Source organism: Cyprinus carpio, chromosome B18 (genome assembly GCF_018340385.1).
Source record: "Cyprinus carpio isolate SPL01 chromosome B18, ASM1834038v1, whole genome shotgun sequence".
Lineage (NCBI taxonomy): Eukaryota > Metazoa > Chordata > Actinopteri > Cypriniformes > Cyprinidae > Cyprinus > Cyprinus carpio.
Window position 1 is genome coordinate 12,592,862 of NC_056614.1, and position 144,179 is coordinate 12,737,040.

Consider the following 144,179-nt stretch of genomic DNA (forward strand, 5'->3'; position numbering starts at 1 on the left):
TGCTGCGTCTCTGGGCTTAAAGGGTTAGTTCACCCAAAAATTTAAATCCTGTTATTATAATTACTCACCCTAATGTCGATCCAAACCTGTAAGACCTTCATCTTCAGAACACAAATTAAGATATTTTTAATAAAATCCGAAAGATTTCTGACCCTGCATAGACAGTAATGTAACTGCCACATTCAAAGCCCAGAAAGGTAGTAAGGATCTCGTTAAAATAGTTGTGACATCAGTGGTTCGACCTTAATTTTATTTACTTATTTACTTAATTTTATTTACTTTATTCACTTACTCTTTGTGCGCAAAGAAAACAAAAATAACGACTTTATTCAGCTATTTCTTCTATTTCATGTCAGTCTTCGATTCGTGTTAAAGCTGTTATGTTTGTCTGATGTCACATGGGCTATTTTTACGATGTCCTTACTAACTTTCTTGGCCTTGAACATTGTAGTTGTGTTGCTTTCTATGCAGGGTCAGAAAGTTCTCCGATTTTATAAATAGTATCTTACTTGGTCTTCCGAAGATAAAGAGAGGTCAAGACGGGTTTGGAATGACATGAAGGTGAGTCATACTGTAAATGACAGAATTTTCGTTTTTGGGTGAACTATCCCTTTAAGCCCAATGTATACTTTAGTTTTAGCATATCTTAGCATATGCATAAAAACCTATACTTTACCATACATTGGGCTTAAAGCCGCCTTTTCATTGTCTATGCACTTGTCCCGCTAGTGGCAGTTGAAATAAACTATGCATTTGTTTGTGAAGCTACCATGTTTCTGGTCTCCAGGAAAGGGGCATGACACAAGCATTTAACCTAAGGTAAATTAATAGCTGAAAACATGCAGAGAAAAAAAAGACTAATTATGGAGAATAGGAAAAGCATAAACAAGTATGTTAATTTATTCATAAGTCTATTCTACAGAAGCAGCAGGTATTTAGGAGAGAGTTTTTTGATAAATAAGAATTATTGATAGTTTACATAAGTGCTCTTCATAAATCAAATCCAGTCGGACATTCTCATCCTGTTTTGTTGTACTATTTGAAAAAATTCAATCTGAAGCTCAAATTGGATCCTTAAATCCTGCGTCCTTAGTGGATCGAAGTGCCTGTTATGAGAAATCAGGTTTCCATGAGCTATCAGTTAAAGGACAATGTATGTGATTTTCAGTCAGCTTTAAATTGTTACAATGTTGTTTGTATATGTAAATGAACATGATTTGTACTCTTTCCTCATGTTTCATGCACCCAGATATCCCCATTTATTGTCTCAAATGTCTTTTGGATGACACAAAATATGTTATCCGGCAATTAACCATACATATACTAACAACACTGTAACAATAAAAAGTGGTTTGAAAATTTTCATTGTCAAGTTATCATTTAATAAAAGGATAAAATGAATTTGTTTGCTATGCTAGTATGTAGGCTAACTAAAGCAGACATCAATGGCCAACATAACATGCTCCAAAGGAAATATGACATGATTTTGTAGCGCTAAAGATTCTTTGAGCCAATGCTATCACTTGTGGTCCTAATGGAGACCCTAATTTTTCATGACACTGGAATCCACAAAGGATCGGACGATTGCGAAATAATTTGGGTCTATAATCTGATGTAAGCAGTGAAAAGGCGGCTTAAATAGATACACAAATTTGCTAATCAGGCCAGATTTATCGTAATATTCGTACAGGTTAAGATTTTTTGCACGTGCAATGTCAGTAATGTGCCTTGAATATTCACATGGTCACAGCTTTTGATATAAGAAAATAGCTTTGCTTTTTGCAAGCAGACATTTGGTTCGCTCTAGGTTCCCAGGTGTCTCAGTATTAGCTTCATTAGTACAGCAACATGTCTTCATGACAGATCCCCTCTGCAAAGCCCAAAGCTACAGTTTGACATAAAAATACATCTGAATATTTACTGAGGCAGGCTCTGTGCTGCTCTCGGAGGCTAGCCCAATTAATACTGAATACTAACATTGTGAAACCCTACCCATCAGCTCCATCTCCTTTGGTAAGACCACTGTGAACATGTGTGAAGTTTTATGGATGTTGTAATAGTAAACTATGGATTCTTACTTTAAACTGAAGTACAAATACAGTAGTTACATAGCTTGTTCTGTTGAATGCTAGATCACTTTATTTTAAAGTCTCCGATTGTTCATCTTTAAGTTATATTTACAACGCATGTCCTAACAGGAACAATAGACACACAGGAACAAATTCAAGTGCTATTCATATCATTTAGGTCTTAGTCATGAGAACTGTGTTACAACTTTGTAATCACTAAATCCAGTATAGCAGCTAGCCCTGGTATATGATAGAACTGGTTTAAAACCGCAAAGTGACGCTGAATTTGAACTGAGGCAAAATATCAGTAGTGCTGTGCTAGCAAGACAGTAATGTAAACGACAAAAAAAAGAAACTTCAAATACACATTATGTAAATAAAAAAGAAGACATTCCCTTCTTTATGTTTAAGTATCAGTCCGTTAGACATGAAGGAACATCAACGTTCATAAACGGATGACTGTTCGCTCTTGGTCAGCCTTTGAGACTTTTGCACCTTGCACATTGTCTCTTCTTAATGCAGAGTTTATAAAATCGTGGAAGTGAGCAGTTTTATCAGTTCTCAGATGTTCTCTCATGAATATACATCACATTTTTCTTTCTGTCTAGTGCCCTCTGGTTTTGTTCTTGCAAAATACTGATGCTATTGCCTTAAAAAAGACTGTGCTTTAGAATAATAGGTCCATATTGTTGAGCTTGTTTAGTTGTGGTTTACAGGAAAAAGCATCCAAACTGTTCAAAAATGTGGTAGGAGGTAATATCTCCCTGCCATCCTCTTTTGGGTCCTGCCGGAAGCATCCCTACAACACAAAGTAAGAGGAACATTCAGCGGTACATCTGTACAGAGCCACACTTCTGTCACTTAGCACGGCCAGATGCATTTTAAACGCATGGTTCATGTCCTTCAATGACCCCATATTTGCTCAGTGAAACCGAGATGATTAAGTCTGAACAGATTGCTTTTCATTACCAACACTGAAGCAGATGTCAGATCTCCACGTTTGGGTCTGTAAAGCCTTTCTTGCCTTCGTTCACCAGTACAGGTTTTTCCGTCCGTGTGTGCCACACAAGAATCTGTAATTACAAAACCCAAACATTATGGTTTATGGAATGGAAAGGGAAGAATTTAATAATGTGATGATAAACTGTATAAAGCAAGGTCACTCATAGTCTGGATCTATTTATGTAAATTTATTTCAAACTACACTGAAATTGCAATTTATACTCCTTCTATGAGCATGTTTTTCATTTCTGTATTAAAACACAGTATACAGCAGCAGGTGACCATACCAGGTGCCATTCCTCTCAGCAAAAACAGGAAACCGAGGCTACAATTTGTACAGGCTCACTAAAATTAGAGAAATATAAAAAGATCGCCTGGTCTGATGAGCCTCAATTTCTACTGCAACATACAGATGGTAGGGTCAGAATTTGGTGTAAACAACATGAAAGCATGGATCCATCCTGCCTTGTATCAACAGTTCTGGCCACTTCTAGTGGTGTGGAAGATATTTTCTTAGCACACTTTGAACCCCTTAGTACTAGTACTAAACTCTGCAGCCTACCTGAGTATTGTTGCTGACTATGTCCTTATGTACTAATCTTGTGATGGTTACTTTCAGCAGGATAACGCACCATGTCATAAAGCCCAAATCATCTCAAACTGTTTGACTGAACATGACATTGAGTTCACATTTTCCAGATCTCAATTCATAAGAGCACCTGTAGTGGAACAGGAGTTTCGGATCCTGGATATGCAGCCCAAAAATCGGCAGCAACTGCGAGATGCTGTGATGTCAATATGGCCAAAATCTCAAAGTAATGTCTCCAGCACTTTGTTAAAATCTATGCCAAAAAGAATTAAGGCAGTTCTAAAGGCAAAATAGTGTCAAACCTGGTACTATCAATGTGTACCCAATAAAGTGGACAGAAATTATATATATAATAATTCAAAACCATACTAAATTTAAACCATATGAAACCAACATGAATACTGTTAACTACTGCCTGTCTTTGTGCCTTTTATGTTTTGATATTTATGTTGCTTAGTTTCCTGTTCCCTGTGATTGTTTTGTAGTTCTGTTCTTGAACACTCTTCTTTGTCAAGTTGTTCTTTTAGTTAAGTCTTGTTTTTAGAATAGTTTTTGCACAGTCTGTAAGTTCACTTTCTGTCCTATCATCTACTGTTAGCCGCCTCCTACACGGCAGTGCTCACAAACACTCACAGATATAAAGTTTCTCCTCAGCAACAGTGTACCATCCACAGTACATCTCCAAATTTAGCATGGTGATCCTCTTGGAGTGTAGAACATCTCCATCAGAACATCTCTCTGGGTACAGATCTGAAGTACTGAAATCAGCTATAGCTATTGTGTGTGTGTTTGTCTAAATGTGTCTCTTGGCATGGCAGAGAGATAAAGAGACAATGTGTGTTATATATTTTACTCTACCTATTTATGCCATTAAGATAAAGTAATCAGTACAAAAAATATTATCTGCCTCATTACACTTCCTGGAAATTGTTGTTAATGTCTAGAGGTAGAAACACTGACTCATCTTTTCTCTTCCATTTCCCTTGTTGCTGTCTTTCAGAAACCACTGTCATTTGCTCATTGCCTCATGAATAATTTCTAATAGTGCTGAGATGGGTCTGGAGGCCCCACTTCCACTTAAGATGCTCGCAGAGGTTAACAGTTCCACTTGAAATAATGGTGCGTCTGTTGAGTTACTCCAGCGGAATGCAGTTCATGGAATCTCATCTTTTCCAGAAACAAAATGTGACGTGTATGGAGGTGTATTTGTGCACCTGCTCTATTCTTTGGGGTAAACAGACAGCAAGTCCAGGAATTGGTTCTCATTTGTCTGCCTCTAAATGGTTAAATCCTGGTTAAGTCTCATCTTAAATAAGGCATCCCTGAGCTCAGTAACGTCAATTAATGCATCAATTAGTCAGTCCCTTCACAAATCACCAATTAAAACCAATTTTTTTTCTTTATGCATATACACACAGTCTCATATGCACACACAGGTTTTTGCACCATTATATAATGCATTTACATGTATAAGGCTTTTTTTTTTTTAATGTGAGTGATTATTAATGATTGCTACAGAAGGTGGTTATTTATTGTGGTTAGTTGGTGTGGTGAGAAGTGCCAAAAGAAATTGTTCCAGAATTGCTCAAAAAATATGAGCTAGTACTAATGGAGTGAAACTGTGAAACAACAGTGAGAGAATAGTAGTGTGTGTGTTTTTTGTTTTTTTTTTTGTTTTTTTTTACAGTTGTCCTTGGGTGTTTTTTAGGAGGAGAGAGATTTGGATTCATGTATGAAATAGTTCACACATACATAAAAGCTTGTTCTTTATCTCGCCTCGTATATTTCTGAATGCTCAAGACTTTTAGAAAAAAAACATTGGGTCTCATTCAATAATAACTTTGTAGATCAGTGGTTCTCAACCTTTTTATAGGCCAGCGCCCCCCTACCCATTATCCAGGTCCTTCACCGTCCCAATCATTACGATTTTTAAGAAATTATTTTAATTCAAGGATGCATTGAATTGATCAAAAAGACAGTGAAGTACTGTTTTTTACAGTAAATTATTTTAAAATAAGTGTAATAACATTCATTTACAGAGTTTTGTTGAGCATGTTGATGATTTTCATTGCTACAGCTTCAGTGTTGTTGAGATGCTGATATACCTTGTTGCCCCAAATTTAAAAAGACTAAATAAAAATTCCTGTTTAGATCATAACAACGGACATTTCTACAGAAAAGATTTTAGTTTTTTTCTTCCATTCCTGGAACTCTTGAACACCCTTTTACTGCTGTGATATGTTTGGATGTTTTCAATTAGCTTTCAGTAAAAATAATATTTATCCTTAATTAGTTCTAGAAAATACCTTTTTTTTTTGAGAATGTATTGAATTCCATTTTTTTCTGACATAGTGGACATGGTTATTTTGGTGGGTAAATACAACATTTACACATGCAAATGGAAGAAATGTAAACCCTACTTTACTATTTCATTAATTTTGTGATTTCAAAGTTTTCTTACAAATACTTTAAAGAAAACTAAATACAACCCTAATTCTAGAAAAGTTGGGACATTTTGTAAAATTATAAAATCTGTAACTTTTATTTAATTGACAAAAGTACAAAGAAAAGTTTTCCAGAGTTCTCACTGACACCCCCCAAAAACACCTTCTTCTTAAACTCATTGTAATGTTAATTAATTTGGAGTATTCTAAATGAGTGATCACATGCTTGAGGTTAGACATTTGCACAAAACATTCCAAAACCATCTTCATATAAGGTCTTTCCACACAAACTTTCCTTTACAGCCTTTCTTTACGAAGGCAGGTTCTAGCCTGCACATGCAGAAAGATCTTGAGTAATGTCAAGTGTTTCATCCTCAAAACCAGTTTAAATACAACAAAGACCCAGATTACAGACCTCTGATTAGCAGCTGAACATAAAGGTACCTGCATTATACAGAGAGACCTACAGTAGCAGCTTAAGATATAATGCAATTTTCTTACTCTTTGTATATAATGAAACATATTTAAGATTAAATATCTATGTATAAAATTGATTTCAGGTTTATGTTCTGTTTTGGTTTAGTTTTATGAGTTTCAAGTTCCGTTTTTATGTCAGTTTCAAGTGGTTATTCTGTTCCTGTGTCTTGATCTCTCTCCTGAGTGATTGCTAATTTGAGTTATTGTTAATAAAATGTCTTTTATTCCCTATTGTGACCTCGCCTGTGAAAACCTGGCGAAAGTTGCATAATCTATAAGATAACGAGCGTCCAAATAGTCATAGCCTTAAAAATCACAAAAATAGGTCATTTGTGTTTATTTTTGTAAATGCTTGATTACATGAAGCGATTCAAGATACAGTACTCAAATGTTTGTTTCTAACATGATAAAAACTAAAAATGTATTATTTTATTGACACTACGTTTTATTATGTTTTATTGTGCAAAAAAATACCTGGCTTCCTAAACACTGATTTCAGTCTTCTCTGGGTTTACTTTCAACGCAGAAACACCTGCGACTGCGACTTTACCTGGGGTTTGGATTACTGTGTGGATTTTTTCACCAAATTTTAGGAACAGTTTATTTGTTTTTTAACTCAACATACTCCCAAGATAACTATTTATCTTAAGAACATGTTATGCCTATGACGTGTCAAAATAATTTAGTCTTTGGATGCTGATCATGATGCTGATGCTTCAGGTTGATGAATTCCTAACTGACACTAAGTGCAATGCTGCATCTATGCAAAAAAAAAAAAAAAGTATAGGCCAGATTTTTAAAAATATTTATTTTAGCCTTAATAACTCTTATTGTATATTAATAAAAGTTATGTATGTCCTTCTGAAGCAAAGTTCTTGCATCTGATTTTTCAGTTCCTTTTCTGTGGGTCACTACGAGTCACGTCGTGACTGACGAATTGGGATCTCACTTCGAGAGACCAATCTACTTCGAGTGTAACCTAAATGAGCCAGTGGACATTGGCATGCGATGATTGCATCCAGCGGCCATGATCACAGCATGAGCATAAAAAGGCAGCCGGTGCAATGCATACCAGCTTTTTGCTTAGGAGCCGAGCGATAACATTGTTCTGCTCCTACCAATATCTTTGTGGTGACAACGAGTTCAGTGCGCTTTAGAGAGCTTTTTGTGTTGGCAGACGGCGCTTCAGCGGTGGTCGATCCTGTGTCGAGTGGGTTGCGCACCTCAGGCTGCACTACCTCCTGTCGTGCTGCAAGCGGCCGTTTCACCTGTGCGTCTCAGCATGTAAAAGAGCATTTCCCTGAAAGAGCCAATTTCTCTAAAAGAGTAGACGGGTGCGTCTTTGTAAAGATGAAGGATCGTCTTTTTAAAGATGCCGTTTCACTTGTGCGTTTCTGTATGCGGTCGTTACCTGGCGCCAGGTGATGGTCACAATCGCTGCCTCACGTGTCTGAACATGCTGAGGTGGCGTTCATGGATGAGTCATGTTCCCATTGTGGGAAGATGACCATCTGGGAGCTGCGGACCAGGCTCCGTTACCTCTGCCACGATCAAGTGTTCGTGATGGAGGCAACCAGGCGGGGACTACTTAAGTGCAGTCTGAGGGTTACAGTGGTGACAAACCCCTCAGGGAATCAACCCTCAGGGACCCACCACTCCTCTAGCACTTCAGAACCAGTTGTGCTGCCACAGGAACGAGCTGGGCCCTCTTCAAAGTGTGTACCAGCGGCATCCTTCAGTGCTCCTCCGGACGACCAGATGCCGATCACTGCATTGGAGGGAGAGCACCCTGGAGAGGAAGATTAGGCTGTGCTACCCCCCTCCGGAACGTTGGCAACGCCTGAATCGGATGCGGAGATGTCGGCTATGCTTTCCCGAGCCACCGAGAGGCTAGGGCTCGGTGGAAACATCCACCACATCCAGATTGGCTTATACTAGCACTGTCACGGGATCAGTTGTGTAAGCACAGGGACCTGGTGCTCCAGCACCTCAGCCAGTTGGGCCTTTTGGTCAACTGGGAAAAGAGTTGTTCTACTCCCTGACCGAGGGAACAATCGGAACGGACGCACTGGCACACAGCTGACCACGGGGCCTGCACAAGTATGCATTTACCCCAGTGAGCCTTCTCGCACAGATGCTGTGCAAGGTCAGGAAGGACGAGGAGCAGGTCCTGCTTGTGGCGCCGTATTGGCCCACTTGCACCTGGTTCCCGAACTAATGCTCCTTGTGACAGCCCCTCCCTGGGTACCATCTACGAGACATGCTTATGCCTTGAAGTGGAACCTGTTTGTCGAGTGGTGTTCCTCTCATCAAGAAGACCCCCGGAGATGCCCGATCAGGGTTGTGCTTTCCTTTTTGCAGCAAGGGTTGGAGTGTAGGCTGTCTCCCTCCACCCTTAAATTCTATGTCGCTGCGATTGCTGCTAACCATTACCCCATGGAGGGGATGTCCCTGTGGAAGGGAAGTCAGTAGGGAAGGTTTACCTGGTGGTGGGGATAATGTTAAATCCTCCCCGGCCCCCCTCCATACCCTCTTGGGACCTGTCTCTGGTGCTCAAAACTCTAGGGCCCATTTGAGCCTTTGCACTCATTTCAGCTGAATTTTCTATCAATGAAAACTCTGCTCCTGCATGCACTGGCCTCCATCAAGAGGGTAGGGCACCTGCACGCATTTTTGTTCAACGATTCGTGCTGAGCTATGTGCCCAAGGTTCCCACTACTCCCTTCAGTGGTCAGGTGGTGAGCCTGCTAGTGCTGCCCCCGGAGAAGGCAGACCCAGCCATAGCTTTGTTTTGTCCTGTCTGAGCCTTGAGATGCTACGTAGACCGGATACAAAGCTTTAGGACAGGCCTAGTGGATAGTGGATGCCATCCCTCTCGCTTATCAGGCACAGGGTGTGCCCTGCCCACTCAGGTTGCAACTCACTCTAATGTGCTGCATCCTCCTGGGCGCTGACTAGTGGTGCCTTGCTGACAGATATATGTAGAACTGCGGTCTGGGCTACCCCCTGCACTTTTGCTTGATTCTATAGCCTTTGTGTGGAGCCGGTATCCTCCTGTGTTCTCACCACAAATGGGTAGAAGCGCTGAGAGGCCCCAGTTTAGTGTCGGCTTGCTAAAATTGCTCCAGAGAGTCCATATTATAGACCCTGTCGAGCTCCTCCATCCCCTCGGCAACCAGATGTGGCGGAACATCCAGCGCCAGGCCCTAACTTGATGAATCCGCGAGAACCGGTAGAGGGCTGGGTTCCATATGTAGAGACGTAATTGGTTGATGTATGTGTGAGGTCGGTTGTAGGGCTTGGTTGCATATGTTTAGACGTCGGAATTTATTCTATTTTCCAAGAGGGTTACAATCACATCTATTCTTCCATATGTACCTAAACGGTTGTTCATATGTGTAAGTGCTTCCGAAACCTCCTTCAGGAAGGATGGGGCTTCCGCAATGTTCCTGTTCCAAGTGGAACGGGTAAGTTTTCCCAGTGTTATGCAATCTCACTGAGTTGGTAGTGCTACGACAACGGTGACTGGTCTTCTAGTTGCGAGCCCCGGCTTACACCAAAAAAGGGCGCAGGAGGCTTGCACAGGACACTAAAAGGGGCAGCATCCATGGTGCTTTGGTAGGGATCCCAATTCGTCAGTCACGACGTGACTGAAAGGGAACATCTTGGTTAAGTATGTAACCCTCGTCCCTGAAGGAGGGAACGGAGATGTCACGTCCTGTCGCTATGGCTGCTGTACCACACCTGACTGGCTGGGTTCCCGGCTTGGCTCCTCAGTAAAAACCTGGTATGCGCTGAGGCAGCTGGATGCAATCATTGCATGCCAATATCTATTGGCTCGTTTAGTTTAGACTTAAAGTAGATTGGTCTCTCGAAGCAAGATCGCAATTCATCGGTCACGATGTGACGTCTCTGTTCCCTCTTTCAAGGAAAGAGGGTTACATACATAACTGAGACGTTTCTTTTCTTTTTTTTTAACGAAAAGAACATGATCTGTATTGCCGTGTATTCACGCAAACATAGTCAATTTTGTCTTAAGTGAACCTTTAGTGAGTAGTTGGGGAAAACATCTGATGTGTAACAATATATTAGATCTGTGCATTATAAACCTGCTGCCATCTGTCATTAATATTAATCAAACAATAAAAGAGGGAATCACTTACTGCTCTTGACTGAACAATTTGTGTAACTTTAACAATAATCAGTTTATTTGTAATAAATATATTTATGTTTGATTATTCAATTTATGTTTTTCTTATTTACATTTTTTTGTGTTGTCCCAAATTTAGCCTACTCCAAACATTACACAATAGCCCAGAAAGTCATGAATGAGATTATCTACTGACATGTTATATATTATATAACGCATTACTGACATTTCATTTTAATAATAAAGTTATACAAATCGTTTCAGTGAATTGACTTGGTAATTGTTGCTTTAATCAAGAACTCTTGTGGTTCCCCCCATTTGTTTCAATGTTTTTATGATTTTTGGACAAAAACATACTGCAAGACAATAATAAAGACATCAAGATTCTATTATCATAAAATGCTCTTTACATTAAGTATGATGATTTTATGTAGAAAACAGCAAATGAAAAAAAAAAAAAAAAAAGAATAATAATAATTATCTGGGTTTTCACAGATGACGTCACATAGCTTAGTGAAACAGCATCTTGAACAAAAAGAAATGTAAGGCGGGACTTGATTTTGTAATTGATTGGATTGGATTGTTTGCTATTGCTGTGATCTCATGTGAGTGACAGGTTGTCCCGCCCTCATGCTAGTAACCATGTAATCAGGGAAGAGAAGTTGTTGGGTGGGGGGATTTTCTTTCTTGTACACATGCTTAGTGAATGAGATCAATTGTGTAAAAAAAAGATTAAAAAAATTATTTTTATGTTTTTTCTAGAAAAACTGCACATGGGTTTGGTACAACATAATGTTGAGTCATTAATGGCATAGTCAGAGCAATGTTTCCTCACCTTAGTGCAGTTGGCCGCTTTGGGTTCCAGGTCACTGAGAGTGACCAGCTCTCTGAGCAGGCTGCTCTCCTGGTAGCCTCCCTTCACCCCTCGTAACTTGAAGTAGGCCTGAGGCTTAAACAGAATGAGCCGCAGGTTGATGGCAAACCCTGCCATGTCGATGGCAAAGGGCCGGTGAGGGTCGAATACTGTTTTCCACCCGTACACTTTTCCTGCTGCATTGACCTTTGGAGACTCGTATCGTAAACCTCCAACAAACGCTACAGGCCACACTGATACTTTACGAGTTGATCGCATCTGCAGAAAAGAAAGAGTATTGTTAAGTATTTCATAATTTTAGTTTTTGATCAAAAATGCAATCTAGGTGAACAAATTTTTTTTTTTTTTTTTTTTCAAAACATTAAAGGTGAACTTTGTACGATGTTTATAGGTGACTATGACAAAGCCGCCGCAATGAGTGATGCCCAAACTTCTGAAAGGTAGTTTTAAATGTGTTACTAGTCGTGTTTTTAAAATGAATTACCTGAAATGTAATCTTTTGTCACTGCATGCAAGAAAGTCATGAATCAAAAAAAAAACTGTATTCAGGGACACAAGCAAAATTGTTTAGGAAAGTTGCTGTAGTGAATTCTGCTTAAATTTTGTGTTTTGGACTGAAATAAAATCAAAAAATTTCTTGTACCCAGGGGGCTTTTAGCCCTGCTGTACAAACATGGCACAAAACTTTCATCATGTCCTTGTCAGTTCCCCTGCAGTTTATAGTGTGCTTTCACACCTTCACACTATAGAGACAACACAGGCCTGACTGGACACCTAAGGATCGTGTTTTGGACAGTGTAGTGACTCAGACATACAAACAAATAGATTTTAACAACAGGATTCATCCTGAGCAGGTCACGGGAGGTGAACAGAAATCGCAAGCGAGACAGTGAAAGACAGAGAACAAGTGAGAGAGAGAAATAGAGACATATTCTACTTTAATCTTCCTGCTTCAAACACCCCCTACACTCCTACATCCAAATGCTTTGTGTGCCGCCCAGTGCAAGTGGTCCACATCATAAAAGGACACTGCATAATGAATAGTGAAGGCTAGAACGGGAGAGTGAAGCAGTTGTCTTTATACCCATAATGCATCGCCCACTGTATCCAAGGGAAGCTTTTACAAAGAACCACAAAAGGACTGAAGATGGAAAGGAACACTGTGCCTCTTTCTCATTTACGAAAACCACTTGCTCACAATGTGTTTGTAAAAATAAATAAATAAATTGATTAAGACTCAGCTAAATGCAAAGGATGGTTTTGCTGACTGAACTGTTACTGGCTGTCCACACTGATCCAAATGTAGCTCAAGTAATTGACTGTGACCCTTCCACACCATATCAGGCTTTAAGTGAACAGTCCTGGCCAAAATGTCACCCTCAATCTGATTACTTCCACAGAGACTAATATTATATTGTGCCACTGCCATTTTTCATTAAAGAAAGAGAGAGACATTTTCTGTACCTGTTGGTGGAAACAAAAACAACTGGAAATGGGAAAGTGTTGAAAAGGATGCATACTCATTGCAGATTCAGGATGACATTAATCTTTTCTAAACTAGCTGTCATTGGGGAGGGCTGCTGAAGCTAGGCTGCCCTAGTTTAACATAATGAACGGCTGTTTTCTGCTTTTTGCCTCATTTAAAGTGCTTCACGCTGAATTCTGAACTGAAGAAAATGAGAGAACCTATAGATGGTGGTGTGTAGTGGACTTATAACTTCAGAAGCAGTTCATCTTAGAATTTCTTTTTTCTGACATTTACATGGTTTCCAGGTTATGGAACACCATTTACATTTTACTTTCAACAAGCAACCTAAATTACAATATTATGTTTATATGTGACCCTGGACCACAAAACCAGTCATAAGGGTCAATTTTTTTTTAAATTGAGATTTAAAAACAGTAATAAGGGTCAATTTTTTTTTAATCAAAATATTGAGAAAATTGCCTTAGAACTTGTCAAATTAAGTTCTTAGCAATGCATAATAATAAAAACTTAAATTTTGATATATTTATGGTAAGAAGTTTACAAAATATCTTCATGTAACATGATCTTTACTGAATATCCTACAGAAAGAAAAGAAAAATCAATAATTTTGACCCATATAATGTCTTGTATACCCGGTTGACTGGTTTTGTGGTCCAGGGTCACATATTAGAACAGGTGTTTTCAGGTGTTAGAAGAAATGTAAAACTAGGGTGACCAAACGTGCCACTTTCCCAGGACACGTCCTGGCCAGGATTTCTATATTGCCTAAAATATCCAGGTTTTGGCTTTGGTTTCCTGTTTTCATACTTAATGAAGGTAATGATTGTTTGACCAATAACATGCAGACATTGTATGTAATCGACCAATCGTGGTGCATGAGAAGGTGGGATCTACAGAGAACGGTCAAAGTGATGCAAATGCGTGTACATATTAGTGTTGTACTTGAAACAGCACTGAGCATACTGATTGGTGTATGACATCAAAGTACCGTGAGAGCGATTCAAAAGCACAAGAAGCCATCTGCTCTGTAGAGCTCTCACAGTACTTTGTCATACAACAATTGGTCTGCGCTCCCTACTCCCTGTGCAGGGGAAATCTGTTGAAGTTTACCTCACTTCGGAACATTCATTCATGGATTTGTGCTGCACAACGTCTTCACAGACGGACAAGTGTGACAACATGTACCTCTGTAAATAAATACAATTTAAATTCACGTCTCGCACACTTCAATGCACTTTGAATGGTACATATACGTTCACTTCGAACTGGAATCATGGCGGAATATCCTGTGATGTCCACTTCGCAGGGCACTTACATTCTAATAAAACAAACGTCTGAAGCCATAAGTGAAACATACAAAATGTGCAGAGCAGGGGGGGCGCGAGGACTGGAATTGAGAATCACTGCCATAGCACAACATATTTGAACATCATGTGCATAGGAGCACAACAGAATGTAAAAAAGAATTCTGGTGTCTCAAGCCATTTTAATTTAAGAAAATTAACATATTGACTTTCTCAGGGAGCGGGCGTGATTTCTCCTAACAGAGAGTGTTCCTCTCTGTTTTAGAGGGACTTTTTTATCTCTGTTTTTATCTACATGATAAAAAAGCCTTCTTTTTAACATGTAGAATTATTTATAGTGATACTCTAATCAGGATTTTAACAGACATTCATTCAGGGCCTGAATTGCATTTTTGAAAATGGGGTGAATTCCCCTCTAAAGCCCTATTTGCACAGGATTAGTATTATCTAGGGACCTTGTGTGATTTTGAAATTACTCCCCCACATCTGAATTTCATGTGGTACATTTGCACGGGAAAAGTGAATCCTGTGATTTCACTCTAATTTACTGACTTATCTCCCGGATACCCGGATGTCAAGGCTTTGAGACTCCTGTTCTATGGTCCAGATGGATCTAAAAAAAGAGAAATGAATATAGTTTCTTGCACTGTATCATTTACATTTCACCAGGTTAAAATATATCTCAAGCTTTATGCTTGATTTATTCGTAATACATTAACCTCAAAACCTTTTCAGCTCTTTCTGCAAATTGTATGGTGTAGCGATATAACAGCACCCAAAATACTATCAAAACACTCCAACGCAGCTCCATTCTTCGCGAAAGATGGATAAAAAGGCGCACAGGAAACAAAAACCTCAAAAAAATGATATACGACCTACCAAATCCAGCCCAATTGCAGAGATGCTGATTCGCACGGGACTAATATATACGGGGCGAAATACGGTAGGTCATTTGCAGGGGAAATTTTACTTTACAAATTACAGACATGGCCGATTTGCACGGGATTAAGATCACAGACAACCTCCGCAATTATTACAAATGACTGGAGGTCACCAGGTCACCTCTGAAACATGGCTTGTACTATTATTTTTCCACGCTGGAAAACGATAAAAGGATATTCCGTTCTTAAGCTTTACGCCACTTCTATCGTGAGAACGATTATTCGTGCATGCATAGAAGTCTGGCGCGTTATGTTTGTGCCGCGGTTTCCCAAAATGCTTTGCGTTCACCACTGGGAATACGTCATGATGACGACACATTAGCAATCTCTATACTAATCCCGTGCAAATAGGGCTTTAGGTAGAGTTTTTTTGTTGTTGTTGTTTAATTTGATTGGTGGAGGGGCGAATTTTTAGGCTTTTTGTTTGTTTTTCAGAAATATGTAATTAAATGTTTCATCATGCTGTGTATTTTTGTTTTCTACAATGGAGCAATTGTTGAATGTGCATGAGCGCACAGTCTCTGGAGAGCGCATGAATGCTGAATGGTTTAAATATTGGCCAAAAAGAAATGCAAATTATAAACTTTTGTGACGATGCATGTAAACTGTAACAATTCCTGTGTCAACTGTGCATTTTGAAGCTTATAGTGCAGACGCGATGTGGTGATATGAAGCCATTTGCGTATTTTGAGAGAGAAAGACAGAGAGCTCGCGGAGATTAACTCGTGCTATTTGTAAAATTATGCCTCACAGAAAGTTTTCAAATTATTTTATAAGCTATTTAATAAAGAAATATGAATTGTACCTCAGCTTAAGCATTATAATTATTTTACCCACGCCGGATAGAGATTGAGACGGTGTCGCTGCATGTCATGCCAAAGCACTGACGGCAGGCGCGTCATCAGCTTGAGATCAGTTTATGAGAACAGCTTCTAATTTACCATTAACACAGAAGAATACAGAGATAAAACAACGCAAGTATCAATAACAGTATTGCTTGTCCTGAAGCTTATGGGTAGTCTGGTATTGACCCAATTACACACCGGTCCAAAAAAATACTGGTTCTCAGTTCCCATCGGAAGAAATCACATTCTGTGGGTGCCCCCCTGGACTGTGGGGCCCCACGCAATTGTGTGGGTTGCATGGTGCCTAAACATGCTACTGGGTTTAGGGTTGCAATGGGGTGCTCTACGATCTGTAAAACAAGATAGAAAAAAAAATGCATTTTGTTTATGGCTGTCAGAATTAGCCTAAAATAATTTAAATACACTGTTTTTTTATATTGTATATTAATATTTTATATTGAAAAAAGCACTATGCCGGTAAATTTGAATTTATTGATTGCAAATGATTCTCTATAGGTTTATACATCTAAATTTTCCTTTTTTTTTTTTTACTAAAAAGACAGTCAGCTGAATACCACTGTTTACATATAATATCTGAACGATTTGTATTGGCATCAATTAGGGGTGGGCGGTATACCAGTACATGCAATTAACCTGTAGCAATTTGTCATAATAGTGATTTTAAAGCAGTTGAATCGCAATCCACGAATGAGAAACTTATTTCGCTATATGTGCTCGCTGTCTTAGAGACTGTTTATGAGCACAGTCAGAGAGGCACACGCATGTGAAGACGGTGCTCATAGAGCGTGGGAGTACTGAACGGAGTTATTCTTGCTGCTTTATAGGCCTTAAACGGTTAAATACACACACTTGTGTGAGTTTAGGTCTTAAGTGAAAGCAAACAGCTGAAAAAGAAAAGAAAAAATATACTGGATCCAGGCAGCTCTTAAAGTGACAGCAGTTTCATTTTCCGGCTGTCAGTCATTCATGTTTATCAAACAACAAAAGAGAGAAAATCTTTCACTACTCTTCACTTCACTTTTGTAACTTTAATAAATATATTTAATTTACATAGTGAAGAATATGCAGGGTTATTATACATTTGATTACTTTATACAATGCTTGTAACATTTCTTGTTTATTTCTTCCACTGTAGTTTATTGTCCTATTGCTTTTAATTAGTTTCTTGTTCTTATTTAACCACTGACTGTTTACTTGTCTTCAGTAAGTTTTTTTGTTTGTTTGTTTTTTTAGATATATATAGAATTACCTGGGATTTTTAATCGACGATTCCCTTTCTTTTGGGCCATATGTTCAGTACCTTGTGAAAAAATTTAAGTCGAAACTGGGCCTTTTTTTAGAGTCAAGTCTTGTCTTTCTTTTGAAGCAAAGAAGAGATTGGTAGCAGCTACTTTTTTTTTTGTCAGTGTTGGATTATTGTGATATCATTTATATGCAGGCACCTAAGCATTGTTTACAGGTGTTGGATTTGGTTTATCATGGAGCATTAAGGTTTATCACAAATTCAAAAGCCCTTACCCATCATTGTTTATTGTACACAGGGGTTGGCTGGCCGGCATTGTCATCCCGTAGACTCAAGCATTGGTACTTATTTACATAAAAAACATTTTAGGTTTACTTAGTATTTACAGCAGAATATCATTCAAAAAAGTGTAAAGAATTATGGTCTTCACTCACAAGACTATTATCTTTCAAAGGTGCTGTATGTAAGATTTTAGCTCTACTAAAGCATAAAAATACCATGATATGTTTGCAGATATTTAAGAAACATGCTAAGTTAACATGTTTGTTTATCTGAAAAACAATGCTACAGTCATTTATTCTCCTTTGAAAATGTGCGTTCCGGGCCAGAATGTTGGTCTCTGTTTTGGTTTGTGAAACCCGCCCACTGCCAGTTTACCCAATTGTAGGGGAGAGAGAGAAAAAAAAAATCTTGTTCCGGTTCCCAGACACACTGCCGATCGGCCCTCCACCAGCTGGGTAAACACTTCCGCGGTGCCTGGCGGCGGCACTGGGTAGCCCTCGGTGGACGGCATGACACTCCTCCGCCAAACGGTGGATGGTGACGGATCCTCCGGATTCGGGCAGCCGGCAGGAGTCCCCCGTTCCCTGTTCCTCCCCATCATGGCGGATGGCAGCAGTATCCGGCATCAGGCGAACGACGGCGACTCATCCGCTCCCTCATGGACGGCAGCCGTCCCTCCTCATTCCAGGAGGCCAGCAGCGAGTTCGTCCATCTCCCCGGCAACTCACTCCAGCCCACCGCCTCGAGTGTCTATGGTGGAAGACTGCTTTGCCATGCTCGATGGCACCACAGATTCACCACAGCGGCAAGGGATCTTCAGCAGCGTGTCCCTCCTTCCTTCCAGGTTTCGGCACCAATGTAACAACGTTTGTAAGTCAAGAAGAAGAAAGCGGGAACCGGCAAACATTCAAACAAAAACTTTAATAATAAAATAAAAACAAAATAGCACGACGACTGCCGCGCACAAACAAAAACACAAAATAAAATCCAGGCCTGGTCCTCTCTCGTCCTTCACTGTTGTACTCCTCCTTTTATCCTTCCGGAGCTCCTCCGTGGGACTTGAGACCGGTGAGTGGTGCAGGTGTCACTCATTTTCAATTACTCCACCGGCCTCGCTCCATTCCCATGACTCTCGGCCCCGCCCCACTCATCACATATGGGTCAACGGGCATTTAGTTATGCCACTCCATTTAAATGGAATCAATTACAAGACAAATTATGCTTAAAAGAGTTGGTATCACTAACTGATTTTAAATGTATTTTAAAGGATCTAGTTTCAGAGTCATTTGATTGTAAATGTTTTGAATGACTTGTGCATATTTCTGTATATGTAAATGAATGTATTTTGTTTTATGTGTAACTAAATGTACTGCCTATCTTGGCTAGGACCCTCTTGTAAAAGATATTTTAAATCTCGAGAGCTTCATTTCCTGGTTAAATAAAGGTTTAAATCAATAACTATATATTGTTACCGTAGAATAAAATTACTCATATCGTGATATAAGATTTTAGTCATATCACCCACCTCTAGCATCAATACAGCAACAGTAAACAAGCCAATTATTTATGTATATGTAAAATTAAATTTGTGTTTAGAATATTTAAATGTTTCATCACACACTGTAAATTAGTTTTTTCTAAAATTATAATAATTTTTTTAGCAAAGAGTCCAATGCATGGGCAATTCATGTCTGAGTGGTCAGTTGTTTAGTCTGTAATGAAGCAGTCTTTCCATCAGTTTGACTTACTCAGGCCGATTTTTGAACTGTTTGCAAGCATCAGAGGTGGTCAATATTGCATTACCAGAGTAATCAGCCAAACACAGCGATGTAGATGCACTTGATGTCTTCTATACATTTTCCTGGGTTTTGTGCGGTTACCCCACACTATGCTTTTTATACTGTGCTGTATGTTTTGTTTTATTTTTGTACAGTAGATTTTTTTTTTATCCACATTTTTGGGAGGAGGCCTGACCTAGACGTACATGCAGATGACTCATTATTCAGAATTGGACATGCTGAAATGATTCTGTCAAGTCAAAGTAGTCACAGAGGAGAGAGCAAAGTGGCCTGTGTCCCTTGAGCTCAGAGCACTTACAGTGAGTCAATAGTGGAAAAGTACGCCAGGAGAATGGGGGTAAAAATACACAGCATCTGTAAATAAACCCTGTCATTCAGAGTTCCTGCCTAAGCATTTTTAATAAGAGCTTAATAATTAATTCACCCTGGCAGGAATGGTTGTTTTAAACAAGGCCAAATGCATAATTCATGAACTGTTCTATATCTTCATTTCAAGAAGTAAAAGGGATTACCGTCTCTTCGTGAGATGTTTTCTCATTGTGGTGAGTAACTCTTCTAAGTTAGGAACATGAAAACCCAGAGTGGGGTTGAAACTTGTTTATCTTGGGAAGATTGCTATTTAAATACATTATATATGAATTATAAACTCTGATACATTTTATTAAGATTTTATATTTAGAACAAGTATTTTCAACAAAGTCCACAGAGTATAGGGGATCTGTGGTGGTACTGCAGGGGGTCTGCCAATTATAGCTTGGTCACAAACTAAATTGTTTAAAAATGTAAATATGCATCAAACAAAGATACAGTATTAGGTTCACGTGAATGAAAGCTTGAGTTAGGAAGCTAGTCTCTTCCACATGAAAATTTATAAGAAAATTAAAATGTAATGAAATATATGACTTACAGGTCAACACTGATTAATGTAAACAAATGTCATAATTACCATGATACTATATGCATATTATCAAAGGCCAGGCATTTTTTTTCTGCATTTTACAGTGTTCATGCAAAGTACCATGCTATTGAATGTATGTTAAGTATGAATATTAATCCTTTTAAAATGTACAACCCACATATATCAACAGAAATGGCAGCTTTTGTTCCACCCTAATTATAGTCCTGTGTCTTTTGTTGCCAGTGTTTCAGAAGTATGTGCCTGATCATTTTTCACCACCCACCACCAATGATTTTTCTTTTCAGAGCAGCGTCTCAAAATTCAGAGGTTTTGAAAGGTGTTTCATGTGAAGAAAGTCCTGACAGGTATTTATATACCTGTAGCATAATAAGATCCAAGTATTAGTTTCCCAAACGTGAAAATTCTGTCATTGTTTACAAAATGATATAACTTTCTTCATGTTGTTCCAAACCTGTATGACTTTCTAAACCTTTCCAAACCTGTTGTTCTAATCCTGAATGATTTTCTTTCTTCTGTGAAACATTAAATATTTGGAAAATATTTTGAAGAATGTTTCAGCTGTTTTTGTCCTTATGATGAAAGTCAGTGCTTTGACCAGTGTTTTGATTTAATTAAATATTAAACTTTTAATCATACAAATTGAGCATGTTGCTTCAGAAGACTTGGAATACCAGTCAAGTCATATGGATTATTTTCATGCTACTATCAATGTCTTTTTTAGAGCTTGAAAGTTTGGAGTTCCATCGACATTCTTCATATGCAGCTGAAACACCCTTCATAATAACTGGCTGTTCACAGGAAAACACAAGGGTGAATAAATGGTGAGAAAATGTTCCAGCTTGGGTGAACTATCCATATAATGATTATTGAATTAAATGAATATTTCACAGAAGGAGAGTGATGGGAATATAATACACTACAGTAAGTCAAATGATCATGCAGTTGAAGGACTCAAACAAAGCTTATTATTTTATCAGTGTAGTTAAACTCCTTACAAGTGCACCCAATAACTGATGTTGCAGTATACAATTTATGTATCCTTTCAGATGGAGATGATTATTACCCCTGTCTTAACTCACCTCCTCAAACAGCTCCAAGCTGTATGTATTATCGTCATCTGCAAAGTAGACGATTCCGGTCTGGCTATTGTTGGAGTTGAAGGTCTCCCGTAGCCATCTCAGAGCCAGGTTCCTCTGCATGGTGCCACGTGGAATCCTGGGATCTCTCGTGTCCCCTCGCAGCTTGTAGTTCCGTGGGGTCTCCACATTGAGGTGTGTGTAGTTCAGCCCCGTTTCCCTCAGAAGCCTCGTGACTAGAGGAGTTCTCCTTTGAGAGTCCTCCACCAGAATCCAGTGCAGGTTGGGAACATGGAGGAAGGTGTTAGCCAGTCGCGTTAGCTCGGCCTTCTGCACAGGGCGGCTGTATGTCGGAGTGATGACGTGGATGGTGGGCAACACATCAGACCAGGGTGGAGGTCTTGTGTAGACGTATTCTGTACGGACCACCTCCACTATGTCCTTGTCCTGTGAGCAGTATTCCTTTGAGTCCGTGGCTGGGCCTGTCTCGTGCCTAGTTTCCGTCCCATCATCTGCCAGACAGAGAAAGAGAATTAAGACATTAGCACACCCCAGGGCTGCTCTCTTTATGTCTGACGCATGCCACAAACCTTAGAAGAATACCTGCTAGCCGTTGCCGGTGGATGGTTAGACGCTCTGGTATGATTAAGATCTCTTTTACTAGATGGTGACAGACTGGAGAGGGTGAGAGCAAGAACCGTGAGATCATAATACGGTTACTCCACAGGGGTAGAAGGCACTGATTCAAACCCATAATGCACAGGTTCTGCATGATCTGCTCTTGAATTCTTAACGGGATTGTTCAGACAAAAATGAAAATTCTTATGTCTTTTCAAACCTGTATGGCTTTCTTTCTTTCCTGAAGCAGAAAATGAGAAATTTTGGAGAATATTTTGGCATAATTATACAAAAAAAGTATCAAAATGCAGCATATAAGTTAATAATGCTAATAATAGCACCAGTAATGTCAAAATATGATTCACTGTATTCATGGGAATAGTATTTGGCATCTAAGCTGTGGTAATGTTTCTTCAGATGGCAATTCACAAATGTTCCGGGATTTAAGGATTATGGTAGATAGGGCATGCTGATCAGATTTGGGTATTTCTCACACAAGGCAATTGTTTGGCCTTGAAAGACTTGGAATACAGCCTGAGTGGTCTGATATACTTACAATAACGCTTTTTAAATAAAAAAATGTCATTATTGGACAGAACAAATAGGAAGAGAGAAGGGGGCGCGATCGACAAAGGACCCTATGCCAGGACTCTTTTGGAGTGCCCTTTTTTGTTAGTGTGTTTCCACAAGGCTATATAATAACAGAGACATATATTGGATTTTAAAAATAAATTATTAAGACTGTACTTAAATCTGCTTGTTACAAGGTATATATTCATACAGTACCTGCAAACTCTGGGCCAATGGAAAAGATGGCGATGGGTGTGAGAAAGGGGGAGATCAACTATAATAATACTCATTAATCTTAATCTTAATTAATAAACTCTTTAAATTAATTTAAAAAAAATACTGTAATCAGCAGTAGACATTGTTTTGGAAAATTCAGATTTTAGAATAGAACTACTGTACAAAGTGAATTCCAGTGTCTATGGCAGAGATCACCAATGAAGTTCGAAATCCTGCAGGATTTAACTCTAACACTTATTAAGCACCAGCTAATCAAGGTCTTTGCAACTGCTTGAAACACCCAGGCAGGTGTATTGGAGAATGTTAAATTCTGCACATGGATTCTGAACATGAATCGAAGAGCCCTGGTCTGTGACATTGTACTAAACAGTATTTTTTTTTTAATTGTTCAATTTAAAATGATGCATATTCTGTTATGGATAAACAGAAATACAGCAGTTAGTTGCACCTGTACATGAAGCAGTGCTGCATTTTTGGGCATTATAGGTGAAAAAGAAAATGCAATCAAAACTTTTCTGAAGACAGACTGTTCTCTTCAGAGATACAGTACATCTATATAAAGACATCCCCCACACACAAAATTTGCAGGTGTGTATAATATTGAGAAGTGGCTAGAGGTAGGCGTTTGATTAGACCGGTGTGTCCAATCCTGCTCCTGGAGGGCCAACGTCCTGCAGAGTTTAGCTCCAATCTGCAGTAACACACCTGCTAGTTTCTAGTAATCCTTTTGAAGACTTTAAATTGCTGGTTGAGGTGTGTTTAATTGGGGTTGGAGCTAAATTCCCATACCTTTCATGTCAGTCTATTGACTGCAAAAGTTTCTCAGTGAAAGTAATGAGGTTACAGGCCACACTGCAATAAATATTCTGTAGTGTGCTTTTGGCATCTGTATAGTGACCCACAGAGCTTTTGGATAAGCAGCAATATCAGATGGCTTTAGAAGACTAGAAAACTTTAGATTTAGAACTGTTTGCAAATATAGTGCCTTTGTGTGCTTCAAAAGTTCATATGACTTTAGTTCAGTTCAGAGCTTTTTAGGACACAGTGATCAGTACATTCTTTTAAATGTCTTCTTTTTTTTGTTGTTCCATGAAAGAAAGAATGCATTTACATTTTTGGTTGAACTATTCCGTTAAATCTCTTAAATGAGCAAGCTGGAATGATATTGCTGAAATAATTAGTGTTACCAAATATCTTTATATTTTTTTTCCCAGAATATTTTTACAAAATGATGGTGTGGGCAGTTCCAGCACATTCCTGCTGATACCTCATTAAGGGCAGAAATCATGATGGCATCTCACATATCAGATCTTTATCACTGTTCAATTAGTGCCCTGCTCTCACTTCAGACATTTTAGCACTATTAGATTAGCACACTCCATTAGCAATCCAGATGTTCACTGCCTCCTAGGCATCATACAAACTCACGTTAATTGCTTCATGACAATTTCTATGAATACACATCTGTAAATCTCCATAAGCTGATGGTATTGACATGCATATATATGGATGTATAGATCTTCCAACATGTCCTCCAACCAATACGCCTGCGTAGGTTTATTGTCCAAATCCCTGAAATACAACCCATCAGAGCGTGTACTACAATTGCGCCCCTATCGGCAACAGGAAACTTTCTTATTAATGCTTTGTACTCTTTTATCTGCGTCATGATTCAGGTTTTGTATAGCTCAGTTGGTAGAGCATCACGTTATACAACGTTATAAATATAGGTCGTAATAAGGTGCTTGGACAAATGACCTATAGGGTCGTTTTTTGTTGGAGGACAGTCTGAGATCTTCAAATGCTGGATGTTGTATTTCCCTACAGGTTGAGCTAGAGGTGGTCAGTGACTGATAGATCGTTGTGAAGCCATTAGATTGGCCCAAATGCCCCTTAAATACAGGTTATGTGTACAGCTTGTGTATATGATTCATCCACTTACATAAGTGTTTTAATGTAAGTGCTAAAATAGCTATAGACATGCAAACTGGTAATTCTGACTTAAAGCCACCAGAAATGCTCCTTAAAGAGGGTGGTTTTATTGGAGAAATCTTCTGCAGTTGAATAAATGAAATGAAAGCACAAAGTGCTGAAAGACAAAGTATACTTAGTCAACTCACGGTGTTGTGGACGTTTAGAAAGAAAACAAATTTGTATTCAAGTGGCAAGAAAATAAATCTTTTTTAGCACCACTTTTATAATGCTCTTTTAAAGATCATTTTGCAGTAAGAATAACATTATGCAATAATAATAATAATAATAATAATAATAATAATAATAATTCTAACGTGACCTTATTCAAATGAGCACAAAAATGAATTGACTTGCTGAATTTTGTCGTTTTGATTGATAACAAAAATGCCATTGACTACATGTTATATGTATAAGAGAGGCTGGTACCCTTTCGGATGGCCAGCAGGGGGGCAATTGCACTTTGGTGCCACACAGTGATGAGGAGGGTCCATGGTAACACAATCAACACGATGGCAAGAATATCTCTTCTCTTCGGCATCTCCAGGGTTGGTTCTATGCCTGGTCATTACCTGAGAGAGGGAAATTAAGAGATTCAGACACTAAGAGAGAGACTATACAAATGGAAAGATATGTGGGAACCTCATACTGTCAGGGAATTAATGTATTATCTGATTTAAATGACTATCATCACTTTTTATAAGATTTCAGCTCCATGTGGTCAAGTCAAAAATGATAAACCATTATATGCTGCCTGTCTCAGATCTCTGGTAACGTTGTTTAGTGACCCAAGAAGGACCTCTTTTTTATTGTTTCCTCAAAATATAACCTTGCTAAACATTACAGAAACATCACAGATAAAGCAATTCAAAGCCTTGACATAAAACAAATTATAGATGGGCTGAATATGGGTTCCTTGTCCAAAAGAGAGGATTAAGTCAATTAAGAATGTTTAACTAGAATTTACTGTAAAGTTAATAATATTTTTCTTTTTATGATACTTTAACGTTACTAACCACAACATAAAACATATTTGAGTGACAGCAACAAGTTTTACTCATAGACTGTATAAACCACGTCCTGGTTTGGGTCTGATGATAACAACTCAACCACTTCTTGTTTATAAATCATTTTTAAGACATCTCAATTAATTAATTAATTAATGCGAATTAATTAATTTACAATATGCACACATTCATGTACAGTAAATTTATTGTACTGTACAATTACTACCGGATCCCAGCAGATAACAAAAATATAACTGTTATTTATTGTGGCAACAAATTAAGAATTAATTCCTTCATTTTATTAATTTGTTTCCTCATTTTAGTAAATCGTGGCCACAATTTCCTCGTTTTTAATTTAATTTTAAAATTTTAATTAAAAAAAAAAATGAACGAATTCCACGATTAAACTAAAACTAAAGAACAAATTAATAAGTTGTGGTAAGAAATTCTTAATTTACAGTACAATATTATATTTTTTCGATGTTCCAATGTTCAAAACCACACACACACACACACACACACACACACACACACACACACACACACACACACACACACACACACACAAAGGTGTAGTAGTTTGTTAAACTTGATATTACTGTCGGTCATTTAAGATTCATATTGTAAAATGTAAAATATGAAACATTTAATATTTACATCTTACCTTATCCTACATCTTACGATTAAGAAGCGTGATGCAGGAATTCAAGCTTGGTTTCTGTAAACAGTAAAGCCCGCCTTTCTTTGATTTGATTTGATTTGATTTGATTTGATTGGCCATCTCAATCATTTTGACATTGACGAGCGCTGTCAGACCACTCACATACAGAGCTGTGCGTAATGGACTGCAGCGGGGCAGCATTAATAAAATCAAATTAGTCCCTATTTGGCCATATCTTATTATTGCTCAGCTCAGAAACAAATCTCACAAATCACTGTGTGTCAACCACAGGAGGACTTAACAGAAAATATCCATCAAGAGCAAAAACAAAGTCCTGTTATCATCGATTCTCGCTAGAATTACACTTACCTGTGAATCACTAGTCTAGCAATTATGATGGAAGACGATTGTAATCAAGGTAAAGACGATTGCATCGACGCACGTTATGACTGAGGCGCATACAAACTGTGTAACGTTATGCGTGCTCTCGGCGCACTGATTGCCAACATCATATTTTCATGAACGCGCATATTCACGAAGATGTCAAAATTCATGTCTGGCAGTTGTTTTATAATGAATACTCGCCGAAGAAGCGAGTTTGCGAGTGTTGTACACATGGGCATCAGACGCTCCAAGCTGGGGTTTCCCTTTATTTTATTATTATTTTTAAAGTCTACTTAGTCAGTTAACTTTTGTATAACGTTAATCTATTTTGATATTTGAAGTACCATATTTAGTTTGTAAATACTGTAATGCCAATTAAGCTTTTAATGTCTAGTTTTCTGTAATGTTAGGCCTGTGCCAGTAGGTGGCGACGAACAAGCTTCTTTTTACGGGTTATTAGCAAATTATTAAAGCAGAAAACACTTATTCCTTGATTTTAAATCAATTAAATTTAACAAACACAGTCACTTTGAGTCTCTGCGAGCTTCTCATAATCTGTTCCCATACTAGCCAATTCTATCGTTTTGGAAAACAAATGGTTCAAGAGCTGTGGTCATTTGTTTTTGGATACATCCTTTTTAGCTTAATGGGTTCAAGGGGTTCAATTTAGCAGTTATTAATTTGACCTAATCTCCACATAGATTCATAAGTTTGACATTCATTGACTTAATTTTTGGCTTGTTTGTTTACAATGTAGTTCTTTTCCTAATTTTTTGCAAGTGAAGTATAATAATAATAATTATTGTTATTATTATTATTTAATGCTTCACTTACCAGAAAATAATTACGACTTTATTGTTAACTTCTCACCCTTAGTTACAAACAGCGGATGGCCATGAGCGAGAGGTCCAGCTGTGACGGCCACATGCTGGAGGTCATCCACCACGCTGTTGGTTCCCAGAGCATCCCATGCTGCGGTCCAAAGTTCCTAAAACACACAAAAAACAGACCTCTTTGATGCACAAACTGCAGATTATGTCTGTTCATTTCTGAGAAGACAACAACAAGGTATACTTGATAAGACCATTATTTTGTTGTCTTTCTTCCACCTCCTGTCCAGCCGTTACAGTGATGAATGTTTTCTGGTCCCAAATTACAATATTAATACCTAGTAAAGCAATCCAGCTCTGATAAATGAATACTTCTGCATTTGGAGCGGCATTTGTTTGCTCTCACTCTCCTTTAATCTCAGTGGTAATATTTGCAATACAGGAACAGATGAATTAGCTGTCAGGTGCCCTTTGTGCCAAACCTCTTCCTAAAAGAATAATAATTCTGTTATGAAACTATTATCACTGAAACCCGTCCAGACACACATGTGAAAGCTGGGTATGATGATGCTGTGCCTTGAACCAAGCCTGTCTGTGTGTGTAGGCTGTAGCACAAATGCTGGTTGACTGCAGTAGCGACAGTGTATTTTTAGCTTCTCTGGAGGCAGAAAAATTGAAGAGAAGAAAGAGTGTTGATTTTTTTTTTTTTTTTTTTTGAGAGCAGCATGGCCTCTGTCTTTTTTTATATATTAATCAGAAATATAGGGTAAGGAGTGCGTGTGGTTGAAAAACAACAGTAAGCAGCATTTAAGCAAGTTTTTATTTAAGTTTTTAGAAATAATATAATCAATAAAATAAACAAATCAAAAGTCATCATTAAGGTCTTTATATCATGCAGAAAGGGATTATTTTGCAGTAATGTATGGCTGACTGTATATTATCCCACTTGTTACATGACTGCTTGGCAAATAAATAAATAAATAAATGGACATTTAATATTGATATGAGTTATATTAATTTATTATGTGAGGTAAAGGAGACCATGGAGTGATATGAGACAGTATAGAGAATAGTTGCCAGGGAGGGACAGCAATCTTATATACAGTTTAGCATCATTATGCAAAAGTAATGATAGAAGAATGGAATACTGATGAAATAAGGAAGAATACTGATCTCATTTGTCAGTATTACAGTATTGATCACCTGAAGCCCTCAGGTTCTCCATATGATGCTGTTCCTCCTTGACTTGTTTAGGAGGTTTATCTCACTGTAGGGCCATCTGTTCTTATACAGTTGTTAATAGCAGTCTGTCATCAGGTGTGGTCCCAGAAAAATTTAAATATGCAGTAGTCCAACCTCTGATTAAAAAAAAATTGGTCTGGATCCTACAGATCTGGCAAATTTTAGACCTATTTCCAAGCTACCTTTTCTTTCAAAAATCCTCAAAAAGATAGTTTCTAGTCAATTAATGGCCTATTTGAAAGATCACAATATTCTTGGAATTTTTCCAGTCCGGTTTTAAAACTCTACACAGCACATAATCTGCACTTCTAAATGTTTTTAATCATATACTTTTAGCCACTGATGCTGGTGATTGTGTTATTCTGGTGCTTCTTGATTTAACTGTTGCATTTGACACTGTGGACCATGAAATCTTAATTTCTCGTCTGGAGCAGTGTGTGGGCATCAAGGGCATGACGCTCAAATGGTTCAGGTCCTATTTAAAAGGCCAGACTTTTTGTGTTAGCTTTGGTGACTCTGTGTCCTCTTCGGCTCCTCTCTATTGTGGGGTACCACAGGGCTCAGTTTAAGGCCCTCTCCTTTTCTCTCTTTATTTGCTCCCCCTTGGTTTAATATTTAGGAAGCATGGCTTGTCATTTCATTGTTATGGGGATGATAGCCAGATTTATGTGCCACTTAGAAAGAATGACACTATCAGACCACTACTTGATTGTCTCGACGATGTAAAGGCATTGATGGATCTTTTAAAATTTTAATGAAAACAAGACAGAAGTGATGGCTTAAGGTGGGGCCACTGGGACCCCTCTGGTTGATTTGGGTGCCTTGGCTCAGTACATCAAGCCAACCATCACTAACTTAGAGGGGGAAAATTGACTGAAATCTTAAAACTGCAGTTGGTAACTTTTGGGGCTCGCGTCTGGCGGAAGAACATTGTAGCCGGAGCTACTTCTCTCCAATATAAACAAAATCCACCGCTCCCGGCTCTTCTGGTACAATCAGCGCAGGGCTGTGCCACAGTGTTGTTTTGTGTTGAAAATGTAAAAAATATATATAATGAGCGAGTACATCACGAATCCATTTTCCAAACCGTGTTTTTGTCTTATCCTGAATCACTACAGTACACCTATAATAAGTGTTTATATTTGGACTATTTTAGTCTGGTTGGTGTCTGCAATGCTGCAGAGTAGCACAGTACCTGCGTGACTCGCCATAGATGTAAACAGAGAGAAGTAACTCCAGCTACAATGTTATTCCGCCAGACGCGACCCCCAAAAGTTAACAAATGCAGCTTTAAGCCCGACAGTCAGATCAGGGCAGTAGTTAAATCAAGTTTTTTAGTTTTTTTTTTGCTGTTGAGGATGATGGCATATATTAAGAGGTATCTTCCAAGGCAACATTTTGAGACAGTAATCCATGCCTTTGTAAAAATACTGTAATACACTGTACATGGGGGTTAGTGGGTCTTTTGTTGCTCGTTTACAGATGATGCAAAACGCTGCAGCACGTCTTTTAACCGGAACATGTAAATATGAGCACATTTCCCCCATTTTAGCTTCCCTTCACTGGCTGCCTGTACATTTTAGGATTCAATTTAAATTTCATCTATCTGTTTTTAAATCCCTAAATGGGCTTGCCCCACCTTGCATTTCTGAGCTGTTACAACCTTACATACCCACCCGTTCTCTCAGGTCAGCTGATCAGCTGTTCCTGAATGTGCCAAAACCAAATGTAAACTTAAAGGGGACTGTGCCTTTGCTGTGGCAGCTCCTAAATTCTGGAATGATTTGCCTCTGCCCATGAGGCAGGCCTCTTTATTGTCTTTATTTAAATTGCCTCTTAAAACATATATTTTTTCCTTGGCCTTTGACACCTGATGTTGATATTTGGTAATTTATTTTATTTTTCTATGGTCTCTTAGTGTGTTTTAATTGTATTTTATGTATTATTACTTAAACCCAGCTTGGAGCGTCTGATGCCCATGTGTACAACACTCGCAAACTCGCTTCTTCGGCGAGTATTCATTTACTTGTATGAGTTTTATTTTTCTGTAGGGCACTTTGGTCCACTTCAGTGTTTTTAAAGTGCTTTATAAATAAAGTTTGATTGATTGAGTTTGAATGCCACAGATGACCAATCAGAATCTTGTTATCCAATTAAATAAAAGTAAATCTAACAACAGAATCAGCCGAATCAAAACTGATAAACAGTAGAGTAAATGTGCATTTGAATGTAATTTCAGACGTCATTGATCAGTTTTTATGTTGTTCTTCGCTGTGACTGTCAGGCAATATATGTTTAATCAGTTTATGTTCACTTATTATTATTCTAACAGCACATCAGCCAGTTCAGCTCACTGTAGTCCATTCTCTGTTGACAGATAGGTTTATCAAGTGTAGGGATTCAATATTAAACTGTTTCAAAATGTAAGTTGCTGAGTCTTAATCTCTCAGGCGGCTGTGTGGCACAAGACCCTTTAAACGATGTAATAGGCCCATTTTACTAAAATAATGCTGCTCCCTGGAAATCACACAGGCAATCTCTTCACACACAGACCAGCTGCACTCTGTGTGTATGCTGAATTTTTAATTCAGGGTTAGTGACCCAAGAAGACAAAAGGACAAGGACAAGGACAAGCAGAGATGTCAATCCCGAATGGCTATATACTGATCAAAGGAAGTTAAGCAAAAGGCACTTTCCATGAATAGGGAACAAAATAGGGTCCAAACTAAAAAAAAAGTGTTGTTGTTGTTATTTATTTATTTTTTCTTATTGAAAGGGGTACATAAAGGGATAGTCCACAAATGAAAATGTCAAATAACAGATTTCAAAAATGAAACTTCTGTCACTTATTCGCCATCATGAAATATTGTGAGAAATCTCTATGAGTAATGAGTAAATGATAACAGAATTTTCATTTTTGAAGGATCTATCCCTTTAATCTCAACAATGTTGACTGTCAACATCAGGAGGTCAAACTTAATATCAAAAGGGCTGATTATTTTCTATTCATATTCTATATCATATTCATAAGTTAAGGTATGGGGTACGATTAAAGGATCTAAAATGATGTATTTGGTCATTATTATAAGATTTTTATATGTTAATAAACAGCCAATAGGCTAGCAAATTTGGGTATAAATTGTCAGACTTTTGGACCCGTTTTGCCCCCATAGTTCTTCCAGTGTTTCCTTATATGGTCTTTTTCCTGTTCTTGTTTAGTTTGTTTGCTTTATGATTCCTTGCACCTGTGCTGAGTTCCTTATTATCCTGTGTAAATAAGTTCCTGTTTGCTCTGTGTTCCTTTGTCGGATCTACTCATTAGTTACGTGTGTTTGTGCTTTTCCTATGTTGGATTATTCCCCTGCATTTTCATCATTAAAGACAGTTAAAGTTTATTCATGCCTCCTTCATGCTTCCGGCAAAAGACACACCGTGACATAAATATTTAACAGTTAAATATTTGTTTTAAAAAAGGAAAGGATGAGGAAATTTAATATGTTATTTTTTATTTTTTTATTAACCAGCTGTAAACAGAACACCTGCAGATCCATAACTACCATCCCGTTGTTATGAGTACTTGCCAAAACGGTTCTGGTCTCTCATGGTGCTAGAGTCGCTCACCTCAGTCAACCTCCCACTAAGTTTGTAAGCAGAAAAGCTGGCGCAGTGTCCATCACTTACAAGAGGATTTGGAGTTACATGGCCCGGGGATTTTTAATCTCAGTAATGAAAGATGGAGTTGATAAAGCATCTTTTCATCTTTGAATGCTGATATTTCTGCTGCGCCTCCTCTGAACGAGCTAATTGGAATGCACTCCCAGACCTAAGAGCACGGAATACAGCACATCATATTATAGCCCCAACTAGCTCATTTTCTGTCCCTGCTTATATATTCACTCATTTCCTGACCGCTGCCCCCCGCTTTGTACGTGTCCCAGTAATGACTTAGAACACTGCTGAGAAAGGTGGCCTGACAGGTCATTATTGATATTCACAAAGCCCATTTACCTGATGATCTCAGCACAGATGAAGACTAAAAAGTGCAAGCTTGACACCAGTATCTATCTATCTATCTATCTATCTATCTATCTATCTATCTATCTATCTATCTATCTATCTATCTATCTATCTATCTATCATTCTGTCTGTATGCCTGTCTATCTATCTATCTATCTATCTATCTATCTATCTATCTATCTATCTATCTATCTATCTATCTATCTATCTATCTATCTATCTATCTATCTATCTATCTATCTATCTATCTATCTATCTATCGGTCTATCATTCTGTCTGTCTGTCTGTCTGTCTATCTATCCATCTATCTCATTATGTCTGTCTGTCTGTCTGTCTATCTATCTATCTCATTATGTCTGTCTGTCTGTCTGTCTGTCTATCTATCTATCTATCTATCTATCTATCTATCTATCTATCTATCTGTCTATCTATCTATCTGTCTGTCTGTCTGTCTGTCTATCTATCCATCTATCTCATTATGTCTGTCTGTCTGTCTGTCTGTCTGTCTATCTATCTCATTATGTCTGTCTGTCTGTCTGTCTGTCTATCTATCTATCTCATTATGTCTGTCTGTCTGTCTGTCTGTCTGTCTGTCCTTTATTTTTCATGTCTATCTATCTATCTATCTATCTATCTATCTATCTATCTATCTATCTATCTAGTGTGTGTGTCTATTTTTTTTTTTTTTTTTTTTTTTTTTATCTATCTATCTATCTATCTATCTATCTATCTATCTATCTATCTATCTATCTATCTATCTATCTATCTATCTATCTATCTATCTATCTATCTGTCTGTCTGTCTGTCTGTCTGTCTGTCTGTCTGTCTGTTTCTACAAGTTGTCAATGAAGTTCTTAAACATTTAATCATAAGTCCTGAACAGCTCCATCATGGCCCTTAGTCAGCACTGTGTACACAGATTTACATCTCTGTATTTGTATGCATCAGCTCTATCCTTTCTCCACTCAGTGTTGTTAAATAACCTAATCAGCCAGAAGGAGATGGAGGAAATGCTATTCCCGCTTTGATTTAGAGGGGAGTATTTTTTCAGTAAGGGTAAGTGAAGTAGGTCTAAGCCATTTGCACAGAGATAGATGTGATTGATGGTGAGAGTCCTGTCTTCAGCGTACTAGCTCAGCACTGACGAGAGATTCAAAGGCTAGCCTCAGGCTGGCCATGTCACACTGAAAACCAGCACTGACCTGTCCTCCTTCCACCATTCCATTTATTTTCAGTTTGCAGATTGTAATCTGAAGGGCCAGATACAAAATTTAGGCTGAGGCCAGAGATAGCAGCAACTGAAATTGGTGCCCAGACTGATGTGGATTAGTTACAATGCTCTTGTGTTGATCTGAGATATTTATGCAGCCTCTGAGCTATATTAATCAACATTGTCTTCACATACAACATTGCTTAAAAGAAAAAAAAAAGAAAGAAAGGGGAAAAAACCCAGATTACTTTGAGAAAAAATTTATTTGTTGCCATATAGCAGAATTTATTTTTGTCTCCACTAATTAGACTTTAATAACTTAAATCCCTGTTTAAATCTGCTTGCTTTTCACATGAGACTTCTGGAAAGCTTGTGTGGTCCAAAATGCAGATCAAAGTCTAATGCGCAACTTGTCTCATGTTTCCATTTTTTATTGAATTTCATTTCTTTGTTCCATTTTCAGAGGCTTCGATAAATCAGTCATTTAGAAATAATGAAATATAGTTTACCATTTACTATTGATTTACCGCTGTTAAACTGAAAGTACTAAAGTATGTACAGTAATATCCAATTACACAGGCTTTTCATTATAGTAGACATTGACCCTGATTCTATATTCTCAATATCAATACACATGCTGTATCTTCACCTTTGAAGACTACAGACTCAGACAAACATGAACCCTGTTATGTTTTCATTAGCAAATACAGCTTTGGCTCATACTTTATGGGGTGGACTGTCTGTATGAGCATGTTAATATACTAATGCAATGTCTTTCATTCATCACATGGTTAAAGGTCATTGAAGGACAACCCCATGCATTACTCCCTAATAAGAGACTTTCAGCTGAATGGAGCTGTTGTGTGGATGATGATAATAGCCTTCCAGCATTGATCTTCAGTTCACTGATCACAGCATTTTTAGTTGCTAACTCCAAAGTTAATCAGACTGGGAGAAAGCAAAGAGTGGAGGCCGTCTAATGAGGTAAATGTTGAGGAATTCTCACTCTTGGGACTTTTCTGAGTCACCGCTTCCAATAATATACATGGACATGCTGGAAAAAGAAATTCAGAAATATGAATTTGATCTTTGCTAATTAAACCATAGGGAAATCACCTGGGGTTGAAAAGTTTTTTTTCTGAGCTTTTTACCCCCCCAGATGGAAACTAATTGGTGTGGGTTTTAATAAAGAGTGAGTGTATTGGTGTATATTCCTGTCTGAAACTAGGCCAGGTGTAGCATTATTTCTGTTAGTACCATTCATTAATACATAGTAAACTGAAGAAATAGTTCACCAAGAAATAAAATATATCCTTTCTGAAGCTTCTTGTTTTAGAATACATCATGGTAAATTTGTAGATTAACCTGAATATTAATAAGTTAACAGGGAAGCTGGTTTGTTTTTGTAATGGTGAAAGTAATTTGAGAACTCTACACTTTTTGTTCTTTTCTTAGAACTGCATTATGAATCTCTTATCATCCCAGATAAGTTACATGACCTTTGAAAGCTGGACAGGAGGTTCACACATTCTAAAGGTCAATTACATGTCTAATACAAGGTCTGTTCTCTGCTAGTCTCTTTCGTGTTGCCTTGTGGCCTAAAATATGTTACGTATTGCTAGATATTCATTCCAAGACCGGCCTACTTAGACAGGATCAGACTGTGTTATTATTATAGTTACATATAGTGTTAAATTGAGTAACCACCCACAGTTTTTGTTTTAAGTCTAGGGTGGAATTATCTGATATCTGACTTCTTCTTTTTTTTTTTTTGCATTTATTTGATTTAAAACACACAATAAAACAGTAGCCGTAATGGCAATGGCAATTTTATTTATATAGCACTATTTACTACAACCTGATTTGACTAATGTACTTTAAACAAAATAGCTAAAAACAGCAATAACACAATGAAAAATAAAAGCAGTAAAACCAAGAACAAGGAGATAAAAAGAAAAGAAAAACATCATAACATGCAACAATATATATTTGAATGATGTAATTTGTGCTTCAACCAGAATTCGAAGCCTTATCGAACAGATACGTTTTTAATTTAGACTTAAAAATGGCCACAGATGATGCCATTCTAATAAAAATGGGCAGATCATACCAGAGACTTGGTGCAATTGAAGCAAAAGCGTGATCACCCCTGCACTTCCGCCTTGTCTTGGGGATAAACAAGAGTCTCTGGTTAGAGGACCGTAGAGATCTAGTTACATTGTGTTCAATCAATAAATCAGATATATATGATGGAGCCATACCATTTAGTGACTTATAGACAATTAGCAAAATTTTAAAATCTACTCTGTAATGCACAGGTAGCCAGTGTAAAGACTGTAGAACTGAAGTAATATGATCCCATTTATGAATCCCAGTCAAAAGTCTAGCTGCCACATTCTAAACCATTTGTAATCAAGATAAAGCTGTTTGACTAATCCCAGCATACAGTGAGTTACAGTAATCTAATCTAGAGGTAATAAAAGCATGAATCACTTTCTCAAAGTTTTTTAAAAGAAAGAAAAGTCTTTGCTTTAGACAGGAGCCGCAACTGAAAAAAAGGATGATTTGACCACAGAAATTGCCAGTAATGCCAGTCTTCAGTGTCACATGATCTTTCAAAAATCATTCTTATGCTGATTTGGTGATCAGTTGTGCTGCTTATGTGCTATCTTTTGTGGAAACTGTGATTATTTTATGAATAGAAAACAGCATTTATTTCAAATAGATATATTTTGTAACATGTCTTTAATATTACTTTTGATCAGTTAAATGCTTTCTTGCTGAATAAACGTATTAAAATCTTACAGATTATGTTGTGGCACAGTAATAAACCAATGTTTCTGACACATGGGTAAATAACAAATTAATTTACCATAATAAGGAGAGGTAGGAACACATTTCCTGACGTTCGCTGTTTGTCAGTATCAACCACAGGAACTGCGAGACCTTACCGCACCATTTAAAATAATTTACACTGCAACACACAAAATGGTGCCCTATGCAATTTTCTGTGCAAACATCAATACAACTCTGTTGCTCTCTTAATTGCATAATTACTCAGACTGATGATGTGAGGGATTCTGTCCTTTAGCTTGCTGTCACATGCTCTGAACCGTAGGTGTGCCACTGTAAGCCACACAAAAACCGCTGATATACATTGATGCCTCTCTTATCCATCAAGGTAATTAAAGTGTACAGCCGTTAGCACCAACTCTGTTGAACTCACTAAAACATTAGTGACAACACTACTAGAGAACAGAAATTTGTATGTACGACAAATATGCTCATGAATGGAGATATTCTCTGAATGGATATGCATAGACTATGGTGATATTCCTTTCTGTGGGCATAGATGCCAGAAACAACCAATGCATAAAGGATCTGTGAGATTAATGGAAGGAGACCTTGTTTACTGGGTTATGGCTTCAGAATAGCCCTTTCGAAGTGAAGCATCCAGCCAAAGCATCATAAAAACCCTGCTTTATACTCTTGGACATTATTTTGCACTGCTGCATATGTACTATAGATACGAAGAACAAAGACGGTCTCTGATGGAGGCATGCCAGCATTGCTCCCACAAGGGACTGCAGATCCATATGACCAGAACTCAATGCATTAATTTCCACATCATTACACCCCATAAAAACTGGCCATCACATCCTAGGAGTAAATATGGAAGTAAAACTGTCATTGTGTTACTTACAATATGATTTCTATGAAATATGTCTGTTGGAAAGCACTGCAGACAACAGATGGAGGATATACAGTTATAAAACAAATATACTTATCACAATATTACGTAAGCCAGATCACTGTTCCAGAATGAATGATTGATGCAATAACTCATAATGTAATAACAATAACCCTGTTATTGGATTACTTTCATCCCATACTATGTATAGAGAACATCCATTTTAAAAGTTGCAAAGTAAGTATATATACAAAAATAGTACAGTATACGATTTTGGATGCAGCCATACTGACTTTCATTACTGCATGAATCAGCGTTTTTGAACAAATCGATTAAGTGAATGATTTAGTGTCTCTTTCATAAAGATTAAATATTGTATAAATTAATCATTGGTTATTTTCCCAATTTTAACTTGAACGTCCTTTGATATTTTAAAATAGCCTGATATACTGTATCCTCAGGTCATGACAAATCAAAAATGGCTTAGTAAATACAGGATGTGCTCTACATTCTCAGGTTATTCTGTGTGGTTCTGCAGTAGAGGTTATGTCCTTGAACAAGGAAATGCAATACAGCAGACATTCCTTCTGACCTGATAGGATTTCTGGACTCATCTAACATTTTCTGGCATTTTACAGACAGCAATACACTGAGTGCTTACTCCAAAGTCACATTTTAATGTACTCGACGGCAGATTAATATGACAGAAGGAAAGAACTGCTGACACGCAGGGATGTTTGGTATCAGCAGCAGCAGAGGTGCGGTGTCAGTGATTCAGAGCACAAGGAGTGATTTTGCAGAGAAACCTGACACCTGGCTGGCTTCTTAACCCACTGTAGCTGCACTACCAGTGTCATTTTGGCACTTGAACAAGCAGAGAGTGAAGATAAGAGACTGGATACAAAGCCAGAGTGAGACAGAAACAGGTGCAGAGAAGAAACAGCAGTGTGATATAAATAAATAAATGGACAGGTCTTTTCTGATAGGATTGAGGACAGCAGGGAAAACATTGCATAGTACTAATAATGCAATTCAACTAAACAAATAATCAAAGAGACATTTAAAAGCTTATTCAGTAGACTGTTTCACATTAATAATTTTTCTTTGTTGGTTAAGGCTGAGTAAATTTTCTCCAACTGGTTGTGATCATCATTTTAATGATCCCGATAGCTATTCTTATCTGCGTTAGAGTGTATTTGTACAGTGCTTCCTGTCCTCCATGCTACTTCGTTCTGCTGAAAGAACACTCAGTTGTATAGTTTGGGTCCTGTTGTTAATTTTTATTTTATTTTATAATGTTAGAAGTTAGAAGATTGTCTGAATGGGTAGGGACACACCAAACTGAAGCCAAAGAACTACAGTAGCACTGAGGAAAGCTGACTGCATCCACTGTGTCGGGGGGGTTGCTCTCTATAACACACTGGACAGACTATAGCCATCAGCCAACAAGCTCTGCGCTTGCGTGAGAGAACATAACTCTCTCATACCAGTAGGCAGCAGTAGTCTGTATTTGGCATTCAAATAGGGAAACTGGACGAGCTACAAAAAAAGCAGCATCTGCTAATGCCGAGTTCACACTGCATGATTTTAGCCCTGATTTTTACTCGCCGACAGGTTTTATGAAATCGCAGAGAAATGCCCGAAATCAGAGGCAAATTGGTGCTTGTTCATATGAGGGACAATCACGCAGTGTGAATTATTAAAGCGGTGATCCAAAGACTTTGAAAATCATGCAGTGTGAATTTAAGTTACAAAATGGCACTGGCATTGTCAGCCCTTGTTCTTCTTCTTGTGGATAAAGAAAGAAATGGATAGAATGACAACAAGTGTCTGTCCGTTCCCTCTTCACTCTGTCATTGGTTTGCTTTTGTTAGTTCTGTTTTTCTCTTGTGCAGTCATTCTCTAAGCTGAATATCCAATCAGAGTTCTCTTTCTTACCGACGAGCTTTTATTGGTTTGATTTTGTTAGTGATGTTTTTATATTGTGATGTAATTATTTAATGCCAAAGTAAATTTATGAGTTTTTAGAGTGGATTTAATTAAAGTTTGAGTTGATAAGTTGTTCCATAGAGTAGGACCAGCCACTTCAAATGCTCTATTTCCTCTCATCTTTAGACGAGTGCGAGGGATGCAAAGTTTTTCCTCAGATCATAATCATCTTGTGGGGATGTAGGGATGAAGTAGGTTTGTAAGATAAGGCAGAGCTAAAGTGTTCAATGATTTGTAGACAAATAGAAGAATTTTTAAACTCAAGTCTGTGCTGAACAGGCAGCCAATGCAGGGATCTCAGAATGTGTGTAACATGATCACATTTTTTACACCCCTTCAGAAATCTAGCTGCTGCATTTTGTACTATCTGTAAATGAGAAATTAGAGTAGGAGCTAAAATCGAGCCCTGAGGAACATCACATTTTGAAAGACCCAGAGATGAAGTACAATTACCAATTTTAACCCTAAATTTTCTATTAGTTAAAAAGGATTTAAACCAACTTAGAACAGCACCTCCCAGGCCTACAAAAGATTCTAATCGAGAGATAAGAATCTCGTGATCAACAGTATCAAAGGCTGAAGATCCAGCATTACTAAAATGACGGAATCTCCAGAATCTGTAGCCATTAATACGTCATTAAGAACTTTTATAAGAGCTGTTTCAGTACTGTGCAAAGGTTTGAACCCAGACTGAAATGTCTCATAAAACTAATTATTTGTTAAAAAGGACTGAAGCTGTAAACACACAATTTTTTCCATCACCTTAGAAATAAACGGTAATACAGATATTGGTTGAAAATTGGATAAAACAGTAGTGTCAAGTGAAGTTCTTTTAGGATAGGAGAGACTGTGGCCATTTTCAGACTGTCTGATATATATCCAGATGACAAACATTCATTCAACAATGACACAAGCTCTGGTCCCACTATGTCAGTTATTTGTCTCAGATAGCAAGGATTTATTATATCACATGGAGATGGATAGATTGTCGCCTCATACATTGAAAATAAGGGAGATTTCCCGGAATCCATCCCCAAAATAAGGGATTTTTTTTTTTACACGATTCTTACCCACAAACTTTAAAAAAAGCACTAATCATTAACAGTCTAAAGAGTTTATAACTACACAATATATATTAAAGAATGACAGACAAATGTTAAAAGTGATTTATTTATGCACAAGGTAAACATTACTTACACATTTTCATTTGCTACAACATGTTTTAGCTTTGTGAGACAGAGTGAGAAAGAAACAGAGAGAAAGAATGTAAGAGGCAGTTGAACAAATGCGTTATCGGAATTGAACGCAATAAGATTTTTCCAGGGAATGCCACGATTCCTAAAACCAGGAAAGAAAAGGAAAATGGAGCCACAATGTCTTTGATAAATACTGTATGTAAACTTAGAGTGTTGTGGGGGGGAGGAGACAGTGTGTGTGTGAGAGAAAGACAGTGTGTGTGTGTGAGATTGAGAGAGAGAGAGAGAGCGACCTTAGTGTTATGTCCAGCTTGTTGAACAAATTTTCTGTATTGCCCACATTACATGGCTGCTCAGGTAGTGTAAGGTGGTCTCCCATTTACTCAAACATCGGCATAATGTCCTCGGTTTCGGTTGGTGATTAATTCAGTGATTTGGGCCGTCGGCGTGCTGATCCATCATCGCACATCACACTCATCTACTCTACTCTCGAAGTTCACTCCCGCTACTTTTTTCCTCTTCATTCCGCCCGCCGGCGCCGCTGCAACTGTCTTCTTCTTCGAAACTAGGCTAAGCTACTGTATACTGCCACCTGCTTTACTGGAGGTTTAGCAAGCCACTTCACAGACACAGACAGTTACGTGTTCTGAGTTAACACAGTCAGAGTGTAAAAATACGGGATATTTTACGGGAAATTACTAAAACGGGGAAGACAGCGGGAAAAGAGCTAAAATACGTGAGAAACCCGGAAAAAACGGGAGGGTTGACAGCTATGTGTAGAAGATTTCAGTTTACAATTATGTCCTTCACTGATTGTAGAGAAACCAGAAGGTAGTCCAAGTAGTCATAGAGATCATGCTTGTTTGAATTTCATAGTCAGTGTCTTGAATCTGAGCCCTCAGATTAGAGACTTTTTCACCAAAATTTCGCAGAAAATCGTCACAGAGTGTATTGGTAGGATGTTGGATAACGCTAACAGGTGGATTCAACACAGAGTTTATAACATTGAAAAGAACTTTAGGAGTCTGATGATGCTTATCAATTAGATCAGAGAAATAAGAGGATTTAGCAGTCTTTACTGCTCTCTGGTAAGAGGATAAGCCAGAGAAATAAGAGGACTTAGCAGTCTTTACTGCATCTTTTTTCCATTTTCTTTCACCCTAGATCAGAGAAATAAGAGGACTTAGCAGTCTTTACTGCTCTCTGGTAAGAGGATAAGCCTAAGGGCTTGTATGATTGAGAGGTGATATTCGGTTTAGGATGTCCGACCATACAGTATTTAAATGCTCAAGGTGTTTATCTGCATCTAGATCAGATGTAAAAGTCTCTATTGGAATTGAGGAACTGATTTCAGAATAGTGCTTAATAATTCTTCAGGAAAACAAGGCGAGTAGGCACGAGATAGGCGAATATCATCAACGGTATTTAAGGGGATAGCAGGCAGAGACACATTAAAAATAATGGGAAAATGTTTAGAAATAAGGGTTTGAATTACCTCCATTTCTGTTATAGAAAGGCCAAAAGACAGTATTAAGTCCAAGGTGTGTCCTAAAATATGTGTGGGGTGATTGACCCACTGCATCAGATTAAAAGAGTTTATTGTATTCTGGAAATCAGATGTAAGTAGCTTTGAGGGACAGCATAGATGAACATTAAAATCTCCTTATAAAAGAATACGATCATATTTAGTAATGAGATCCCCCTGAAAATTCCTCGACAAAACCTTAAGTTAAATGTGGCGGCCGATAAATCAAAGTCAGTACAATAGGTTCAGGCCAGACAAGTTGTAGTAGCTGAGCTTCAAAGCTCGAGAATATGGTAGATGGCAACATCAGACACTGATGTCTGAGAGTGTCCTTAGCGATGATAGCTAATCCACCACCTCTACCAGAGAGGCGGGGGGAGTTATAAAAACAGTAATTTGCAGAACCAAGTTCTGAATAAGGGCTTAGGTCTTCTACCGTTATAAATAGAAAATCCAAGTTGTGAGATAAGATAAAATCATTTAAAATAAAAGTCTTATTGACCAGAGAATGCCATCTTTGGGGAGCGTAGTGTACAAACTGAAGCAGAGGCTTTGCCCAGCGCTCGATGATTCGAGACATTTATTCCCCAGGGGCGACACCGGATGGTAATCCGAGGGTCAAGGTCCCATGGTCGTCGAGCTGGAGAGATAGGAGCAGCAGGGAGGACTTGCTGAATGTAGGTAAGCCATCCTGGTAACAGGACCGGAGGGTAGCGGACCGTGAAGTGGCTCAAGTCCATCCCAGGCCCTAGCGTGAGGTTTAGGGAAGGTCCGGCTTGCATTTGGAGCTTTAGTCTCTCAATCATGCCACTACGCTTGCCACCGAAGAAAGTCCGGAATATCTTGTATAGTACTTCTAGATGTGTTGTCAGCGAAATTTCCAAATTTCGCATCAAAAGCAGCCATAGTTCGATTTCTGATGTCCAGAAGAGTCTGTCAATCATAAGTTACAGACTCCACATAGTATAATGCAGAGCTACAGATGGCTAGCCACACTCATAGGCGCCATCTTAAAAAAATGTGAATTTGCCATCACTGCTGAAAGTGATTCAAAAATAACTATTGTGTGTACCATATGCAGGTGTAATAAAGGTCTTTTTGTTGGGTGGTCCTCATGGGTTACAGGCAAAAAGTGTGATCAGTGTAGTCTGATTTTAATGAATGTGGCTCTTTTAATGAATGAAAAACATACAGCGAGGTGCAGCCCAATTCACAAAAAAAAAAAAAAAGTCCTCTTGTGAACTGATACTTTTAAGTGACTCAAGAACCAACTGAATTTGAATCAAAATCCTATGTATCAGTATAAGGAAATCTGTGTTGATTCCATTCTTATTGTTGAGTCTATGCACTTCATGGTAATATTAATACATCCTCCACTTGATGCCCATTTTAAAATCTACACTTTTTTCATTTTACTTTTACATATGCGATTCTGAATTTATTTAATTCCATTACAGATTGTATCTTTATTATATTTATTTGAATACCCGTGGAAAAGAACAAACAACATCAATTCTGGTGGTTATATCATTAACAGTCAAGGGGAGACGTAACCTCTGGCCAAACCATTGAACTATAAAAGCACTGGAAGGCACAAGCTCAAACAAATCTCTTATACTGTAGATTGAGCGGAAGTAAGTGGGAATTCAGCTATTGAGTAAAGCAATGTATTAAGTGGACTTAATCGAATTGCGGAGGTCAAAGATGCCATGAAGGTGGTTGTAATGAGCTTTATATTCACTCAAAGGTCTTAAATTAGTTTCTGGTGTATTTCCGAAGGCTGTAAGAGGACCCTTTGACTGCCCACATCAAATACTTGTATGCACAAATAAGTTATAGATAGTTCTTTGTTTATCTATACATGGTGTCAGATTACATAATTGTGCTCCAGCAATATATTTCTACTATTTTAATTCTTCTGTTTAATGTGTTCATGTTTATTCTTAAGGATACAGTGTCTCCTCTTCTGAGTAAAGCTAATGATGATGTACGGTATCTGTCCGGGCTGAGATGAGATGGATGCTTGCATGACCATACAGTGTAAATCTGCCTTGAGGGTCTTGTAGAACAGAACAGCTTAAGTCCAGCAAAGCACACTCATTATGACAAATAATGGCCACTCTTCAAGGACTCAATTTAGACTGCTATTCATATGACTGTAGTTCTTATACCAATGATCTACACAGCCACCCACAAAGGCAAAAAGGTTAATTCTTCTCTCACTTGTAATGCTGTCGTTTCAGACTGTTTGATTTGGGAACAGGATAAAATACATGAAACTGAGCTGAATTCATTCCCAAGAGCCGAGGGACAGATTGAATAGAAAAGATTGATTGCTCTTGCTCTGTGTGAGATTAAAATTGATCCTTGACTTTGCTGTGTTCCATTTTTTCGAAGTTCCAATATAAATTCCTTAAGCTCACTTGTGAATTAACATGTTACTGCTTCCAACTTTGTACACAGCTACAGGGATATTATACATCACATGGACTAGTTAATATTTAGTTAAAGGATAGTCTGCCAAAACTAAATGTCATCATTTGAAGGTAAGCAAATGACCATAGTATTTTCATTTTGGGGTAACTATCACTTTAACTGAAGTTAAAGGCTATTTTACCCATTCATAAATCTTGCACACTATACACTGTGCATTATTGTGGCCATTATGCAACTTATAAAACAACACCAACATGTGTTTTTGTCATTTTTTGCTGTTATTGGAAAACTGAACTACCATATAACATTAGGGAGGACCACTGTTGTGTACTGCCTCGGGGCTTCCAACTGTTAGAAAGTTGGGCATCCATCTTGCAAATTCCCACAGAGGATTGTGGGAATCTGAATTTATATTTTTCAGCAGTGAAGGTTCTTCTCCTCCCTCTGGTCCTCCCTGGGGCTCATCATACTGTAACATAAGTTCTCCACTAGAGTTGTTTTTCCCATAGATTTTTGGAGAGTCTCCAATTCCCTCATTAAAAGAAATGCTAATTAGCATTCCTTGACAACACATTGTAAATGTGCTTCATGACCTCATTAGGGCTCAGTAAGAGTCTTTTCTAGAAATCTGAGCTGAATTTGGTCCATCTTTGCAAATCGGTTGAAACCAGTCCTGCCATTAATCCAGTAGCCACTCAATGCAGTAACATAGACTGTATAAAAACATGAATGCAGTCGTGATGTCACCCGTAGGCTTCTGTAGAATGTTTTTTGAAGCTCAAAGTGGGCATCCGCATGTCACTCCCGGATAATCGAAAATGGGCAAAGAGGCGGGAGCTGGTTGCTGAAACCACACCCACCTAGCTCGACGACAGTGTCAGCAGCGTCAATCTACCTATCAGCCAAGCAGCCACACCCTTAATTATGCAGAACTTTAAGGCTTAATATAATTTAAACAGATGAGATAAAAAAATTCACCTCCTCACAGCTGTCATGAAGGGCAAAATTAGCTATATAGACCAAAAATCATATTTTGAATCAGGCTGTAAAAAGTTTTTTTTTTTTTTTTTTTTTTTTTTTTTTTTTTTTCTGCTGTAGATTTGGGCATTTTAACATGGGGAGTCTGTGGGATTGACTCTCTTTTGCAGCCAGCCTCTAGCGGCCAGTTGGCGAATTACAGTTTAAGTCACTTCCTTGTTGGCTTCACAAGAGAGAGCGGGAGGTTGCCGCTTGTGTATGGAAGCAGATTAGTCTCAAATATAATTCACGCAAAAAACACGATTCACACATGCGTAGACAATTTCACATGTATGAAACCTAATACACGTACACACAAAAAAAAATTCACGTGCGTGAATAAAAATATATATTCACAAAAAGGAATTCACATGCGCAAAATAAAATTATATATTCATAAAATACATTTCACAAATGCAAAACACAATTCGTAGATATACAACTGTGCACAAAAACCTTTGAATGTTTAAAATGTAAATGTAAAATGTAAAAGTGTCTGAATGTACAAATCGTCATTTACTACGAATCCACTCGGATTTGTGTGTGTGTGTTTTTGAGACTTTCCTGGCAGAGCTCTCTTCCCACGTGGGTCTGTCGTACTCTTTAGCCAATCAGATGCAAGCTTACCATTCAACCAATCATATCATAAGCCACTGAGAGTGCATTCAAGGAGCACGATTCTGGGCACCTTTTGCGCAATATGGATTAATTAGAACGGAAATTAAGCCTTTACATCAGTAATCCCATAGACAGTAAAAGAAATGGACACAGCGACCCAATTGGAACTCAATTGAGACAAGTGAAGCCCATTTTTAGCACTTCCATTTCTGACGCGCAGACTCAAACAAAGGAAGCTTCTGCCATTATTGTGACTTCATCTGAACATGTGCAAAACTACGCTCCTTGAATGCACTCTCAGTGGCTTATGATATGATTGGTTGAATGGTAATTTTTTTTCACGCACGTGAATTTTTTTTTGTGTGTACGTTAATTAGGTTTCATGCATGTGAAATTGTCTTCGGATGTGTGAATCGTGTTTTTTGCGTGAATTATATTTGAGACTAATCTGCTTCCATACTTATGCAGTACACAAGATCCATCCAGGGGGTGGAGATAGTAGATTTAGGGATCAGGGGGTGGAGACTGTAGTAGTTGTTCCTGTTGGGGCTGGGATTAGTATTTATGAATAGATAATAGTTAACTACCACATTCAGCAGAGTGCTATTATTTACTAATTCATTGATCAGAGTTTCTTGTTATTTAAGTGTAGTTACTATATTAATATTGTGTGCTCATTTGTTCCTGTGCAGTTATTTGTTAATGATGGAACATCATTCTAAAGCGTTACCTATTTTATTATGTACTAGGCAATGCCTTTCATGTCCTCATTTTCCCTTTCCCCATTAAAACTGCCCATTTCACTTCACACATATTTATCATGCAATAATTTATTTGTATTTAATTAGTGTTTGTTTTGTTTTTGTTTTTGTTTGGATTGTCAGCTGTGTGCAAACAGGCTAGGAGCATGTAAACGGCATATGGAAGTACTCGTGGTAAACGCTCCACACTGGAAAAGCTCTACAATGATGGGATTACTCCAAAGAGCAGAAAGAAACACATGGAAAAGAGAAAAACATTTAGTCTGGATTTACTACACATGCTTTGGCTCATTTTCTTGCATTACTCGCAGCCATACAAATGCTAAAATCATGTCACATAAACAAGCCACAATGCCATGGGTTTGTCTCAGCCTCTATGTTGGACATTCATGGATTTAATTATGAGTTCGACTCAAATGCGAACAAATCAGTCATGCTCCCACACAGCTGTAAGTAGACTCTTTGGAGTATCTCAGCAGCTATAATTGAACACATGCAAGATATGAGGATTTTCTGATGATATCAGATCAGTCTCAGGCGCAAAGGTTACATCCTGTTTCAAATGTGGACGTATCCTATTGATTTCTTAATGAGCAGATAAAGAACAGCCTATTATTAGATCTTGTTCTGGGTTTACAATGGAATGTTTTGCGGATGTGTGCCACCCCTCATCGCTGCTGAGAGAGAAAAGCAGATATTTTTATTCTTTGTAAAACTTTAAGGCTACACAGAAAGCATTAAGAAATGAATTAGTTCCAAATTGTGAGAGGATTTTAACACACAAGGCTGCTGAGGCGCATGGATGTCAAATCAAATGCTTTGTTGTGTTTATAATACAGAAGCCTTCTGGAAATCAAGCTAGTTTTTTTCTCTTAACATACTGCTCTGAGCATGGAAATGGATGGGCTTAAGTGTCTTCCCCGAGAAATATAAATTATCCATGTGTCGGGGTTGCTAGGCTTCCTAGGTCTGCTCACATCTGCCTAAAACTGATAAAACCATGGGGTGATAAACCTTTTTGCTTTCAAGAAGACAGATGGACAGATAGATATCAAATAATTATTTCTTTTTTCATCTTGTTTACTTAGAGGGGAAAGTTTAATTTTTCCCCACAGTCATTCAGAAAGCTCTTGTATAATGAGAGATGTTATTATCCCTGTGGGTGGGATGTATTCGGCACATGTCCCTCCATTTGTGCTGTGCTGATGGAGTTAAACTCACAGCAAATCTATTTTATACATTTTAATGTACTGTCATTTAATGGGCCGCATGAGTAAAACATTATAGTTCATTGCAGTTTGATTGTTGACACTCTGTGACATTCTAAAATTATATTGTATACAGTAAAGAACAGTATTAGTACATAGAATTTGGGAAAATTCTAGTAAAAATATTTGTACATTCAATATCTATCTATCTGTCTATTTATCTATCTATCTATCTATCTGTCTGTCTGTCTGTCTACACAGGTATCATACCTGTGATACTAGAACACTGCTAACTGATTTTAAGCAGTTTCTAATAGACTTGTAATGACAATCATAAGGACCTTTTAGTGAGTTTTGTAGCTATAATTTAATTTAACTCATTTTTAAATACTCAGCAAGCAGGTTAATTGTGTATTTACATCTAAAAAGCAAAGAAATCTGTTTTATTGTGCATTAGTGTAATTATAGATAGTTAGGTTGACCCTAATTAGCCAAGCAATTTCAAAGTAATTTCTATAAATACTGTACATATCTGCTGGTATCTGGAAAATATCTTATATCTACTATATGCCTACTGTTTATTGCTTTTGTACTTATGATTGCTATATGTGCTGTTAACCCCTATAAGATGTGGGTGGTACAGAGTGCAAAGATAGGGGGAGGCACAACAGCTGCTAGACCTCTGGTGTTAATTAAGTCCAAGAACTGCTGATCAGCCCGGCTCTCTCTTGAACCGCACTCTCTCTGCAGGAGCAGGATGTGCCACTGAAACACTGCTGTGCTGCAAAGGACAGTCTTTCCGTTCAATTCATCACATCCACAGCCTCCTGGTGCTTTCAGACCGTGTTTGTGCACCTTTGTATGTTGGTGTGTGTTTGTGACAGGCATTGTGCTCCCTTATCTAAAGCTGCAAGACTCCTCTGACACTCATGCTGTGCTGCAAAGGACAGTCTTTCCGTTCAATTCATCACATCCACAGCCTCCTGGTGCCTCCTGCCGGATTGATCTGAGACTGCTGATTAGCCATCTGTACTTTTAGAAAAGGTGACTAATTTACTTTGAGTTCAGGATTGTTGCAGTTTCTGCTTTTCAAGTGTTTACCAACCACATATATAAGGGCTGTGTCATTTTCTGACGTCTGTCCTGCATCACCAAAGACACTGATGTTGAGATTCCATTATATTCCATTATAGCCTTGGCAATCTTTGGATATTATTGTGGTTTGAATTGCACAAAAATATGGAAGACCATTTTCACCTAAGAGTTAAAAGAGAACTGCAAGAATTTCTCTTTTTTCTGACTTTTGTGATTTTATTGCTTGCTTTAATCTTTATCTCATAATTACCTTTTTATTATTAACTTTTAAATGGAAATGGGCTTCCATTCAAAACATACTTATGTTTGTTATATTGTCTTTAATAGTAATAATTACATCCTACTATTTTCTAGATATTTAAAATTAAACTGTGGAATTTTTCTTAGTTTAATTTAAATTTTTACATTTAGTCGAGGAAGATGGATGGAATCCTTGAAAATGAGTTAAATGCAGCAACAGATAATAAATAGAAGCAAAAACTGTTGAATTTGAAGGTTGTTTCACTTTTTTTTATTATTTTTATTTTTTTATCTTATAAATCACACACAGTGTAATCAGGAACATCCATTAAGACCAGAAATATGGTCCATTTTGAATTTATGTTATCTTGTCTTCTTTTTCTAACTGAAAAAAAAAACAACAACAACAAAATGGAACTAGCATGAAAGAACAGCTTGTCTCTTTCTTTCAAAGCTGGGCCTGTGTTTTTAGTGTTTCTTTGTAGTAAAAAATTTTCTTCATCCAATCAGATGTGTACTGGTTTCATCACTCCAGTTGATTTCTGATTCAGGCAGCCTACATCCACATACAGAAAAATCATCCATGTAGCCTCTCTGGCTCTCCCTCTTTCCACATCTCAGATTGCATGAATACATTATGGATTCCAAAACATCTGCGACTTTCACCTTGCATGTTTTACTCGCCCCTAGACCCAGGCAAATACTCTCAGGTAATAGCAGGCCTTACAGATTGTTGAAATCAAATGATGTGTGGTCTCTCCCTGAATCTATTGAGTTTCTAAACCCATTCTCACACTGAAACTGGAAATCTTGAGAGAGCTGGCAACCCTAGCAAACGCTGAAACTACACACAACCTTGTTGTACATTTGTTTAAATTATTTATTGCAGTAGTTTGACAAACTATGCACTCACTCACATAGACACTAACCGAATCCCTAACATGCCCGAGTCTCGCTCTAGGCATTTTGTGGCCAAAGCAGTAGCATGACATTGCTGGCAATGCCCCAGTTCCTTCACGTATGTATAGCCGGTTTCAATTTAGACCCGAGCCCATTACAGATACAAGAACTCAAGGCAAGAAAGATCTGTTTTCGTTCATTTCATTCTGTTATGCCGATAATTAAAGTAATGGCCAATAATGTTTGATGAAGCATTTCATTTGCTCTAATAAATTCTTCCCTGCATTTTCTTTTTCACCAAATAAGCACAAAAGCCCATAATGACTGTAATTGCACAGGCAGAACTGAGGCTCAGAGCAGCTGAGGATACTCACAAGTAATAGTGTGCCCTTTCTCCCGGGGCCAAAGCGGACACTTCAGTAATCCAGAGACTCAATAATCCTGACCGGGGGGGTCGAGAATGTGGAAACGGAGGATGAGGATGTGTTTCTCAGATTGCCAGGGGACGTCAGAGGCTGTGAGAGGCAGCTGCTGGCATCCAGACCACGTGGGCAGTCTCGTCCTCAGCAGGCGGCTGTGGAGACAAGAGGGGTCATCTGTGAGAGAGAATGGCTCATTCTCATCCTCGGACAAAGGCAGGCATTGAGAACCAGGGGATGAGGGGAGGGCACGGTTGGAGTAGGCGTCATTCATTACTAGAGCTAATTTATTGTGGGAAATATGGATAAATATAAATGTGGACTGTATGTGGTGTGTTCACACTGCACCAAAAATGATTTGTAAGTCAAATCAGATGTTTTGCAGGTGATGAAGTCAGTTTTGTTTATTCAGACAGTGTATTCAATATTGCGATGTACTCATGAACACTCTTAAAAATAAAGGTGCTTCATGATGTCATAGAAGAACCTTTTTGTCTAAATGGTTCCATAAAGAACCTTTAACATCTGAAGAACCTTTTTGTTTCACAAAAGGTTCTTTGCGGCGAAAGAAGGTTCTTCAGATTATAAAAAGGTAAGAAAGAGATGGTTCTTTAAAGAACCTTAGACTTAATGGTTCTTTGTGGAACCAGAAATGGTTATGGCATCGCTTGAAGAACCTTTTGAAGCACCTTTATTCTTAAGAGTGAAGGCAAATCAGAGGTAAACTGTGTTGCATATTATGTGTTACTGTACATACGCATCCCAAAAGATGAAAGATGAAACACATTTTCAATAATGTTATTTTAATTGGATTTCAGTCCACATATACAGTACATTCAGTTTGGATTGATGTTGCTGTTCAACATATAAACAATGAAACTAATTTGAGTCAGATATACCAAAAAATATGATTTTTGCTGCGTGACTAAAGCCATTGAGTTTACTGAGCTGGACAGATCAGCATATATATACATACATATATATATACGTATATATATATTTGAGTTTAATGTGATTTTAGCTGCGTGAATAAAGCCATTGAGTTATATATATATATATATATATATATATATATATATATATATATATATATATATATATATTTTTTTTTTTTTTTTTTTTTTTTTTTTTTTTATGTGGGCATTTCATATTTACACTATTGCAATTTTTTTTTTTTTTTTTTTTTTTTTTTTTTTTTTTTACAGATGTTTACGTGGTTTTTTATATACATATATATTTTTTTGACATGTGTATATTTTATATATAGTTTTTTCTAGCACCATCTTCAAGGAGACCATGTTTTGATTTGGATTTTCCACCTGCTGTTGCCTATACTCTTTGTTGGAGTATTTGTTGAATAACTGCTGAAGTCTGAGATCTTATTTGATGCTGTCCATTTATATCCATTATTGATGAAGGTAGGAATGTATACTGTGTCAGTTAAGAAAGTTTTATGTATCTGGCCTTGAGCTGTTTATTGATTCAGTGTAATAGGCAAAATCCCACGTCTCACGTCAAAAGAGATCGAGTGGAATTCATTTCAGGTTATTGACAGGACACAACAGAGGCATACAGTTTCACTATGATCCATTCTAATAATGGAACTTAAAATGAATTTAAACATAAAACAAGTTGTTTAAGATGGTACTAAAGCTAAAGTTAAAACCCCAAGAAAAGATGCTTTTGTGTTTTTTGGCTTTTAGTCCATGTCGTTTAGCTTTAAAGCAATCTGTAGAATATGCTATTTACTCAAAAAAGGTTCCACCAATTTTGTCCAAATAAGTGGATCTGTTCCAGACTTTTAAGGCATTACATGTATGCTCCTGCCATGAAGCCTGCTTCATATATATTGTAGCTGTGGTTCTGAATTAGGGTTGCAAAAATTTCCGACAAAGTTCTGGATACAGTACATTCCCAAATTTTCATTTTTTTCCAAAAGTTTCCAGAGGCCCCAAATAAAAAGAAAACAACTAAAATAATGAGTCAAAATTTGAGATAATTTCAGGAGAGCAGATTTTAATTTGCATGACTTTTCCAGTCATTTGTAATTTATGGGATAAAGATGAAGGAAAATGATAAGGAATATGTTTTACTTAATTTCAACCTAATAAAATAGTTCTTGGCATACTAGAAAAAACTTATACATTCTAAAAATGTCCATAGAGTTGTAGTATTTTACTGGTTTACATGACTCTAGGACTAGGTCTGAACTATGTTAAAAAATAATAATTTTAGTAGATTTAGTTTATTGTATTCATGTTTTGTCTTTTTTAAAATCAAGTTTAAATTTTAAGTAGTGCTGTCAAATGATTAATCGCGATTAATCGCATCACAAAATAAAAGTTTTTGTTTATGTATGTGTGCTGTGTATATTTATTATGTATATATAAATACACACGTATATATTTCAGAAAAATATGTTGTGTTTATGTATTAAATATATTTATTTATAATATAAATTATGTGAATATAAATATAGATGTAAAATATACTGTGTGTGTGTGTGTGTGTGTATATATACATAATAAATATACACAGAACACACACATATATTATGCAAACAAAAACTTTTATTTTGTATGCGATTAATCGTGATTGATCGTTTGACAGCACTAATTTTAAATAATCTTGGCTCCATTGGAAGTTTGTCAAAGCACCCTATAGTGGGTACTGGACTGATTGATAATCACTGCAATATAGGATTCTTACACCGTTTAAAAAACAAACAAACAAAAAACCTGACATTTCTGTTAACCCTAAAACTCGAAGCAATGAAGTGAAAAATTCAAAATACAGGTAAAACAAAAAAATACTGAAAATTTCTTTATGTTAATACAGTACATTGCATCTCGTTCTTATTGATTTTTCAAGGGAATGCAATCCCAGAGTGCTTTGAAACAAGCTCAGATGACCAATAAATAAATAAATAAATAAATAAAATAAAAAATTATGAAAAAAATTTGTTTACACATATACAGACATGTTTATATCATATACACAATAGCCAAGTGTGCCTGTCAAGCAAGTCTGCTGTATAGGATAGAATGTGTTACAATATGTGCCTTCATACATACATACTTCATGCATCTTTTCTGCAAAGCTATATTTGTAAATTTGTTTTACATTTACACCATACTGACCATTACATGTGCGACACACTTGGAATATGCAAGTGATGCACTTTCTTTAACTACATAGTTAATAAAGAAAATGTTACTTGAATCATGCATTTTGTGTTGACTAGTTAAATATAAAAAAATAAAAAAAAAAAAAATTATTTATTCAGAGTTTATGGTTTATGAATGATTTTATGTTTTTTTTTTTTTGTTTATTGTATTTTTAGTTACATAACAAGAGTACTGCATTCTTAGCAGCTGCTCCCAGAAGACTGTTAAACCAGTGTCCTGAGAGTCACTTCTTGTGCGCTCATGTGCTGACAGTGAGAGATGTTTGACTGGATGTGACCTGTGACGGATGAGGGGATTAGTATTGATCAAGTGTGCAAGCCCACAGACACAAGGGATGAATCAACAATCCATTGCTTTCTGTTGCAGTGTATTCATACAGCCCCCACTCCACCCTGCAGTCAACGCTATTACCACATCAACCGCACCATAAATCCAGTGGGAAAGGAGCTTGACATTGTGTTTGTCAGTAAGAAATGTCAGCCTTAATATCTCAATGACGCTCTATTGCTCTCGGACCACTGCACACATCTGCATATTGGAAATGTACAGGCCTTATACAGTCAGTGTTTGTCTCCATGGAAACTATACCTATAGCTAGTATGGAGGGAATCTGTGGGGGAGGATACTTTTGGGGACAAAATTGAATCACTACTACCCTTTGTTCTAAACTCTTGGTAGAAAAAAAAAGATTTGAATGTATGTCAGTGTAAATTCATAGTGTAATTCTGAATAAATATTTGAAATGTTGCAGTTAAACACTGCAGTGATCCAGTCTGGAATCAAGGTCCATTACATTTACAAATCGTGAGTCAATTATCTCTGGCGATGGTTCCTTCAAACATTTCTGTCAACAAACACATTGGGAATGCTGATGTCAAAATTGCATGTTGCGCCCGTTTACACTGTAGGCGGAAAATGCAAGAACACACTACAGACAATAGAGCGTCTGCTAAATGTTTGATGTGTGTGGTAAAGTGATGCTGTTGATAATGGCTGGGTCCACGTGTGCAAGAAGACATCTGTCATTTACAGGAAAAATGGTAGGTTTTGTACTGAAAGAGAATTCAACACCCATCTTAGTCTCATGTTATGATTAATTCAGGCAAACCCACATGAAGTAAATGCCTCTTTATTCTGCAGTCATCAATAATTCACTTCTGGCCAAGTTCCGAACTTGCCTCTATAAAGTTTTGGAAGTGACTCTAGGAAAAACTGACCTGTGAAACTGCCATGAAACCTTACACTCATAATTGAAGCTTTGTAACTATTACTCAGTCTGATATAGAAATATTTAAAATATAATTTGATAGTATTATAAGTTATATGTATTGACCTTTTTTTTATTTTGAGAGAACAGTAGAGAGATGAGAGAGGGGAGCAGGATCAGCAAAGGACCTCGAGATGGGATTCGAACTCGGGTCGCTGGGAGCACAGTTGCACTACCAGTTAATGCACTAACCACCAGGCTATTGATGCTGACATTTGGTGCTTTTTTTTAAATATGTTTTAATATAAATAATTACAATTCAATATTATATTTTTTTATCGTATTTTAACTATTTTTATTTTATTTTTAACAAAGACTTAAATTGATCAAAAGTGTAAGTAAAGACATTCATAATGTCACAAAAATGTTCTATTTCAAATAAAAGTTTTTTTTTTTTATCAGCTTTAAAATTGTAATAATATTTTACAATATTACTTTACTATATTTGTAATCAAATAATTCAGCGTTGGTGATAATGCAGTGATGGTGAGCATAAACGACTTTCAAATCTTTCAAAAACATTAAAAAACGTTACCAACTCCAAACTTTTGAACTTGAATTATATTATATTATATTATATTATATTATATTATATTATATTTATTATATTATATTATATTATATTATATTATATTATATTATATTATATTATATTTAATATAGCATAACAGCGAAAGCTGAAGATTCAAGACTAAAGAATCTGTGTGGTACACTGTCAGTTGTGTACAAGCAATAATAAGGACAAGCAATAATGTCATAGAAACTTCATGTATAAGAACTATACAGGAATGAGAACTAATTATGTTTAAAATAGTTTCAGAGGCAGGTTTATCATGCCTTATGTACTGCATTGTCTCCCCATCATTAGCATTTCTGAAGTTGTGAAGCTGTGAATAATAACTGATGCTCATCATTAAATACTGCATGTTTTTTTTGGATGTAATTGTGTAGTTTGTGCTAAATAAATGGAAACGATGACACTTGACACTTATTCACTTTAAAAGCAAGAAGCACATTCACATTTGTTAAAAAGGATTGGTTTAAACTACTTTCAACATGTTGCTACTTTGTCCCAGACTGGTGGAAATAAGAAACATCTTTGCATCTTCCAGCTGTTGGTAGCGAATGGATACAACACTAAATCTAAACCAGTAGTCGTGTTACTATTTCTATTTTTCACAAAGCTATGGAACAGTGGAATGAAGTGGACAACTACCAAGAGGACTCTCAGCCACTCCAGCTGCTCACAGAAGTATATTTTGTTTAGAAATGGCATTTGATTGCTCAGAGGTCGGGGAGTTTTCACCTTATGCACTGTATGAAATGGAAACATTGTAGACGTGTGATCGAATACATGTTGTCGAGTACCACCTGAGGAGATTTTCAAAAGGACGCAGGTGTCCACACTGCAAGAATCAGATAGCTTCACTGCTAGATTCAAGAGGTGTGACTAGTAATACAAATGCTAAAGTGTCCCACCGTTGTGTGTTCTTAACCCCAACATATGACCCAACTCACAGCCAGGGAACCCGTTTAGGGTTAAATCCGTCAGCCCAAAGCTGAAACTTTCTCTTTGCTTCCTTAGAAGGAAAAAGAGAGAGCTAAATGCTAAATGCTAAAGCTTGCCAGCTGCAAGCATGCTGATAACAGCCATATCTGGATATAAGCAGTATCCTTGGTCAGGCTATGAGTTCTGGCACACCTGTGACTGAACTGCACTCACTCGTCTGGTACACGGGTTTCCACAGGAATGGTTCACGTTAAGCCAGTGGAATAGAACGGTTGCATTCGTCCTGTGTAAACAGATATGCTGATCCATTCGGGATGTTAGCCAGGTAATAAAGGTGGACATGAAAAGCAGGTTATCACCAAAACCTTCTCAAGGACTTTTAGAAGGACAGTCTGATCTAAGCCTACACAGTATGTAGAAATTACTGCCTCACGACTGAAGAAATAAGAGCTTTTTGCTAAAGGTCAAGCAAAAGTTTATCTTTAAATGCACCATTTACCATCCACCATTTATTTAAGAAATCTTGAAAGAAGATTGTGTGTGTGTTCCACAGTTATAAAAAATGTCATACAAGTTAATGATGCCAGAATTTAAAAATTTTGTGTGAACTGTTTGGTTGGTCTCTGGTATTTCTCCTAAAATGTCCTAGTAGAATAAAAAATGAGAGAAATATTGACCTACAGTAAAATTATAAGCACCTTGGTATAATGAGACTGAATGTGAAATTTTGAAAATCATTGATTTTCAATTCAATTCAATTCTAAACACATGTAATATATTATATATGTCCCCGAGGGGCAATTTGCAAGTTTATGTGTAGTAACATGTAAAATACAATAAATAAAAACATATACACAGTACATACAGTATTAGTTATTGTCTGTAAAATAAGTTGTCTGTAAAAGGAGATGAATAAAGGAATGAAGTTGCTATTATTATATTTATTTATAATGTGATTTTTGTATTATATTTTATTTTTTGTTTTTATTTGAATTTTTGGTTTTTTTTTTTTTTTTTTTTTTTTTTATTTTTTTTTTTATTTATTGTTTTTATTTTTGATTTGAGTTTTATTTGATTAATGGTTTATTTTAAGGTGAAAATTATTACCAAAAAATATGTCTTTTGCCTTAACAAACTGTTGCTTTATAACAGTAAGGTAGTTGTTACATTTATGGTCATGCAAAATATGTGCTTTATAAGTACTAATAAACGGCCAATATGTTAATAGGCATGCTAATTAGCAACTAGTTCATGAGAATTGGTCCCTATACTAAAGTGTTACAGATTTTTCTTTTCTAAACATTCTATCGTACAGTTTTATATTGTTGGGAGGATAATGGTGTCTAGCAGCTTTTAAGGAGCTATTTAAAGTAACAGCCTTCACAGTCAGCTGCTGCATTTCTTTACTAAGAAGCGCACATCAAAGAGAGATATTGTCATAGTCAGCACAACGGACAGAAAGAGCCCAGACCTTTTCAGCACATGCCTTTTTCATCTGCAGTAGCTGTCACTCAGCTCTCCCAGTCACTTTAATGGCAGCAAGAATTCAATTAATCCCAGGAAAAGTGGAGCACGGGTTCATTTTCAGCTCAGGCTGAAGTTGCTTACAGCAGCTCTGGTTACCCTGCCTCTCTCCTTGTGTTTTGCCTTGGGCACTAGACTGCCTGAATACTGAATACACTGGCCATCACCTGTGTCCGATCTCAGATGAACCCAAAGAATTGATGTACCGGTGCCCTGCCCAGATCCAATTTTTTTATGAGGGGCAATTGCGAAGAAACCAGTGGAAAATGATGGTTTAGAAACTACCTTTACACAGTTAGGGAACACATATACAGTATATCTTGCTTGAGTTGTGTTCACTGCATCTATCACTTATAAAGTACTTCATACTTTATGTAAACTTCTAAAATAGCCTGGATTTGCACGTACAAACAAACTCAGTGCAGAAAAATAGATAAGGGCGGTTTTTCCACCTACCCATGAACACCTACACTCACCTCTCTCCTACTGAACATGCTCTAGATATTCCACAAATGGAATGAAAGTTGTCTCTCGTGTACTAACTTGACACTCTATAATGCTACATGGCTGAATATTGTCTAGTATAATCATGGTGGGGGTTGACTCCTGCTATTAGAGGCCAAGGAGCCTCTGGTGGCCAGAAAGATGGAGCAGTTACACCATATTTCATATAGTGTAAAACTGAGGTTGCATTTATACAGTAAGCATGTAATAACCTATAATAACATTTATATACTGCACCAAATTAATGAGTTTAAGTGTTATATTATCATACATATACATGTTTTTACACCAACATTTTATGCACAAGTATCAACATTTTTTACATTTGTATAAAATGATTTTTATGATGTTTGCATAAAAAAACTATATACATTTTCCTTTATACACTGATCATTTTATATCACACTTTGTACATTTAACTAAACTTTATCAAATTAATTTTATTAAAATTACCTTAATTTTTTTTAAACACCTATTTATTTATTTCACATTTATATTTATTTGTTTATAATAACATTCTTATAGTATCAAATTAATATGTTTACATATTATATTGATTTTTAAACACTAAAATGTATGGTAATACATAGTATGGTCTATAATAACGTACAGTAGTAACAAATTAATTTACATTTAGCATTTATAAATGCATTTATTGACACTTATTTACTTCATTGACACTAATTTACTATAATATAATGCAAATAAATTTATATGTATGTACTGTATATATTTATATACATTTTACTTAATGCATTTTAATGTGGTAATTGTATATACTGTATACCACAATTTATGAATTTAACTGAACTTTTTTTATTGAAGTTACCTCAATCTTTATATTTTTAGTAGAGAGAATCAGAGTAGCTTTTTAGTTAATGTAAAGAAATCATATAAAGATAATAAGACCACTGAAGAACAAAATTATTCCATATACAATTATGAATTAAATCCATATTCTAGTAATGCATAACACTGACAATGTGACCACTTCAGGTAACATGACATGACCTTATGCATGTACATATTATGCACTGTGGTTATAAGGTTACATCCTGCAAACAAGAAGTACTACTGAAGCAGTCAAGCAAACAATGAGAAATCCCATTAGCATGCCCCAGCAATTGAATTGAATGAGGATGGAAATTGCGTGTGGCTCCCTGAGCGACCTGACTGGATGGTTAAAGAGGTAGTGTTCGTTCTGCAGGGAGTGAAAATCACTTTTCCTGCCACTCTCTGCATGTCAGTGTAATTACAACCACATGGGGACGAGGGGAGGACTGTGATACCCAGTTGATTATGGCCTTAATAATATGCTGGAAATGAGAAGCATTTCAATAGGTCTCTTGTGTCCGAACCAGAGTAGTAATGTATGTATGTTTTTGTATTTGTCTTGTGAGGTGGAATACAAGCTCCACACACTGATTTCCAAAAGCCTGTCCAGAAAAACTAAGAAACAAATCATCCGTTTGGCTGATTCACAACACTAATTTTGGCTTAATATGCACCCAAAGGCTCTGAATTTGATCCAGCTCCAAAATCACACCTGTGGAAATTCAGTTTCTTTCCAACCCCACTCATTCCTTCTCGCTCTCTCAAAATTTAAATGCATTTTTCAAGCTGCCTTTCCGACCATCTTCCAAAAGAGGCATCTGGGGGCCAATTGCATTCAGCCACAGTCCTCCTCTGCGCTGCCAAGCTTTTCGCTGAAATTACCGCCGACCGAGGGTTTTGTCACTACGTAGCCATTGGATGAGTGGCAGCTCTCTACAACTCATGCAAAGCCCACATGATCAGTCACCAACAAGTTTGCGTGTGCAAGAGAGATAAAGAGAGATTGAAAGGGAGTGAGAGAGGAGGAGGCACGTCTCGTCTCATGTTTAACACTAAATGAGATTGCCTGCATCTGCTCCCTCAAGAACCCTAGGAAATAAGACGTTCCCTGTCACTTTGTTCTCTTCTTCTCGCTTCTGTGATGTTCCACTTCTGCAGTCTGCGGAGAGGAGTTTGTGACAGCTGAGAAGGTTTCAGTTTTGTGCCATTGGGCACTTGCTTAATTGTATACGTTTGAAACGAGCACCATACATTGTGTGAGTCGCTGCTTTGTGTATTATCCTCTCCCATCCTAAGAAAGTATGGCTCTGATCTTTACAAGAGACACCCGCCTGTTAGGGTACTTCATGTTCTGAAGATTAAAATGAAAACACTTTTCTCTCCTGAGAGATGTTACCGAGTCCTTCAGATTTAGCATTTCAGTCATGTTAACTAGGTTGTATTACTCTGCTAAAGGCGATCGTTCTCTCTCTTTCTGTGATCATGCATGCATGTGTATTCTCCCACATGTTTATTTTACAGATGTACTATCAACCACCGACTGACTTTCTTTATTCAGATTTCACTTCGGGTGAACAAAAAACAGGGCATCATTTCTACACCACCTAAAAGAAGTACAAAAATATGAGCAGAGCAAGTTTCAGCTCAAGGTTTGGATAGTTCATTTACAGAGAGCTAGCTATCTGTTAGCATACTATTCTAGATAAAAAAAGACTACCTGGAGCTACGTATATCTGGATTAGTTTCACACTACACACATTCATATTAATGTGGAAGTCGTGGCCTAATGGTCTGAGAGTTTGACTCCTAATCCTAAGGTTGTGGGTTTGAGTCTCGTGCCGGCAATACCACGACTGAGGTGCCCTTGAAGAAGTCACTGAACCCTCAACTGCTCCCCGGGCACCGTAGCATAAATGGCTGCCCACTGCTCCGGGTGTGTGTTCACGGTGTGTGTACTTTGGATGGGTTAAATGCAGAGCACGAATTCTGAGTATGTGTCACCATACTTGGCTGTATGGCACGTCACTATATTATATAGAACAATTTTTTTGATTGGTTACAAAATAATTCTCTATTGTTGTTACTAATTTTATTTCAGATGCAGGCTACAATGTGAGATTTCATGATTTAAACAGAAAATCCTGTTAGCTAAAGGCTAATTTGGTTAACTTTTGCAGTTAGCTCCTGCTGGTAGATTACATGGATAAAAAGTATTTTTCTCCATTACAGAGACATTAAAAGCGCCAAATAGGCAATGAAACAATGAATGGCTAACTTGTAGTTGTCTCTGCATGCTGGGATAGAAGAAGGTGTTGCGAACTTCACACACGCTTCACCTTTAGATGACATTTTTAGAACATTTTTGCTTAGAGGAGCTGTTTCAATCAGACTCTCATTATCAGCTCAGGCAAGGCCGCCTACAGCATGATTTTTTTTTTTTTTTTTTTTTTTTTTTTTAAACATCCCTCTCAGAGACCCTTGCACACATCTTGCCTTCATCGAACACAAAGACTAAATCAACATGTATCCAACTTGAAAGTCTGAAAAGATGAATATTTTTTTCATGTCAACAATCAATATAAAAAACCATTGTCTTTTTACAGCAAGGTCCAAATATCTGAGTAAATATACTTCTATTTTGCATTATTTTCTAATTGATCACATGTATTTTATAATAATAAAATTATTATTGTTTTTATTATTATTATTAATTATAATTATAATTATTATTTTTATTTAATTTCTAAATGGTTAGTATTTCATCCTTTTGGAGCATAAAGCATATTATTTATAAATATATTATTGAAATTTTTATGCCTTCTAAATATCTGATTTTAAAATCTTTTGTCTGATTTACTACTTACAATTTTATAATAAAAAAGAAAAAAGTTATAATATGTAAATTATTATTATTTTTAATTGTATAATTTCTTAGTAGTTTTTGCTTCAATGACAGCATTTTCAAACCTTACTTTATGTGTAATTTATTAGATACATTTTATAATAATAATAATAAAATAAATATTAGAATAAAAAAAACATTAAAAATTATATTGTCAAGATGTTTTTCATTAATTCATTTTTTGCCCTTTTGTGTTAAGAACACTATATATATATATATATATATATATATACATTAAATGTCTATTTTTAAATCTTATTTTATATGTAAACTTTATATATAAATATTTTTTTCTTAAATGCTATTTAATGTCATTACATTTTTATTATATATATTACATTTTTATTCAAAAACTGGACCTTAAATTATGTAAAGAAAGAATCTCCCTCTATACCAAACTTAAAATTGCAATATAATTTAAAAATTATATGTAATATAACAACATATTTACATTCACTAACAAACCTAAAAGTTGGTTGGCAATAGCTAATCTCGTCCTACAGCGCGAGACAGAAATACATATGCAAGTATGGAGGGTCAGCAGAGTCTTGTTAGATTCGAGAGAACATCATGGAGATGCAGTAGCTGCGGATGCAGGGAGGCAGCGCCTTATATTTTATCTGCATTGGCTTCATGGGTGTGAGGGGGTGGCAGTGAGGGCCTGACAGATTTTCACAGAATGTAAATTCATGTTTACTTTTTCACAGGCAAATGAAACAGGCCTTCACACTGTGCACGCCTCAAAGATCCTGTAATCCTACAGCAGTCTTGCTGGCTTTAGTGAATTCAAGCTACAATCAACACAGCGTGATTAAAAAAGCACACCAGGGAACCTCCACAAACAAAGCAGAACTTGCCATGGAGGCAATAATTTTGCACAGATTATTTATTCCTTTCAGCACCCTGAGCACTTAGGAGAAAATCAATAACATATGCAAACACCCGACCAAACACCAATCGCAAATCACTGGCTGGAAAATATACACAGCGCAAAGACAAACAGAGAGAAATGAGTTTTGGTCACAAATGGAGCTGTAACAGCAGCCTGTAGGTGCTCACAAAAATCAAGCAGCCATGTGAATAGCTAAAATCAATCAGAATATTGACTGTTCAAGGTGCCCCGGCTTGCTTAAAGATATCTTTTTCTTTCATATTGCAGTTTTTGAATTGCTTACAGCATCTATGAAAATCAATTTTATTTATAGGCTATTTTTTAAAGCTAGAAATGTTGCACTGTACTTGCAAGGGTGTTTTGCAATGATGACTGTCTCTATATTATTCTTACTACAAGGCTATTGCCAAGTTATTAAATAACTGAGTGAATGTTCAGTCAAAATTATTTAATAAGCTTCAATTAGCTTCAACTGCTGCTAAGTCTAGAAAAGCAACAGTTAGTGTTGATAATGTACAGCACAAGGATAACCAGGATCAATATTCCACAATAAAGTACATTATACCTTTTAAGAGTTTGAGGTTGATAAGGTTTATTTATTTATTGTTTGTTAGTTTAAAGACTAAGGCTGCATTTACTTAATAATAAAAAATACATCAAAGCCATAGTATAGTGAAATATTATTACAATTTAAAATAACTGTTTTTTATTTTCTTATATTATTTTTATATTATTTTTTATTCCTTTGATTACAAAGCTGATTTTTTTCATTATTCTTGTCTTCAGTGTCACTTGATCACTCAGAAATATCTAATATGCTGATTTGGTTATTATTATGAAAGTTGAAAACAGTTGTACTGCTTGACATTTTTTTTCTTTTCTTTTTTTCTTTTGTGGAAACATGATTCAGTTTAGTTTTTAAAAATATTTTGTACCATAGTAAAAGACTTACTTTTGATAAAATAAATAAATAATAAAAGCATTAATTTCTCAAAAAAAAACAAAACAAACAAACAAACAAACAAACAAACAGAAAAACTAACTATTGCCAATTTCATTACAAATTAATTTTATATTAAGAAAGTATTATTCATTTGTGAATTAATGGCAGCATAAATATTGTATATTTATCTTAAAGAATGTGATCATTTTAATAATACTATAATACAATAATACAATTTCTAATATCTTTTTTTTTTTTTTTTTTTTTAAATCTAAAAATCTGGATTTTCAGTCTGGTCTCATTACTCCAGTCTTTGGTGTCACATGAGCCTTCAGAAATCATTCTAACATACTGATTTGGTTGCTATTATTATCAATGTTGAAAACAGCTGTTTGCTGCTTAATATTTTTGTGGAAACATGGCACATTTTTAACAGAAAGTTCAAGGGAACTGTATATATTTATAATAAAATATACTGTATATATTTATATTCTTGCCATCACTATATCCTGTGAAGTAATATTCAATGGATTTGTTTATGATTGTATGATGGATGAGCAGATTATTTCTAATAGTGAATGTTCATTTAATCTCCTAAGGAGACAAGGCGCTTACAGAGGGATGGTCAGCATCCAGGTCTTCATGCCAATTGATTTACAGTAGCATTAAGAAATACTGCTATTGTGAGATTGTAAATTAACCCACCAAAGCTTGCGTCAGCTGCTCTCTCATTTGAATTGATGATGGACAGTATCTTGAAACACAAACTTGCATGGAGATTTTTCTGCTATTAGTTAAATGCAGCTCATGGCTGGACACTTGTTTTGTCTCCTGACTTAAGAACATGAGAAATGGAGACAGCCGAGGATATTTTCAGATATCTCTTTCTAACCGCTGGCATCTACTGACAGTGAGATAGACAGCGAGCCACCCGATTTAACAAAGGCATCTACTGAAAACTCTATTTTATTCACAGCTGTCTATAAAATTAGCTCAATCGCTACATTTACCTGCTTGAAATGTGAGACCCAAATTGCTTCGACACAAGGCTCCACAGTCTGTCTCAGCCGCATCTGCCATACTCTCAGCAAAATCATGTAAGTGGCAATTTGGGCCTTATTGAACTGAGCTAAAAGCAGGGTAAGCTATTTGTCATGCCGTACGCAGCCCCAGACAGCATTTCAGGGCTTAGGGTGGTTGTTTTATGAACTAGTATGGAGGGCATAAATGGAGCAGGCTCTGTGGTTGCACATAGTGTGGTTGAAGATTCTCATTCGGTGTCACGCTATGACCGGTCACTTTAAATCTTTAATCTCATAGGTTCTCTGTACATTAACCAAGAAATCGAAATTAGAGGTTAAGGCAAACCATTAGAGAATATAAGCAGGTGTGGGGAGTAATGGAATACAGTACTTGTAGTAGTATTACATAATAAAATCTCACAAGAAGATCCTGTTTAAAAAAAACGAAATAAAAATAGATAAATAAATAAAAAAGAGTTTTGCTCAAATGTATAAAATTAGGATTACTACCACAATTATGTTGTTGTTGTTTTTGTATATATATATATATATATATATATATATATATATATATATTCGTTTTTTGTTTTAGAAAAAAGTCTCGTGATCACCAAGGCTACATTTATTTAATCGAAAAATTTAAACATAAAAAATAAAAAAATACATTTGTTTAAATATAATTTAGAAATGTATTGTTTATCATTTTATATATAATTAAATATTATTTAATTTAATAAAAAATATAATTAAAACATTTTATATGTTGGCAGAAGCATTACATCCACAAATCCTTTAGGAAAAAAAATTTTTTATTGCAACTTTGCCACTGTTGTCTATTCCTTATTAGACTTTATTTGAAATCTAAACATTGTTAAAGTAATCAGATTATGTTAGGTTCATATGGTATTTGAATTAGGTCAAATATTATATTTTTTTATAATATATTATAAAATATTTATTATTTATTTGTTGTTTTTTTATTTTAATACAGTCTCCTCATAACGTAAAAGCTCTGGTTGTTATACTTACTAGGTTTTATTAAGTTTCAGCTACTTTCAAGGCAAATAAAACAATTTACTTACTGTTTTGATTGACACTTACTTAAAATATTCAAGTAGCCACAAAGGCAACCATTGACATTGATACACCAGTGAGAGGCAGCAGTGCAGTAATATGTTGCTAATTGCCGTTTTTTTTTTAGCTTACCATTATAGTGATTAGCGTTCCCTTTGGTTGGGCACTTGAAACTTAATTTATGTTACTATAATTTTCTCTCTGTTAATGGAGTAACGCATCATGGAATTGGAGCTATTTGATTTCAAAGAAAAGTAATAAATAGGTTGCTTTTATAAGATGACCTATATTTTAATTAAAGCATTTTTTTGTGTGTTTAATAATGACCTTTTTGAGATTTTATTTTTCATAAATACCTTGATATGCTTTTTATATAATTTTTAAATAGTGTGTGGTAATATGCTGAAGTCACACACAGACTTAAACATTCATCACGTGAATCACAACAATGGTAACAATTAAATTAAATTTATTTTCATTAATTGTAACAATAGCCATTTTATTTGCTCTTTTTGTTGTGCTAGTACTGACACAAGACAGCAAATAAAATTGGCAAATAAAAACAACAACTGTAAAACAAAGCAACTGCATAATTTATTCTGCGCAATGCATTCTGGGAGTCAGCGAGTATCTATACTAAGTCATGAGTAAACCTAAATGAAAGGATCAAGTACCCCCTACAGTTCTTTTTTAGTTACTAGGAACTCTTGTGTAAGTTAACTATACTGACTAAGCATTTGTCAGTATAACATACTATTACTATTTCACTTTACTTAGTTTTTTCAAGGCAATCGGTTTGCATGCTTTTTTTAAGTAAGCCCAACTTATTAGATTTTACAGTGTAATTATTAATGTGTATACTAGAAAATGATATTAAGTTACTCCCCATATAATTATGAGAGATATATAATGTGCAAAAGGACCAAACTATAGAGTCACCATCTGCAAATAATCTTTTATGTGGGTCCTTAATAATCCAGAAAATCCTGCAATGCAGATAAAATTGTACTAAAGAAAATACTGTTGTGAAATTACAGATTAAATTATAGTGAGAATATATATTTTTTATTTTCTCTAGTCTGTTTTTCCATTTTCCAGCGAAAAGCAAATCTTTAAGAGACAGGATCATGAGCTGTATCTCAAATGTTTTTCTCTTGAAGATTTGGTTTAAGAAAAGGAATAAACGAGAATAATATTAGATGACCTAAAGCATTACTGAAGATAACACACCTCTGTTCTTTGCAGAACTGGGGCTATGCTGTCATCTGTGTCTATATCCACAAGCTTGACATTGCACTGCAATCTAACAAGCCATTAGCCAATGATCCCTCCTCCACAGGAGGACAGAAGACACAGGTGGAGGTGCTCTATATAGACTCTTCATCTACATTACTGGGCCGCTTTCGAGCCAAAGAACAACACATCAATGAAAGCAATGTCTCCCTTTGCTTTCCAGTTCTCCATCGCACCCTCTCTTTTTCATTGTCTTAGCCTGTAACCTGAACGCCAACCCTGATGCATTTTACTTCAAGGTCATTTCCATTTTCTCAATCTGTTTCTCAATCAATCTTCTTTCTGCAAGGTGAACAGAAAATGACCTGTAACACGAAAGAGAACCGATTTTTGTTGCTCACCACTGGTAATGGATTTTTTTTAAAATGGCAAAACTGGATGAAAGGAAAGAACGGTGATATTTACAGTATGTGATGTCAATGTCAAACGCATACAACGACATCTGCTCGTTCACATACCAAAAATCATTATTTTTGTTCAGAAAAAAGAATCCAGTATGTCATGTGTCATGATTCACCCAATCTGAATGGATCCCAATCCAGATGGATGAGCTGATGCATTTTCCTATGCAAACACCCACTCTTACAGTCTATTTGCTTAGAGTTTAAAGGCTCATTTTTACTGATGTGTTTTTTGTTTTTTTTTCTTGAGAGACATGCTGTCATGTTTTTTACTTTCATTAAATTATATTAAAATGTTTATTTGAAAACCTGGAGGTACATCTGGAAATTTACGATATGTGTTTTATATTGTTATATCAGCTCAGTTCAATATGTCTCAATTTCGTCATGCAATCTTGAGAAGCATAATATCTCATTAAATTAATTGAGTTAAAATCAAGTTAAAAAGCATCTGGCATTATCACTTGGTTTATAAAAGACGACTCTTGCTATGATTCTAAATATGATTCATAAATAAAATGGCCTCAAAGTAGAGAAACGATTGGTCATTTTCTAAAAATAAACACAAATGTATATACTTTTTAAACACAAATGCTTGTCTTGCACTAGCTCTGCGATGTAATCACATTGGAAAAGTCACACGTGGTTAACTATTTGTCTGAGTACTTAGGTTTAAAAACAAAGGGTAGTGCGAAAAACTCATCTCATTTTCTCCTCCAACTTCAAAATCATCCAACATCGTTATGCTCAACAACATAAAGGGTGTTGACTTTCTTTGCATGTTCACTTTGTAAACACTGGGTCTGTACTTCCATCATAAGTGACCTTTCCAACATGATTATGTAATGTGTGAAGTCGAGCTGGTGCAAGACAAGTATTTGTAGTTAAAATGGCCTTTAAACCATTGGCCGCCATTAAAGCACACTAAATGGAGAAAAATCCTGGAATATTTTTTTCGACTGAAGAAAGAAAGACATGAACATCTTGGATGACATGGGGGTGAGTAAATTATCAGGACATTTTTATTCTGGAAGTGAATTAATCCTTTAAAAATTGATTAAAGTTAAAGGTTTGTGTCTACAATTTGTCACAAAGTTAAGCACTTATGCTTTTTCTCAGGAGCAGACAGGATTTTACCAAGCCTATGGTTAATGTGTCATCAGTCTAACATGTTTGTCATTGAAGACGTTTAATGTGTTACCTCTACAAGAAAGCTGTGCGTCTGCAGGTGCAAATGAATATAGCACGGGCTCAGCCCTTTGTCTGATAGATGCTAATGGAAAACAAATTGCTCATGGCTGTGCTAATGTCACCCAAACAGGAAGTCTTATCAGATTTGTCATTTTCCTGTCACTCTCGTTCGGATCATCTCTACTTATTAATTTCAGCAGCTTTTATGCCTCTTAACTTTGGGCTCAGCCTCCTGCTATCTGGATAACACACACTGCTAACCTCTTTCTGAGCTCCTCCTGCTCTAGGACACCCAAACATAGACAGAAAACCCTGTAAAACTCTCTCCAGCAGTTATATTTAGCAGGTCTCACAGGCTGTACATCCACAGCTAGTCTGTTGTAATGCCTGAATCTGCTTACATGGTAAATGGGGATAAAACCTGCGTGCCAGAACACTCAGGATGGTTTGGCCAAGTACAGACAGAAGGTGGTAAATGGACCTTCACAGGCTTTTCCACACAAGAAATATCACACTGGTGGTGGTGTTTTTCAGAAGTTAGGCTTCTGTCGGTTTGGATGACTAAATGAAACCCATTGGTTTTTACTATATTCCAAAAATCCTTTCCACAGATGTGTTACGTCAGCATAGATACAGCTTGAATATAAATAGCCAGTAAACATAAGTATTGGGATACTGTATCTCAGAAAAATACTAGGTACAAAAGCTGTCACTTGAGCGAACACTTTTGATCCTTTTTACCCCAAAAGGGTGTGTATTAGTACCTTAAAAGTACACATACCTAAAATATAGTATTTTTTAAAAGGATACCATCCAATAGACAGCCTTTGTACCTTTTTCTTTTTAGTAGAAGTTTAGTGGAGTGCAGTAGAAATGAATGGTTTTCAGGTATTAAAGTGGAGAATGTTAATTCCTGAACTTTCTGAAGCCGCATGCTTAAATTCTGCAGTGGTACAACTGCTTTATCTGAAATCTGATTTAAATGGTTATTTAATTCTGTTTTTCAGCTTCTTGGTGTGATTTCACTTGGAAAGTGATTGAGCAATAAAGAAGAGGGAGGTGTTGATCGTGTTTGACACACAGAGAGAGAAGAGAGAGAGAGAGAGAGAGGGGTAACAATTAGCATGCATTCATTCAGAACTACTGGGGATTTTATTGGTTGATTACCGCTTCAGTTTCACTGCATAACTAGATTTTGCATTTTGTAAGGAAAATATTATTAGCCTTTTGCTTGATTAGATGTAGTGCTGTAGATATATATACAGCACAGTGCAAAAATTTAAGACCATTATTTACATTGCTTCTATTTTGCATAGGTTTTTTGAACATCATGCAATTTCTTTGCAAATAAATAGAAATGTATAGTTTAAGACCATTAGTTAAATGTCTGCTTCTATTCTGCATTGTATTATAATTTAATGCAATTTGAATGAATAAATACAAATTTAGTAAGCAAACTTTAGATTTCATTAATGACCAAGAAATAGTAAGTAGATTCATTTTTTATTTATTAAAAAATATGAAATCTGTTTATTAGGTCAAAATAAATAAATAAATAACATATTTGTATTATGCTATCTTACAACACTTATCTTTTTTTTTTTTTTTTTTTTTTTTTTTACTTTTTTTAGATTCAGGCCAGATTCAAACCTGAATCCACAACATGTTCACAATGATGACAAATAATATTAAAATTAATCTTGGTGACACTTTATTTTAAGGTGCCCTTGTTACACGTTACATGTACTTAGTATTATATAGCACAACTGGTACTACCCATGACGTAAGTATACATTGATTGGTCAGACAAGTTTGAAAATGCCCTCACACGCCATTATTTAAAACACTGAGTAAACATACTGTAAACATTGTGTCAACTTATTTCACAAGTATGATGAGCAGCAATAGATGGACAGACGCTAAAGTGCAGGCACTTGTAGCAAATGTAGCACTGCCAGTTGTCGTTGGAGACTCTTAGTCCTCCTTTCCGTTCTTTCAATCACTTTACATATACGTCGACATTCCATGTCCATTATTGTGAAACACAACAAAAACACATCTCCGATCACAGCATCCTCCATCCTCCTGTTGTTAATGTTTTTCTTCTTTGTTTTTGTTGTTGAACGCTGTGCACAAATGACGTTGCTATCGACCGGTTTATGTCACTTCGTACACACTGTCGGTGCGAATGCAACCCTTTAAATGGTACTGGGAAATAGTTCACGCGAAATCGTCCCAGTACTTTAGTATTGTACATTTAGTTCTGGAACTAAAATGATGCGGAAGGCCCTATTCACTCCTCAATTGGTTGGTTAATTTACATTCATTGTATTTCATTTATATAAGTATTTTAAAAAAAATTCTAGGCCAGCATGACATTTTATTTTCAGTTTGTATTATTCAAGGGCTCTTGCTCCTCTCTCTTGCCTCATTATAACAGCTGGCTTTGAGACTTTTCATGACGGAGACTGCAATAAATGTATATCTTGATAGTGTCTAATGAAAATCAGGGGGACATGTTGATGAAGAGGAAGATCTGTTTCCTCGGCTCTCTCTGACATGCAGGTTTTTGATTAAAAGCTCCGGTGCAGACTCACAGTCTCAGGAGACGCAGCGATACTCTGCAAAGCATCTGGCTTTTCTGGCTCAATTTGCACCAGAAACCACACAGCAGGAGACTCGAAGAGCAATTTAGGCACATTTTACATTGAGAATAAAGAGATCCTGACAAAGTAATGAGCAAATAATTCCTGTGGGCTGAAGGAAAAAAGCAGCACCAAGTGACAGCAATAAAAAAAAATAAGTGGTTTTCTTTGTTTTACTGAAGCACAACAGCACTGACTGGTTTCCATTTGATCGCAATAAGGACATTGTTATGTTTAGCTCATGCTGTGTAGCTGCTCAATATGGATGGTGAACTGGTACAAATACAGTTTGATGTCTGTTTCCTCCCATCCTGTGTGTGTTCAGCACAACAAACCACGCATGGCTGTTGCCGTGGAAACAGTAGGAACAAATCAGTATTGCCAGTCAGCAGCGCTGTGCCAAGGTCTCGACTCGGCTCAATGTGTCCTGCTCGCCCTTGCCTGGGATCTCATCAGAGCCGGCATTGGCAGGCATAGCACTCCCGGATCAAAATCTCATAGGACCCCGGGCCCCAGAAGGACTGCTGTGAATTGGCTTGAGTTGAGCTTTTATTGCACTGACTTCATGCTGTCTTCAGTCTGATTGACCTTCTCAATAAGATTTTGGATGTCTTTGTTCAGATTGCATGTTTAAACTCAGTAGGCCGGAAGAGCAAGTGAGCTAATTAACTAGAAACAGAGAACTGACCCTTCACTAAACTCCAGCCCCCTTGGTTATTGTTCGTCTGATGAGCTTTATACAATGTCCCACAGGAATGAAACCAACAACTTAAAGTGGATTAAAATGGGCTTATTAAGTGGTAGAATTGAATAGAATTGAATGGATATTATTCTTATGTAGGCTGGAATATAATATAAGTGTGATATTATGAAACATTTTTGGCAGTAACTTGATTAAAAACCGTGGAAATGGCTTACTTTGTTTGAAACGATCCAAACACACATAAGATTGTTTTAGTAAGTATTTCTTATTGTACTGGAGAAATGCACCACTTGATGATAAACTTTAATATAGCCAGTTTTCTGTGGAAAACATAGAGTTCTTGTTCATGATATACATCTACATGGATTGTAGGATGCCTGGTCTTTTAAAAAAACAAGAAGAAGAAAAAAACATCACCATGAACTTGGCATCTGTTTGCAGAGTCAGCCCAGTATCCATCCATCCATCCATAAATAAAATAAAATAAATAAATAAGTAGATTTTTATTTTTATTAATTTCAGAATAAAAAAATGAGGGTCTTTACTGAAAGTTTCACGTTGTTAATAAAAAAAACAATGAAAAAATGAAATATATGTATTTTTTATACATTTTTCAAAAACAAAAACACAACAAAAATTGAAAGGTAAATGCAAAGCTCACTATGTAAACATTTAAACAGCCTCTTTTTCCTCTGAACTTTTACCTTGGAAGTATACAAAATAATAGTTTTCAAAATTAGTAACATGACATAAAGCGATAAAAAAAATATAGGTTTATGAATTACTTTTTTATGAATTAATTTAAATTAATTCATTTTTGCAGACTTGCTAGACACACTAATGCTTTGAAAAGTAAATGATAAATAACTAAGCAAGCAGATAGATAGATAGATAGATAGATAGATAGATAGATAGATTTTTTCTTTTTTATTCTTTCTTTCCTTGTTTTTTTTGTAAAGTTTTTTTGATTATTATCCAGCTGTGGTTTGTAAATCATCATGTTTCACATATATCTTCACTGTGAAACATGAGAATAAATGTGTTTTCTTACAATCTGCAATCGATTTCGTACTAGTTCAACCATGTGCAAAATCACAGAAAGCCAGGGGAAATCATAAGCACACATTTTTATCTCACAAGTGTGATATTGGTCCTAATCTGCAGGATAAAATTTAGTCTGTTCATCTGCACTAAAGCTGCGTACGCACTGAACGCGACACTCAGCATTAAGATTACATATGGCCTCCTGGAAGCCATGTTACACTTTCTCAAATGATTTGCCTGTATAGTATAGATGGAGCCCTTTAATTGGCCATTGTTTTGACAGTCTCTCTCACTGAGTTAGGCTGATGAGGACAACTCTGTGTGTGCGAACGCCTCCTTTGGAGCGCTGTGGTCCGCAGGGACACAAGTCACAGACTGAAGCAATCTGAAAAATGTGCCCTCTCATTGCATGATGCTGAATAACTATTAGCAGCACTGGCCTTCTCACATGTGTTTAAAATCACCAAAAATGTTTTCCTTAGCTCAGTAGCATTGAGTGGTGTAAATGAGAATGTATCCCTTGCACCATTAGTCTTTTCTCTCATATGTCTGTCTAGTGTTCAGAGGTGATGATTCACCCCTGGTGCACAGAGAGAAACGGCCACACATTGATCAATTACACACTGCCTAATGACTGCCTGTTCCACACAATCCACGGCAGTAATGTCCATTGCACTGATGCTTATCTAAAGGATAAAACGTCTCTGTCTGATAAGGCGAAGGTCAGTTATAAAATAGCCATGGTTTTCAAGATTTAATGCAACTCTGAAATATCACAAGGCCACCTTTTAGGGGAAGAATCAAGGTTAAAAACAAAAAAACTACTTTTATTTCACACTGTTTTTCTCTGAACCAGGCAAATAACACTCTTTTTTCCCCGTAATTTTATTGAATTTGACCAAATAAAGACCTATTTGGACATACAAATGGGACATATACTGTATGTGTTTTTTTTTTTTTTACAGGTACTTTAAAGTCACTAAAACTGTCTATAAATATTGTATATACATGCATCACACAAGATTTATGTCAAAAATTCCTACCATGTTTAGTACTTTAAAAAAACATTAAATACATATATTTATCTGCAGCAACGCAGGTTAAAAGCAGCAAAGGAGACATGGGAAAATCATTCAAATCAATGTTGTAAAAGCTTAGTTAACAGGTCAATACGTGTTCCATATATATATATATATATGGCAGATCACTCTTAGTACTAAGCACCCTCCAGAGTAAAATAGCTCTTATATAATTTGCTAATGTGGCTATGGGTCAAATGACCAACATCACTCGTAATGACTGTAATAACCTGAATAATCTAACCTGATATGAAGCCATTTGTATGTTTATTGATTCTACACTGAATGAGATCCACAATTTCATGCTACATACTGTGTATTTTTTTTTGTTTTATAATGTGTGATTTCATCATTTTCATTATTGAAAAAAGAAAAGATTTTTATAGTTCAACACCCCCACCCCCCACCACTATCTGGTAACAGTGAAAAAATATCACTAACGTCTTAATCCAAAATCCAAGCTACTGTTTGACTCTCAGTAACCCAATAGTCTAAAATGAGTCATGCTTCCTGTCTCAGCCTACCATGCAGTCCTGATTATCCTCTTAAAGTGCCCCTATTGAAGGCAGGGAGGTTTAATTGGCTATGCAAATAGTTGGCACACCAGACTCATTACCTATGAGTATCGCAGTAGGCTCACGATGGGAGGAAAACTAAAAAAACAAATTGGCGTTTTCAAGCCTCACAAGCTTTTTCTCTCTAAATACAAAGACTCTAGATAGACTGTGGTGGGAGAAAAAAAATCTGCCATTCTCTTTGTTGCTAGAAGAAGTGATGGGTCCTTGTTTTGTAATTCCCTCTAGTCAGAGTTGGGTTTTGTAGCTCATTTAGAATGACTGCAGTGGTGTAAAAAGCATTGGGCCAGCACGGGGTGTGCAGGGAATCCCCATGCTAACTCAAAAGCTCACTGTCTTTAACACCGAACATTAGCATGTCAATAACAGCACAGTATGTTGCCGAAGACATAGGGGGATTAGTTTAGTACAGCAGAATTCCCACTGACATGTTTTCACTGCGGACAAATCAATTGGTTTAGATTGGAATCGATCTCAATTAGCATTTAAGGAACAACTGAACAGTGTCAGAGCCCACATACGCCTCGTCATTAAACCACATGAAGCCTTTCAGTCAACACATTCTTTCAAATCATTTTGTAAGACCATCCAGTGGTCTTGGCAAACTTTGTACAAACTATTTATCCAACAGAGTGCCATGTTCTCAGATGATCAAAAATTATTGTGTGATTTGACCCATAAAAAAATATGTTTGTTGAATCGCTGCACATGGTTTTCAAATCCCTTTATTCTTCCAACAATGGTGGCTCACTTCTCGGGAGAAAAATTACCACCAGCTGCTCAATCCTCCTTTGTAAACATAATTTGTGCAACTGATGGACCTTAATGGGATTTCTCAGACATTCATTAAGCTGCAATAGCCATTTCAAAAGCACATGTGCCCTGCATCTCAGCACGGAGAGACTGGACATTAGACACCGGTAAAAGTCAGATAAAAGATGCCAAGTGGAGTTGAACAAATTAAAGATGATAAGGAGCATCTCACTTTGTAGGTAAAATCGATAGCCAGCTGTGGGGGTTAAGTCGTTCTGAAGCTGTAGTTTTTGTTTAACCTGTGCAATAATGGAAAATAGACAAAACATACCAGCATATTTTGTTGTAGCATAGCTTGGTCTGTATTGTATAAAGATTTTATGAACCTCCTGCCACCCTAGTGTTCAAATCATCTTTGCTGACATTACAAAGCAGAGACACATAGTAACTGTTGCTATGCTTTCCAGGTCAGTGAACATTTTGGTGGTAGCACCCTTTTACAAAGCTTGGTGATAGATAGATAGATAGATAGATAGATAGATAGATAGATAGATAGATAGATAGATAGATAGATAGATAGATAGATAGATAGATAGATAGATAGATAGATAGATAGATCTTGTCTGTATTGTAATTGCTGATGATTAATATGGTGATTGTGTTTATGCTAATTAGAGGCAGACAAAAGGCACCAAGATATAGATATATAGTCTATATCAGCCCAATACATTTAACAAATAAATTACTTGATGCGCATCAAAAAGGTCATGTGACTGCATGTATGGGACGGCATAACTGGACTAACCAGCAGACCAATCTGAAATGTTGCTTTGGTCATTCTGAAATGCCTGAGCCAAAGTCTGTTATTAAAGTGGTTTAGTATAATTACCTCCCAAAACTGTCTTTCACGACTACGTTTCCAAACAGCAGGTGAACAAAAATACATGAAAACATTAAAGCTGCAAGCAGCGATGAAAGGACCCTCGCACCTGGGCTCACCACCACCTGGTGGCCATAGGAAAACAGCGAACAGCGGCCAATATGCTTGTAAAATCATTTATATGTGCCAAATTTCCTGCTGCCAACAGGTGGCACTATGATTATAACTGAATATTGGCATGTAGATGTTTTCATGCCAGGACTCTTACCAAACATGTGAAGTTTGGGGTAGATCGGACATTGCATGTTTAAGTTAGTGTAAAACAAGAAATTTCCTGTTGCCAGCAGGTGGCACTATGATTATAACTGAATATTGGCCTTGAGACATGTTTAGGCCAGGACTCTTACCAAACATGTGAAGTTTGGGGCAGATCGGACATTGCATGTTTAAGTTAGTGTGATACAAGTTATTTTCTGTTGCCAGCAGGTAGCGCTATAATTTTAAAGGGGGCCCAATCTCAGATTAATCTTGAGTACCTATAGAGTAGTACTGCATCCTTCATATCTCCGAAAAGTATTTAGTTTTATCATATTTATAAAGGAAAGATACAGCTTTACGATTCTCTCCGGAAAAAGCTGAGCTCCTGGAGGCATGCCGTGGGTGGAGCTAAAGAGTGACAAGCACTTGAACGCAGAATGCAAACAAAACAGACATTTGATGCCGTTTCACTTACCGTCTGCAGTTCTGAATCATGACCGGGATCTTTTATAGCTGGGACCACTCCATCTTTCAGTATCAAATGATGTGCAAATCCAGTGTCAAGCTGGACCTTGTTTATAAACTGTCCATCTACAAACACACTTGTGAAACTCCATTGCTGCCCTGGAACAACAAACTGTATCCACTGTTTGCATAATGCTGGGTTCTTTAGGAAGCTGAACAAAGTTATCTTTCCCTTACAACAGCTTCTTTGGAGACATTCTTCCCGAAGTCCAGTGCAGTGTTGCCACTGGATGAAGCTCGTTGATGGGCGCGATCTCGCTCTCGCTCCGGTCGATGCGTGAGCGGGAAAAATTTTTCCGGGGGAAATACCCATATAAGGAGTTTCGCCTTTACGTCATAAAGGGCCACGATCGAAAAAAAAAACTCTCCGGAACTTGTCATTGGTCCAAATTGTTTTTTTTTTACTTTGTCCATGCTTAGCATGAGAATCCAACTCTTTAACAGTGTAAACATCTCTGAATGCATGAAACAGCATTGTACCAGCCCTTTAACTGAATATTGGCCTTTAGATGTGTTCAGGCCAGAACTATTATAAAACTATTATAAAACTTTTATAAAACTTACTGTTTCATGGTGTTAATAGCATGCTTTAGCACTTAGTAACTGTTGCTAGCAGTGTTGGGTCTGAGTCCACCTTGTTGAGTCGTAGTTTTTAATCAGTTGAGTTTAAGTGGGAGATGTTTATTGATGTCTTTTTATATTAATTTTATGTTGTTACTTTTTTTATTTTATTTTATACGACACATGACATGGATTCGTCTGTATTTAAAAAAAAAAAAATTCTGCATCCAAAATATCCAAGTCCGAGTCCACCTGAGTCCACCCGAGTCTGAGTCCCAAGTCCAAGTACCTCAACTCTGGTTGGTAGCATGTTTGAGCATATTTCTAGCATGGCATATTTTACTGTGTTGCTAATAGTGCATCACAGTGTTAAACATGTCACTTCCTGTTGCCAGTAGGTGGTGCTAAAACTATAACTGAATATGAGCATGTCGATGTCTTCAGGCCAGGACTCTAATCAAATGTGAGGTTTGAGGCAGATTGGACATTGTATGAATGAGTTACAACAACTTCCTGTTTGATGGCGTTAATACCATGCTTTAGCACTTAGCTAAGTGTTGCTAGCATGTTTGAACATGTTTAGCACACAATGGCATATATTACTGTGTTGCTAATAGTGCATCACAGTGTTAAACAGCAGGTGGCGCTATGACTACAACTGAATCTTGGCATGTAGATGTGTTCAGGCAAGGACTCTCATCAAACATGTTAAGTTTCGGGCAGATTGGACACTGCATGCCTGAGTTGCATCAACTTCCTGTTTCACTGCATTAATACCATGCTTTAACACTTAGCTATGTGTTGCTAGCATGTTTTAGCATGTTTCTAGCATGTTGCCAGCCTATTTAACACTTGCTGACACTTTTTAATATGTTGCTAGGAGTCCATAACAGTGTTAAACATGTCACTTCCTGTTGCCAGCAGGTGGCACTATGACTATAACTTAATACGGGCATGTAGATGTGTCAGGACAGGACTCTTATCAAACTTGTTAAATTCGGGGCAGATCTGACACTGCATGCCTGAGTTACAGTAACTTCCTGTTTCACTGCATTAATAGCATGCTTTAGCACTTAGTTAAGTGTTACTAGTATTTTTTTTGTGTGTGTTTCAAGCATGTTGCCAGACTACTTTACACATTCCTAGGTGTCCATAACAGTGTTAACCATGACACTTACTGTTGCCAGCAGGTGGTGCTATGACTATAACTGAATTTGGGCATGGGTATGTGTTCAGGACAGAACGCTTATTAAACGTGAAGTTTGGGGCAGATCGGACATTGCTTGCCTGAGTTACAGCAACTTCCTGTTTCATGGCGAAATATCAAAATTTGTCAGGCCGCCAGGGACACGCCCTTTGACTAAAACTCACGATCTTCGCAATTTAACGACACTGTTACGACCCAGGCCTCTGTGGCTCTCTCCGACGGCCACCAGAGGGCACCTTCACCTGAGTACTGATATTCTCATGGACTACATTACCCAGCGGCCCCGTACCTCAGACTAAACACCACCAGGTGTTCCTCATTCTACGTCATTGTACCAAGAGACTTTTTTGTAGGTAATGGTGTGCTACATGTGTGTACCGATTCGGGCCCAAAAAATAACATGACAATGTTTATTGCATTTTATCTGAGTGCTCTGTGGTGCAAGTAATTTATTATATATGAAAAAGACCAACAGTGGCTCGTACTGCGGCAAATTAACTTTTTCTTAGTGATATTTGGTGGCAGTTTATCAGAAAGTGATGATTTTGTGCTTTTCGTCTTGCTGGATGGAAACAGTGTTTTATTCGCAAATGTTTTATGTAATATTTAAATTTTAAACTTTGGATGGAAACATAGCTAATGTAGCTAATTCGAGTGACCAACTTGAACATGAGTGAAATCATGGTTTTCACCCTTATGTGTGAATTCTCATTGAAATTACTGGATTTCACCTGCGAAATTTCACTGTACTTTAAATGTAAATGCGATCACACTTAAAAAGTTTGCAAAAAAACTCCCTTTTTTTCTCAAAAGTTGCAAGTGTGAGATGCTTAACATGCTCTGCTGCTTGTTTCTATAAGGAAAGAGGGTCACAGATCCACCAGCCAAGCATAAGCAGAGTTATTTACTAGCTATCTGTGTTTGTTCAAAGAATGACATATAACTGCCTTCTACTGACCACGTCTTTCCTGCATAGCAAAATCCATTTTCTAATCAGATGCATTTTACAGCTCAGCGTCATCATACCAAAATATCTTACTGCAGAATGCCGCTACTGACCAATCAGGATGAAATATTCCAGAGAGCCATGTAAAAAACACACATACTTTCTCAGGGCAGTGTGTGAAACACCAAGCCAAGGCAGAAAATAGATCAGCTCAAAGTGAATGTGTAAGCTACTGCGAACCCTCTGGCTCATAAGGATGTCTGTACACATTACTAATGTTGTAAATTTCACCATGATCACTGTGATGCATAACCCATTTGGGTCTGCACAATATCTATTTTTCTATATTTGAACTGGCTCACTCAAACTGTGCCATTGTTCATATTGAATTAAATTCCATTTCGCTACTGGAGACCTTTATTCACCTCCCGGAGTTGTGTGAGACATGTTTTTTATTAAGGATGGGTGCTTTTTATTTCACTTCTTTTGGACTGATGCACTGCAACACCCGCTGAGTGACATTAAACAGCTTGAAAGATAAAGGACCATTTTTAATATAACTCCGACTTGGATTCGTCTGAAAGCAAAAAGTTATACACACCTAGGATGACTTGAGGGTGAGTAATTTATGGGCTTATTATCATTTTTGGGTGAACTAACCCTTTAATGCTGATATTGCAATGTGTCATCATTTACTTCTTTATCATGAGTTTATGTGTGTACTGTAGTAAAATTACCAATCCAGGCTCATTGGCATGTGGCTGTGGCAAAGTTTTTGCAAAAATATATTACATTGCTTCTTGTGTATTTCACAACACTTACATAGAGAAATGTTTAGTGAGTGGCGCTAAAACACAATCAGTTTTATCCAAAACAAAATAAATTAATCTGGAAATGTTTTGTTAGTTTGGGTGTTATATGAATCGCCAAAGTTCGGTAATGAAATCCAGTCCAGTGAGGGGCGCTACAAGCTTAACGGTTTAGCATTTGAAAATAACCACCTACCCTAAACCGACAAAAGCAAGCATAAGATAAAAACACATTTGCAGAAACAAACATGGCATTTTAGCTTGCTTAAAATGTCCAAGGGTGGGACCTCTTTTATTGCGATTTGAATTTCAAGGGTAGTACCAGGTGAGTTACAGAGCATTTTTACTACATCAGAAAAGCCATTCATGTAGAAATCCTTATGAGATTCAAACTTTAAAATGTATTAATTTGAATTGAAAATAAGTCTTTTTCAATCAATAACCTGCCTCTATAATCATAATTTGTGTGAAAAGTTGTTGTAAAGATATGTTCATAATGTTCATTTCAGCTGGAAACCGCCTTGTGTGTGTGTGTATATATATATATATATATATATATATATACACACACACACACACACACACACACACACAAGGCGGTTTCCAGCTATATTTAAAACATTTATAATAATTTATTATTATATATATTTTTATAATATTATTTTTATAAAAACGTAGGTAGGCATGTGTTTTTAATTATCCTAGGTTGAAAATAACACAGTGGCCAAAATTAGATCATTTTTGGCAAGCAGCTATAGTATAGAGTTTGAATTAACCAGCATTAAAGAGCGATTTAAGTTATTCATAGTGAATACAGTATCTTTTTTTGGCATATTCACATTTGAGTAGCTCAAATAGTAATTGAGTCCCTACCTCAACGTGAAAGAGCACGATTTAATTCAAAGCTAAGGAGGCTGAGGTTGACTAAATCTATTTTTAAACTGATAATTGAAGCCCAAGGCAAGAGTATAGTGTCATCTTATTGATGAAGCAGTGTTTAATCTCTGGTTTAATATCTTGTTAAATCGTTAACATACTAAATACTATCTAGTTTCATCATTTTATCTGTCAGAGACATGCAAGGTCCGTTACAGGTCACGAATCCTGCTCAGTGAAAACAAAACCCAGAGGCAGCTGAAAGCAGCATAGTGTCGCATTAGACACTACCCAGCCAGCCAGTTGACGCTGATGAGATCTGCAATGTTCTGTCCAGATTATTATACAAAAGAAGAGCAGTAATTCATAACAGCATGCTCGACAGCACACAAGAGCTTTAAAGAGGCTATCTGTAACTACTTTAACTAGCAGGTCATTAGAGAAACTACTACAAAAAGCAACCCGATGACAAACACAAAACCTCTTTCTGGAGTTCAAGTGGTTCTGCTGCACAATTATGAATACTATTTTAAAAGGCAGGTTTGTTGCATTGTTATATATTAAATTTCACAGAGATGAGATAATATAACATGTTGATCAGCAAGAATTACTGTGGCACTAGTAAGACCATGATTAATCGAATGCTGAATAATAATAGCATTAAGTCAATAACATCTCACAATGATAATGAGAAAATATTTCATTTAAAATACGTTTTAATCAGTTGAAATATTTATTAACTATAATATCATTACTATTATTAATTAAAAATAATTGCACAAAGTACAAGTCATATAATGCAAGAGGTCAAACAACAATGGGAATTATTCTGTATTCAGCAAAACTGAATTTCCCAAACAGCAGCCAAATCATTAAAGCCAAGCGCTTTGCTGTGTCAATCCTGTTTCATACTGTAAGAAAGATATGACTGAAGACTCAAATTAAATATGAATGCTCTTCCAGAGTCCAGAGATGAAATGGTCATGGTCACTATGTAGTGAATCTGCAGGATTAGAAAATCTGATTGGTCTCAGATATTTCACAGTGCTCGTATCGTGAGCACAGCAGCAGCTGCTGTTGAGGGACTGGGGGCTGCTGCCAGACGGAACAGCACAGGTGGGGAGGGGGCTCTATGTATTACTGCTGTTCCAGAGGACGCACACGGAGGACAGATACTTAGCAGAATTAGATTTACTAAAGGGAGACTTTATTGTTTTTAAAGGTCATTTGCTTATTATCCCCTCATGGCTCTTGGTGCTCCTTTTGCATTCTCATCAAGAACGCTGTATAGTACATAGTGTCTTTATAGACATTTATATGGTATGGTTCAGACTTTTCAGCAGTAAGAGAGTAAGAATAGACAGGATTTGTGCTCTGAACATTCTCTCCACTTAGTGAAATCACTCATTTTAGAGACAGTTCATGCAGGGAACATTCAAGGATTAAGTCTTTCTCTCTCTCTCTCTCTCTCTCTCTCTCTCTCTCTCTCTCTGTGTTTTATTCTACATATAAGACAGAAATCTTGTGTTGTTGCATTACCTGTTTCTTCAGGATTCTAATTGAACTACGTTTAGTGTTGAAAGGTTTCAATTTTTATTTTTTTTTTGAATGCAAGAACATGACCTGTATGAATCATTCGTGACTAATTTGATCTATTCTGGTAAACATGGTTTAGAGAAAAAAATATTCCTGCTGAAGATGCACAGAATTAGCTGACTGCAGAATTAGCAAAAGTCCTGTACTGGTCAGAGGGTATGAGTTTGCATAACTTTGCATTAAAGCATTTTTTTTTTTTTTTGCATATTTAAAGGGATACTCCATCCCAAAATGAAAATTTTGTCTTTATTCACTTACCCCCATGTCGTTCCAAACCCGTAAAAGCTTTGTTCATCATCGGAACACAATTTAAGATATTTTGGATGAAAACTGGGAGGCTTGAGACTGTCCCATAGACTGCCAAATAAATAACAGTGTCAAGGTCCAGGAAAGTATGAAAAGCATTGTCAGAATAGTCCATCTGCCATCAGTTATTCAACCGTAACATTATGAAGTGATGAAAATACTTTTTGTACAAGAAGAAAACAAAAATAACGACTTTATTCAACAATTCCTCTCCTCTGTATGTGGCTTACGTTCTTCTGTGTCATTTATTTACGCTTTAATTTGAAAGAAAACAGCACATCAATGCAGCGCGTCATTTTCTTTTCTTCGTGTACAAAAAGTATTCTTGTCGCTTCATAACGTTATGGTTGAGTCACTGATGGCAGATAGACTATTCTGATGATGCTTTTCATACTTTCCTGGACCTTGACACCTGGACCTTTGGCAGTTTATGGGACAGTCCCTTTAATGTTAATGTTGTCAAAAAGTAATGAAATATCACCAAGGTAACACGTCAAAACTTTATATAGTAAGAAAATAAGATGGATTAATTGGAAAAATTTACACTTTAAAGGATGGTTTTTCAAATCTATTTGACTTTCTTTTTTTCTACATATCATAGAGGAAAAATTTTAAAAATCAGCAATTGCATATAAAAGGGATGGTCATTCCAAACCTCAGTGGTGTTTTTCTGTGAAATACAAAAGAAGATATTTAAAAAAAAAAAAATGTCTTAGTGCTTTTTTCCATATAATGAAAGCCGCTCTGACTTCCATTGAATGGAAATAAATATTTAAAAAATATATATTTTGTATTCCACAGAAAATGTTAAACATCTTTTGTACAGAATAAAGGAGAGTAAATGATGCATGTCAGTCGTCTTATGATGGTTGTTCACTTCACATTCACACATACACGCAATCATTACCTTACATAATAGGATCCCGCCATTACTGTACAGCTGCCAAAAATCATTTAGAAAAAGGTGAGCCATATACAGCATGAATAGATGAAGTTGTCTGGCACATGGAGGGTGGGTGGCCACGTGAGACCCTCACTGAGGAAATATGGCCTGGCATTCGCACTTTAGCTTCTTAGCTCTTCTGCTACTATGAGCCGAGCTCTTCCGGGGGTAACAGCTGCTGTCCCTGGGGGTGTTATGGTTCAGTAATGGGAGTGTGTTTCTGTGTGTGTCTATGAATGCACGACTAAAGTGGGCCAGAGATGGCAGCCAAACACAAGCTCAAAGCCCCACAGTGCTGAATTCAAGAAGGCAGAATAACAGCCCAGCCTGAGGCCTGGCAATCTGTTTTCCTGCCTTTTTCCTCTCTTCCTTCTTCCCTATTCTGTTTCTCAGCTGTTCATTAGCCGACCATTGAGAGAGAGCTATGGGTGTTAGCGCTCAACTTCGGGCACCGCGAGCTGGTACAGAGCAGATCTGACCATAGCGGTGTGTAGCTCTTTGTGGTAGTGTCGGGATGAATGAAGTATGCAGCCATGGTAGTGCCACTCAGGGAACAATTGTACTGGTTAATATTCATGGCATGGAGATTTAGATGGGATTGTGAATTGCTTTATAGTCTTTCAAGAGCTTAGAGTCCCTCGGCAAACTAACCTTGCCTGTGTGACACGTGAAAACTGTTTTTTATGTTTGTTTTCCTGAGCGAAACGGGACATAACACTTGCGGTTTGAAACAGAGTCTTCGTCTATTACATGAACAAATCGTACGCATGTGAGCAAGAGGTGTGTAAACTTGTGTGAAAGTGCACACAAGTGTGTGTGAGGGAGGGCAAGAGCGCCTGCAGCAAGCAGCTCCAGCAGTGTGCTTTCAAATGCCTACGTCAGAACTGTTTTCAGCAGAAACACTGTGAATTTCACCCGCAGGACTTTTTATTTTATTTTTGAAATCTGCTTTTGAATTCCTTGCAGCCGCACTGATTTGTCTGAGGAATAGAATTATATTGTTGACTTGTATTGTTTGTCCCTTTGCTACTCGAGTGCTCTGTGATCACACGAGTTATGGTTGGTCATTTAGGGGTTTTATAGATTACTGTGTTGAATATATAGTATGCATGTTTTGTTTGTGGGTATTTAATATTGCTGAAGGTGAAATACAAGAGCTCAGTGCTATGTACTGACACCAGTAAGCAGAGTCCAGGCTAAAAATGTTCCCATGAGAGAGACAGCATAACAGCAAAGTTCATCTGGTAGTATAGTTTATTACATACAATGTAATATACTACAATTATATAATAATATTTTAAACATCAGTTTTCTCTTACAAATGAGCTTAGTTGTGTGATTTTTATTATATTATATTATATTATATTATATTATATTATATTATATTATATTATATTATATTATATTATATTATTAACATTTTGTATAGATACTATTTTAAAGCTACTGTTTTAGGTAATGTAGACTTACTACGTTAACTGGTGTAGAAATGATTGGCAATAGTAATTCAATGCTGGTTAGTGTTAATGCAATTCTAGTTGTGAAAATAATCTATACTCACTATAGATAAAAAAAAATTAATAAAAAAAAGAATTACAATGCAACAAGGTACCAGTGGATGGAAGAAGTCCTCAATAATGACAGCAATCTCACATTCAGGTCTGTATCCAATCTCATGTAGAACAGAGCGCCTGCTTTTTATGATCCAATCAATTCCCAGTTCAATAAAATCAAGTTGTGCCCCATTTCTCCCATTGAAAATCCTGTTTCACTAGGGAATACATCTTATTAGGCAAGTGAAATGGGTTGTGAGTGCCGTTTCATGTTAACTGTGGTGTCTATAATGATAAAGGACAGGACTTACTTTCTGTGAGATTTTTGCTCAAAATTCTGCAATTAAGATATGTGACAAATAAGATTACTTATAACATTACTTCCCTTGTATGTTCTCATTTCACAGTTGCTAATTGTTTGTCTTTTTGATGGCACAACAGGCTCATTGGAGCTAAACTTTCCAGTAAGAGTTGCCCAATCTGTTCCTTAATGTGGAACTCCATCCCAGACGCATCCTCATAGAGATGTACTTTCCATTGATATTGCTACTAATGGCTTCATATTCCTGCCCTGGAGCAGCACCGTTCCTGCTCTTATGTAATGATTTACACATTTAGCTACGGTTGTTATTGCTTCAGCAGCTGGCAGAGATGGGTTTTACACAATAAAAGAGTGTGTTGATGGCACTGACTTTGTTAAAGCTTTCTCCATCTAATTAGCATCACGCTTTTGCTAAGCACTGGCCGTGCATTGTTCCCGGGGTTGTTTTTCGGCATGCGGGGTTGTTGTGACACTGGATCAGGAGGGGGGAGGGGCCCTAAACTAAGCTGTTAATGACTGAACACTAATACCCAGGTGTAGATTAGAAGTGGCAGAGCTGCATGGCCGCAGCAGTGAACTGGCATTAGTGTTGACACTTCTTTGTTATGATACGTGTGTGGTTATCTTTGCATCGCAGATAAGACATGCATATTAAACTGCCACTTATTTTGTCTAGATGCATGCAACTGAATATAAAATGAACCGCAGACAACCTAGATTAAATATCCTTAAAGTGGTGAGTTGCAATGTTAAAATTCCTACATTTTAAGTCTAAGCTACGTACATTATTGTCAAGAGATCCAACAGAAGCAAAACAGATCCATACTGAGCATTGACTCATGAATATATACACAAACACGACTGTTTCCCAAGGTTCCCAGCTGGTGATTGAGTCTTTCTAGCTGACACCACGGTGCTCTTTGAGCTCTGTACGGATTACGAGTGAATCTTTTTTTTTCAGGCTTGCCTCAGGTCTCTGTCACAAGCTCATCTCCGTGTACATCTTAACATATGCATGGCTTATTCTCCAGGGCTCATCCACGCAGCCGTCTCTCTCAGTCGTGAGATAGAAACAGCAGTCTCAGCCTCTGTTGTTGCTCATCACCACAGAATCTGTGTGCCTTTTTGTGTTGTGCTCTATCACAGAATAGACAAAGAAGGTTTGTCTTACCTTACGTAGATGCAGTTATTTCCACCACATGCTGCTGCATGCTTCATTCATTTAAAAAAAAAATCCCTCCATCTCTCACTCTTTGTCTTTGTGTGACTCGCTTGATTTCTTGTTCTCCTCTTCTCTTATTTATTTTTGGTCAGAGCAACCCTGGATTTGTTTGTGCTGTGGCTTCTGGATCAAACTGGAAACATGGGCTGTAATTGGGGACGAATCTGTCGGGAGATCTCCCCCGTTTTCCTCTCTTCCCTGTCAGACGTGCTCTCACTCAAGCTCACAATCCAAGAGAGAGGGATGTGGGCAAGACCCTGCAGTAATGGTGTGATAATTTGCTTGGTGGTTGTTCTTCGTCTCTCCCCCTGATTTCTCAGTCTTCATTCAGTGTGGCGGTCTTGGCTCAGTCGGGCTGTCAGAACGCATGGAGACACATCTGTGAATGTGTTTATGTGGCTCTAACGTAGCCTCTTTGGCGAGGCAGAGACCCCCTCCTTGCTCAAGATGTGCTTTCTAATGGCATGTACCATTATGGCTCAGAGCAGGGTGGGCTGTGAGGGAAGGAGGGAGAGAGAGATTGTGAGGGGGTAAGAGGGGAAAAATAGGCTTGGTGGACAAATTGAGTTCTTGGTTCTGTGCATGAGTGCATGTATGCTTGTTGTTTGACATGTCTTCCTGTCATTGTACATAAAACAAAACAAGGGACATTTTTCTGTGCTGTAATTTATACATGAAGCTTTTGTAAGTCACTGCTGTTCTTTGAACAAATAGTGAAGTGCACACATATTTGAAACATGCACCACTATTTAAAGAGATATTTCACCCAAAAATTTAATTATTTATTCACCCTCATGTAATTCCAAACCTGTTTGACTTTGGAATTACATGAGGAATTATAACACAAAAGAAGATACTGGTAAAAGTATAAGTATACAATAGCAAAGTGCTTATAAATAATTCTCAAACTATTTGTTTATTGTTAATTCATAGTTTAAAAATCAATACATTACGTACTTTGTCACTTTAATTAACAAATTATTATTGTTTAATAAGCTCTTTTTTAAAGAGTTACTGTTTGTTATCCTTTGTTACAACAAAGGAGTTGTTATGGTTATTAGAAGTAAAAGTTCTCACCTTATTGTTTCATAAAAAATACTAAATTGCTATTAATTATGTGCTTTGAACATACATTTATTAGACATTCATTGTATAATAGCAAGTATTCCTAATATATTATAGGGATAAATGTGTATCGATTTACTTTACATATAGATATTTCTTTATTATTAATTAATTATATTTTAATGCTTTCATGGACATTAACAACAGAGTATGGTTTAAAATTAGACTGATCTCATTGTTTATATATTTATATATTTGTAAGTAACATTTACAGGTACAGAAAATAATCTCATTGATAATCTCATTGAGTACAAATTCAATATAATCAGCTAATTAATTCCATGGATTAACTATAAACAAATACTTTGCTAATTATTTTTAAGTACTATACTGTGTACTTATTATAAGGTGTAACCAAGATTTTTTTTTCTCTTATCCATACAAAGAAAGTCAGTGGGGTTCAGTCTTGTTTCGATTCACTGACTTTCATTATACGGACAAAACATGGAAATTTCTTCAAAATATCTTATTTTGTGTTTTGCAGAATAAAGAGACTCAGAGAGGTTTTGAAACAACATGAGAGGGGAGTAAATGATAACAGAATTTGAATCATGTCCCATTAAATCATGATGCAGTCATCTTTATTATCTCATATATTTCTTCTTCTTCCAGGCAAAATTTCTGCATATTACCAGTAATATGAATACAGATATGTATAATATTTCAAAGGCATGTAGAGCATGTCACTAGCATTGGCAAGGTCAAGGGTTTGATTGCCAGGGAATTCATGAACTGATAATGTGCAAATCTTGAATGCAATGTAAATCACTTTGGGGGGAAAAAAAAGTGTCTGCTAAATGCATGAAGGTAAAAGAGTGCAGCTTGAATTTTCTAGATTATCAGACTTTTTCAAAGTGATCGTCTTCCTGGCAGATAAAACCAAGCTAAAAAAAAATCCCACAAATTTGCCTTAAAAAGGAGCAAGGAGTGTCATATCTCGAGATGAGGGTATTAGAGAGACATGGGGTCTTTTGGTGCTTTTCACCCCAGCCATCAAGAATCCATTAACTGTCTAGAAACACCTTAGCAACCATTCAGAACACCCTAGCAACCATGTAACAGCACATTCCAGCCATGTGTCAGTACCAGAATATCATGGAGACACGAGGCTATGGTAAATATTTAATTTGAGACAAAATAGTACCCATCACATTTTCTTCAGAAAATGTACCTATAGTTTCCATATTTGTTCACAGTTCTTACTGTATGTGGCTCTTTTAAATGTCATTTCATTATATAGCCTCTCTTTCCATCCTCCCTTGAGAACCAATTCTCTGTAGGACTTTTCCATCTGGGTTCACTTCCAAAAAGCCTAGCAACTATTTGGAATTGTGTGGGTATATTAAACATTTGGACATGCGGCCAATGGCATCAGCACATGTACATTGAACAGATGGATCTCTGTGCAATCTGGAGCGCATGATCAAATATGCATCTGACAAAGTCCTTTCTATTGTGTTGGAAACAACTGATTTATATACTGATGAATAATGTATAGGCAAAGTCATTCAAGCTTCAAGTAATTAATCATTTAGAGGGGAGAGCAACCATTCTGTTTTACAGCTGATGGTATGAAAACACAAGGGAATTTATGTCAGAAATGCATTTTATGTCAATACATTCATGCCAGTTAATTGTAATGAGCGGATGATTTAACAAACCCACTTTTCGATCAGACATTAACATTAATTATATACTTCCTGACACATTTTATATGCAGAAAAGATCTGTCGGCTGTGCCATGGAATACAAAAGCCTGGGCCTTGCCGGGTCGATGCCGCCTGGATATGTACAGGCAGGGGTGTACAAACCCCTCTTAAAATGATGGGTCACCCCAGTGGTGAGAGAACGTTCAGAGCTCTTGGAGTAATACAATGGCGAGACATTTTAAATAAACATTAGTTTGTGGTGTACCACCCGTTGACAGCATGAGAGCATAAGACAAGCCAGTGTTTGCGCAGCCTCACCCAGAAGACGAGAAATTATTCAAGTGTGACACAGAGGATGATTGTCAACAGGCACTGAGGTCAGTCAGCTGTCGAGAGGGAACCAGTGAGCACTTAATACAATCAAAATGTACAAATAAGATGAATTTGAATTGAATTGGCCATGTCCCACAGGATGATGAATATTAATTGGAATGACAGAAAAAGAGATTTAGTGCAGTCTGTGTTGGATAGTTAAAGAAACAATTATGTATATGCATTTTATGTGAATTATTATTATTTTGAATTCATTTGTTTGAATACATCAGTATAATAAAAACATTAATAGTAAAATTTAATGAGTAAAATTTTAAATGAAATTTAAATTATGTATTTTAATAAACACTACAAATACAGTGCTTGTGTTAATTTCTTTGCATTTTCATTACAATGCATAATTTTAAACTCTTACTCATAATGGAAATTGGAATTTCATTTTTTAAATATATTAATTAAATTCATCATTAAATTTACAATAGCAGAGACTTTTATCCAAAGCGACTTACAGTGCATTCAGGCTAACATTTTTTACCTAACATGTGTTCCCTGGGAATCAAACCCACAACCTTTTGCGCTGCTAATGCAATGCTCTACCACTGAGCCACAGGAACACTTTAAAGGGTTATCATTATAGGGTTACTCCACCGCAAGATGAAAATTTTGTCATTAATCACTTACCCCCATATCGTTCCAAACCCGTAGAGAGACAGAGGAGAGGAATTGTTGAATAAAGTTGTTATTTTTGTTTTCTTTGTGTACAAAAAGTATTCTTGTTGCTTCATAACATTACGGTTGAATCACTGATGGTAGATGGAGTATTCTGACGATGCTTTTCATACTTTCCTGGACCTTGACACTGTTATTTATTTGGCAGTCTATGGGACAGTCTCAAGCCTACCGGTTCCCTTTCAAGGGAACTTCGAACTGCGTCCTCTAGGGGTCGCTATGGGGAACACCTCGTCGTGACCCGTGTCTGAAGCATACAAATGAAAAAAACACCAACGAGTTGGCCGGCGACAGCCTCTGACGTCACTACCGGTGCGACTATAAAACCAGGCATCGGGAAAACACGTCATTCTCTTCTTCGTCTTCACTGACTGTTTTGTTTGAAGCGTGCATCTGAAAGAAGCCGGTAAGAGCGCTCTTTCTCTGTCTATCATGGCGACTACTAGCAAGCGTTTAGACAATGTATGCATCCGTGTCTGCGTTATTTGACACCTGATGACACACACGATCTTTACGTGATTTGTTTGGGTAAAGAGCACGCACGCGATGTCTTTGAGGAGGCAATCTGCGTGCATTGCGAGCATTTTTTCAAGAAAAAAGCTCCGCTCTCGTTCGTCTCTCTTTCCGAAAAAAAAAAAAAAAAGGAAGGCAGCCATCTGCTTCCCGCAGTTCAGGACCCGCCGTTGCTGAGGCACGGAGGAGAATGAGCTCGTGAGAATTTCAGGTGGATCTGTCTGAATGGTTTAAAGAGGGACTTTCCCTTTCGCGCTCAAAATGGCGGCGGACGAGAGAGAGCCTCGGGAGGATGATGTTATATCTTTAACACTTTTTGATACTGAGGTTAGTGCTCTGCTGGGTTTTTACCCAGGAAAAGCAGGAGATATTTGAGGATGGTGAAGAAGCTGAGGCTGAGCCTTCTCAATTCTCCTGCCCTGCGTATGTAGAGCTGTTGGAGTTTATGGATCGCACCTCGATGAGCGTTATCTTTCCGACCATAGCCCTCCAGCTCAGGTGAGCCTTCCATTTCTGCCTGATCTCCATACAGAGATCGAAAGGAAATGTAAGAGGCCATTTTCTTTTCGAATCCATCGGTTTCAGCATAAGAGTTTTGCCGACATCGAGGCGATGCGCGAAAACGGCTATGTGAGAGTGGCCATTTTATTTTCGGATTTATTTGTTTGGGGGTGACATCCTTTCTTAATTTCCCTCCTTGCCATCTAAGCCCCTTCAAGCAATGCATCTTGCTTAAATGGCAAGGCATACGCAGCAGCAGGTCAGGCTGTGGCTTTATTACAAAATAAATGCTTCAAGCATATCAGACTGATCTGCTGAGAGACCTGGATAGAGGCGAAGGCCTTTTTCTTGATCAGGTAGCCGAGCTGCGCCGCACCACAGGCCTCTCTCCGGGCTACCAAGCAGGCCGCCTCTGCCAAGCGCAGGACTATGGCGGCCATGGTGGTGGCGGAGAGACATCTGTGGATGAACCTGGCAGACATCGGGAAGAAAGAAAAGGCTTTCTTCTCGATGCTCAGGTTTCGCCTTCTGAACTTTTCGGTATTTCCGTTGAGACGGTGATCAAGAAGTTCGGGGAGACGAAGGCGCACTACGCTGCTTTCAGATCCTTCGTTCCACGAAGGTCCAGGTCTGAGCCCGAACAACATAGGGGTCCTGGCCTGTCTCGATCTGAGGATCAAAGACGGGCACAGAAGGCTAGTGTCGCGACTCACGCTCCTCCCCCACCTGCGGGCAGGGTTAAGAGGAATTGTGGGTCACAAGGGGGTAAGCAGAACCTAAGGGATGTGATCCAGACGAGGCAGCGTTCTCGTCTGAGTCAGAGTGATACTGAGGTATCTACTCGTTCCCTTTAGGGATTTTTAACTTCTGCTTTTATCCTCCCCTTCCTAATTCCCCTGTAACCACCAGCTCTCCACCTGATCGAGGTTAGGTGGAAACCTCTAACGCATAACAGTCTCCTATGCTGGACCTATAATGTTTTTGGCTGGTTCTATGTTCATAGCAACCACCTTACTGATGGTCCGGACTAAAAGGAGGCGCCCCTTGAGCGGGGCTCCAGCGCAGGAGGGTGGGAGTATAAAAATAACCCTTTCTGTATATACTTATGTGTAAATTGCTGGTGGTTATGTGTCTACTAATAAACTCTGTGAGTTTCCTTTGCAGTGCTCAGTTACAGTGTTTACTAAACACTCGTCAGCACCAGCCATCCGGCTTCATGTTCCGGTATTAGGCGGCTGAGATCACAGGTTTCTGCGGGAGCCTCCTTGATCATCAGGCCTGGCACAGCACTGCAGGGAATTTCATGGATGTCCGGCCAGGTCACCCTGAGGGGTCTCCTGGCCGCTTAGGTGCTGTCGCATCCAGCGGGAAGTGAAGGTGGCAGTTACAGAAGTCTTCTTGTATATGCTGCCTCAGGTGATGCTCCCCTCGCTAGAGGTTTATAAAATTCGAGCTTGCCTCTCCCGTGCGGTTCAGGAACCTTTAGGTACACACGCTAAGCTCTGTGTACTTTCTGAAAGCCACATGGTGGTCAGTGTGCACGTGAACACTTTGCGCACTTTCCTAAAATCCACGTATTGGTAAGTGTGCACGGTGGTCTGTGTACACTTTCTGGAATCCTGTATGGTAAGGGTTACGCGCTCCGCCTCGTTCCCTTTCTTGAGATGATTAGATCTTGGTTCCTTGGGCTCCATTCAGCCAGTGTGTATTTGTTTATACACCTCAAGCATCGCTTCCCTCAACATGAAGGGCTATTCGGGCGATTCTCGTGGTAGTTTAGCAGCGCTCCCCTTTTCCAAGAAGGGTCGCCTATGAGCGTGCTTCTCTGTATTCAGGAGTTCTCCTCTCATATGAGACTGAGTTCACTGTTTTTTTCCCAGAGTGCTCCAGCATTATTTCCACAGATCGAGTTGATGACTCTCAAACATACTTTTTTGAGATGCACCATCCATCCATCTATGAGCTGCTCTATCAGAGTGCCACGAGAGCCCTTCCTTAGAACAGTATTTGAAAATCCATGATATGGTAAGTGTGCACGTGAAGTCTTTGCACACTTTCTGAAATCCACACTGTGGTAAGTTCGCACGCTAGTACTCTGCGTTCTTTATAAAATCCTATATGGTGAGGGCTTCGCGCGGTTGCTTCGTGCCCTTTCTTGAGCTGGTAAAAGCCCGTTCATCTTGGGCGCCACTCCACCCATGTATCCTCGGATACCTATCTAAACAGGGTGTTGCTACTGGAGATCTGTTGAGACAGCTCCTTCAGCAAGCTTTTGCGGAAGCAAGCTGTAGCCCCTGTGTGACAGGCTAGACTTAGTATAAAATGCTAGGTTCCTAGCTGTATCCCTTTAAAGGAATCTTTCCTGATTCCAAGCCTTTAGCTCTACCACCGGGCCGAGGCCCTAACAATTAAGTTGGGTATGTAGCTTAGGCCTTTGGCCGTAAGGGGTATTGTCACAGACAGCCGTCTAAACGTCCCGGGGGCAACTCCCATTGAAATGGTAGAGTTGGTACTTAGTGTTCGCCATGATTCTGGCCTGCACTCCCCTCAGCATGGCGGCGTGGGTATACTGTTCCCCATAGCGACCCCTAGAGGACGCAGTTCGAAGTTCACTTGAAAGGGAACGTCTCAGGTTACGAATGTAACCATGGTTCCCTGAGTAGGGAACGAGACACTGCGTCCTCTAGCTCCCTGCCATGCTTCGGACGCAAGCTTCAGACGAAGAAGTGAATGACGTGTTTTCCTGATGCCTGTTTTATAGTCGCACCGGTAGTGACGTCAGAGGCTGTCGCCGGCCAACTCGTTGGTGTTTTTTCATTTGTATGCTTCAGACACGGGTCACGACGAGGTGTTCCCCATAGCGACCCCTAGAGGACGCAGTGTCTCGTTCCCTACTCAGGGAACCATGGTTACATTCGTAACCTGAGACGTTTTCATTCAAAATATCTTAAATTGTGTTCCGAAGACGAACAAAGCTTTTACGGGTTTGGAATGACATGGGGGTAAGTGAATAATGACAAAATTTTCATTTTGGGATGGAGTATCCCTTTAAGGCATTTTTAAGGCACTTCTGAAGATTTATAAATAAATATAAAGTAATCAACCTCATCCCCTGTTGTCCTCTCACAAAATCCACCAACATATTTGTTTAGAATGGTTTTTGCTTGTTAAAAGTTCTTGAATTGTGCATATTTTTCTCCTGATTCAGACGAGACAGCTTTTTAACAGGAGAAAGCAATATTATATTTGCTTCTGAATGGTGCACAGCCATCAATGGATATGCATAGTCAGCTCTCTTTCCCATTTTTTAAAAATGTATTATTCTTTGATATTTACTAAGTTAAATGGATGACCTTTAATTTGATAATTTGCCTTTTATTATTAAATGCTATATTAAGCGTAGCCCTTTCTTGTTTTTACTGTGGCTTAAAATTTTCTCAGTACACTTTTTTATGCTATTTAGAAGTTTCTGATGGAGAACCGACAGAAGCACTAACAATCACAGAGGGACGTGATGATATTAGTGGAAAAGATGAAAAGCCACTGAAGCATGCGTTTGAATCCAGCAGCTGCATGTTAGATTCAGCTGAAGGGCGTTATGCAGTATTTTGAGGGTGACACTGTTGTGTCTTTCAGACCTTGCCAGTGTGAGTCAGAATCTGTGGGCATTAAATTGAGCCACAAACGTCACTGTAAATCACTTGTGAAAAATAAAAGTGAAGCTGAACATCAGATATGAAAAGCTCTCAACATTATGCTGAGTAATTATGTATTATAAGTATTGTATCATGATTTATATGTAAATGCAAGAGACTCACTTGGCATCTGTTTGTCAGCAGACTGTGTCATATAGGGTTTTATTCTATTTTGTGATTTAATTGTAATGGAAAGCGTTTAGATGAGAATCATCATGAGATCCAACCATGGGAAACGGAGCGTGCATCTGTGACAGCTGTGCCCAGGGCAGTACTCTGTGCCGAACATTGGTGCCCTGCTATGACCGAATCTGCACTGGGAAGGATTATACTCAATGTAATGTTTTTATAGCAAAGTGTAAAGGCACATAAGTCAGGATGTCTGATATTTAAAGGAATATTTCACCCAAAGATTTTGAAGTGAAGTGAAAAGTTGTGTGTTTGTAAGAAACAAATCCATCAAGGCATTTAACTTTACATCATCACTTCTGGCCAAAAAATATGATTATTTAATTCTTAATAATGCTTCTTCCAGTGAAAAGACCACTTTTTCCTTCAGGCAAGACAACATTTTCACAGCAGAAAGAAATATTGTGGATAGAGGAATCATTTTAATAATAAAAAAAATCAACAACAACAACAAGCAGCTTTTCACTTTACAAGGATAACGTCTTGGTTACGTATGTAACCCTCATTCCCTGAAGGAAAGAACGGAGACATCATGTCAGTGACGACGAATTGGTCATCGACGTGACGTCAGGAGTGAACTGAAAGGGAACTGATATTCTGGAGTGTTTTAGTTCTGGATTATTGTGATGTTTTTATCAGCTATTTGGACTCTCATTCTGACGGCACCCATTTACTGCAGAGGATCCATTGGTGAGCAAGTGATGTAATGCCTAATTTCTCCAAATCTGTTCTGATCAAGAAACAAACTTGGAGCCCATACACACATAAACGCATTATTTGGAAAAAAGTTTTGGGAGCCTAAAACCGCTATTTTTTGAAACCGGGTCCCAGAGTAAATAATTCTGAAAATGACAGCCATGTATATTTTGTGAAATGGTGATGTCATCACCCCATGTCTTGCAAGGTTTATGCTCATGCTCCAAGTCGTCTTCTCCGTTTTTAAGTGTATCTCTGTGGCAGAATTGTAGCGCCACATACCGGACCGGCATGTATACTATATCGTTTTGAGTCGGTTTCAGTGGTTTCATGTGTACACAGATATTTCTTGAGATGACACCATGTTTGCGGAATCTTTTTTAGAACGAGAGAAAAAAAAAAGATTTGATAGGGAAAGCTCTTGGCTTCGTGTGAATGAGCCCTTACCTACATCTTGGATTGAGATGAATGGATCAGATTTTAAGATTGCACAGTAAAAGTCATTTTAGTGATGTTTTGTCTATTGCAGTAACATTAACTGTGGTAACAGTCCTAAGGTTGGGAAGGGAACAGGTGTAGCAAAGGTAAGACCAGTGATCTGTTGCTAATTCTTGTATTTTGTTCCTCTTTTTATAGTAGCAGTACACTGATTACAGCAGAAGCTGAGGACTGAGTTACATCCACAGCACAGAATGTCAATACACAATCCTTTTCTAAGCCTGCTCATGTTTGATCACACTGTCACTACTGGAACACTCAAATCCTTGTAGGATGTTAACCAAAACAAATTACTTTATTTTTTAGCCATAAATGTCATTCAGACCTGCTGGATTGTTAAAGCCTAGCCTGAACATTCAAAAAAGCCTTGAAGTCTGAAGATTTATTTAGGCTTTATGTATTATGGAAGCACTCTAAGCAATTGTAAGATTGCTAAGGTGTTCCTAGTGTTCACTACGCAGTTCCTAGATGATGCCAAGGTGTTGCATTGCTAAGGTGTTGCTGGGTATTTGCTAAGGTGTTCTTAGCTGATAGATAACTGAAAGCAAACAACACATATGTACATAAGAACACTCAAAGTTAAAAAGTAGTCAGTTGTTGACAGGTTTCAGGGTCTATTGGAATTGCCCTTGTGTCAAGAGTGAGAGATGGAGGAATCTGTTTATGATGATTATGAGGCATTGGGATGATGAATAGACAGGTAAAAGAGACAATAAGGGCTCATGTGATGGTTTGGCAGTGTCTTTGGCCTTGGGCTTAGGGCTTCTCATTATTAAAGGGACAATGTCTTTAGACCTTCATAATCTAACACTGCTCAAGGAGATGTGTCACAGTCACTAGCATGTGAAATAACTTGTAAAGTACATTTTTGAAGAGGTTTTGTGTTTTGGTAGCAAGTGAGCTGGAGCTGTGTCTAAATGGAAATAACATAAGCAATAAGAGTCACTAGATACACAGCTGCATATTTACCATGTTATCGTTTTTAGCACATTTCAAAATCAATGGCCATTTTTCATAGTGTACATTTTATAAATTACATTGTTGGGATGCCTAAATTCAGCTGTAGTATTTAAAATTGTTGGGTTTTAGTTTTAAATAATATATAATTTTAATACTCCATTTATTACATATTGGCCGTAACATGAAAATAACTATTATCCTATCTGTATCATCCAGAATTTTAATATTAGTGCATTCCTGAAAATAATCAGTAAATGAACCATTAGCTGGAATTAGTATCATAACCAGAATAATTAAATTCCTTATGATTCTCATCCTCAAAATTACAATGTAAAGGAAGTTGCAACAGAACATTTCTTTCCTATTGTGATGTATATCTGAGTGAAACAGGCTATTAATTTAAGGCAGGACTTGGTTCTATCAATTTTTGATTGGACAGAGGATTCCAAGGAGCCGAGTTTAAGCTGACTAAATGATTGGAGACGTGTGGTGTATACTGTACATCACTAGAGAGATATCTGTTGTTTAAAAATCAAGAAATATTGATTAAAAACTTCAAGGCCATAAACAAACAAAAAAATGAATGAATAAAAGAAACAAACACATGCATGGATGAATTGTTCATAAGAAGATCAATAACATGCATTATTTTAACACGCACACGCAATAACATGCATCAATAATGTGCATCAATAATGGGAAAAATTTCCCATTTATTGACAACTTTTGGGCAAACAGCATCAATTATTATTCTTAACACATAATGTAACAAAATAAACAAACACAGCATTAGATGTTTGGCTATAGACTTAAAGCTTCAAAACATTTGAGTCCTCTGGAGGAAGAATGTCAGCAGTCTGGTATAAAGGACCAAAGATGAAGGACAACTCTTACTGAAAAGAAAAAACAATGGGGTCCACATAACTGAAGCACTGAGGCTGCTGAACAAAGGCTAAAAGTGCTGGAACCAAGACTAAAGAAATACAAAAAAGAAGCAGAAGAGCTTGAAAGAATAAGTAGAAATATAAGGAAAATATATCTGAGAGGGATTCTTGGGGGGGGGGGGAACTCCTGTCTGGCAACATAGAAAAAAACGTGTGATTATGTAAGCAAACATCTGTTTTTTTGTGTTTGTTTTTACTCTCAAAATAATGAGGTGGGGAAACTTAACAGCGTTTGATTGATTGATTGATTGATTGATTGATTGATTGTACTTCTGCCCATGTCATACGTGACCTTTTCAGCATGATTACATTTTACGTGAAGTCGTGGAGGCTCATCGCAGAGCAGTGCAAGGCTAGCATTTTGAATTTCGATCATTTCGCTAGATAAGACCCTTATTCCTCGTCTGGTATCATATAAAACCGTTTGAAGCTGCACTGAAACTATAATTTTGACCTTCAACCATTTGGTAGCCATTGAAGTCCACTATAAGGAGCATAATCCTGGAATGTTTTCATCAAAAACCTTAATTTATTTTCAACTGAAGAAAGAAAGGCGTAAACATCTTGGATGACATGGGGGTGAGTAAATTATCAGGAAATTTTCATTTGAAAGTGAACTAATCCTTTAATATTCCACAAGCAAAATACAATGATGGTGACACTTAAAATCACATCCCAAATCATTATGGGAAGACATGCATTCTGCATCAAAGAGAACAACAAACATGACAACACTAGTGCAAATTATGCAGCAAACAAACACTGAATGAAGACTGTAAACAATGATTTATTACTGTTCTGCATTCAGCACTGCAGAAATAAATGTACTCTGTGTGTGTGTGTGTCCAACCCAATCTCTGTGTTTGTGTGTGCATCATGATATATGTGACCCTGGACCACAAAACCAGTCATAAACAATTTTAATAAGCTTTAAATAATAGAATAAATAAGCCTTCCATTGATTTATGGTTTGTTATGATATGACAATATTTGACCAAGATACAACTATTTGACAATCTGGAATCTGAGGGTGCAAAAAAATCAAAATATTGAGAAAATCGCCTTTAAAGTTGTCCAAATTAAGTTATTATCAATGCATATTACTAATCAAAAATTATTTTTTGATATATTTACAGTGGGAAATTTACAAAATATCTTCATGGAACATGATGTTTACTTAATATCCTAATGATTTTTGGCATAAAAGAAAAATCAATGATTTTGACCCATACAATGTTATCTTTTTTTGGCTTTTTCTTTAATTATTATTGTGATGATTTTTGGTGGTTTGGTGCTTCAGGGTCACAAACATGTGACACTGAAGACTGGAGTAATACTGTAGCTGCTGGAAATTCCTTCTCTTTTTTTTCCATCACAGAAATAAATTTAAATTACATTGTAAAACACTCAGATGAGCCATTACATTATGACCACCTAACAACCTGTAGAACCTCCTTTAGCCAACAAAACAGCAGCCATGAGGCGAGGTAATAGTTTCAGGGGTGTCTGGTACAATAATGTCAACATTATTGTTAAATTGTAGCTACCTCCGTCATCACAGTCACCTGCTCCTACTCACAACAGATCCCTGTCACATGATTACTGATCATCCGCACCTGCATCCACCAATCAAGTCAGCTACAAAACCTCTCTTACCACAGTTTGTCAGCATCTAGTCTACCGTTCACCATCCTGAACTGTTACCAAGACTTAGTGTGCATAAACCTGTGTATACTTCCCTTCAGAACTCTAGACAATCCTCCTGTGATTCTCCGAAGTTGTACTCCTTGTTCTCTGGTTCCCATCTCTGACGATACTACCCTCATCAACCTTCAGCTAAGACCCAATGAACTGTTGCTATTTCCTAGACACTCACCTGCCATTAGCTCCTAACGATCTGCCTACAAACCCGTCAATAAATCATCCTGTCATTTCATTTACCTTCAGTCTCTGGCTCGATTTGTGACAAACTGATGCTTTGGTGAGGATAAAGAACTTTTTTTTTTTTTTTTTTTTTTTTTTTTTTTTTTTTAATAAACATGCATTTGAACAGCAGTATATTGAAACAGCAATACGTGTGTATATATTAAGAAAATTTACAAAATTGAACTTCATGTCGACCCTGTGTTCAAAACAATGATTTTGAACTGAAATCTCCAAATAGGAGGCTTCACATCTGATGAAAACTGATCCTGCGAGACCTCAATATCTACACATGAAACAATGGCAGACAAACCTGACATTGTAATCATAGAGAAGGAGCTGAAAATGTCAGTGATGACAGCTGTTACTGCTTTAAGGTTCTTGGGTATCGTTTAATCAAAACAAAACCCCTAGAACAGGAATTCAGAAAACAGAAGCATGTCTGAAAGTTTCATTTCATATTTGTCAGACATTGGCATTTTAATTTGGACAATTCAGATTACAGAAAACAAAAGTCTTTCACTCCTGTGATTTTAGAATAGTAAGCAATCTGAAGAGAACAGTTTTACTCTATTTCTGTCTGCCTTAAGTATATCTGGTTGCTATAGAATCAACTGAGCAAATACACACACTCCCAACTGCCCAATTGTAGATATATATTTTGCACAAACCTTTTATTAGGCTCACAAAGAACAATTTCAATCTGAAACATTAAGTAAAGCAACTAAAAAAAGTCACAGTATTAAGAGACTGAGCAAAGCTTACAGCTGTGCAAAACATTCTGAGGTCATCGTCTACTTCTAGTGTACTAGTCTCAGCATACATTATACGATTCAATAAACAGACTATTGAAAGAAGAATAAAGAAGCATTCTGAATTTGTTTTTTGGATTATTAAAATATGTAAAACTACATAATGATCAGACATGCAGACATTAAAAAAAACAGAACATAAATGATGTTTACAATGGTCCATAATGTGATCATCCGTGTGTGTGTGTGTGTGTGTGTGTGTTTAATCTTATTTCATTGTAAACAAACAGAGGCACATCTTATCTGCTGTCTGTTATCTAAACTTGCTTCTCTCATTTAAGTAATGTGAAAAAGGCAAAGGAAGAAATAAAGAGAGAAAAATTAAAAGTGAAATGGAGAGAGAGGATTAAATCTAACTAAAAATCATTTGAATTGCCTATTATACTAATGATGATCACCCACGACACACTCAAGTGCTGATTATCATTAGATTGTCAGAATAGAGACACTAAAATGACAGTCCAGATGTATGAAATGAATGGCAAGGACAAAATTAGCGACAGTTTGGTGGAACCAACAATAACAACATCTTAATCCAGAGGAGGGAAGCAATAGACCAGCCACTGGGATCTTATGTTCAGCTCAACACAACAAAGGTGAGTAAAAGTTGATAAGAGAACCCTTCAGAATGATCTGTAGAGTAGAAAATGACTTAAGACGTGTAAGAAAAAACTTAATGAAGACACATAAATTTTTTTTTTTAAATTCACTGTCTAAGAAAAGATTTAATTCTGTGTAGCTTGTGCTGCCATGTTTTGCTAACAAATAACTACATAAAAATTATTAGGATTCATTATAATTCAAAAATTCAGTAATTACAAGCCATTCAGAGATTCTCACACCACCTACAGATTACAGCTGCAGGTTTTATTTTAACCTCTTAAAAGATTAGCTCTCCAAATGAAAATTTGTTGTAATGTATTCAACATCAGGCCATCTAAGGTGTAGATGCGATTCTTTGCAGTGAATGGGTGCATTTGTAATTGTAAACAGTGTCTCATCTGTGGAAGTCTTTTTTTTTTCTGATTCGGACAAGACAACTTTTTCAAATAAGTATTATAGATAGAGGACTCATTTTAGCCACAATTGCAATGGTTTGAAGATACAAATCTCTTTTGGTGGCCTAAACGTGAATAAACTTTCAGCAAATTTCCTTTTTTGGGTGAACTACTCCTTTAAATGTGTAATATAAATAAGATATTTCTCATGTGCATTTGAACATACTTGCTATATAACTTACAATTATGCATCTTTTAAAAAGCAATGATTGGCTTTGAAGAAATTTATATTCCATCTTAACTCACATTAACCTTCAAGAATTTCTCAGGATGAGTGATATTCCATTTTTTTCAGCTACATTCATAATTCATAATTAAATGTAATTACAAAAATTCATTACAGATGTAATTATATGCAGGTATTTTTTTAAACTGTAAGTACAATGTAAAAGCATGTATGTAAACAATAAGTGTGTTGTATCAAATATTAATTTAAATGTAAGTATATAGTAGTTAAGGACACCTAATATAAAGAGGGAGCTATTCATTTACTCTTATCCAATCATAATGCAGCCTTTGTTTTAAAGATCCTCTAACAAACTGCCATTTGTTGCTTCCATGTGCCAGTGTTTGCATACAATCTTCACCACCCCACTGCCACCAGTTTGCTGACCGTGTGTAGGCTCCTCATCCCTGCTGTCTTCCTCCGGAGAAATCTGACGTTTGAGCAAAAATCTGTCAAGCCCAAACATGATCGTTAAATAACAAGCAAATTTTTGGGACATAAATCTTCCTGGACAAGTAGCCAATACTGCAATATGATGATTTTTATGTTTTGATACTAATGTTGTATTCTCAGTCTGGTTGATCTATATTCTCAATCTTCATTAAAAGCGACTCATTTGTTGATAATTTTTTGCTTTTTTTTTTTTTTTTTTTTTTGCTTTAAAGTCCTGAGTTTATTAGCAGCTGTAGAGGAGAGATGCCTGGAGGATGAACAATAACTATTTTACCTTTGATGGCTGACTAATGATGCTTTTTGGCGAAGCCACACTCTCAAGGATGTGATTATAGGTAATGCTCAGTGGCAAGCACATTTAGTTTACTGACATAAATGACAAATTACAAATCAAAAGTCTAACTCAAATGTTTGAAAAAAAATTGAAATATGGATGGGCATTCTGTGTACGGGCAAAATAGTGCTGTCAAACGATTAATTGCGATTAATCACATCCAAAATAATAAATAAATTAAAATAAAATAAATTTCAAAATATTTTTTTTTTTGTTTACATAATTGTTACATCTAGATTAATCATTTGACAGCACTAATATATATATATAGTATGTAAATGATCTCTGATGAATGTTCCTAAGGTTTTGGGCATTGTGGAAATCATGTGGACAGAATATGAAAGTCCTTTTTTTGACCTGTCACACATTAATGGAGGTATTTAAATTTTAATGGATGGATCTTAACAATATCATGGTGCTGTATTCTTTCTCTGAGAAAAGATCTTTAAAATTGACTTCTGAGTAGGAATATGTTCCTGACCAATCAGTGTACATTTCTGACAGACTGATTGAGGTTATCATATTATTATATAATATGTATAAGTATTCTTTCTGCCCTATATGTATTTTACTTGATAAATATACACAAAACACCTAAGCCATATGACAATGAATGTACATGGCATACATAAAATATTTTGTTTATTCAAAATATAAATTACTCCAAAGCAGAAGGTAAGCATACGGAAAGGCAGAAGTCATGGTCATGTAGCCAGTTTATTGGGTGATTTATGATTTGGAGTGAAATATGCTTGCACTGTTTGTTGCCTAACTAACCCCTGAGTACAGAGAGACTGTGTAAGGCATATTAAATGATGCAACTTTATTTTAAAATTCTACATTTATTAGTATGTTAACACACTTTGACTGGCTTAATTTTTTTAAAAAATTATAAATAATAATTTTATATTTTTCTTATTTCTTTGCATTCCATTGTGATGTGCTACAATTCTCAGTCGATAAAATCAATGAGATATTTAATATTCCTTCAGTGCTTTATACTTGTCAAAGCCATAAATCACCACACTTTTTTCTTGGTTAAACATACGAACAAAAGGCCGAAGTTCAGACAGGCCAGCTGAGACATCATCTAATTCGAAAGTGAATGACAGGTTTTCTAAATTGGCAAGCTTTTTGAAATGACTTGACCAGGAAGAGAAAGCTGTACAAAGAAGATACTGGAAAGCACTTCAAATCTGAATGACAGCAGGAACATTTTGGAAAATTACTGCCTCCCACATTCTGGTATTATTCAAATAAGAGGCAGAGACTGTCTCAATAATTAAACAATTTAAAGCTGTTATGTGTATGATTCCAAATGTAGTTTTTAATAAAAAAAAAAAAGACAGAACGCAGAAATTATATATATGAATGAATGTACAATGGCATGAATGTACATGGCATACATAAAATATTTTGTTTATTCAAAATATAAATTACTCCAAAGCAGAAGGTAAGCATACGGAAAGCTAGAAGTCATATGAGATGTTGCCTTAATTATCTTTTCATTTTAACACCTATGAGAAAAAGCATGTGTGTGTGTGTGTGTATTTTCCTCTAATGTGTATTTATAAAATACTTACTTTAGAGGATATATCACGTCACATTCACTTTTGTTTCACCAGTAGGTTGACGAATCGGCTATCTGAAGAAATGACGTGCTGTCAGATTTCACTATGGTGGCTCATGAATTTTGCTCCAGGACACTTGTTTCTCCTCATCCACTCATAAAGGAGGGAAATTACCTCAATCAATCACGTCAGGGGCCGACTGAGACCAGACTTCATTAGGTCAGCAGCTTGGACACCAATCATACTTATTTTTTATTTCCATTAGCTTCTTTTTTGGTTTTTCACCTCATTCAGACCTCTAACCGCACAGCTCCTGATGCATTGCAGCGAGGGTCTCGCTGGTCATTAAAGTGGAAATGAACAAGAGGCCTTGTGTGTCAGTCAATATGGATTTCTTCATGAAAGCTTTGGTTAGGCAGTGCAGAAGTAAGAGAATGCCAACAGGTAGCCACCCAATTGGCTATTACACTCACAAAATTATCAATTCACATTTAAGTATAGCATACACCCCATAAAAACTGTAATACAGACCATATGAGAAAATCTCAGATGATCCAGCTATTTCCACAGTGATGGTGTGTTTTCTTTCATATTTTTAGTCTGTGTTCCATCTCTCATCATCTCTCTCTCTTTTGTTCTGTGTCTCTGTGTTTCTCTCTCCATTCTGTTCTCTCTGCTGGTCCCAGCATGAGTCTTGGCCTGGGTGTGTTTTTGCTGCACTCCTTCCCGACAGCTTGACAGCGGGAAACTGACTGTCATTTTCCCCCTCAGCAAACAATTTCACAGCCCATACCAAGCCCTGCCAGCTAAACCCTATGGGTGCTCTCATCTTTACCTTTAGAGAATCCATTTGATTGCAGTTTTTGGTCATGTGTTGGCATTTTACTGATTAAAACAGGATGTTTGGGGAGGGACACAAAAGTTTTTGTTTGTTTTGTTTTGTTTTTTTAAATAGCCAACACTCTTTAGTTTGTATCACAAACAAGGAGCCTGATGACATTTCCATTATAGAGAGCATTCTAGAATGCAATATGAGTCCTTTTTGAGCCTGTTTTCCCTGAAAATAAAGACAGGGAATTTTAAATTAAATGTATACACTGTAAAAGCTGATTCAGCATAAAATAATTTGTAACCTGGCTGCCTTAAGATGTTGTGTTAGGTACGGAACGTCTTGTATGCACTGGTTCTTTAAACCCTGAATTAATGGCTGGGGTGACAAAAATGAAGTCTGATCAACTTTGTATTTCAGCTTTAATCAATTGTAGCCCTACTGCCAGGTAAAGGCACATTTCTCTTTCATTACAGTATTTACAGTATATACTCCAGGTATCAGATTTCCACTTGGTTGTGTCAGATTGATGTTTCTTGGAAATTTAAGTACAGAAACTGTGTTACTTTTAAACTTGAGAATACAAATCCTTTAGAATTTCCACAGGAGACATGTGGATTTATTATCTTCAGGAACTCTTTTGGTATGTTTTTTTCTTTTCTCTGTATTTTCTCTTTTGTGTGTCACGAGTGACCAAATGATTCAATTCACACAGTCTCAAACTTAGTAATCACAATAAACGTCATAATCAAAAGGAAAGGGAAAAAAATTCATAAACCCGATGTCACTGTAATACTCTGGTTTTACTCAGATTTCACCTCAATATTACCCAGCTGGGATTTTTCAGTAAACTCCTAATCCTAAGATTGTGGGTTCGAGTCTTGGGCCGGCAATACCATGACTGAGGTGCCCTTGAGCAAGGCACTGAACCCCCAACTGCTCCCTGGGCGGCGCAGCATAAATGGCTGCCCACTGCTCTGAGTGTGTGCACTTTGAATGCAGAGCACGAATTCTGAGTATGGGTCACCATATTTGGCTGTATGTCACGTCAGTTTCACTTGAGTACATAAAGACGTCCCATCAAACTGCCAAAAGCAGTTGGTAGAACACTGGTGTAAAAATACTGTATATCATACTACAAAAATTAAACATTGTATTGTGGATGTGGACAGTTGTATAATTCCGTGTTTATCATATATTATGTGCTTAAGACATAAAGTGTCACCATGTATCTTCAGAAAACCGCTACATTAATAAATTACTTTTGTGTTTTATATACTTTTTGAAGGGTGGACTTTCAATTGAGGGACAGAAATATTCTTTTGAAATATTAATCTAAATTGTGATTAGAATTCCTATTTTTTGGGTGAACTATCGCTATTAATCACACTGTAAAGTTAAGGGTCATTCACACAAATTGCAGGGCAGTGGGATACATACATACAAGCGCAATACATACAAGCGCAAAAAATAAATAAATAAATAAATAAATAAATAAATAAATATTATATATATATATATATATATATATATATACTGTATATATATATACTTACGATGATATAGTGAGGTCTTATGAAGTGAAACGATCTGTCCAACTATCCAAAACAACCAGTTCACAGAAAAGAATCCGACTTTGCCGTTTGCATGAGGCTCTGGATTAAAGGAATAATATTGTAAATAATGTTCAGTTTCTTGCACAGACTGACTGTTTAGCTTTATGGGATATAGCTAAAATATATCGTCAGGAGTCATGGGTATTAATTATGTGCTTTCTCAAAGTGACAAAATGTTAAGCTGAATGAACAAATTTCAACTTAAAAAGTTCCTTTGAAACAACTAAAATGCGAAATATGTTTTTACAGTGTATGTGATAAAAGTTGAATTTTCAACACCAACCTTAAATGTCACAGTTTTTTAGTGCTGATTAATCGTGATGTTTGTGTATTTATATAAACATAATAAATATACACAGTACACATACATATATTATGTAAATAAAAACTTTTATTTTGGATGCGATAAATCACGATTAATCTTTTGGCAGCACTACAGTTTTTGGTCACATGCAAGAGAATATTGGCATTAGCATGTTTGTGGTTTATGTCACTATATTTGATGTTATATGTATGCATTGATCAGTGTTTTGATTTTAGTAAATAAAGGCATACATTTTTAATCTCTTCATCATTATACAAAGTATGTAAAGTATGTAATCTCACACAACATTTGCTTAATGCAATTTTTAATGCAAATATATAAAACACCTGTCCGCAGAGGTTTTTTTCTGATGTATTGTCATACTGTTTTTATCATAAAATCATGTAAAATAACTTGCAGTGCTGCAAAACTATTAACTTTTTACTACAACAAACATAGCAATGTACAGTGAAAGAATTGCATGATTTACTAGTAATTATCTACTTTAAAGGGGTCATCGGATGCCCATTTTCAACAAGCTGATATGATTCTTTAGGGTCTTAATGAAAAGTCTGTAACATAGTTTGGTTAAAATTTCTCAATGGTCGTGTAAAAAAACACCTTTTATACCCTTGCAAAAACAGCTCTTTTCAGAGCAAGCAGTTTTGTAGCATTTTCCTTTAAATGTTAATGAGCTCTGCTGACCCCGCCCCTGTCTTCTAAGCTGCTCTCAGAGAGACTGTTTACTTTACCTGCATTCATCGTGAAACTTGGTAATTAGCACATTATTAGGAAAGGCAATTTCCAAAGATTCATTAAAAGACCTTATCACTTTTTCTGTTGATGAAGCTGCACCATGAATGATTTGCGCGAAGATAGACACATTTAGGTAGATCGGGGGCGCATTCCCTTCAGAAACAAATGTAATCCACTGTGTCTTCAGCTGCTTAGATGTCGAGAGTAAATGACGACTGCTATGCTTATTATTACATCCAACAACAGAACACCTCAGTTGCTTAGGAGTCATTCTTGTCTACATCTGCTCCAGCGTCAAAACAATGGCGGACTGGTGACAGCTCACTCAGGGCTGGTCTAAGGTAAGACGCCAGTCCAGTCTGTGCTGAAACGCAATGGCCAATAAATTGCTCAGCGCTACAAAAACACGTTGTAAATAGAATTTTTTGCCAATTTCCAGAGCGCAAACACAAATGCGCACTGGAGCCTTTACCAAATCTGTTTTGCCAATATCCTATTATTACAGTTTTAACTGAAAGTGCTTTTGACTGTGTGAGAAAACGGATGTGTGGCGTGAAAGGGTGAGAAAAGTGTCAATTGTGTGAGTCTCACGCTGAATGCGTGAGAGTTGGCAGCTCTGTCAAACCCATGATGCCAACTGCTAGCTCCATACTTTAATGCTAGCTACAGTAAGCCTTTGGATGCTATAAGTTTTTCATGTGAACTATCCCTTGAAATGGTTTGTGTGATGTAAACAAAACTGTGATCAGCATCTCAAATTTCAACCCACACATGTCAAGATCACTGCATTGAGAACTACTTTTCAATTTTACATTGTCTTCTATGGGATTTCTTCAGAAAAACCTTTCCACACTCTCACTAATCAGCTGTGGATTTGATGGCTCATTAGCGTGTGAAAATGTCATGGATCTGTCTAGTGACAGAGTGCTTTCTCAGTGAATGTGACAGATCTGCTGATGCGACTAAGCAGAGGCTCATACCTCAAGTGCTGAAACACAAAAATAGGTCGGTCTGCACCATAGTCCTCTCTTTCAACTGTCTTCAATAGCCTAATGAGCTGCTGTCCTTAAGCTACACAATGTCACTCACATGGGCTTTCCAACTGTCATACTTTAGTGAGCCTTCAGCTCTGCTCCCAATACAAATTAAGACTGGGATAACTGCACTGTACACTCAAACATGATGGCAGGCTATATTTAAAGTACTGTGCTGTCATGAGTGTCTTACAAAAAGAAAAAAACAAATGAGCATTTGCTCATTACTTATTTTGAGGCATTTTGAATACAATGAAGCTTATGCGATCACTGTATAGAAGGAAAAAGATTTTATAAATTGTAGAAATGTGTGATTCCCCCATTTACAAAAATTGTGGCAACAAAGAAACATCATTCAGACGCATCATTCAGACAAAGTTACTGTCTCCGAAAAGAAAGAATCAACTCATTAGTAATTTTAATCCCACTTCCATGACATTTGCATAATGTCTGCCTGTGTTTTACGTTGGCTGGCCACAAACAACTTGAGCTGCCCCCTTGACTATAGCTTGTTTGTGTGGTTAACATCATGTTGAGAAGTCGCTGTGCCCTATGCTGTGAAAGTAAATTTGTTTTATTTTCAATTCCAAAGGAGGAGGTTGCAAAGAATCAGAGGTTATAATTCTTTTTCCCCCCACTGTACCACAGCAGTACAGCCCCAGTAATTTTTGTGTTCCCATCATTTTACTGACAACTGCTTCTCTAATTTCGGGGAGCTCAATGTGGGATTCACAAAATGCTTGTTCTTGAAAGATGGCTCAGTACTCTGTTTATTTGGACCAGCTGGCTCCACTGAATCCCAACGTGTAAGTATGATAAATAATGTATGTTTAAATTTTCTATCGAGCATTCAAAATACGGAACTATGGCAATGGGCTTATCGTTTGAGGTTGATGAACAAAACGAGTAATACAGTTTTTATCGACTAAACCACTTCTCATCAGCTAATGGTTAGTCAATCATTAGGGGGCCAGCCAGACGTGGAAAGAGTGTGAAAATATTCTACTCAAGTAAAAGTACCATTACATTAATGAAATTTTACTTAAGTACAAGTAAAAGTACCAGTCTAAAAATCTACTCAAGTAAAAGTAAAAAGTATCTCATTTAAAATTTACTTAGAGTATAAATTACTTTTAAAGTTACATTTTAACAGTGAGAGGGAGGCAAAAATGGGATAGGCCAAGAGTGATAATTAAACACATCTGATCCAGCTAATCTAATCATTCAGGCTTATTTGAAAACTACATGGTATGTGTGTTGGAGCAGGGATGGAACTAAAATCTGCAGGGTTGCGGCCCTCCAGGAACTGAGTTTGACACCCCTGGGATAGGCCTATAAATCTCAAACCATTTGTTTTTAATAAAAGGAATCAGTTATTTAGAATAAAAAATTAAATCAGTATCAACTAAAATACATTTTTCAATGCAGAGGAAACACAGAAGCTTCATAGGAAGTGGGATTTCGATGTATTTACACACTGTTTAATGCAGGACATGAATGCATTTAACCTGCAGTTACAAATGCAGAATTTTTTTTTTTAGACATAGAATGTTAAATACTCATTTGAAAAAAAAATAATAATAATAATAAAATCAGAAGATACTTTAAATGTGAAATTAAAACAGCCAGTAGGTGTCAGAAAGGCACTGTTAATAAGTGAGTCATTGCAATTGAACCGAATCATTTAAATGGATGATTCATTCAGGAACGAAACACCGTCATTGTGGAGAGACGCAAAACTGTGCTATGGTGGCTGTGTTTGGAATCATTTTTGTTGTCGAAATAGAGCAAAAACTGGCAATATGGTGTCTAAAACACAAGTCTCTTAATTAACTTCTTGTTTATTGAACTGTTGTAAAAAAAAATCTGTATGTAATCATACTGATTTTTGAAGGAAAAAAACGGCACTCTTCGTGTGATATTGATTTACTACACACACATTATATACATTTTCTGCCCCTATATCTTCAATTTTGTGATTATTCTAAATGCATTTTAACAGACTGAATCACGCAGTGAAAGAATGCACTCTCAATGCGCACGTGCACTAGTCTAAGCTATTAGACTTCACGACACGTGTCGTGAAGTCTAATAGATTAGACTAGTGCACGGGCGAATTTAGAGTGCACAAGTCTACTGTAGGAGTGTTTTGTTTGGTTTTTGGCAAAATACTGATAATGTCAAATCACACATTGTTAAAATAACAATTACGATATCATCACAGACTAAATTTATCACACACCCTGCACCACTGTCTTTTTGGCTAATTTGGTCAAAACCTTTTGCTAAACTGTCAAAGCTTTATTTAACCACCAATGCAACGACGCAAGTATTTACCTTACCTCTACATGCTTCCGAAGGGTTGATGTAGAGATTTTATAAGCTGCTAGTTTGGTCTTTCTAGGCAGACACAACTTACACTGCATAATAGAGCATAAATATGGCCAGGGCTTCACTTCATTTCCTTCAAGTTCAACTTCAGCAGAATACGACAGGGTATTGTTTTCAGCTGGGTCTGCAGCATGACGCCTGTCTGTCCGTCTGCATCTTTCTTGTGATTTTAGCGCCAGTTTGTTCTCCTGCCCATTGTTTACTTAAGTAGTTTCCAGGGAGCGATTTATTTATTTATTTTTTTACTCAGTAATTAATGTGTTTTGAAATGTAGTGAAGTACAATACTTTAAAACTAGTTTAAAAAGTAGAACTACACAAAAAAGCTACTCAACTTCACTAGTAACGAATTACATTTACTCGTGTTACTGTAATTCGTTACTTTCCACCTCAGCCCTAGTTGAAACATTCTGCAAATATATTTTTTTTTCTTCAGATATAATGCGGGATTCACAAAACACTTGCTCTTAAAAAAATGTCTCAGTACCGTGTTTATTTAGACCAGTTGGCCCTACTGGATCACAGCATGTAAGTATGATAAATAATGTATGTTTATATTTTCTATGGAGCGTTCAAAACACAGAACTATGGCAATGGGCATGCCGTTTCTGACATGTGCTGTACGCGGTAGAACAATCACAACAGAAGGGGCCATCTAACCAATCAGAGCAGAGTACACTCAAAGGATAGGGGTTGAGAGAGACTGAATCTTAGAACTGCTTCTAACGTATCGTTTGAGAATCATGTTGGAAAATGAGGTCATATTAAATGCATATTTTGAGAAAACAAAAGCATTTTTTGACATTGCATGCATGTAAAACTACTTTAGGAGACTCCCAAAACAGGAACCTTAAAAATGGCATAATAGGGGCACTTTAAAAAAATAAATAAGTAAATAAATAAATCGAATGCTAACACAGTAATAAACGCTAACTGGTAACATCCTTGAATGGCTGAGTATGACAAACCCTCTTGCTTTATAGAAAAGTAAAATATCATAAACCATTAAATTGACTCATTGGTTGCCAAAAGTGGTTGCAAACTATACAATAAATACAAATAAAATAGCTTTTACAATAATTCACAATGAACATTTAACAAAGGCAGAGAACCTCATTGTACCCACCCTTGTTAAGAGCTGAAACAGGGTTAATAAAATGACTTTTGTCAGTGAAATGGCTAAATTACTTATTTTTAAGAGTTTCAAGCCTTAATTTTGCCATTTTTATGGAAAGTGCCTATTAGTGTTTCAGCTGCCCTGTCTCTGATAAGACTGCAGACAACACTGTATCTAGGTCATCTTATTCAGCTAATCAAAAGCAAGCAGCCATTTAACCTTTTTCACCAGGCTTATGGTGGTTTCTAAGCAAACAGGGCTTTGGTTTTTAATTTTGAATAACCTATCTCTGCCTTTATATCCAATGTAATTTCAGCCACAAATATGGGATTAGCCTTGCAAGGTCACTTTGTTTGGTTTGATAATTGTAAATCTTGTTGTAAAATATTACTTACATCAGATTCAAATATTCCTCTCTGCTCATAGCAGAGGTGAAAAAAGACCAGTCTCTTTTCATTTTTAACATGAATTCATAGGTTTATGTTTCTACATCAAGTTTCATCCACTATTCTGAGTATGAAAGTACTGAACTTGGCATGCAACCAAGTTTGGATTGTCAATTGAGGGCTAATGGGACTAATATAGCACCATTTTATCCCCCCACACAAGATAGCTTTTCCCACATGCCTCTGAGAAGATAAAGACTTGGCAGTGGATGCTAGCGGCCAAATGAATACAGGAGCTGGGGGAAATAGTGTTACTAATGAAAGCATTTTGGGCAAAATGGCATAAAGCCTCCTTATCGCCACTGAGAAAATAATGTGTTAGTGTGACTTTGCCCTCAGTGAGCAGGCTCTTTTGCTTTCTCTCCTGCAGATCAAAGTGTATGATCCAAGAGACAAGCAGCTCTGCTGAATACAGAGCGCTTGCTGGAGAGGGACGGAGGGCAGCAGCAAAATAAAACAGAAGAAGAGATTACTCAGAGCACAGATAAATGAAGAGAATAGAGGATGAGTCCAATGCAACTACAAACAAGAAATGATTTGGAGTACAAATGCAATGGCTTTGTTTGTCCTGTTTCCTTCTTCTTGTTTTGAAATATGTGTGGCATGATGAAGGGAGATGCTCACTGAGGAAGCTTTCTGAGCCAGACCGAGTAAAAGGGTTACAATGAGCTAAAACATGGATTTCTAACTTTTATTCAGGCTAAGAACGTCTCGGTTACGTATGTAAAACTCATTCCCTGAAGGAGGGAATGGAGACGTCACGTCGGTAATGACAGACGAATTGGGATTTCACTTAGAGAGACCAATCCACTTTGAGTGTAAACTAAATGAGCCAATGCACATTGCCATGCATCCAGCTGCCGCTGATCGCAGCGCAAGTATAACTAGTCAGCAGGTGCAAAGCTCGGCCGCTCAGTGGTGGTACAGCAGCTGTGGCAACTGGACATGATGTCTCCGTTCCCTCCTTCAGGTAACGAGGGTTACATACATAATCGAGGCATTTCCTTTCAGTTGGTCATTTTTGGGCACTCTTGCGTCTGATAAGCCAGGGTGATGGCATCCACTATCCAGTGGGCAATCCACTGCTTAGAGACAGAATTCCCTTACCGCCGGCCTCCATAACAGACCAGGAGCTGATCTGAGGTCCTGAAGCTTCGTGTCCAGTCTATGTACCATCTCAAGGCTCAGAAGGGACAAGCAAAGCTAGGGCTGTGTCTGCCTCCTCGGGGAGGTGGTGAGAGCTTGCAGGCTCACCACCTGATCCCTGAAGGGAGTAGTGGAAACCTTGGGCACATAGCTGGGCCAGGAGCTCAGAATTACCTGGGAGTTAGCCCACATGAATCGTCAACCAAAAATATGTGCAGGTCCCCTACCCTCTTGACTATAGACTATAGCGCTGACAGACAGCTCTCATTAACCTATCAACCTGCACCCCCCATTATGGGACTCACAGCTGAAAATGCCCTACCTAACTTAATATTGCAACCAACCCCCCCACACACACACACCGAATGTATGGAAAGGCTCTACAAATGATTTTAGTCATTAAACATACAACTGGATAGTTTTTCAGTTCTAAAACAATAGACAGAATCTTAGACATCGTATAAGTGATTTATTTGAGCACTAGAAAAATACAATAAGAATAATTTGAGTAATAAAAGTAATTAAGAAAAAAAAAAGAATTTACTATGTATGCCAATTACAGTATATCATGAGATTGCTAGAAATACAGCATTCACACTGATAGTTACTCACATAGTCAATAATCACGTTGATGGCCGAACATACAGATGGTAATCATACAGATGAGCCATACAGTCAATAATCACACTCTATTCATATAGACCTTATTCACACTGATAGCTGTGATTACCTGTGATTTATGCTGATGTGCGCTCAAACAGATGGAAATCATGCAGATACACCCACATTGCCCGCAAAACACAAACACATATATGTAAAAAAAAAAGATAAAAAAAAGAAAAAAGTTTTGGATGACAGGTGCATCACAACGTGCGTCACGAGCCATCACAAGAGAGTGGCAGAAATCAAATAAACAATATTCAACATATCTTTGACTTTTCTTTTAGTGGATGGTCTCATTCTGTTTGTGACACTGTATGCTACAAAACCATGCTGTTTTTTTACCACCAAGACGCAGTTTTTTGAGCGTAAGTTATTCCATAACAGATACAAACAAAACTGTCCCCGAAGAAATGAGGTGTAAACAAAGGAATTACTATACATATTACAACGTTAATATGTATAGTAATATTAATATTATATTAATAAATAAATAAACAGCTTCTCCCTCTATGGCACACTAAGCATATGATGCTAATTAGTTAGAGTCACAATGTACATAGTTTAAGTCAAATAACACATTAAAATATATATTTTCATCATAACTAGCACAATCGAGTGCTAGTATAAAGTAATCACATTCATCCAGTGATAAATATGCATTTTAGACAAGAAACATCGTCATACCAGAGTCATTCACTGGGAGAAACGAATAGTACATGTACAATAGTACAAAAACAATGTTTTAATACAATACATTCTTATCTCAATAAATGATGTTTTATTAACAAGGTTCGGAAGGAGCGCGTCAGATACTTAGCCTAATCAACACCGGTGGACCACAATCAAGTAATCAATACCACAGTATAAAGACTGCTGACTTACCTCTATCCATTGACAGTTTATCAGCATCCCCCCTCCACCCCATCTCCTCACTTCGAGTTCACTTTACAACTAGACGGAGAAGGGGTGGTACTCTAGGTTCGGGCCATTCCCGAGCTCGGAGCCCTTCCCCGGACAGCACACCAAATACGCATTCCATACCTCAGCCAATAATATGTAAGCGTGAATTAGTGAAAGATCTTACAACCCCACCAACTGGGTTCAGAGTTTTGATAGATTGAGACAACCTTTGCTGAGGGTCATCAGAAGCTGCGGTCTTTTCCACCCAACTGGTGACTCGCTCAGACAAAGAACACAACTCAGATGCAGGACCAACAACATCATCCATTGACACACTTCTACTGCTAAGGACAGATCCACCACTATCCTCGGATTATTTAGGTTCCTCCAACTCAAATGGAAGGAAATTAGCTTGCAACAGCAAATTGTTTTGAACGGTTTTCTCCTGACTTGTTTTGGTGTTACGTATGCAGTAAATATGACACTGTGAGTGTACCCTATAGGGCGTGGACTCCCACCTGTCTGCACGGTTTTTACTCCAGCAATCTGGAGTAACTCTCGGATCAGTTGGCTCTCAAAGTTAGCCCCCTGATCTGAGTGGATCCTGTCAGGAAAACCGTACACACAAAAAATACAGATCCGACAACTGTCACGCTACCTGTTTTGCCGACTGGTCACGACACAGGAAAGTGTGAGCCATCAGAGAAAAAAGGTCAGTTACAACCAGCACGTCCACATTACGACCTTTTGAACTTTCTGCGGTCCAAAAAATCAATGCATACTAGCTCCATTGGACTTGACGTTTTCACACTCTCTAGTGGGTCTCTGCCTTTGGGTTAAGGCATTTTACTGACAACGATGCACTTGCATCACTTAATATATGAGCATATTCCAACCCCATCCAAAAGAACCAGGAGGCAACAAACGCTTTGTGTCTTGGGCAATCCAAGAGATTGCTCTCAATTTGCCACCTGCTTCCCAGTCATTATGACCCTCTAACACTGCACCTCAGCACTAGAAAACAGACAATGGCTTGGCATTACACAAGGAGGGCATTCAATGCTCTGAATACCAGCACTAAGCCTGAATGCATCTTGCACTGTCTCTTTCTCAAACTGTTCCGCTTCCTCAAGCAACACATTGTAAGGCTCATTCAGCAGCCTCTGACTGACCCGGTTATGGACATAGGGTTGACGACTTAAAGCAGCGGCCACTACGTTCTTACTGCCAGGTATGTGCTTGGTGCTGAAACGAAAGTGCGCCAACTTGGAAACCCATCTCTGCTCACACGTGTTGAGTTTAGGCATTGTGAGGATGTAAGTAAAAGGATTGTTGTCCGTCCAAACAACAAATTCATGACCTTTCAGCCAGTGGCTGAATTTGTCGCAAACAGACCACTTCAAATCTAAGAACTCTAAGCTGTGACAGGTTACTTTGCCTGAGCATGTGTAAGAGCTCTGCTTGCGAAAGCAATCATCCGGGCTCTAAACTCACCCTCTGCAACCTGCGACAGCACAGCGCCAGTGGACAAAATAAATGGGCGGCTGAAATCAGGATGTGTCAGTATCACGGAACCCATCAGAGCAGCTTTTAACTGCTGAAGGCCTTACTGTGCTCTTCCTTCCAGTCATCAGGTCTCAACTTCCTGAATGAACCCCAACTTCCTAACTTTAGCCCATGCTCTCTGAGCCTACTGAAAACCATCTCGACCTCTTAATGGCCTCACCTTCATCTGGGGCATACACAAGTAGATCATCCAGATAACAGAGTAACGTCAAGAAAATTTGATCGGCAAAGATGTTCGTCCTTAGGCACATAAAGCAAGCGGGGCTATTGCAGAGCCCTTGCAGTAAGCAATTAAACTTAATGAGCCCCATCGGTGTTGTGAAGGCTGTAAGCTTTTTGTCCTCCTTTGCCATCACAATGTTATAAAAGCCAGAGATAAGATCCATCACGCTAAAGACCGCGTTTCCACCCAAGGCCGCCAAACAGTCTGCTTGGTGAGGTAAGGCGTGAGCATCCTTGATGGTCCGGTCATTAAGCCAGCAGTAATCAACACAAACACGAAGATCACCACTTTTCTTCCATACCAGGCCCAATGGGGATGCCCACTCACTGCAAGACTTGCAAACAATCTCCTGCTCTTCCATCTCAGAAAGCACTTTTCTCAGTTTCTGATATTGAGCAGGGGGAACGCGTTGATACGGAAGTCTGAACAGGCGATTATCTGACAGGTGAATTCTGTGGACAAACTCTATGGGTTTACCACAATCTAACTTGACTTGAATCTAACTAACACATCTTGATGTCTTCGAATCAACTGCAGAAACTTGTCTTTCCAGTACGGAGTGACCTCGCATGACTCAATGCCAAGATTACTGAGACCAAGCTTCTGCAGTGCCTCACAAATGCCAGAGGGAGAACTAACCCCTGCATTTGCATTAGAGGTGACAGATTGGCTCTGCACATTCAATCAACATGGTGCTACCCACAGAAATAGTGGAACTGGTTGGGAGTCTTCCCCACACAAGGTGCTTTTGATGAGGTGAAAGCGTGATGGGTTAAGTGAGCTTAGTAGTACTGATAACGGTTGGGATGTTCAGACAGCATACTCAAAAACTGCTGTATCTCTGGTTCTCCTGTAGAATTTGGCTGGTTCGTGACACGCCTATAGCTTTGAGACTGCTTAAGTTGACTCAGGATGTACTTGATGACGTTAGTACCAACAATTAACTGGTCTTTTTGCCCTGGTACGACCAAGGTAGGCACAATAACCGTAAATCCATATACATGTACACACATCTTCAGCTTATGGATACACTTAGGTTTGACCCTATGCATTCAACTTCCTTGTTAATAGTACATGCCATAGAACCAGTGTCTAACAGGCCTTGGCAAGTGACCGTATCATTCACCAACACATCGGTATAAAATAAATTGTCAGCTTTTTCCAGATTCACAATGTTTTGGAACAAGATAATACTGCCGCTTGACTCAGTCTAACATTGGTTGCTATAGATAGCCATAGGAACATCCTCACTGGTGAGAGGTTGACTCTCAACACTCACACTGCCCTCTCCCCCAATGTGAGTGATCTACCCTGATCATCGCTGGTCTGGGCATGCCCTGGGCAACAACCCTGTGACACTGCTTACGTTGGTGCCCAAACTCAAAACAATCAAGGCATCTATTTTCTTTCATGCAGTGTGAGCGAGCTAAATGGGATCGGTCTCCACACACTGCACATGGAGAAGCTTAATACCACGGTGACGTTTGAGGCTTTGTTTCTGAAACAGGTAAGGTTGTGTGCTCCAACACCGTTTCTAACATTTTCAGCATGCGCTCCAAAGTGCCCAATTCTGCAACTTCATTTGCTTTAGGGTTTCTGATAAACATCATTGCAAACTTTGAGCTCATGTTTTCCATCTTGCCACCTTATCTTTCCAGGTGAGTGTCTGCTAGCTCAGCTGCCTCATACAACCTGACCCAATAATCAATAGGGCGCTCACTTTTTTCCTGCTGTGTCACATAAAAGTCGGCCAATGGCTGGCACGAGCCAGGGCTCTCACTAAAATAGCATTGCAGTACCTCATAGACAACTTCAGGACAGAGTACAGCAACAGGGCCACTTTTCAGCTTAACTTTGACAATGCTCTTTGCCTGGCCACAGAGATGATTCAATTTTTCTTCCACACTGTCGGCTTCGCTGCAACCTTTTTGGACTTTGTGGAGTTTTGTGACCTTAGGGAGCATGATGGATTGTAGCATGATAGAAGACAAGTTAGGTATGTAGGAGCTAAACCATTAAGGGCCTTATAAGTAAGTAATAATATTTTGTAACTGATACGGAACTTAATAGGTAGCCAGTGCAGAGACTGTAGAATTTTTTTTTTTTTTTTTTTTTTTTTTTTTGTTACATGGCAAATATGGTTTTCAAAAGACAAGTTGCTGTCTAATATAACACCCAGATTTTTGACTGTAGAGGAAGTAACAGTACATCCGTCTAGTTCCAAATTGTAATCTACAAGATTCTGTGAACTGTTTTTTGGTCCAATAAGTAATATCTCTGTCATATCCAAATTTAATGGGAGAAAATTATCACTCTGTTAGCTTAGATAATTCAGAAGTTTCATCTGGTCTCGTTGAGCTATATAGTTGAGTATCATTAGCATAACAGTGGAAACTAATTTTCTAATAATATTACCAAGGGGCAACATGTATATTGAAAATAGCAGAGGACCTAGGACAGATCCTTGTGGCAACTCCTTATTTTACTGGTAATAAGTGAGATGACTCCCCATTTAAATAAACAAAGTGGTAGCGATCGGACAGGTAGGATCTAAACTATCTTAAAGCCTGCCCTTGGATACCTGTATAGTTTTGTAATCTATCTATGAGTATGTCATGATGTATGGCGCTGAATGCAGTACTAAGATCAGGTAAAACTAGCAATGAGATGCAGCCTTGGTCTGACGCAAGAAGCAAGTCATTTGTAATTTTACCAAGTGTAGTTTCTGTGCTATGGTGGGGCCTGAAATTTTTCATAGAGATTAAAAATTTTAGGCATAAATGGAAGATTTGAAATGGGTCTGTAATTTTCCAGTTCACTAGGATCTAGTTGTGGTTTCTTAATAAGCACTTGAATGGTTTTGGGATGTGACCTAAAGATTACGACGAGTTAATAATATTGAGAAGTGGTTCTTCTGCTACAGGTAAAAACTCTTTCAGTAATTTAGTGGGTACAGGGTCTAATAAATATGTTGTTGGTTTAGATGCAGTGATAAGTTTATTTAGCTCTTCCTGTCCTATAGTTGTAAAGCACTGCAGTTTATCTTTGGGTGCGATGAATGAAGCTGAAGTATTAGATGCTGTAAAATCTACATTTGCTATTTTATTTCTGTATTACACTATTTTATCAGTGAAGAAATTCATAAAGTCATTACTATTAAACTGTGAGGGAATAGTTATTTATTAATCTAGCCACTGTGCTAAATAAAAACCTTGGATTGTTTTGGTTATTTTCTATGAGATTGTGGATATGCTCGGCCCTGGCAGTTTTTAGAGCCTGTCTATAGTTTGACATACTGTTTTTCCACGCAATTCTAAAAACTTACAAAATAGTTTTTCTCCATTTGCGCTAAAGACTAGGATTGTCTTTCCTGAGAGAATGGGTATTACTGTTGTACCATGGCACAGTACGTTTTTCTCTAAACTTTTTCAATTTGATGGGGGCTACAGCTTCTAATGTTAGAGAAGATAGTGCCCATGTTGGTAGTCATTTCGTCTAGTTCATGTGTATTTATGGGTGCAAATAGCAGTTGAAATAAATCAGGCAGGTTATTTGTGAATCTGTCTTTGGTGTCTGGAACAATAGTTATGCCCGGACAATAATGCGGAGCCATATAGTTATTATCAGTAATATGCAGAATGCATGATACAAGGAAATGGTCAGTAACATCATCACTTTAAAGTACGATATCTATATCAGTAAGATTGATTCCATGCGATATAATTAAATCTAGCGTATGATTATAATAATGAGTGGGCCTGGTGACATTTTGCTTGACTCCAAAAGAATTTATTAGGTCAGTAAACGCCTAATCCTTTGTATTATCAACGTGAATATTAAAATCTCAGACAATTGGCACTTTATCAACGGTAACCAATAGGTCTGAGAGGAAATCTGAAAATTCTTTTAGGAATTCTGTATGCAGCCCTGGTGGTCTATACACATTAGGCAGAGCAAGAGATACAATAGATTTCTTTTGCGTATCTGACAGTGTAACATTATGCAGAAGTATTTCGAATGAGTTAAACCTGTATCCTGTTTTCTGGGTAACATTGAGAATAACACTATATATTGTTGCAACACCTCCCCCACGACCAGTCTAGAAATGAAAATGATGGCGTATAAAATTGATTTTAAGATAAAAAATAGAAGATAAAGAATTAACTTGACGGAGCTCAAACTTAAACTCAAAACGCATAGCAGCAATAAGCAAGAAGTCTGCAGGAAGTTATTAACCCATTCTTATTATGAAACACATAGAATTTATAACAGTATAAACAGATTATAAAATAATAATAATGATACAATATAGGAAAAAAAGAAAGCAAATTAAATGAAATCAATTAATTATTATTAAAAAAGATATATACCCAAATTTAAATGTACGTCTTATATTGATTATATGCCATATATGCTCCTTTGTGGCTTAATACTGGTGCTAAATACCATACTTGTAACAGGGACCTAAGAGCCAATTTAATGTGGGCCATGAATTATAGGATAATTTACCATCCTTCACTGATCTTTGAGGATAATCAGCATTCTCAGCAGCAGTACGATTGGACAACATTCATCTAGCATTGCAGAAGCATGCTGGCTGAAACAGAAGTTATACTGCAGCCAACTGAACTGTGAAAGGCAGGTTTTTCATGCACATATGGGGTGATGCAACTCCAAAACACTCTGGTCAGTTGAGAAACATTCAGGCAGATGGGCTGAGGGTGAGGTAGTGGTCATAAAGACCCTAGAAAGTTTGCCTTTGCTTCACTTCTAGAGGTCAAAAGAATCTGCTCATCTTTTGATGCAGAAATAATGTTTAAGGCTTGAGAACTTGTTTGCCTGGAGAGAAGCACAGGACACAGATTCATATAAAAAGGATTGCAAAACCTGCTCTCACCATAAAGCAAAATATTGGACATGATCAAATTCTGATGCACCAGTAGCAACATTATCAAGTAATATAATATGTCATGCATATTGCAGACAGATATGAAGAATTGTTTTACATAGGCGGTATGAAAATAAATTATGATAAATCTCATAGATTTCAATTTCTTTTTAGCTTTAAGGGGTTAGTGCATATGAAAATATCTATCACTGTAATGCAAGAGCAGGTACATATGAGCCACTGACCTCCAGTCCTCTGGGCCAATAAGCTCTGTCCTCACGTCCTTTCTGCTATCTCTTGCAGGGCATAATAGATAGAGGGGGAAATATCTCACATTAAAACAGCCCCTCTTCTGATGCTGAGCTACTTCCTCATTGCTTTGTACAGTATGTGGATATTAACCATTTACGTGGTTGATATGCAGAGCTTAGTACTGTTTTCATGTAGTCTGGATTATGTAATCAGATTCCAAAAATTATGTACTTTTAAAATACTCGTAATCAGATCATTGCATGATTACATATTATTCACACAATACCAGTAAATTATTCATAATTTATTGATTCTCTCTAATTCCTCTTTTTAATATTTGTTAAATGTTCCTTTCTAAAATTGCTTACCGCTTATGTACATCCAAAAAGTCTTCCAGTTTTGTGGACACACACAAAGACAAGTCACTGGTCAGATGGCTACACAGCATTAACTTATAACCCAGGAGGTTATTTAACCATATATTTCTATAAGGCTTATGTGTTTCAAACTCATTTAAATGCACAAATTAAGTTATTTCTTATTTACTTGTCATGCGGGCATTCCCCCAAAAATTTTTCTTCTAAATTTCTTTCACCTGATATATTTACTTGAAGTGCCCTGAGATTTAAAAATAAAAAGTATCACATTTGCATGTTCACAGTTTTCTCTGATGGTTAATGGTCACATGACATGCAGGTATATAAATACAATATATATATATATATATATTTTTTTTTTTTTTTTTTTTTTTTTTTTTTTTTTGTTTTTTTTTATTTTATTTTTTTATTAAGTTATTTTAATTTGACATTTTACGAACTATATGAACACAATGTTTAATGCACTTCATGTTGTTAATTACAATGAATTGAATATATTTTCTTAGTTTTTATATTTTTATATCAATATGGTACGATTAACCTATTTAAATCAGCGTGATCGATGACTTAGGTCAAAAGTAATCTAAGAGTACAATCAAAAAGTAGTCTGATTAAATGACCTTAAATGTGTAATGTAATATGGAATCAGTAATGGACTACAATTTACAAGTAATCTACCCAGCTCTGTTGATATGGTGTAGCACCTGATACTGTCAGCATGATCTGTAGGGGATATTTTAAACTAATTTACAGAAATGTAAAGAGATTGTGTGCTTACTTTTTATAACTTATCTGGTAGTAGGATTTTTAACAAACAAACAATGCTTGTAAACAAAGTGTGATAGATTTGCTTACACAACAGAAATGCATGAAGAATATGCAGTTCAATTTCCTGCTTTCTTTCAGATTCATCAGGGGAACAGAGCAACAATGGGAACATTCTGGGCCAATCCCTCCTGATTAAGCAGAGATGGCACAGTATCAGGGGCTTAAAGGAGAGAAAAAAGACAATGGATTCTATAGAACATATACATCCTTTCTTTATGCACCTCACTTATTTTAACACTGTCATGATACATTCTTGGTTATTTAAAAACTACATTGACTTGAGATTTGTTTTATTAGAACTGAATTCACACATTTATCAACACATATTGCTCGGCACAGGCTACTTCACTGTAAACAAAACCAGTTGGTTGTATTCTGTCAATCATCTTTGTGTTGCCAGTCATCTGTCAAAAAAACAAAAAATGCAATGTTGCTTGAGGGTGAAAAGAGATGTCTAGCTTGTATATCTTAAAACTGGGAAAGTTAAGATGACAATACAACTCCATCGCCTTTTATGCTTCGCATCCAGGGAGTTTTCAAGACCTGTTTTATATCAACATGCTTTGTTTAATCTGGAGGAAAGGCAGATGGTGCCTCTCAATTAATATTTAATCAGCGCATGAACATTCACTGGTATCTGTTTTCTGAAGGAATTAAGATTGCGACTACATCCTTGTCTGCAGCAGTGACACAAGAACATTAAATTGTTTAACCTTCATGTCAGCTTTAACTTCTCTTGATTTTGTAACTAATAAGAGCAGATTGAATACATACATCCATATTTGTGTACTGTTTTTGATCCTTATATGAAGAATATGATTTTACATGTATTAACGTGTAGGATGTAAGTCAGAAAGGAAAGCTTTATCTGTTTTATGTGGAAAGATTCAGTCATCCTTTCATCTTCTTTCAACACAAATAAATACATAATGTCACATGCATCTACACACATTGTAAACTGAATGAATCATTATGAAGATCATATTGATAAATCTTGGTTTAATTAAACATGATATCCACAGATACAGTTGATAGAAAGGTCGTGCATTTCATTTAAACCGTCCTACCTAATACAGTATATTCTGAGTACGTTCATTGACAAAAAAAATACAATCCCACATAATCTGCCGGCATTTTGAAATCTATGTTTAATCTCTGTTTGAAAAAGGTTTGAATCTGTTATTTTTCAGATCTTTGCAGACAGATGGTGGCTTGTCCATTAGCTGTAATCTCTTGCAGCAGAGTGGGAGAGCTGCAGATTGGGATGACACAGGTTTAATACTGTGAAATCCAAAGGTTTTAGTTGTACTTTAGCGATGTTGCACATATGGTTAAACATCTGGGGTGAGTGGTGAGCAAAACAAATGAACACTGTGTGCAGTTTGAAGTATCACTCTTCACCAGCAAGCCAGACTACATATGCAAACAGTGAGGTATTATAAATGACCCCAGTTATGACATTGCATAGTATGTAAATCACTTTCTTTCAGAAACTGGCCTATAATACAGTGAAATGTAGATGTGCTATACTGGAAATAAACATTTTAAATTGAGAGGCTATTTGAAAGTGACATTGTATCATAATTGTTTTCATCCTAAAAATCTAGCATGCAGATGCATAATTGTGCAAAATAATAAAAAAAAATAATAAATAAATACATGCTAGTGTTTTATTGTCAGCTATTTGAACAGCTTTTAAAAACAAACATGCCCGGTTTGGAATCTGACAAAAGAGTTATATTGCCATTCATCAAACAGGAGAAAATTCTTAAGATGACTTTAAAATAACAAAGCTTATGCTTTGTGTTGGATTTCAATATCACCATGATAAGTTTAGGAATGACTCACTGTAGTGTGTGAAAAGATCAGCTTTATTGTCATGTTCAATAAATAGTTTCTGTTGCTGTTGTTGTTATTGCTTTTCTTTTCAGCTCCATTTAAATAAGGAAATAAAAAGATAATGTGAATATTATAAAATGACCCTGTTTCACTGAAGTACATCAGAATGTAAAACGCAGGGAAAAGTTACCCTGTGAATCACAATTAGATTATACCATTGGATTATTGTGAGCAATCACAGTCTTTGAATTGACTTTACTTTTGTTTTATTTTTTATTTACAACTGCAAAGTAAAGTCTGCTGCTTTACTAGATGTGCGATTCCACAGACCTTTCATCATCTTGTCTCTGAATTGCTTGGGGGAAAAAAACTCACACAACAGTTTTTGTAATATTTTTCATGATAGACAAATCTATTAGATATTTATAGAGAAAATGGGTAATTGTTACCCATAAATTCCCTGCAATTCCTGTTTCCATGGTATTTTGTTTTTTAGGATTGTAGTGTAGTTCTTCAGCAGTATAACAGTTAAGTTAAAATTGCACAAAAACTCCATCTTATTACCACTTGAATGTTTAAATGACATTTTTAAATTTAAGGCACTAAGCAGACACTCTTATCATGCTTAGGGGGGCTTTTTCATTTTTCAATTTTGGACTCAGTAGAATATTGGCATTGGAGATCATGGGGAGAGATAACATAATCGTGTATTTTAAGAAGGCTGATGTTTAGGGGAGCTGAAATGAAACACAGGAAGAATGAAGCCCCCCTAAATAAGGCCTACAATCAGCTATGGCTCCTATCCAGATCAACTTACAAAAAGTGCTTTAGCATCACATAGGCGACTGTCATGATCAGCAGATGGTAAGCACACCATTAAATTAATAAGAATTTTATTTTCTAGGAAAAGTGTTTACTGTACAAACACAAACAAGTGCTACTAATATACAAAGTAAAAGCTTTTTTTGATTAATCATTGTTGAAAGATGTGAGGCCTGAAGATTGACAAGGATTCTGTACATACGCACTCAGAATCATCAGGTAGTCCACATTCTTTACAGCCAATGTCTTGGCATGTAAACTGGCAATACATGTGTGTTACCAAACCTGTGTTATTGCCAGTTTTCTGTTTAAGCTGCTTTTAAAGCTGAATATCGTTCCCAGAGGGCACAGCAAGAAGGCAAATTGGTGGCATAATGAAATTCTGAAATGTGGTTGATGAGCTTAATAGTGAGTCTGGAGGTGCATTACAGCACAATAGATTAGATTTTGTGTTGTTTTCTTTTCATAAGAAGCTCTTGCTTTGTCTGCTTGTATGTTACCCATGGGTGCCACAAATAAACAGGCCCCCATTTATTTCAGAGAGACGGCTTGACATAAGGTCACAACTCCCCCGCACATCTTCATCAGCGTGTTTCCATTTATTACATCTGAGGAGAAGAACACAGGAGATTTATTCCAAACATTTTAAACTCAGAACTAGTACAAACAACAGGTTTCAGAGTTCATTCTTTTTTATATGAGCAAGAATGTATCATTTTAAAATTTCTTATTTTATTTTTATATAATTATCAGCTGCACATCAGAACTAAATCTTTGATGTTATACCAGATGCTTGATCGAGCCGTTGAATTGCCACATGATAAATACAAACTCAAGCTACACATTTCCCTCATATGACCTGTTTTATCTTCCTTTTTGAATATCTAATTATTCTCTCATGCCCAGTGAGCACATTATTTGTTGTTGTTGTTTATATTGTTAGATATGCTATTTGGAGTCAGACATCAAAAACACATTTGCATCTATGAACTGAAACATTAGTAGGAAGCTAACAAATTAATCTCTATTCTATAGGCAGGTAACTTATACCTTATTCACACTTAGACATTTTTTCGGACTTATCCTGAAAATAATCTGTATGCATTTTAAAATAAACAGTGTATTAATATTCCATTTCAAAGCACACTTTAAAAAAATAGCCACCTACAGTTTCACTGATCTTGTGATGTACATTTTTCTGCCAGGCCACAAGTTCATATTTATGGACATATTGATTCAGAGCCATGAACGGGTGAACCACAAGGTGCAATGCGTTTGTAAAGAAAACCACAATTCTTTCACTTTTATTCAAAGGCCTTCATAACTGCTCTTGTTAAATGACTCCCCTTTTCAAAGCCAGCAGTTCTCAGGAGAAAGAATATTGACATTTATCTGTGCAGGCTGTCTGTAATGGTACAATGCAAATAGCTCAAAAGAAATGGAGGATGGACAAGTGCTTTGATTAGTTGGGGAGGAAGATTTAAGGTGTATAAAAGCCATATCAAATCAATAAAAGCCGTGATTTAGAAGTTGTTTGTAGCCAAAACCTCTTTCAGCAGTTTGATTTTTAATATTGATCTGTAGTATTTATTAAGCTAAACTACTGCATGTCCTTATTTGTTCTCATCGCAGGTTAATGAAACATTGTGGTATCAAGAATTTGATCAAAAATATATTTGCTTGCCTTGACAGATTTTTCAGTCGAAAGTGAATTTGTTCATTCATTAGCAGTATCTAGGACGCATTACAAACAGATCAACAAATTTGGCATGTTGTAGCAGATTTTAAAGAAAAAATCATAAATGTGCCAACACAAGCATAAAGATGAAATAGGTTTACTAATGAAAGAAATCAAGCTCCAGATTGATGCAAAACAAAAGAAATAAGAAAAAAGAACAGAAATTAACTGATCATGACATTGAAATGAAAATCATTTTTATTTGTGTGGTGGCAATATGAGGGTTTGATGCAGTTTGTGTCTGTCAACAGCAATCCATAAACCAAAACTGCAAGCAAGATACAAAAGGCTTGTCTGTGAAGTGCCAAATGAATTATTGAGGAAGACAGATAAAAGCGGAAAGAAGATGCCATTTATGACCCCATTATGGAAATTCCACTATTTACTGCCCCGAATGTGGCTGTTGTATGTTCAGCAATGACATCTGAGCAAAAATTATTGAGGTCTCAAGTGCAGAGAATTCTGATTGGTTCAGTTTTACCTGAATGCTAGAAAATATTAATGCGTGCCACTAAATATGACCTTATAATGAGCACCACGTTATTAATGTCTCTCCTGGAGCTGTTTGTAAACACTCACCAAAACTATTTATGGGCAAAATGGATATTTAAAAAATGTGAGTTATATAAAAACGTGTTTTTTAGAAAAAAGTATGAAGGTCCACCCCTAAAACGAATAATCAGTGAGGTGTAAGCAGACTGTATAAAAATTCAAACAGATTAGCCACCATAGTTAGAGTACAAACTGCCATGAAAATGTGTTGATGTTTTCTTGGGATGTTAAAATATCTTCTCCTCACAGCTTAATATACAGTGTTGTGTTCAGAAAATCAGTTTGAAAACAATTTTTCAGTTCCATTTGGTGATGATAATAGTGCAGAAACTACCACTAAATCATTGCTGTATGATGTCAGTTTATAATAAATATATAAAATTTATGGCACAGAATGGTATATAATATTAATAACAAAATTAATTATAACAATTTATTCACAAATACACTGGAATAATTAAATGGGCAACTTAATGTCATCTGTGTTCTCTCTATCATGTCAGAGATGAAGTATATCGCACTGTTAACTACTTTGTTCACATCATACATCTTCACATCATACATCGCCAAGTTATACAAATCCGACTCCAAACAATCCCATCAATCAACTAAGAGAGCCAGAGAAAAAAAATTGTCTCCGTCCCTTCAGAGCAGAATGCCAGGCAGGCAGATGGATCTGGCTGTCTGACATGCTGTGAGGGAGATGGAGACCCTCACTCAAAAGAAACAGAAAAAAGCTCTTAGCTCTGTGGCTTAAACCATATTAGGCTCGAGGGTAATAGTAGACTCCATTATTACACCATTGCACTGCTCTCAATCACAAACCCTTGCAGAGAAGACCACAAGGGAGTGTGAGCAGCCATGGTGCGATCACAACATCAGACTCTTTCAAGGACCTTCCAGCTCTCTTTCTGAAGATGGTCAGAAGCAGTGTGGTTCAGTCTCGCTGGGGCTTTAATGGAAAGCAAAGTCCTTAAATGAGCACTCAGACTGAGGATGAACCTAAAGCCTCTCCAACGTGTGACATTTCAGTAAAGCAGAGCTAGCACAGAACCCAAGCAGCCTAATAACCAAATAGGATTTAATGTCAGGTAGGCTTAAGGGCTGTTTTCAGTGGGATATTTGCCAGTATTCCTGCTTGACCTGCTGCTATTATCGGACTGACTGCTTTTATATATCCAACCATCTCTCTGGTGTCCGACTACGCAGCTCAGCATTCAGTGTCAACTGTTGTTTTCTAAGCAGCAAATATTGATTTAGTGGCAACTTTGCAGATAGACCATCTGTCTGCTATTGTATTCCCTTGATCGCAAGTCTGTCTCAACTTCTGCCTCTATTGGTTGCCTCTGTGATATGTGACTCCACAGTGTCCTATGTGTCTAGAAATTCACTTTTTAGACACCATGGTTACTCGCTTGATGAAATATTGAAACAGTCCCCTCACGTCCCCTGAGATTACAGTTACAGACTGCAAAATATTTCTGGTGAGTACTGAGAAATGCAATGAAAAGGATATTTCAGTCATAAGCAGTGATGTTCTCACTGTTTAATCCCATTAGAATTGGAATAGTTCAGCTAACAATAAAAATCCCGTCATCATTTACTTCTTGTCGTTCCAAACCTGTAAGGTTTTCTTTTACTTTATGGGTCGCACAAGAAGATATTTAGAAGAATGTACTGGCTGCTCTTGAGTGATTGAGTGAGTCAAAGCACTAATGAACATGGAATATTTTGAATCCTATAAACCACATTTATGATGCAGATACTTTTTATATTGTAAGTTAATCAGCTTCCATATTCCTATTCATTTTCAATAAATGCCAAGAATGGCAAGTAATTACTCAACATGTTAACTTTTGTATTCCACAGAAGAAAGTCAAAAGGACTTGGAAAATATGAAGGTGAGAAAATTACATCCATTTATCCATTTATTTATCCATCCATTCTCCAAAACGCTTGTCATTGACCTATAGAAAGTATTTAGACCCTTTATCACATTAACAACAATGTTGCAAAATAACTTCTTGCAGAGCTCAGAAACAGGGTTGTGTTGAGGCACATATCTGCTGCAATGAAAGTCCCCATGAGCAGAAAGAAAGAGTTATTGGAGGAAACCTTCCAAAAGGACAATCACTAAGCACACAGCCAAGGCAATGCAAGGTGGCGAACAGTAGGGAGATCTCTGTGACTGTCTTTGAGTGGCTTAGCCAGAGCTCCGACTTTAACCCAATCAAACGTCTCTGGAAAGATCTGACAACGGCTGTCTGCCAGCAGTCCCCATCCAGTCTGACAGAATTTGAGATGATCTGCAGAGAAGAATGTCAGAAAATCTTCTAATCCAGGGGTACTTGTCGTACCCAAATAGACTTGAGGCTTCTTGCAAAGGTGCTTAAACTAAAGAGTTAAGGGTCTGAATACTTATGCAATGTGATATTTCAGTTTATTAATGAAGTTATCATGAATCTTTGATTGGTCATTATAGGTTATGGAGTGGGAAAATGTATGATTTTTTCATTGTAATTTTGCAATAGATGTTATATAGCTGATGTCCATTGATAACAAGTGATCTTTCATTTATTATTTTAATGTGTAATAAAGGTTTTCACCTTATTAGTTTAAGAGAAACAGATTATCTTTTCATAGATGCTGTAATTCTGCCATAGCAACATCCAGCTTTATCACTTACATTATACTGTATTCATCTTATGCAATTTATTTCTAGTTACTTGTCTATCATTTTGTTGAGAGAGAGAGAGAGAGATTTTTCTTTTTTTTTTTTGTTGAGAGAGAGAGATACAATATATACATATTCATTTTCTCTCTCGTTTTTTCTTTTTATTCATTTTGGGAGAACTTTAGGAGTGAGACAACTTGAGTGACAGTGACTTGAGCAGATTAATAGATTGCATCTCCGTGAGATCAATTCTGGGTTATTGCTGCACTCCTTTGACAGGCATGAAAGTAGATTTACAGTAATGGACACTAAAATTATAGAAATGCAGTGCTTGGAAGCCATTGTTTTTCTATAAAGTCCAGGTTCACATTTATTGAATGTGCATTTTTAGAGTGCACATTGCCACTGAGACTTTTATTTGCTGGTAAGCAACAATATGTGCTCATATAGATGGTATATTAGAATCCACAAATAGAATCGCATTAACCTACTTTGTGCACCTCATTCGCAGAGGCATTCTAATTGCTCTGTTATGTTCAGGCAAAAATAACCAAAAAATAAAAAATAAAATCTACTCTAAAATGGATATGAATTGACTACAGCTAAATTCTAGCACTGCTCTGCTGCATACCGCTGAAAATGTCAGTCTCATGAATTGCTAAGCAGTAAAATGTATTGAATGCACCAGCAATACCAGGTGGGGGGGCTTTATGGTAATACAACTGAACTGTAATATACAGATATGCATATGTAGGACACAGAGCCTTGGGAGGAGTAGAATACTGTATGTGAAGCATTGTTGTTGAACCAGCCCTTTTCTCTCAGTAACTCTAATACAATTTGAGATGCAGGCCTCACCAGCCAATGGAAGGAGGGCCTCTCTGTTGTACGTCTGAATAACAACACAGTAAGTACTGCATTCCCCATAAGACACACCAGAGAATTGAAGCTGTGTTACATTCTTATGCTGTTATAATACAGCAAATAGATAGATTGCGACTACTCCTTGTCTGCAGCAGTGACACAAGAACATTAAATTGTTTAACCTTCTATCAGTTTTAACTTCTCTTGTTTTTGTAACTAATAAGAGCAGATTGAATACATACATCCATTTTTTGTGTACTGTTTTGATCCTTATTAAGAATATGTTTTACATGTATAACGTGTAGATTGTAGTCAGAAAGGAAAGCTTTATCTGTTTTATGTGGAAAGTTCAGCCCATCCTTTCATCTTCTTTCAACACAATAAATACAAAATGTCACATGCATCACACACATTGTAAACTGAATGAATAATTATGAAGCTCTATTGATAAATCTTGGTTTAATTAAACATGATATCCACAGATACAGTTGATAGAAAGGTCGTGCAATTTCATTTAAACCGTCCTACCTAATACAGTATATTCTGAGTACGTTCATTGACAAAAAAAATACAATCCCACATAATCTGCCGGCATTTTGAAATCTATGTTTAATCTCTGTTTAAAAAAGGGTTTTGGAATCTGTTATTTTTCAGATCTTTGGCAGACAGAGGGTGGCTTGTCCATTAGCTGTAATCTCTTGCAGCAGAGTGGGAGAGCTGCAGATTGGGATGACACAGGTTTAATACTGTGAACCAAAGGTTTTAGTTGTACTTAGCGATGTTGCACATATTTTTTAAACATCTGGGTGAGTGGTGAAGCAAAACAAATGAAACACTGTGTGCCGTTGAAGGATCACTCTTCACCAGAAGCCAGACTCATATGCAAAACAGTGAGGTGACTTTATAACTGACCCCAGTTAGAATTGCATCGTATGTAATACTTCTTTCAGAAATGGGCTATAATACGGTGAACGGTAGCTGCGCCTATCCTGGAAATAACACCCTTTTAATGAGCGGCTATTTGCCAGTGCCATGTCTCATCATGTCGTTTCCTACACATCCTCGCCCTGCAGCTGCCTCCTTGTGCACACCCACTACAACATAATACAACCATAACTACTACATTCATGACATGCTACGTGTTTTGATTGTCAGCTCTTTGGAACCAGCTTTTAACAACAAACATGCCCGGTTTTGGAAATCTGACCCAGCGTTCTATTGGCCGTTCATCAAACCAGGAGCCACTTCTTCACGATGCCTTAAAATAACAAAGCTTTATGCTTGTTTTGGGTTTTGGGCTTTCAAAATCACCATGACTACGGTTAGGAATGACCTCACCGGTAGTGTGTGAAAAGTTAGTCTTTCTGTCCTGTTCATTACATCGTTTTCTGTTGCTGTTGTTTGTTATCGGCTTTTGCTTTTGCCGCTCCATTTAAATCACGGAACTACCACGCTAATGTGACTATTCTACCAAAATTACCCCCTGTAATCACTGAAGTAACAGTCAGAATGGTAAAACGCAGCGAAAAGTACCCCCTGTGAATCCCAATTCGCATTATCACATTGGCTTATTTTGAGCAATCACAGTCTTTGAATTGAACTTTCCCTTTTTGTTTGAATTTTATTTTACCATCTGGCACAGGTAACGCTGCTTGCTTTAGCTGAGATGTGGCGATTCCCAGACCTTTCATCTTCTTGTCTCTTGAATTGCTTTGGGGGCCAACCAAACTCACACAACAGTTTTGTCATTATTTTATGATAGCCATCTATTCGATATTTATAGAGAAAATGGGTAATTCGTTACCCATAATATTCCCTGCACCATCCTGTTTCGCCATGGTATTTTGTTTTTTTAGGAATTGTGTAGTGTGGTTCTTCCGCAGTTCAACAAGTAAGTTCAAATTGTCACAAAACCTCCATCTTAATCCCCCACTGGAATGTTTCCCCTGACTTGTTAAATTTAAGCGCACCTCAAGCAGGACACTCATTACCCTGCTTTGGTGGATCGTTTTTTCGTTTATTCATTTTGGACTCCGTCGCCTATTGGCATTGGAGCTCATTTGGGAAGATAGATTAACAAAAACTAAATCGTGTATTTTAAGCGAAGGGCTGATTTTTAGGGGGCGCTGAAATGAAAACCAGAGGAACAATGAAGCCCCCCTTTAATAAGGCCTACAACTCAGCTATGGTCCTATCAAGATACCTTACAAAAGGACGTTAGCATCATATGCGACTGTTATGATCAGCAGATGGTAGCACCCATTAAATTAATAAGAATTTTTATATTTAGGAAAACTGGTTACTGTACAAACACCCAAACACAGTGTACTAATATACAATAGTACAAAGCGTGTTTGATAAATCATTGTGAAGATGTGACGGCTGAAGATTGACAAGGATTCTTGTCATAGCACTCAGACTTCAGGTCGTCCACCTTCTTACACCATGTCTTGGCAGGTAAAACTGGCAATACCTGTGTGTTACCCAAACTTGTGAATTATTGCCAGTTCTGCTGTTTTCAGCTGCGTTGAAGCTGAAATCTCGTTCCCAGAGGGCACAGCAAGAAGGCACAAATTGGTTGGCCTACAGAAATTCTGAACATGTGGTTGATGAAGCTAAAGTGAGTTGGAGTCTGGCGGGAGGAATTACAAGCACGCAATAGATGAGACTTTGTGTCTGTTTTCTTTGCCTAAGAAGCTCTTGCTTTGTTCTGCTTTGTATGTTAACCATGGGTGCCACAAATGTAAACGGCCCCCATTTATTTTCAGAGAGATCGGGTCTTTGACATAAGGTCCCACACTCCCCCGCACCTCTTCATCAGAGCGTTCACATGTATCTACATAGGAGGAAGAAGCACCCCAGGCGATTTATCCTAAAAACATTTTACACACTCGGAAATCAGTACAAACCAACAGGTGTCAGATGTCCTCTTTTTTATATGAGAGCAGACTGTCTCATTGTAAAATTTTATTATTTTATTTGTTAGCTAATTATCAGCGGCACATCAAGAACAACATCTATCTTGATGTTATACCAGATGTTGATCGAGACGTTGAAGTTGGCACATGTACATACACCTCAAAGCGACACATTTCCTCATATGACGCTGTTTATCTTCTTTTGAAGATCTAAGTTATTCCTCTCATGCCCAGTGACCGCACCCTTATTTGTTTGTTGTTGGTATAAGGGTAGATATGCTATTTGGATGTCAGCTATCAAAAACCCCATTTGCCATCTATGAACTGAACACCGTAGTAGGAAAGCTAACAAATTAATCTCTATTCTAGAGGCAGGTAACTTATCACATTATTCCCACCTAGAAGTTTTTAGGACTTATCCTAAAATAATCTGTATGCATGTGAAAACTAAACAGTGGTATTAAAATTCCATTTCAAAGCACACTTTAAAAAAAAATAGCCACCTATAGTTTCATGATCTTTTGATGTACATTTTTCTGCCAAGGCCACAAGTTTATATTTATGGACCCAGTGATGCAGAGCCATGAACGGTGTGTCGGTGAACACACAAGGGGCAATGCGTTTGTACACGAAAAACCCACAATTCTTCACTTTTCTTCAAGGCCTTCATACCTGCTCTTGTTAAATGACTCCCTTTTCAATCGCAGCAGTTCTCAGGGAGAAAGATGAGTGACATTTTACTCTGGCAAGGCTGTCTGTAATGGTGCAAGGCAACATAGCTCCCCAGAAAAGGGATGGATGGACAAAGTGCTTTGATTAGTTGGGGAGCGGCGATTTCCGGTGTATAAAACGTCAAATCCATCCATAACGCCAGTGATTTCGAAGTTGTTTGCGTACCAAAAACCTTTCCGCAGTTTGATTTTTATATGAGTCTGTAGTCTTATTAGATTAACCCTATGCATGTCCTATGATGTTCTCATCGCCGGTATCTGAACCATTGTCTCTTGTTTTTTTGAGGTTATCACGCTTTGGTATCCACCCATATATGTGCTTGCCTTGACAGATTTTTCCGTCGCCGTGAATTGTTTCATGCATTCGACGTATCTCGGACGGCCTCTCCAAAAACCGCTCCCCCCCCCATTTGTGCCGGCTTTTACAGAAAAAATCCTAATCACGTGGCCATTACACAGTCTCCGCGCTGAACTAGGTACCTTCATGAAAGTCATCCCGCTCAGATTGCTGCCAAACCCCCAGAAATCAAGGAAAAACAGACCCCTGCCACTTAATGCTCATGACATGCAACTGAAATCACTTTTCTTTGTGTGGTGGCCCTATGCGAGTTTTGCGGCCGTTTTGTGGTCTGTCAACCGCCCAGCCATAAAACCACAACTGCACGCAAGAGCCCAAGGGCTGTCTGTGACGTGCCAGGCACATGCATATCGAGGAAGGACCGATACACGCGGGAAGGAAAAGAAGAGCCATTTATGACCCCCTTATGGAACTTCCCCTCATTTACTGCCCGAACTGTTGGTGGGTTTATGTTCAGCGATGACATTCTGAGCAAAAAACGATGGAGGTTCAAGTGCAGAGAATTCTGATTGGTTTCAGTTCGTGTCTGCCTGCCGAAAAGATTCATGCGTGGCCCCCCCTCTGACCTTCTAATGAAGCACCACGTTCTCCGGTCTCGCCGGCGCTGGTTGTGTCCCCTCCCCCCCCCCTCCTTTTTTATGGGCCCCCCGTCTCTTTAAAAAAGTTGCCTGCGTTCTATCACCCCCCGTTGTTTTAGAAACACACGTATGAAGGTCACTCCTGTAAACCGCCTAATCAGTTGAGGGTGTAAGAAGGGACTGTATACCCATCAAAACCGATTAGCCTACCATCGTGCGAGTACAAAAACTGCCATGACACTGTGTTGATGTTTTCCTGGGCTGTTCAAATATCTTCTACTCACAGCGTAATATTACAGTGTTGTGTTCCCGCCCATCAGCGTTGAAAAACCCCCTTTTCAGCTTTCCCTTTGGTGATGATAATAGTTGCCGAACCTACCCCTCACATCATTTCTGTAGCTGTCAGTTCACTCCACCTATCAAATTTATGGGGCACAGATAATGGTCTCTACTATTAATCACCACCATTATTTATAACAATTGTATTCACAAAATACACTGGACTAAGTAAAGGGGCAAACTTACTGTCATCTGTGTGTCTCTCTAGCATGTCACGAGATGAAGGTCTAACGCACTGTTAACTACTTTGTTCACATTGTCATACATCTTCACATTCCTACCGCGTCAAGTTATAAAAATCGACTCCAACCCAATCCAATCAAATCAACTAAGAGGTGCCAGAGAAAAAAGAACATGGTCTCCGTCCCTTCAGAGCAACTGCCAGGCAGGCAGATGGCTCTGGATGTCTGACATGCTGTGAGGGAGTGGGGGCCCCTCCCTCCAACGCAGACACAGCAAAAACCAAGCTCTTAGCTATGTGGCTAAAAACATATTAGGCTCGACGGGCTCGTCGTAGCTCCCATTATATACACCATTGCACTGCTCTCATTCACAACACCTCTTGCAGAGAAGACACCCACGGGAGTTGCGAGCCAGCCATGGTGCGATCACAAAGCAGACTCTTCAAGGCCCTTCAGCTCTCGTTTGAAGAGTGGTCAGAAGAAGTGTGGTTTCCAGTCTCGCTGGGGCTTTAATGGACAAGCCCAAGCCTTCCATGAGCATCGCAGGACTGCCGGAGATGAAACTTTAAAGCCTCTCCTCAACGTGTGCCATTTCAGTAGAGCAGAGCTAGCACCAGAACCCAAGCAGCCGACTAACAAATGGATGTAACGTCCATGGTAGGCTTAAGGGCGTTTTGTCCGTGGGATATTTGCCAGTATGCCGGCGTGGACCTGCGGCTATTATCGGACTGCCTGATTTATATAATCCAACCAGTCTCTCTGGTGTCGACTACGCAGCTCAGCACTTCAGTGTCAACTGTTGTTTTCGAAGCAGAACATATGAGTGAGTGGCAAAATTGCACGATATAGACCATCTGGTTGCTATTGTATTCCCTTGATCGCAAGAGCTGTCTCAAGCTGTCTGCCCTCTCTATGGTTGCCTTCGGTGATACTGGGACTACACAGTGTCCTATGTGGTCTAGAAATTACTTTTTAGACAACCATGGTTACTCGCTTGATTTGCCCTCTTGCACACCGTCCTCATGTCCCCTGCTGAATTACCGGTACAGATTGCCCCCATATTATTTGGGAGTCTGAGAAATGCAATGAAAAGGATATGTCCGTCATAAGCCGTGCGTGTTCTCCTCATGTTTACTCCCATTAGAACTGGCATAGTTCCCAGTATCCATCATCCCATCCCGTCATTTCATAGTCTTCTTGTCATTCCAAACCGAGTAAGGTTTCTTTTACCTTAATGGGTCACACCAGAAGATCTGTCGAAGACGGTACTGGCTGTCTTGAGCGAGTGCCCGGCGTTCCACGAGCCTTCAGGCACATGGCCTATTTGAAGCTATAATAACCCACATTTATGATTAGCAGATACTTTTTATATTGTCAGTTAATCAAGCTTCCATATTCCTATGCATTTTGCAACGATAAATGCCAAGCGTGGCAAGTTCACTTAATCCACATGTGAACTTTGGTCTTCCACAGCCGCCCGTCCAACCGCCTTGCTGGCCACTCTGAAGGTTGATACAATTACATCCATTACAATTTATTCCCCAGCCATTCTCCTAACCGTTTGGTCATTGCCCTTATCGGAAAATGTCTGTAGGACCTTTATCACCTTTTGTAATGTTGCAACATAATTTCTTGCCGAGTTCAGAAACAGGGTGGTGTTGAGCAAGATAATCTGCGCCAATGCCAGGTTCCGTCATGAGCAGAAAGACCGAGGATTGGCGGAACTTCCCAACAAAAACAATCCAAAACACTAGCCAAGCACACAGCCAAGGTGGCGTGCAATGTGTGTGTGGTGGCATGCAGAGGGCATCTCTGTGACTGTCTTGAGTGGCTTAGCCGAGCTAGACTCTATAACCCAATCACACATCTCTGGAACGCTCTGAACAGCTGTCTGCCAGCAGTCACCATCCAGTTCTGACCGAATTTGCGCTGCTCTGCAGCGAAAACTGTTCCGCCAATCTTCTCCATACAGGGGGTACTTGTTCCGTCCCCAAATAGAACTTGATGGCTTCTTGCCCAGGTGCTTAAACTTAAGACGCTAAGGGTCTGCCTCCTACTCAACTGTGATATTTCAGTGTTTTCATGAAGTTATCCTAGCTCTTTGAGTGGTCATTATGAGGTCTGGCGTGGGACCCTGTCTGATTTGATTGTGTAAATTTGTGCTAATAGATTAATATAGTTTGATGCCATTGATCACAAGTGATCTTTCATTTCTATGTTGCGTGTATAAAGGTTTCACCTTCTTAGTTTAAGGAAGAACAGAATCGCTTTTCAGAGATGCGGTCAGATTCTGCCATAGAAATATCCAGCTTTATCACTTAACATCTATTACTGCGATTCATCATATGCAATTTATTTATAGGGTACCTTGTCTATCATTTTGTGAGAGAGGAGATGAGAGGAGAGGCGGGAGAGAGAGAAGAGAGAGAAAGAAATATACAATATATACATATTCATTTTCTCTCTTTTTTTCTTTTTATTCATTTGGGAGACTTTGGAAGTGAGACAACTTGAGTGACAGTGGACTTGAGCAGATAATAGATTGCTCTTCTCAGTGAGATCAATTCTGGGTTATTGCGCACTCCTTTGACAGGCATGAAAGTCGATTTAACAGTAATGGACACTAAAATTATAGAAATTGCAGTGCTTGGAAAGCCATTTGTTTTTTTCTGTAAAGTCCAGGTTCACATTTCATTGAATGTGCATTTTAGGCTGTGCACCTAATGCAACACTGGAGACTCTATTGGCTGGGTAAGCAACAATATTTGCTTATATAAGCTGGTTATAGTAGAATCCACAAAGAGAATCGCAATTTAACTACTTTGTGCCAAACTCATTCGCAGAGCCATTCTAATTGCCTCTTTCTGTTCAGGCCAAAAAAATAACCAAAAAATAAAAAATAAAAATTCTACTCTTACATGGATGTGAATTGACTACAGCAAAATTCTCGCACTGATCTGCTTGCATACCGCTGAAAATGTCACGTTCGTCATGAATTGCTAAGCAGTAAAATGTCTGTTGAATGCACCAGCAATACCAGGGTGGGGGGGCTTTCTGGTAATTAAAACGGAACGTCATCTACAGATATGCATATGTAGGACACAGAGCCTTGGGAGGAGTAGAATACCGATGCGTGAAAGCATTGTTGTTGAACCAGCCCTTTTCTCTCAGTAACTCTAATACAATTGAATTTGAGTGCAGGCCCTCACCCAGCCAATGGAAACGGAGGGCCTCTAGTGTACGTCTGAATAACAACACAGTAAGTACTGCATTCCCCATAAGACACACCAGAGAATTGAAGCTGTGTTACATTCTTATGCTGTTATAATACAGCAAAGCTAGTTTGACAGGTACAGTGAATAGGTTGTTCAGTAAGTACTGCATTCCCCATAAGACACACCAGACAAGCACCTTATTCACGACCTATTTTTACGCTTTTAATCGTTGCTGCCTCTAGCTGGCTTAAAATAATGACAGTATCGCGTATGCCTCTGTCGTCATGAAATGACGTATAACGCCATTACCAATCAAAAACGCGACGCTTATTTTAAATGCAATGTGTGGACTTTTTACACCGATCCACAGTAATTCGTACATATTTTACTAGGAGGCTTATTCTGCTCGAATGACCACACCTAACCCACCCCTAAACCTAACCCTCACAGAAATCATGCTAAATTATGATTTTTGAGCATATACATTTTTCGCACGTCCATTCTCGGGATCGAACCCATGATAGCATGATTGCATTTCAAGGTATAAGCGCGAATAATCTACCAACTGAGCTACACCAAACGCAAATCAGGTGCAAATAAAAGAGTACAAAAGGAGCATAATTGTAGTATACACGCCTGATGGAGTGCGTGATTTCAGGGATTTGGACAAACGACCTGTCTTATGGGAGTTGAGGACAGGTTGTAGGTTGTCATACCTCTTGTTCTGAATGTTACCACATGAAGCACATTATTAGGCTTTATTTGGGTATTTAGAGGTGGGGTTAGAGTTGGCCTGCAGTGCAATAATAATTAGAATATTTAGACTTTAAGTAGATACAATACTCAAAGTTTTTGTTACAATTTAAACAATACCGATACAGATTATTGTGTTTGCATTGCCTCCCTTCAGGAAAGAGTGGATAAACTATTTTTAAAGAAGTTCCGGATCATGTGAGTAAGAATTCGGTCTTTTGTTCACTACAAACAAGGCAAAATTCTACACAGGATTTTCAGAAAAACTGAAACTGAAAGACGATACTGTGCCGACTATAATGGATCCAACAGTAAAGCTGTTTTTATTGTGTGATCAATATTGTTTTGTCTGTTAAAC

General features: G+C 37.4%; 1 protein-coding gene across 3 annotated transcripts; it reads right to left on the reverse strand.

Annotated features, from left to right (window-relative positions):
• Window positions 1–748: 748 nt before the first annotated feature.
• Window positions 749–89,171, reverse strand: b3gat1a (beta-1,3-glucuronyltransferase 1 (glucuronosyltransferase P) a). Of its 3 annotated transcripts, XM_042743881.1 has the most exons (9): window positions 88,664–89,171; window positions 51,322–51,521; window positions 27,843–27,960; window positions 25,350–25,492; window positions 22,128–22,199; window positions 21,528–22,036; window positions 11,567–11,863; window positions 3,039–3,142; window positions 749–2,868 (listed from the first exon to the last, which is right to left on the reverse strand). In XM_042743881.1, the coding sequence occupies exons 4-8, from the start codon at window positions 25,459–25,461 to the stop codon at window positions 3,056–3,058; spliced, it is 1,077 nt and encodes a 358-aa protein (XP_042599815.1). In that variant the 5' UTR covers window positions 25,462–25,492; window positions 27,843–27,960; window positions 51,322–51,521; window positions 88,664–89,171; the 3' UTR covers window positions 749–2,868; window positions 3,039–3,055. The 3 variants fall into 3 exon arrangements, with proteins under 3 accessions (XP_042599815.1, XP_042599816.1, XP_042599817.1); XM_042743882.1 differs by lacking the exon at window positions 51,322–51,521; XM_042743883.1 differs by lacking the exon at window positions 22,128–22,199 and having other exon boundaries at window positions 88,664–89,170.
• Between the last annotated feature and the right edge of the window lie 55,008 nt (window positions 89,172–144,179).

Bases quoted from the DNA above. Each gene is read 5' to 3' on its own strand.
- b3gat1a (XM_042743882.1), bottom strand. From the start codon at position 25,461: ATGCCGAAGAGAAGAGATATTCTTGCCATCGTGTTGATTGTGTTACCA. The intron at 22,037-22,127 runs GTATTCTTCTAA...TCTGTCTGGCAG, and splicing joins CCACCGGCAACGGCTAGCAG to ATGATGGGACGGAAACTAGG. The intron at 3,143-11,566 runs GTGAGGAAACAT...TTGTAATTACAG, and splicing joins AAGCGGCCAACTGCACTAAG to ATTCTTGTGTGGCACACACG.